Source organism: Oncorhynchus mykiss, chromosome 6 (genome assembly GCF_013265735.2).
Source record: "Oncorhynchus mykiss isolate Arlee chromosome 6, USDA_OmykA_1.1, whole genome shotgun sequence".
NCBI classification, from domain to species: Eukaryota; Metazoa; Chordata; class Actinopteri; order Salmoniformes; family Salmonidae; genus Oncorhynchus; species Oncorhynchus mykiss.
Genome location: NC_048570.1, coordinates 18,377,474 through 18,521,288, shown reverse-complemented (window position 1 = coordinate 18,521,288; position 143,815 = coordinate 18,377,474). Strand labels below are relative to the sequence as shown.

The 143,815-nt window shown below is 42.7% G+C and overlaps 6 protein-coding genes across 18 annotated transcripts in view; 3 read left to right on the top strand and 3 right to left on the bottom strand.

Moving 5' to 3' along the window:
• The window catches only part of LOC110525385 (guanine nucleotide-binding protein subunit alpha-14-like), a 19,724-nt gene extending 10,760 nt beyond the window's left edge, over positions 1 to 8,964 (bottom strand). The window contains exon 1 of the mRNA XM_021605449.2: positions 8,686 to 8,964. Within this exon, the coding sequence (XP_021461124.1) occupies positions 8,686 to 8,806 (121 nt within the window). The 5' untranslated portion in view covers positions 8,807 to 8,964. The remainder of the gene's footprint in view (positions 1 to 8,685) is intronic.
• A 7,613-nt stretch (positions 8,965 to 16,577) lies between these two features.
• LOC110525384 (guanine nucleotide-binding protein G(q) subunit alpha) lies at positions 16,578 to 31,212 on the bottom strand. The gene is made up of 7 exons (XM_021605448.2): positions 30,267 to 31,212; positions 23,490 to 23,674; positions 22,131 to 22,285; positions 21,732 to 21,860; positions 20,444 to 20,573; positions 18,509 to 18,662; positions 16,578 to 18,367 (listed from the first exon to the last, which is right to left on the bottom strand). Exons 1-7 carry the CDS (start codon positions 30,400 to 30,402, stop codon positions 18,177 to 18,179), a joined length of 1,080 nt encoding a protein of 359 aa, XP_021461123.2. The 5' UTR covers positions 30,403 to 31,212; the 3' UTR covers positions 16,578 to 18,176.
• Positions 31,213 to 40,634: 9,422 nt separating this feature from the next.
• cep78 (centrosomal protein 78) lies at positions 40,635 to 62,331 on the top strand. Of its 3 annotated transcripts, none has more exons than XM_021605441.2 (16): positions 40,635 to 40,762; positions 48,606 to 48,871; positions 48,969 to 49,138; positions 49,223 to 49,295; positions 49,387 to 49,490; positions 55,162 to 55,336; positions 55,485 to 55,598; positions 55,783 to 55,847; positions 55,988 to 56,093; positions 56,792 to 56,906; positions 57,079 to 57,121; positions 57,254 to 57,388; positions 57,601 to 57,678; positions 60,704 to 60,873; positions 61,121 to 61,238; positions 61,439 to 62,331. In XM_021605441.2, the coding sequence occupies exons 2-16, from the start codon at positions 48,613 to 48,615 to the stop codon at positions 61,976 to 61,978; spliced, it is 2,265 nt and encodes a 754-aa protein (XP_021461116.2). In that variant the 5' UTR covers positions 40,635 to 40,762; positions 48,606 to 48,612; the 3' UTR covers positions 61,979 to 62,331. The 3 variants fall into 3 exon arrangements, with proteins under 3 accessions (XP_021461116.2, XP_021461117.2, XP_036835409.1); XM_021605442.2 differs by having other exon boundaries at positions 61,121 to 61,257; positions 61,439 to 61,992; XM_036979514.1 differs by lacking the exon at positions 40,635 to 40,762 and adding an exon at positions 45,599 to 45,617.
• A 3,195-nt stretch (positions 62,332 to 65,526) lies between these two features.
• golm1 (golgi membrane protein 1) lies at positions 65,527 to 76,596 on the top strand. 2 transcript variants are annotated; one of them, XM_036979515.1, is made up of 11 exons: positions 65,527 to 65,822; positions 68,691 to 68,825; positions 69,218 to 69,394; positions 70,299 to 70,353; positions 70,501 to 70,603; positions 70,717 to 70,834; positions 74,376 to 74,574; positions 74,830 to 74,997; positions 75,243 to 75,407; positions 75,677 to 75,787; positions 75,849 to 76,596. In XM_036979515.1, the coding sequence occupies exons 2-10, from the start codon at positions 68,697 to 68,699 to the stop codon at positions 75,784 to 75,786; spliced, it is 1,224 nt and encodes a 407-aa protein (XP_036835410.1). In that variant the 5' UTR covers positions 65,527 to 65,822; positions 68,691 to 68,696; the 3' UTR covers position 75,787; positions 75,849 to 76,596. The 2 variants fall into 2 exon arrangements, with proteins under 2 accessions (XP_036835410.1, XP_036835411.1); XM_036979516.1 differs by lacking the exon at positions 65,527 to 65,822 and adding an exon at positions 68,964 to 69,052.
• Positions 76,523 to 88,774, bottom strand: naa35 (N-alpha-acetyltransferase 35, NatC auxiliary subunit). 3 transcript variants are annotated; one of them, XM_021605443.2, is made up of 23 exons: positions 88,650 to 88,774; positions 87,921 to 88,049; positions 87,518 to 87,551; positions 87,248 to 87,374; positions 86,999 to 87,073; positions 86,733 to 86,900; positions 84,881 to 84,947; positions 84,725 to 84,768; positions 84,426 to 84,476; positions 82,856 to 82,939; positions 82,543 to 82,657; positions 82,220 to 82,398; positions 82,006 to 82,065; positions 81,818 to 81,924; positions 81,549 to 81,615; positions 81,211 to 81,309; positions 80,922 to 81,100; positions 80,677 to 80,822; positions 80,504 to 80,571; positions 77,460 to 77,600; positions 77,173 to 77,295; positions 76,998 to 77,078; positions 76,523 to 76,916 (listed from the first exon to the last, which is right to left on the bottom strand). In XM_021605443.2, the coding sequence occupies exons 2-23, from the start codon at positions 88,039 to 88,041 to the stop codon at positions 76,857 to 76,859; spliced, it is 2,196 nt and encodes a 731-aa protein (XP_021461118.1). In that variant the 5' UTR covers positions 88,042 to 88,049; positions 88,650 to 88,774; the 3' UTR covers positions 76,523 to 76,856. The 3 variants fall into 3 exon arrangements, with proteins under 3 accessions (XP_021461118.1, XP_021461119.1, XP_021461121.1); XM_021605444.2 differs by having other exon boundaries at positions 87,248 to 87,365; XM_021605446.2 differs by having other exon boundaries at positions 87,248 to 87,362.
• Positions 88,775 to 94,993: 6,219 nt separating this feature from the next.
• agtpbp1 (ATP/GTP binding protein 1) lies at positions 94,994 to 137,911 on the top strand. Of its 8 annotated transcripts, none has more exons than XM_036979512.1 (27): positions 94,994 to 95,225; positions 97,309 to 97,370; positions 98,365 to 98,495; positions 111,541 to 111,608; positions 113,967 to 114,030; positions 114,526 to 114,672; positions 114,805 to 114,936; positions 115,122 to 115,215; positions 115,298 to 115,335; positions 115,542 to 115,744; positions 115,905 to 116,082; positions 116,198 to 116,236; positions 116,757 to 116,851; positions 119,343 to 119,459; positions 119,821 to 120,446; positions 120,544 to 120,645; positions 120,722 to 120,808; positions 122,603 to 122,751; positions 122,899 to 122,986; positions 124,902 to 125,046; positions 128,223 to 128,373; positions 128,532 to 128,712; positions 128,874 to 129,003; positions 129,613 to 129,744; positions 130,759 to 130,935; positions 133,581 to 133,741; positions 136,633 to 137,911. In XM_036979512.1, the coding sequence occupies exons 2-27, from the start codon at positions 97,339 to 97,341 to the stop codon at positions 136,799 to 136,801; spliced, it is 3,636 nt and encodes a 1,211-aa protein (XP_036835407.1). In that variant the 5' UTR covers positions 94,994 to 95,225; positions 97,309 to 97,338; the 3' UTR covers positions 136,802 to 137,911. The 8 variants fall into 8 exon arrangements, with proteins under 8 accessions (XP_036835407.1, XP_021461114.2, XP_021461110.2 ...); XM_021605435.2 differs by lacking the exon at positions 94,994 to 95,225 and adding an exon at positions 96,007 to 96,325; XM_021605436.2 differs by lacking the exon at positions 94,994 to 95,225 and adding an exon at positions 96,021 to 96,325 and having other exon boundaries at positions 120,562 to 120,645.
• Positions 137,912 to 143,815: the final 5,904 nt, after the last annotated feature.

Genomic DNA, 143,815 nt, shown 5'->3' with positions numbered 1-143,815 from the left:
TTGTTGATTCTTCACAAAAAAATAGTTTTATATCTTTATGTTTGAAGCCTGAAATGTGGCAAAAGGTCGCAAAGTTCAAGGGGGCCGAATACTTTTGCAAGGCACTGTATGTACATAGGCTTTAAAACATATTGAATGATTTTTACTTTCAAAAACTAGCCAGTCAATATTCTAATGAGAACAACATGAAAGTGTGTACTTAAATAGCCACCACCCCACACAGATCCATCCAGAAGACATAAGGGGCAGAGACTTGTGCCTGACAATGACCAATCAGAGGAAATTGGCACTTGTGAATATTAAGTTGACCAATCAAAGAGAGAGTTAGCATGTATAACTGACCAAAGCAGTCAGAGGGGGACCTGGAGTTTGCACTTACCCTCATGACCTAATAAGCCATAGAGATACAATATAAATGTTATATTTATTTATGTTTTAAACGCTTTACTGAAGATGGGTTGATGCATCCATTTGCAATTGAGATTAGAATGTGCATGTAGTTTTCCAAATAAATACAATGAGTTCTATACATTTTTTGTAATATACAAACTTAAATCCATTCATTAGGACCTTCACACCTGAAAGATAATATGAATTACCTATTTATATACACACACACACAAAACACACTGAACAAAAAGTATAAACACAACATGCAACAATTTCAAATATTTTACTGAGTTGCAGTTCATATAAGGAAATCAGTCAATATAAATTAATTAATTAGGCCCTAATCTGTAGATTTCACGACTGGGAATACAGATATGCATATGATGGTCACAAATGCCTTAAAAATGGGCTTCACAAGAGGAATAACTGTGTAAGAATGCTGTTCATTGACTATAGCTCAGAATTCAACACCATAGTACCCTCCAAGCTCATCATCAAGCTCGAGGCCCTGGGTCTGAACCCTGCCCTGTGCAACTGGGTCCTGGACTTCCTGACGGGCCGCCCCCAGGTGGTGTAGGTAGGAAACAGCACATCCACTTCGGTGATCCTCAACACTGGGGCCCCACAAGGATGCATGCTCAGCCCCCTCCTGTACTCCCTGTTCACCCATGACTGCGTAGTCACGCACGGCTCCAACTCCATTATCAAGGCCTGATTTTGGGCACAGGCATTAAAACATGTTGGTATTACAGACTTGGACAGGGAGAGGTTGAAAATGTCAGTAATCCGTCTGGCGATGCGGCCTTGTGAATGGACCTGTTTAAAGGCCTTACTCACATCGGCTGCGGAGAGCGTGATCACACAGTCTTCAGGAACAGCTGATGCTCTCATGCAGGTTTCATGGGCCATTTGCCTCAAAACGAGCATAGAAGTAGTTTAGCTCGTCTGGTAGGCTCGTGTCAATGGGCAGCTCTCGGTTGTGCTTCCCTTTGTAGTCTGTAATGTTTTGCAAGTCCTGCCACATCCGACGAGCGCCAGAGCCGGTGTAGTATGATTCAATCTTAGTCCTGTATTGACACTTTGCTGTGGGGACCACGTCATCGATGCACTTATTGATGAAGCCAATGACTGATGTGGTGTACTCCTCAATGCCATCGGAAGAATCCCAGAACATACTCCAGTCTGTGATAGAAAAACAGTCCTTAGTATCTGCTTCATCTGAGCACTTTTTTATTGATCACTTTACTGCTGTTTCCTGATTTAATTTATGCTTGTAAGCAGGAATCAGGAGGATAGAATTATGGTCAGATTTGCCAAATGGAGGGTGAGGGAGAGCTTTGTATGAGTCTCTGTGTGTGGAGTAAAGGTGGTCCAGAGTATTTTTTCCTCTGGTTGCACATTTAACATGCTGATAGAAATTTGGTAAAACGGATTTAAGTTTCACTGAACACTCCCCGGCTACTTGGATATCCGCCTCTGGGTGAGCATTTTCTTGTTTGCTTATGGCGGAATACAGCTATACTATCAATGCTGTCTTAGTGCCAGCCTCTGACTGTGGTGGTATGTAAACAGCTACAAAAAAGAAATACAGATGAAAAAACTATAGGTAGATAGTGTGGTCTACAGCTTATCATGAGATACTCTACCTAAGGCGAGCAATAGCTCGAGACTTCCTTAGATGTCGTGCACCAGCTGTTATTTACAAAAATACATAGCCCGCCCACCCTTTGTCTTACCAGACGCTGCTGTTCTATCCTGCCGGTACAGCGTATAACCAGCCAGCTGTTCAGCCACGATTCGGTGAAGCATACGATATTACAGTTTTGAATGTCCTGTTGGTAGTTTAATCTTGCTCGTAGGTCATCTATTTTATTCTCTAAAGATTGCACGTTTGCTCGCAAAATGGAAGGAAGTGGGGGTTTATTAGATCACCTACAAATTCTCAGCCCGCCCTTTGGCCCCTTTTTATCCACCTCCTCTTCACGCAAATCACGGGGATCTGGGCCTGTTCCCGAGAAAGCAGTATATCGTTCGCGTCGGGCTCGTCAGACTCGTTAAATGAAAAAAAAGATTCTGCCAGTCCGTGGTGAGTAATCGCAGTCCTGATGTCCAAAAGTTATTTTCGGTCAGAAGAGAGGGTAGCAGCACCATTATGTACAAAATAAGTAAACATAACATGTAAAAAAAAAAAACACACAAATAAACGAACAAAAAAACAATTTGTTGGGGACACATAAAACATCAGCCTTCTTCTCCGGCGCCATTATGTGACAGAAATGTTGCCTGTAATCCATGGCTTCTGGTTGGTGTATGTGGAATTGTTAGATATTACTGCACTGTAGGAGCTAGAAACACAAGCATTTCACTACACCCGCAATAACATCTGCTAAACATGTGTATGTGACCAATACAATATGATTTGATTTACCATACCATTACCCATGTGGTTACCACCACCAGTCAGTTTCTCTGTCTGTCTGTCTCTCTGACTGTCTGCCCAGCTGGCCTATCTCCCACTCAGAGGAGTATTTTGCTGTAGGCATTAGACATTACCATAACCACCCAGCCTGCCACATTGACCACAGGAACAGACACACACACCTACACTTCCTCTTTCTTAGGAGGTGTGAGGACAGTAGCCTACACAAAGCCCTGCCACAGAGTCTGTATAGTCTCTCACTGAAGCATGAGGAGGCTGTAGCTGATGTTGGTGTAAAACAGTGGTGGTTCACTTACCTTGGGGAATTTCCATCGAGCAACAACAAGTTCATAGGAAAATATTACATTTGGTGTCAAATGACAGCTAAGACTCTATATTTTTGGGAAGTGAAGGCAGACACATTTTCCAACCATTTTCCCAAAAAGTAAAGGTTTTGATTTCTAGATAAAACAGATAGAAAAAGGGCTCTTAGAAAACATCATACCAGAAATAGTCTTAAATGGATCAGAAATACACAATAATGTTGACGTAAAGACCCCTGCCAACTAATATCAACACATATATTTTGTTTTGGAGAAAATCTTTACCTTCTGTAAGTTTAAGAAATATTACCTTGTGCCTTGTATTTCCATTACCAGAAACCCACACATCTTTAAGATATACTATATATACAAAAGTATGTAGACACCTAGAGTTGAAAAGGGTCGGAAACGTTACGGTAAATTTCCGGACATTTTCCATGGTTTTAGGAATTGTGCTTAAATTCATCAAAAAAAGTTAGCTTATAACAGTGAACCTTTTTTGTGGGATACACATAAGGCAATGCTAGGTCTTGGGGATAGTTTAACCAAAATGTGTCACAATTCAATGGAATTGCAACCCTGTGTGTTCTTCCATCACATGTACAGCTGATTTTCAAGATCTTACACACTAATGAGATGCTATTGAGTCCACACTACTACACTGTCTGAGCCAAGGACTACATACTTTCTGATACATTTTGATTACAATACTGGGTGGGGTGAATATATTTTATATGACACATCATTTTTTTGTTAATAACTAGTAAATAGTAGCCTACAGCAAAGTGTGTTTAAATAATTTCTAACTTGTTAACAATTTCTGCTAGTTAGTTTTTGCTACCATTTGGGTTTTAGCTTGCTTGAGTCTGCTAACTTAGGAGTGTTAATTCACCTGTTTCCATACATTGCATTTTAAAAATGTATCTTACAAAGGAGTTAATCTAGCTGCTTCACTATTTATCTGTATATGCAATTGTATGTTGTTGTTTTTTTACACATTTTTTTTCTAACCTTTACAGGATAATGCCACATCTGATGTGTGGAGACATTTCACTGCAGCTAATATAGAAGGAAAAGTTGTGTACATTTGCAAGTACTGTGCCAAATCATGTGTGAAGAATGCAACAAAGATGCAAAATCATCTGGCCAAGTGCATAAAGTTCCCTCAGCACAACAAGCAATGTCTGACAAAAGTCCCTCTAGTTCTATTCGAGGTGAAAATGATGAATCAGACACCTTATTGATAGCAAGAGCTCATTGTCCTCCTGGAATCCAAAGTTTGTTTGACTCAATGGCGGAACGTAGTCAGAGAAATGCTGATGAATGTCTTGCTCGAGCTGTGTATGCAACTGGTTCACCTCTGATGCTCACAGGCAATGTGTATTGGAAGAGATTTCTTAATGTTCTTCACCCAGCATACACCCCTCCAACCAGACATGCTTTATCTACTCATTTGCTGGATGCAGAGTTCAGGTGAAGGTCAAGCAAATCATAGAGAAAGCAGACTGTATTGCAATCATCTCTGATGGGTGGTCGAATGTTAGTGGGCAAGGAATAATTAACTACATCATCTCCACCCCTCAAACAGTATTCTACAAGAGCACAGACACAAGGGACAACAGACACACCAGTCTCTACATTGCAGATGAGCTGAAGGCAGTCATCAATGACCTTGGACCACAGAAGGTATTTGCACTGGTGACAGACAATGCTGCGAACATGAAGGCTGCTTGGTCTAAAGTGGAGGAGTCCTACCTTCACATCACACCCATTGGCTGTGCTGCTCATGCATTGAATCTAATCCTCAAGGACACACTCCACAAGAGAGCCAAGGAAATAGTTAAGTATGTGAAGGGCCATCAAGTTATAGCAGCAATCTACCTCACCAAGCAAAGTGAGAAGAATAAGAGCACCACATTGAAGCTGCCCAGCAACACCTGTTGGGGTGGTGTTGTCATCATGTTTGACAGTCTCCTGGAGGGGAAGGAGTCTCCAAGAAATGGCGATATCACAGTCTGCCGATATGGACAGCCCCATCAAGAGGATCCTCCTGGATGATATATTTTGGTAGAAAGTGGTAAGCAGCCTGAAACCTATAGCAGTAGCCGTTGCACAGATTGAGGGAGACAATGCCATCCTGTCTGATGTTCAGACTCTGCTTGCAAATGTAAGACAAATCCATACTGCCCTGCCCACTTCACTTCCGCTCCAAGCAGATGAAACTGCAGTTCTGAAATACATCAAAAAGCGTGAAGACTTCTGTTTGAAGCCCATACACACCGCAGCGTACATGTTGGACCCCAAGTATGCTGGCAAGAGCATCCTGTCTGATGCAGAGATCAACAAGGCCTATGGTGTCATCACTACCGTGTCTTGCCACTTTGGCCTGGATGAGGGCAAGGTTCTTGACAGTCTGGCGAACTACACTTCCAAGCAAGGGCTTTGGGATGGAGATGCAGTATGGCAGTCGTGCCATCGTATCTCATCAGCCATCTGGTGGAAGGAACTTTGTGGATCTGAGGCTCTTTCCTCTGTTGCCTCCATCATCCTCCAAATCCCACCAACATCAGACCGGTGTGTCTGTTGTCGCCTCAGAGCACAACTGGTTCTTGTTTGGGACACACACAAAAGCACGCAACAGGCTGACCAATACAAGGGTTGAAAAATTGTGACAGACTGGACAGGACTAAATCTGAACCAATCAAGTTGAGATAGTACAGTGAGTAGGGCACAGTAAAGTACAAGTACACCACAGTATTGTACCGTAAGTAGAGCACAGAAGAGTACAGTCCAATATGATACAGTAGTACAGTGAATAAAATGTAGTGTATTGTGATGAACTATACTCTACTCCACTGTACAAGGAGACATGTCATAGCTGACACCCCATTCTTTCTGCAGACATCTTTGACCCTTAATTCGGAGCAGGTATTGGAAAAGGTGGTCGTATAAAATCCTGAGGGAGATTTTACTGTGATTTCGTTACGAAAGTTTGCATCTGCGCAGTTCTTCCAATAAATTAGTTTTTGTACATTTTTCTGTGGAAATTGTAAAACATTGTCCTTGTGCATAGAGTTGTATGGTTTGTTACACTTTTAAATCAATGGTTTTTGTTTGGCATACATTTCAAAGTGAAAGAACTGAGTCAAAGCTTAATTCTGTTATAGCCCCTTGACTGTGCAATATGAAAGTGTTACAATACACATGGTGATCATATGTAGATCTGGACCAGAAACCCTTTTCATCATATGCTGAATGTCTCCCACGAGTTTTACTGTGGCCAGTCACGGGTCTAATGATACCTTTAGGGACATGTACAGTTGAAATCGGAAGTTTACATACACTTAGGTTGGAGTCATTAAAACTCGTTTTTCAACCACTCCACAATTTTTTTGTTAACAAACTATGGTTTTGGCAAGTCGGTCAGGACATCTACTTTGTTCATGACTCAAGTAATTTTTCCAACAATTGTTTACAGACAGATTATTTCACTTATAATTCACTGTATCACAATTCCAGTGGGTCAGACGTTTACATACACTAAGTTGACTGTGCCTTTAAACAGCTTGGAAAATTCCAGAAAATGATGTCATGGCTTTAGAAGCTTCTGATAGGCTAATTGACATCATCAGTCAATTAGATTTGTACCTGTGGATGTATTTCCAGGCCTACCTTCAAACTCAGTGCCTCTTGACATCATGGGAAAATCAAAAGAAATCTACCAAGACCTCAGAAAAAAATTGTAGACCTCCACAAGTCTGGTTCATCCTTGGGTGCAATTTACAAATGCCTGAAGGTACCACGTTTATCTGTACAAACAATAGTACGCAAGTATAAACACCATGAGACCACGCAGCCGTCATAACACTCAGGAAGGAGACGCGCTCTGTCTCCTAGAGATGAACGTACTTTGGTGAGGAAAGTGCAAATCAATCCCAGAACAACAGCAAAGGACCTTGTGAAGATGCTGGAGGAAACGGGTACAAAAGTATCTATATCCACAGAGTCCTATATAGACATAACCTGAAAGGCTGCTCAGCAAGGAAGAAGCCACTGCTCCAGAACCGCCATAAAAAAAGCCAGACTATGGTTTGCAACTGCACATGGGGACAAAGATCATACTTTTTGGAGAAATGTCCTCTGGTCTGATGAAACAAAAATAGAACTGTTTGGCCATAATGAGCATTGTTATGTTTGGAGAAAAAAGGGGGAGGCTTGCAAGCTGAAGAACACCATCCCAACCGTGAAGCACGGGGGTGGCAGCATCACGTTGTAGCGGTGCTTTTCTGCAGGAGGGACTGGTGCACTTCACAAAATAGATGGCATCATGAGGAAAGAAAATTATGTGGATATATTGAAGCTACATCTCAAGACATCTGTCAGGAAGTTAAAGCTTGGTCGCAAATGAGTCTTCCAAATGAACAATGACCCCAAGCAGGCTTCCAAACTGGTGGCCAAATGGCTTAAGGACAACAAAGTCAAGGTATGTGAGTGACCACCACAAAGCCCTGACCTCAATCCTGTAGAAAATTTGTGGGCAGAAACTGAAATAAATAATTCTCTACTATTATTCTGACATTTCACATTCTTAAAATAAAGTGGTGAACCTAACTGACTTCTGACAAGGAATTTTTACTAGGACAAAATGTCAGGAATTGTTAACTGACTAAATATATTTGGCTAAGGTGTATGCAAATTTCCGACTTCAACTGTAGTGGCTCACACACTTCGCTGCCTCACGCACACACAGGACAGGGAGCACAGAACAAGGTATTCACTTAAAGCATAACTATGCTTGTTGGCTATATGGCAAACAAAGATATTCAAGTTATAAACATGATCAATTCGGATGTATTCTTAACGATAATATATGGCTTTAACGTGTTTTATGGGAGTATGAGTAGAAACATAAAATATCCAGTGTTTGACATTTTAATACGAGTTATCATGTGCATGGCAAGCTTTCTTTTTTCATGCTAGCCTTTTGTGTTTGAGTTTAGAGCACACTTTCGAGGAGAGTTGATCAGGCAAAACTGATATGAAACTCGCGGCTGTATTTGCATGGCTTTGCATGAGAGCATAACTCCGGTACACCAGTTAGTTACCTGCGACTACAAACACTTCGTTGTGGCCAAGGCCCAACGCAAGCCACCAGAATCTCGTAATTAAAAGCTTCCCAGATAGTATTAGTTAGTTTTTGTCGACATTGAAAGTGAGGCCATCAATTTCTTTCAATTCAACATTGAAAAAAAGGCGCAAATTTGTTGCACCTGAACTAATCTGAGCATAAATCAGAGACCGCTATGACGACACACAAAATGAAAGTAAAATAATATTAAAACTAATGCGCTCCCATGTCTGCACAGTATTGACATTTTACTACATATATTACTATTATTCTAACTTTAAATTGGTACGTCTACAACACTCTGATAGCCTACTGCTCCCTTCACCTGATTTTACACGTGTGGTCCAGGCTTTACCTAAGTAGCCTAGGACCCTAGGCTATGCACTAAGCAGTGTGCACTTCTTGACAGATGTGACAGCTCTCACCTAATAGCAGCAGTTTGAGTTCACTGCCCGAGTCTTTCTTGTCCTGTCTCAGCTGCCTGTCAATCTCCTGATTGATTCTGTGATTATCCTTCTCCTCGGCCGACATACAACATCCAGCCATCTTTAACCAAACTTTGCAGGCGTAAAATTAACGAGCAATGATTATCATTGAAGCAGCCACTATTACATGGGGCTCTGGTACATCTGAACTCCACGGTCGTAGGAGGACGCATCTCCACGGGGGCGTGGCGGGGACGGGCGCGCCTTACACCCAGTAGATGCCCGGCGGAATGGTTACATACAGGTAACACACTTTGTATCCCTCATTTACTCAAGTATCAGCCTGGTCTCATAGACTCGACCTAATATAGTAAGGGTAAATCCAGGACACTCAAATTAGTATGTTATGTTATTTTTGGTATGGTTACATAAGACAGAAGGTTACTTATGGCAAAAGTGAAAGTGGGGTGGATGGTTGGGCGTATACTGCTAACATCCGGCAACCCGAAGGTTGCATGTTCAAATCCTATCATGGACCATTTTAGCTACTTAGCAACTTTGTAACTACTTAGCATGTTAGCTAACCCTTCCCCTAACCTTAACCCTTTAACCTAACTCCTAACCTTAACCCCTTACCCTAACTCCTAGCGAACATCTAGTAACCCAAAGGTTGTGAATCTCATCAAGGAAAACTTTAGCATTTTAGCTAATTAGTAACCTAACTACTAACCCTAACCTTACCCCTATCTCCAAGCCTTGCTAATGTTAGCCACCTAGCTAATGTTAGCCACAACAAATTGGAATTTGTCAAATATCATGTGTTCTGAAAATTTGTAACATATTGCATGAATTGCAATTCTGAACATAACATTCGAATTGTAATTCGTAACATATCATACGATATGGATGATGGAAATCCGCAAATTAATACATACCATATGAAACATAACATATCATACTAATTGGAGTGTCCAGGATTTACATTTTCTACAGTATTGTAATGAAACAGCAGGGAGTAGGTCTCAAACCCTCGACCTTCGAGGGTTCGGCGAGGGTCCGGCGCGCTATCGACTGTGGCGCAAAAGCATGCGCAAGCGGCAGAGTCAATTTCCGCTTATAAACCCAGGGTCGTTACACTACTCCCACCTTTCAAAGAGCGCGTCCTCGCGCTAGCTTGCGACTCTACGTCTTACAGGAACGAGCTCATCAGCCAAGCACACGCACTGTCGTGGATGCAAGATCCGATCCAACTTCTGACACCAATGTAAATGAAACAGCAGGGAGCAGGTCTCGAACCTTCGCTCCCGAGTTCCGGCGCGCTATCGACTGTGCCGCAAAAGCATGCTCAAGCGGCAGAGTCGATTTCCGCGCTTATAAACCCAGGGTCGTTACAGTATGTTATGTCTATCCCTGAGACCAGGTTGAGTAAATTGAGAGCAGGTGCTTTCACACAGGTGTGGTTCCTGAGTTATTTAAGCAATTAAAACATCCCATCATCCTTAGGATCATGTATAAAAATGGCCAGTTGCCCATTATTTTGGCTACCATGGCTAGAAGAGATCTCAGAGGAGCATAGGGGGTTTAAAGGGTGTGGGGGTGTGTCACCAGATGTTAACCCAATTTAACAGATTCTGGAGCTGCGCCTCAGACACTGTTTTCCACCACCATTAAAAAAAAAATATATATATATATATATATATATATATATATATATATATATATATATATATATATATATATATATATATATATATATATATATATATATATATATATATATATATATATATGGAATTTATCATGGAGGAATGGTGTCACATCCCTCCAGTAGAGTTCCAGACACTTGTAGAATCTATGCCAAGGCGCATTGAAGCTGTTTCGGCGGCTCATGGTGGCCCAACACCCTATTAAGACACCATATGTTGGTGTTTCCAATATTTTGGCAGTTACCTGTAGTTACAAGGAGACTAAGGCACTGTTATGTTTCTATAATACCTAGGCTCATATGACAAAAGTAACACTAAATCAAGACTTCCAATTTAGAGTCTTCCTGCTTTAGAAATAGATTAGTTTAATTATCTATTTTGGCTAATAATACTGAACAAAAAATATAAACGCAACATGCAACAATTTAATTGATTTTACTGAGTTACAGGAGGAAATCAGTCAACTGAAATAAATTCATTAGGCCCTAATCAATGGATTTCACGACTGGGAAGGGCATGGCCGTGGGTGTGCCTGGGAGGGAATAGGCCCACCCACTTGGGAGCCAGGCCCAGCCAATCAGAATCAGTTTTTCCCCACAAAAGGGCTTTATTAAAGACATAATTACTCCTCAATTTCATCAGCTGTCCAGGTGGCCGTTCAGGTGGCCGGTCTCTGATGAGCTCACAGATGAAGAAGCCGGATGTGGAGATCCTGGGATGGCGTGGGTACACGTGGTCTGCGGTTGTGAGTAGGGCTGTGATGGTCATGAAATTTTGTCAGTGATTGTAAAGCAAATAACTGCCAGTCTCATGGTAATTGACCGTGAATTAACATAAAATACATTTAGCTTCTCTCGCCTTTCAGGCATAGCCTGCAAGCCACAGAGGCAGACCTTTGGAACATCTACATTTAATAAATGTACCATCGCAATAATTCCAATATTATTTTAGACAGGTTTAAAGAAACATGATATTAAGAAAATGTAGTCTATTTCATAAGAACAGAATAGCATACTTTGAGTTGTCATTATGTGATGCTGTGATCTGGCTATGCCATATGGCTGTGGGTTACATTAGTTCATTTAGCAGACAAGATTTGCTTAGAATTCTGTGGCATTAATTTATAGTATAAAGAATTCAATTGAACAAAGCTGAATTAAATAGAAACAATATTTTCTCAAAACAATTTGAGGTAGTACGCACATGCGGCTATTCTGTGTTGAGCAGTTAACGAAGAAACATACTCCGATATGCTTAATTTAGAGTTATTAATGTAACTTAAGTTATGATACGAACGTTGGGCTATATGGTTTGATTTTTAATACATTCTAAGTCTGCATGATGTGACTCTAATGATGATTTGAAAAAAGTCACTTGAAAGTCAAGAGCTCTGCTTATTTTTTTGCGCAGGCTATATGCACTTTATCAGTCTCTCATTCACAATTCGACAAGCACTTGATAATGCCTCGAGTTTCCCGGTGGCATCCCCTTTGTGTGGCCTGAATGCCTCCTAAAAAAATCCATGCATTTTACAGCCAGTGGTCCGTTGTGCCCTTGGACTGAATATAATAATTATAATTCCCTTCTACCGTCTGCATGCTCCGAATGCACTCTCACTCACATGGCTCTCGGTCATGTGACCAGTGAAGACAGATACATTCGGGACGCAACTGCGCGTGTTCTTATCCAAATCCGAGGCGAATATTGAAGATATTGGAAGAACTGTCCACATTTACTTTTCGTCAACCAACAAGATGAGTTGACCTAACAAACAGCAAAAGCTCTAGCCTATGTCAATCTACTATCCCCTATGGTGCAAAAGTTTACCTATTCTGTGCGAGAAAGAAATATTCCAAAACTAGTCTGGGACAGATGTGGGATGCGATAGATCCCAAATTAATAGAAACACTAGCATAAAATAATAAGCAATGAGGCTGACGCAACAGACCAAAACGTTAAAATGTTGATAAACTATTAGGCTATTTCTTCACATTATAAGCGCAGCCATGCTCACATAGCAGTAGGCTATGAACTCAAATGTTGCATTAATGGGAAAGTCACCACAAATGCAATTATGCATGTAATGCTTTTTTGAAATAAATGTGCATTTTTATGTTGAAATTATCTTCCCCAGACCTGAAACTCACACACTGCGTATACCAGTTAGGTTATACCAGTTAGATTCATTTTAAGAAGTTATTTGGCCACTTTAGTTGTGATTCTAACCTTTTCAAAACATATAGGCCTATGAGCTAGGCTATGATTTGTAGAAGTTGCAAAAAAAAGCCATGCACTGTTTCTTGCCTTACTTACTGCCCACAAGCTGGTCATCATTCACAAGTGATAATATATAATTCACAAGTGATAGGCTAATATTGTCACCTATCAGACTATTCTTGATTTAATTTAGTCTTTACATATACTAAATAATGTGTTACATTTGTTTTGATTTAGAATGTACCATTATCATGCACCTGTCTCGAAACAGGAGCAAGGGGGAAAAAAACATTTCATCTATGCACTTAAATAGCAAATGGTTCATTTTCATGCCAGCCAGGTAGGCTATAGAACTGTTGTAAAGAGAAGAAATGTGCTTAATATTAGGACAAGTTGAGAAATAACATAGTAGGCCTAGCCTATAGAAAACTGTTGGAATCCTCCTCTTTTTAATAGAGGCCATCGCTGTTTTGTCACGCAATTCCATAGCCTAGTTGCACAAGTTGTTCCTTGTCATGGTCTCTATTGCACCAAAGCCAGTGACCCCACAAGGTAAATATCTGTCAAGCACCTCTAGGAAAGGAATTCATTATTTTAATTGAACTCTTATCCAGAGTGCATTTGAGAAGTAATTATGCTTAAGTTCCTTGCTCAAGGGCAAGTGGAAATGTTTTTCACCTAGTCGGCTCAGGGATTTGAACCAGCAACCTTTTGGTTACTGGCCCTACACTCTTAACCGCTAGGCTATCTGCCACCCTTTATGGCATCTATCTACACTCACTTTGTGTGTGTGTGTGTGCACGCTTCAAATATACATTTAGCTGTCTTTCCTGTTACTTTCTGGCTGGCTTCATGACCTAGCCTTCTGGTCTTGATGTGAATACTGAAACATGTTCATACAGGTGTCATACATACTCATTTAGAGAGCGGAAACATGATGAAGTGTTCCTTAATTAAATAAGAGCAGAAGGCACATGCACATGTTAACTTTTTTCTATCACTTTTATGTAGTTCATAAATACATTTGAAAGAATGTACATTCTGATGATTGGCCATCAAAAGAAATGCAAAAGCTTCTATTAATGTACATTCCTCAACTGGATTTGAAATATATTCAAACAAATGTGTGTGCCTAGCATATTGTGAGCGTGGTGCACGTGCCATTATGGAGAGTGCCACATTTGATCCCCTACCTGCATCCTAACCCATGACCCACTCTGGTAATCAAGTGCTGGTAAAAATACACCCCCACGTCCCATTCCCTAGCCCCTGCCCCCTACTCCTTCAATGTTACAGATCTGAAGGAACTGGGTCGTGCTCATTAGGCACCAAATAGAATAAAACTGACAAACCTGGCCTTGTCCAATAACAAACTCTTTATTTTTCGAAAACATTTGCCGTTGCATGCCTAATGAACACAACCCAGGATAGGTTCAAGCATGTTGAAACTCGGAATGGTTATAATCTAGGGTTGTTTTCGTGGACTCTCGACAGCAAAAAGACACTGGAAGGTATTTTTGAGAGGCTAACAGCTTACTCTTACTGGGCATTGGAACCGTTGCTTGGTCACAGCTCAGTCTTAAACATGAACATAAGAAACTTCAGGGGGTGCAGCATTACGTTAAATGGCCCCTGAACAATAAGCCCCAACGGAACACAGTATTCCCAGTGTGGGGAGGACTAGGGGAAACCAAAGCCCTGTTTGAATATTTTCATACATCCTTCCTGCCTCCCTTCCTTGGAGAAATCACTAATCTGGCAGTGGGATCCCAGTGGACAAGAACTGATTAAATCAATGTTGTTTTAGTCATTTCAACTCAAACTTGGAAAATCTGCTTGGAAAACTGATTGGTTTCGGGGGAAAAAATAATTGTACGTTTTTTTTCACCTAACTTTTAACCTAAATCCAATGACATGGTGTTTTTTGTTGATTTCACATTGAATTCCCATTAGTTGACAACTCAAACAAATGAAAAATCTAAACTAGACGTTGAACTCACATCTGTGACCAGTGGGATTCTTGCTTTAACATATCCAATCATGCTAGATCAGTGACTACTCCAATGAGGAAAGTAAGAAATTAAGTGTTTTCAAAACACTCATCTAGTAATACTTAGGACAAGTGCTCATTTCCTGAAGCCAGTATTTCGGTCTAAACCAATGGAATTAGCCCTGTAATTGGTGTCTGCAGTCTTTCATACAAAAGTGAATGAACAAAAGCTATTGCAGCTTCTGGCAAACCGTTCCGTTAGATCATATTGATTGCTCATTATGCAGAACTAAAACTGCACTTGGTTTCTTGTTGAAAAATGAACTGGCAAAAAAATATATACATTCTCCTCTTAAAAACATGTTTTTTCACAAATTAATTAGCCATATATTAGACATACATATTTTCAATATTGCACATTCAATCTGGCAAAAAAGTAATGATTACAAAGCCAACATGGATGTTGCCATACAGTTGAAGTAGGAAGTTTACATACACCTTAGCCAAATACATTTAAACTCAGTTTTTCACAATTCCTGACATTTAATCATTGTAAAAATTCCCTGTCTTAGGTCGGTTAGGATCACCACTTCATTTTAAGAATGTGAAATGTCAGAATGGAGTGATTTATTTCAGCTTTTATTTCTTTACATACACTCAATTAGTATTTGGTAGCATTGCTTTTAAATTGTTTAACTTGGGTCAAACGTTTTGGGTAGCCTTCCACAAGCTTCCCACAATAAAATGAGTGAATTTTGGCCCATTCCTCCTGACAGAGCTGGTGTAACTGAGTCAGGTTTGTAGGCCTCCTTCCTCGCACACGCATTTTCAGTTCTGCCCAGAAATGTTCTATAGGGTCGAGGTCAGGGCTTTCTGATGGCCACTCCAATCCCCTGACGTTGTTGTCCTTAAGCCATTTTGCCACTTTGGAAGTATGCTTGAGGTCATTGTCCATTTGGAAGACCCATTTGCAACCAAGCCTTAACTTCCCGACTGATGTCTTGAAATGTTGCTTCAATATATCCACACAATTTTCTTCCCTCGTGATGTCATCTATTTTGTGAAGTGCACCAGTACCTCCTGCAGCAAAGCACCCCCACAACATGATGCTGCCACCCCTGTGCTTCACGGTTGGGATGGTGTTCTTCAGCTTGCAGCCTCCCCCATTTTCCTCCAAACATTATGGCCAAACAGTTCTATTTTTGTTTCATCAGACCAGAGGAAATTTCTCCAAAAAGTACAATCTTTGTCCCCATGTGCAGTTGCAAACAGTAGTCTGGCTTTTTTAAGGCAGTTCAGAAAGGTCGCTCCTTGCAGAGCGACCTTTCAGGTTATGTCGATATAGGACTTGTTTTACTGTGGATATAGATACTTTTGTACCCGTTTCCTCCAGTATCTTCACAAGGTCCTTTGCTGTTGTTCTGGGATTGATTTGCACTTTTCCCACCAAAGTATGTTAATCTCTAGGAGACAGAATGCATCTCCTTCCTGAGCGGTATGACGGCTGCGTGGTCCCATGGTGTTTATACTTGTGTACCATTGTTTGTACAGATGAACGTGGTACCTTCAGGCTTTTAGAAATTGCTCCCACAGATGAACCAGACTTGTGGAGGTCTACAATTGTTTTTCTGAGGTCTTGGCTGATTTCCTTTGCTTGACATCATGGGAAAATCAAAGAGGCACTGAGTTTCAAGGTAGGTCTTGAAATACATCCACAGGTATACCTCCAATTGACTCAAATGATGTCAATTAGCCTATCAGAAGCTTCTAAAGCCATGACATTTTCTGGAATTTTCCAAGCTGTTTAAAGGCACAGTCAGCTTAGTGTATGTAAACTTCTGACCCACTCAAATTGTGATACAGTGAATTAAGTGAAATAATCTGTCTGTAAGCAATTGTTGGAGAAATTTCTTGTGTCATGCACAAAGTAGATGTCCTAACCGACTTGCCAAAACCATAGTTCCTTAACAAGAAGTTTGTGGAGTGGTTGAAAAATTGAGTTTTATTGACTCCAATCTAAGTGTATGTAAACTTCCAACTTCAACTGTATAGATAAATAAGAGAGATGTACAATGATTATAGCATTCATAATTGCACTATGCCTCAATGTCAATTACAGGCTTAGGGCATTGTTACAAATATATATACTCAGAGAAATAACTGGGGGTCAGAGCCACTGAGAAGTGAGGGATTACTTAGGTACAAATCGTGCTCAATGCTCCGCCCCCTTTAACGTGGGAAACAACTAATCATCTCCACTGCTAACAAACTAAAACAGTCGGACAGCCGTGCTGTGATCGTACAACAAAAGGACACAGCTGCATTGTGGTTGCTCAGCTCAGTCCAGGCAGTGAGAGAAGACTAGCAGCCCCTCTACAAGAGAATAACCTCTTTCAAAGGCAGATTCTCACATCTGACTGTCACCCATCAGTAGCGCAAGGTCCTCCATCAGCCAGTCCCTGCCTCTGTCTGGGCAAAATAAAATAACAATTTCATACTTTGTAAGGATTACCAAACTCAAGCCTTTAATAAAAAGGGGCTTATGGTTACAACCGTCCACATACTCACAACCGGTCACTAGCGGAGTTCAGCTTCTACTGTCAATAGTATTATCATATCCTCACAATGGCCACTACGATTGGCATTAACAACAACGACCCTATGGACTCCAGTGAATGAGTGTTTTGTCAGGCTTGGCTTACTGACTCAAACAAGTGGTTTTGGCATTCAACAATTAATACAAGATGGGGGAGAAAAGTCTAACCAAAAACGTGGTGAAACACTTTAAAAAGGTCACACGTGCGCACGGTAAACTTGGATCCTTCAAAAGGCTGTGTCCTGTCTTGCCTCCAATACTCTTTCTAGTTAACGCTACATCCTTTTGGCATTGGCAATAAATAGGACCTTAAAGCCTGGTACAGCACAACTTGATTCCAAAATAACTGACTCCTGACCCTAGGGACTGCGATGGGTGATGAGCATCATGATGCCCCCTCACTATACAGCCCAGTTAAATGACTGACCTCCTGCCCTACCGTGTGGCTGATTAGTACCGTTTGACGTGTACAAAGTGGATGCAATAATCAAAACAATCATTTTAAGAAATCACAGTGTCAACACTTTTCACCCTGTCAGGGGAAGAAAAATGTGTTCATTCATGAATTAGAACTCCAGAGGTCTTAGTTGACAAGCAGGAGAGTGGGGCCACAGACTGGCGCTGGAATGGACCGACTAGATCGAATCAAAAACTAAATGGCGGGAGCACCTTGGAATCAAGTTCAGAGGCATTGGACAGAACCCAGCAGTCACATTGAGTGTCTTAAAAAATAAAGCTAAAAACAATTAGAATAATTGGAGGAACTGTGCTTTACACATCCAACAGTGACCTTCAAACCCCCTAAATCCTTCAATCATGTTCTTTTAAATAGAAAAAAGGGTCAACAATGGCAATAAATTAATATTATGCAACCATTTTTTTCTTCACAGATTTGACATAGAGTAAGTTGGAGAAAGGTCTCTGGGCCCCAGCCTTGCTGTGCTCATGCTGAAGTCCCTTCTAGTATTTGAACTCTATGGTTTCACACCAGGTTGTACTCCTTCAGGTTGAGCTGCAGGATGGTGTCTTTGACAGCAGCAAACACAAAGCGGATGTTCTCCGTGTCTGTGGCGCAGGTAAAGTGGGAGTAGATGATCTTGTCGCTGTCTGGGTTCAGGTCCACAAACATCTTCAGGATGAACTCGCGGCCAGCCTGGGCATCTCTCTGGGGACCTATGTTAGAGACATAAACATATTATAAGCCTTGTTATTACACATTATAAAGAGGCTCAAATGCTTTTAACAAGTTATAAACCATTATACTCATGGGCTTTAAGTAAAAAGGAACTATATTTTTCCCCAGAGGCCACTCACCGTCAAACTCTGGGAAGTAGTCGACCAGGTGGGAGTACATGATCTTCTCCTCCAAGAGGTCCTTCTTGTTGAGGAAGAGGATGACGGAAGAGTTCTGGAACCAGGGATATGTGATGATGGTCCTGAACAAGGCTTTACTCTCCTCCATTCGGTTCTGAGAGAGAAACGAGAGTAGAAGAACACAGTTTAAGTCCAGCTGCTTTCATTAAAAAGGGATAGTTCAGCTACACTATCCCGTTAAGTACAGGCTTTAAATCAGAGAGAGAGAGATGGCCTCCAGATGCCTTTTCATTTCACCACTGGGCTGCTATGTACTTTCTTTTAACCTTTACATTCACTGCTAGATACACACCGCACCTAAAGTGATCCACAAAGTCCATTTTATGATGCCATATCCATTTAGACAAGAGTATTGTCACAAATCTCTGCTCATTTGTGTGCAGTGCTCCACAAGCAATCTTTCAGGTCTCACAATTCTCAGATTTGCATGGAGGTCTGAAGTACAGGTGACAAAACAATCAAATTTCACAGCTTTACATCCAACCAACAGGTCTTATGCTGTTTCTATTGTATCGTCACCATGATGTTTTAATGGTCTCAGTTATTTCCCCCAAGGACACAGGCAGTGAAAAAACCAAGAGCATGCTGGAAACTGCTGGGAACAAACAGATGGTGTGCCTTCGAGGAAGTTCTGTCGCCCCGAGGCTGTATTCAAAACAGCTGCAGGAGTCATTTACAACTGCTTTCCAAATGGAAGGGAAGTCTAGCTGGAAAAAGCACTTATCTTCATTATTTTAATAAGGAAAAGCCCTTCACCTTCAAAAGTGCAGAGGTGTGCCTCTAATACACCATAGTTGAGAGAGAAGACCATATTCAGATATTCACATCATTTTGTCCATTGTAATAATGTAATTTGAGTGACAGAATTGTACAACGTTTCAGAGACCTGTATTTAACTTACTTTTTTGGATATTATTGGGGGTCCTATTGTCAAATTATATAACTTTATGCAAAGTGCTGCTGTTAACTTTGTGTGTGTGTCAGGGCCAGCGCCAGAACGAATCATTTGGACGGGCATTTGATTTCCATAGGTGGGGAAGGTTTTTTTATTTCATTTTTTTCTTCACGGGACCGCCTGTTTTTTTTATGGGTTTAATAGTAAAAGACATGTCAATTAACTGTAAAAATGTATTACCTTTTTAATGTGGCATTAACACAACCAGTCAATTTTCTCATCTGATTGTCAAACAAATCCCTTCAAAAAGTAGGTTACTTTCGCACGTTCGTCCAAAATCATTCCAGCATCTGAACAGCATCCTGTGAAACGGCCAGCATTCCTTTAATTCGCAAGTATCTGAAACTCACTGGAGAAAGCATCTGAGCGAGCGATACAGCACCCCTCTGTCTTACTATATATATCCAGGGCTGCAGGTAGCCTAGTGGTTAGCGCGTTGGGCCAGTAACCGAACGGTTGCTAGATCAAATCCCCGAGCTGACAAGGTAAAAGGTCGTTCTGCCCCTGAACAAGGCAGTTAACCCACTGTTCCCCAGTCGGCCATCACTGTAAATAAGAATTTGTTCTTAACTGACTTGCCTGGTTAAATAAAATATCCCATGTACCTGATGCTTTATGGCCAAAAAGAGTACTCCAAAAAGAGTATGACATGCCATAACCCTTTTTAGCCAGACAGCATCAGATACATGGGCTACACATACTGAGACAGGGGCGCTGTTTAGCTCGCTTTGATGCTTTATCTGAGATTGAGTCTTTGTCATCGCTCGTCTCAGTAAAAAATGATTAAATATTTTATTTGGACAAGCAAGGAAGTACGGTAGGGCAGACCCCCTAAGGCCCACCCATAACACTGGCCTTGTTGTGTGTGTGTGTGTGTGTGTGTGTTAAATAGACGTACAGTTGTTAATAACAACGCTCACCTCGTTATCAGATTCTACGAGCACCTGGTCATACTCGCTTAGTGCCACCAGAAACATGATGGATGTGACATTCTCAAAGCAGTGTATCCACTTCCTCCTCTCTGACCTCTGACCCCCCACGTCCACCATCCTGTCATAGGAACAGAGGAGCAACGTTAGGTGCAGATGACTTGAGTACCACTCGAGTTGGCATGGAAATATACTGTAGGTCCTATTCGTGTTCGCTACATGATCATTGATTTAGTGAACTTCCAAGCTGGTACTACACACTATTTATTAGGTACACCACCCCATTGCCAAAACGGTTCACTCCTACAGACAGTGCTCATGTGGTCTTGGGATGCTATATAAAAGCAGACCGACTGGCATCGAGGCATTCACTTACTGTTCAATTGAACATTAGAATGGGCAAAATGAGTGACCTGAGCGTGGTATGTTCGTCAGTGCTAGGCACGCTGGTTCCAGTATCTCAGAAACTCTCTGTCTTCTGGGCTTTTCATGCACAACAGTGTCTAGAGTTTACAGAGAATGCTGCGAAAAAAGAAAAAAAAAAAACTTCCAGTCAGCGGCAGTCCTGTGGTCGAAAATATCTCGTTAATGAGAGGTTGAAGGAGAATGGCGAGAATTGTGAAAATACCAGCACACTACAACAGTGGTGTCAAGAACTGTATCTCGGAATGCCCAACTGGCCAGTCCTTGTCACAGATGGGCTACTGCAGCAGACGACCACACAGACTTCCACTCCTATTAGCTAGAAACAAGAAGCGGCTCCAGTGGGCATGTGATCACCAACACTGGACAATGGAGGAGTGGAGAAACATCACCTGTTCTGACGAATCCCGGTTCCTGTTGCATCATGCTGATGGCAGAGTCAGGATTTGGCGTAAGCAGCAGGAGTCCATAGCCCCATCCTGCCTGGTGTAATGGTGAAGGGAATGTTTTCCTGGCACACATTAGGTTGCTTGATACCAATTGAGCAACGTTTCCATCCCCTGAAGAACTCTGGCTGTTCTGGAGGAAAAGGTAGGGTCCAACCCGGTACTAGATGGGTGTACCTAATTAACTGGCCACTGAGGGTAGATACCCCAAGAATATAACATCAATTGATAGAGCTCTACCCACTGGTCTGTTCTCCCCACTACATCATTATGGAAGTGGAATAGTACATATAATCAGTGGTTAGTGTAGAACTGTAGAACTGAGACAATCCTTCATCTCAGGGTGTCATTCTATTCCATTGTTCCTTTGTTAGAATAGAATAGCCCAGTGAGCTTGAAGGTTGGCATACCTGAAGATGACACTCTGGAGGTCAAAGGGGTACTCGATGATGCCCGTAGTGGGGACCCTAACTCTCAGCACATCCTGTTGGGTGGGAAGGTAAGAGGCCTCTGCGATCCGGTCCAGCGCATTCATGTAACTACGGAGACAAAAAAAGTATTGTGCCCACTGACAGGTGATGATAATATATGAAAGTATAGAAAAAAATGACCAAAGACATGGTCGGACATTTTAAGTTGGCAGCCTAGGGAACAGTCGACCATGAAATCTTGTATTTACTAACTATTTGACCATAGATAAAGTACAGTATTTATAACATCGTGACCATTGAAGTTGTCTGTCTGGGATTGAAGTTAGCAACTCGCAGGAATGGCCTTCATAAGTAGAGTTAGAGATCTCATTTACTCACTATTTGGTAGAGTCCGACAGCTGGTACTCCCGTCTCCTATCGTAAGCTTCCTGGATGCCTGGATCGTTCCATAAACACTTGATGGCGTCTATGTAGGGGTTTACCAACGTGCTGACTTTCTCCACATCCACCTCTCGGACCACGTTAGCGTTGCCCTGAGAGAGAAAAAAAACTGATTAAGGTTTAACCTCCAGGTTAGACTTTCAGTCGACAGAAACAAACATATCAATTAAATGGCATCAATTCAAGGTTCTATGTGTCTGAAATGGGACTAAAGCATAACCCAGGCAGAGGCAGGCAATCTTGACGGTTGATGAGTATGGACGCGTTCCAGGTGGTCTATTTTGCAATTGTAGTCCACAGATGATCAGATCCCATGACTCCAGGGGAGGTGTTTAATTAACGTCTCAGGAAGTCCAATAATATCATATAGGAATCTTCTGAGATGCACAGCCTGCAAAAAAATGACCTAAAACGCAGCCTTTTTCTTTCACTATGCCGTTCCACAGATGACTCTTAGGGCCTAATATGAAGCTACCACATAGCCCAACTCCAGAAGTATCACGTTCTAATGATACTTACAAAAAGGAAAATTAATTCCCCTATGTCACGTGACTGTCTTCACTTCCTTATCTGGCCTCACCTCATGACTTATTTCTACTGTACCTTGTTACCAAAACCCAAAAAGGAAGTGATTGTTTTTTCCTAGTGACAACCTGGGAATGACATGCTACTGCCCCCTGTTGAAAGTATCCAATCGTTAAGCCAGCACAACAAGAAAATACCACAGGCTTCATATACAATACAGGCCACTTGTGATTTAATCAATAAGACTATATGAACACTAACAAACAACAGAAACCACTGAACATACATAAGGGAACCATCCGATCCTCAAATAACAACATGAGACTACATGGTCAGATGTCACACCAGGCCTAGGGATTCAAATGAGACCTGGCCAGTTGATAACAGATGGGTCTCAGTTCCTCTATTGGCCAGTTTCATGTGGAATTACCTGCAGTTCTAGATGTGACTTGAGAACTTTCTTTTCTGCAGACCCAAATTTTTGTAACCAGAAGGGTATAGCACCACTATTTGGTCAAACGAATAGGCAGAATTAGGTTTAGTACACCAGATGACTTTCCTCTCACTCACACACAAACCCTTGGCTGGATGACATGGAAGGGGGTTGGATGAGCGTGACAGGAAGACATAGGAAGTGCCAAAACAGACAGGATGTGATTGTGGACGACTGTTCCATGAAAGATAGCATAAAGGAGGAGATTACTCTCATTAACAGATCTCTCTCATTCTCACTGTCACACACATACTTCCATTCCCTCTTTCCCTCCTTACCTTGTTGTGCTCATATTTGTAAGGGATCCTTAGGGTCTCTGTGGCACGGATCATGGACTGCATGGCAGTAAATATGTTCTGGTGCACCAGCTTGGTGAAGCCTCGCTTGTCCTCCTCTGAGTAGCCGGCACCATGGATGATTCTCATCTGTTTAATGAAGGTGCTCTTCCCACTCTCTCCAGTACCTGGTAAAAGGGGAGAGGGGTGAGCTGAGGATGGGGAAGGAAGGAATACATGTTTTTTTTAAATTCACCTTTATTTAACCAGGTAGGCTAGTTGAGAACAAGTTCTCATTTACAACTGTGACCTGGCCAAGATAAAGCAAAGCAGTGTGACACCAACAACAAGACAGAGTTACACATGGAGTAAACAAACATACAGTCAATAATACAATAGATATATAAACAGATAAAAGATAAATACACGGGACACAAGACGAAGACAAAGATGTCTGACTGCTACGCCATCTTGGAAATGGAATGGGTAATTGAAGAAGTGCGAGGCACTATATCCAGACAAGGATAGCATCTGACCCAGAGTCAAGACAAACAAACCAAAATCCATAATCACCTATTACAGCCCTATTCACATTTAGACACACACATTCTCAATCTCCTTTCCCAGCTGCTCCTGCCAGCTCCTTCGATTTCTTGGCCTGGTCAGTGACCAAGAACAACATCTCTATGGATACAATAACTATTGTGATGTGAGCTCTAGATAATGATCCTGGAGAGATCCTTTACAAGGGTCCTCAACAGAACCTAAATGTACCTCTACCACCCTAGTCATAGACTGTTCTCACTGCTACCGCACAGCAAGCGGTACCGGAACGCCAAGTCTAGGTCCAAGAGACTTCTAAACAGCTTCTACCCCCAAGCCATAAGACTCCTGAACATCTAATCAAATGGCTACCCAGACAATTTGCATTGACCACCCCTCTTTTACACCACTACTACTCTCCGTTATTATCAATGCATAGTCACTTTAATAACTCTACTTACATGTACATATTACCTCGACCAACTGGTGCCCCCGCACATTGACTCTGTACCGGTAGCCCCGGTATATAGTCTCGCTATTGTTATTTTACTGCTGTACTTTAATTACTTGTTCCTTTTATTTCTTATTCATATTTTTTAAACTGCATTGCTGGTTAGGGGCTTGTAAGTAAGCATTTCACTGTAAGGTCAACACATGTTGTATTTGGCGCATGTGACTAAGAATTTGATTTGATACACAGAGACAACATAATGAGGTATCTTATCTCCCTCAAACCACAACTGGTTTAATATCCTATACTAGTTCTACACAGAGACAACATAATGAGGTATCTTATCTCCATCAAACCACAACTGGTTTAATATCCTATACTAGTTCTACACAGAGACAACATAATGAGGTATCTTATCTCCATCAAACCACAACTGGTTTAATATCCTATACTAGTTCTACACAGAGACAACATAATGAGGTATCTCCATCAAACCACAACTGATTTAATATCCTATACTAGTTCTACACAGGGACAACATAATGATGAATTACTCAGGATGTGTCCCAAATGTCTCCCTATTCCTGTTATAGTGCACTTATTTTGACCAATGTCAAAAAAAAAAAAATGAAAGTGCACTGTAAAGTGAATAGAGTGCCATTAGGGACACAGTTGTCGTCAGTTGTAGAGAAAGCTACAATGTTTTGGGATCATACATACAGCATGTTGGGAAATGGAGTTAGAACCACACTGATCTTGTAAAGACCGAAGATTACCTGCACTTAATTTAGCTTGCTGAGATACTAGTGATTAGATTGGAGTTTAGAGGATGGGGAATATGTTGTTCCAATGTTGGCGACTGGACTAGTTTATATGTGGGGTGAGGTGGCAGTCTATATCAGGGGTTCCCAAACTTTTTTGCTTCATGACCCACCAATTGAGGTGTCTTTTGAGTCGCAACCAACCATAAGGGTTGAGCAGTGAAAAAACATACACAGACCAAATAATAAGTAAAAAATATCAATCTGGCATCAGAGGGAAAATGCATTTTTAAAGCTAATTTCCTGCAATTCTAAACATGTTGGCATGGAGCTGAGAGAATTTAGCAGTTTTTAAGCAAATTCTATGCATTTTGACATAGCTAATGCTCGAACATTATAACAAAATCAACGGGGCCTGATTGTCTAGCTTTTAAAAAGTCCCTTATCTTTTCTACATACTTTTTTTGATTTTAGTCATTTAAGTTCACACTTAAATTTATATTTTTTTTAAATAACAAAATATATTTGTTTTTGAAATGCACACAAAAAAAAATGGCATCCCGCGACACACCCGGACCCCTGCCGTGACCCACAAGTGAGTACCGACCCACAGTTTGGGAACCACTGGTCTATATACAGTGGTGGAAAAAGTACCCAGTAGTCATACTTGAGTAAAAGTAAAAGATACCTTAATAGAAAATGACTCAAGTAAAAGTGAAAGTCACCCAGTAAAATACTACTTGAGTAAAAGTATTTGGTTTTAAATATACTTAAGTATCAAAAGTAAATGTACAAATATTCTTAAGCATCAAACGTAAAAGTATAAATCATTTCAAATTAATTATATTAAGCTAACCAGACGGAACCATTTTCTTGTTGTTTTTGTTTACATTTACAGATAAATAGGGGAACACTCCAATACTCAAACAAAATTAACAAACTAAGCATGCGTTTTTAGTGAGTCCACCAGATCATCAGTAGGGATGACCAGGGATGTTCTCTTGATAAGTGTGTGAATTGGACCATTTCCCTGTCCTGCTAAGCATTCAAATAACGAGTACTTTTGAGTGTCTGGGAAAATTAATGGAATAATAAGTATATTATTTTCTTTAGGAATGTGGTGGAGTAAAAGTTGTCAAAAATATAAATACTTCAAGTAGAGTACAGATACCCCAAAAAACGACTTAAGTAGTACTTTAAAGTATTTTTATTTAAGCACTTTACACCAATGTCTATAGAGCATTGATGTGATTGTCACAAACAGAGCAGCAGGTAAATCAGGCCTAAACCATAGAGACCAGTACTGTGTTCTAATGCTCCATTTGTCAACAAGTGGGAGTTGGGATTTACCAGTTGTGAAGTTGTAAATACCAGTTGGATGCAGTTGGTGCTTTGAAGTCATTGATAAATGCTGATTGACTAACGGCCAACAAGATGCGTAAACCATAACCTAAATGTACAGCTATCCAGCTTGTAAGCAATTTAAAGAGTAAAAAAAAAACATTTATAGTTTGCTTTTTATAAATACTGTTTTGTTACATTTAACTGCCAAAAATGCTGTTTGAGGTCATTTCCTTAGTAGGTGACATTTGAGTTCCGCACGTGGGTGAAATCGGAGCTCAGGGATGATCGACGAGTTTCCCACTAGTAATTACCAGTTGGAGGGTCGTTCAAGTGGATTTTTCCTAGTCGTATGTGGTAAATTCCCACTTGGTTACGAACACAGAATAAGGCTGGCCTGTATCCAGGCAGCACTCTTCCCCAGGCAGCACTCTTCCCCCATCACTCTACCAGCTTCTCTCACACGGATTACATCATAACATTGACACAAGTCATTTTTTAGGGAACTAACGCAACTTTGGAAATATTACATCATAGACAGACTGCTTGCATTTCTTTTTACTGTGAATTGTGCATCTACTTTCTATGAGGACGTGTAGCTGTAGACAACACAAATGATGGTCAAGGATAAATAAAATAATAATGAAGTAGCCTAACATAATACAGTTAATTTATAGTGCTTTCTATTATAATATTGATGTTCTTATATTATGCATCTGAAGAATCCTATACACTTGCACCAGACAGTCCAATGGTATGTGATAGAATACATGTTACCCAGGATCCCACCTGAATTCACAGACTGCTTTAGGGGTGGTCCCATTAAGATACTTTAGGTAAGGCGTCGGCATTCTTCAGTTCGGCTGGCGGTTAGTCAAAGTCGTCTAGGTGAACCGAACGAGTGTGCAGGCAAACTCTCTTAAAGACCTTCGCTTGAAAAACTGAAAAAATTGCAATAGTATCGTTTGTCCATTTTGAGATGCCGTAGCCAGTATACAGTTCCTCAAAATAGTCTGAATGAATCTAAGAATCGGTCATTAATCTGTCATCATTTTGCAGAGGAGATCTTAGTCATGCAATTTTTCATCTAACTAAGATGTTTGGTGCAGTATTTCCCAATGAAAACGTGCATAAAAAGTCTCTCGTTGAATGACCACAAAGAATTTACTGAAGAATCACTACGGTTGACCAATCACCAACGAATGGGCGTAGACTTCAGCTCCAAACTTTGGCTTACCTCTAGAAAGAAAAATGGTGTGCCTGTACAGCCGAAAAAAACCCTCACTAAAGTCCAAAACGTCCTCATAATACATGCACAAACTCTTCTGAACTGTTTTGGCTGGGAAGCATGTGGACGCTTTTAAGGCAAGGTTGGGCTCAATTTCAATTAAAGGCAGTCAATTCAGGAAGTGAACACAAATTACATTTTTACATTTCAGAATTTTAAATTCAAATGGAATAAAATTATTCTGTGATGACAAAGAGCCAATGAGCAGACTGAGGCCCCACCTGTTTGCACTCAACGTAGAGTGTCAGAACTGTATAGGGTTTGCCTGGTTCTAGAGACCCCCTGTATTCTGAGTGGTGTATGAGGGGTTGCATTCAAGTAAGGAAACTGACACATGGCCAATGCTCTAGTATAGTTATAATAATAATAATAATAATAATAATAATAATACAACTACGCCATTTAGCAGAAGTGTTTATCCAAAGTGACTTACAGCGACTTAGGAACCTATTATTCTGGAGAAGGCTGCAATTATGTTCTGCAATTCAGGGCGTTTTATACTTCTATTGGTACATGTTAAGTTTGGACAGGCGGAAGCTCTCCAGTACGGTAGGTGGTGTTAATGCACAATAATGTTGAATGCCAGAAGAAAGGGCAGAACCGACAATGGTAGCTAGCTAGCAGTACATGGGTAGCCAGTGTCCTTCGCCCCAAGGCTGTTCGGCACCGTTTTCACGCAGTTCTGTTATCGACTGCGAAGGCAAGTTTTCGGCAGGCGGGAGTGAAGGACACTGTGTGCTAGCTTAGCCAGCTAGTCCTAAGGAGGACTCTGGCAAACAGCAAGCGTGAGGCGAGGGTAACACCGTGTGCTAGTTAACTAGCAAGCACATGGTGTCGCTAACTATCAAGCTAGCTAACACACCGTGTTGCCCCAGCCTCCCCCTGCTGTGCTAGTGGGAGGCGACCGATAGACAGTGTCCTTCGCTCCCGCCAATCAGGCACTGTTTTCCTGCAATTCTGTTAACGACGGTGAGGGCAGGTAGGAGCAAAGGACACTGTCTACCGGTGTCGCTCCCGCTAGCTAGCAAGGAATGCCCACATGCAGGAACACACTGAATTGTGAGCTGCAATTGCACACTATTGCTATCCTGGCTAACTGAGCTACATTCTTCTTAATGATGCAAAAATGTCAACAATGCTAAAGTTCACTGTATATGCACTCCCCAAACTCATTTGGTGACAGAGTCGTTTAACAACTGTTGGACTGCTTCGATACACCCCTAAAACTAAAGTGAACGATCACTGTTAGTGTGTTAGTAATGACCCCTCACAATGACCTGTTTCTTCTGTGAATTACCAATACTGCATTTCAAAGAATTGTTGCGGCTGCTGCCGTGCAGAAAGTGTGAGGAAAATGCAGTTTACTGACCCAGAGCTGGCTTTCAGTTCAGGCAGCTAGGAGTTGATTTGATGACATCGGCCCATTTCAAACCAAGTCCATTTACAACCCAGCTTTTTACATAAGTAACTTTCATCATACAGTATGCCAGGCCTATATCCAAAACAGATCAAAACAGACAGACTTGAATAATGAATACTAACTTAGTAAAAGATGGTCCATTAAACCTACATTCTAGGATTAAAAAATTAACAAAACGTTTTCCCTGCCACTTTTCCTGATATAGGCCTATACAGAAGCTGAGGGATGGAGCTGGGGAAATGTAACCCCTCTCAAATTCATAGACATAGCTCTAGATGCAAGGACTGACAATCCATGACATCTACATGATCGCTTTAAACATATTTTGAAGGTATTAGCCTATTTCTTGCTTAAGGTCTTCATGTTTGTAAACACGAATAAACCTTTATATTTTGGGGGTGTGATAGAAAAAGACAGCTGTGCTAAGCATTCATAAATTATATTATTCATGGGCCAAATGGGTAGGTTAAATGTCAGGAATTGAAATTACCATTGAACAGAAAGCTGTATCCCAGAGTGTACCTTTAAAAAAAGGCTCTTATTCAGAGACGTGGGAGAGTCGCGTGCACAGATTGTTGGGCCAAACGTTCCGACTCGAAACAGTCAAGAACGTCTACCTGTGTTATATGTAGTGCACAGTGCAGGTAAACGCATGTTTAGCGCAGGATTTCTCGACCCTGTAATTGCTACCAATAAAACGCCTAGACTTTGGCCTCGTCCGTAAACAGACTGACACCACAAGTCTATCATCCTAGTTACTACGTAATGAAATGAATAGTTGGATGGTTCGTGCGATGTTTTTTGTTTTCTAAATGGTAGCAATATTCAAATACAATTGCTTTGGAACACTTGAGATTGATAGAACTGCTACAATTTGGCAACAAAGTTAGTCTGGTTTTCAGGAGTAGCTTGCGCAGCACCACCCAAAATTAATTTTCGCCTTTATTTTCATCACTCATCATCACCACTAGCTTACCGAGAAGCAACAGCTTCAATTCCCGGCGAGCATCCCTCTTATCCCGGCGGAGCTGTCTTTCGATCTCGTCGTTGATCCGCCTGGATTCTTTCGCCTCCTCGCTTAGGCAACACGCCATTATGGCGTCTAGGGTCATTCTTTTAAAATTACCTTTCCTCCTTCTTTATGCACTACGCAGATTCCAGTTGCGATAAATAACAATTAACGGATATCAAACCACGCCATTACAGCTGCAAAAAAAACATGGACGCGTTATAAAGTGGCATAGCCTGGGGGGAGAGGAAAATGTATAGGCTATTTGAGAAATTGTTGCCCCCCCCCCGTTTCGCTTCGCTTTCTGACGGACTGTCAGGCAGCAAACAGTGGCTCGGGGAGTTAACTAAATGTCAGAAATTCTAATTGGGTAGACTAATTTTCCTTCTAAATATGATCATCAGCACCGTTTAAAACAATCATACGTAATGTTCTATGTGATAAGCATTCTCATTCTTGCCAAGTCATCCTCTTCACATATTTTTTTAAAGCATGTCTTCGTATCCTAATAGTCCCATAATCCATTCGATGAGAAAATACATGAAAAACGTGTTCGCTTTATTTCCAATTGCTCGACTCCCGGACGTGGTAAAGCCGAATATGGCGGATTTACACTCCAATCCGCAAGGCAGGAATACTGTTATTTCTCTCTGACGAAAGAAAAACACAAGAAAAAACGCACCAATCTCACGTTAGCCTACATCCCAAAACGGAAAAACGCGTCATCCGTGTGCTTTCAAAAACAGGACAACTTAAATTATTCTGCCATACGTTTGCTTATAATAAAGTTGGAAAAAAATACGTTTTTCGTTCAGCCTTCCCCTGTCCTTAATTCTCCATGTGTTTTATAACAGAGACATCCACTCCTAGCCGGTGACGTCGGACAGTGGTAGCAGGGAGTGTCCTCAGAAGAAAAGCGACTCCAAAGTATCCCACCAACCGAATAGACAAGCGGTTGGTGGGATACCGCTACCTGCTCTTATTACCCAAAAGCTATTAAATGTATGATACATACACTACATGACCAAAAGTATGTGGACACCTGCTCGTCGAACATCTCATTCCAACATCATGGGCATTAATATGGAGTTTGTCTCCCCTTTGCTGCTATATCAGCCTCCACTACTCTGGGAAGGCTTTCCACTAGATGTTAGAACATTGCTGTGGGGACTTGCTTCCATTCAGCCACAAGAGCATTAGTGAGGTCGGACACTGATGCTGGGCGATTAGGCCTGGTGTTCGATGGAGTTGAGGTCAGGGCTCTGTGCAGGTCAATCAAGTTCTTCCACACAGATCTCGACAAACCATTAATTTATGGACCTCGCTTTGTGCACGGGGGTAATTGTCATGCTGAAACAGGAAAGGGCCTTTCGCAAACTGTTGTCACAAAGTTGGAAACACAGAATCGTCTAGAATGTAGTTGTATGCTATAGCATTAAGATTTCCCTTCACTGGAACTAAGGGGCCTAGCCCGAACAATGAAAAACAGCCCCAAACCATTATTCCTCCTCCACCAAATTTTACAGTTGGCACTATGCATTTGGGCAGGTAGCGTTCTCCTGGCATCCGCCAAATATAGATTCGTCTCTCAGCCAAGCTTCTAGCCCCAAGGCAAAATGGCGCCGATAGAGAGGGCAGCCAAGCTTCTAGCCCCTAGCCAAAATGGCACCGATAGAGAGGGAAGCCGAGTTTCTAGCCCCTAGGCAATTTGCAGTATTTCGTTTTTTTAATGTGTCATTTCTTACATTATTAGGGCAGAATTGTTTTGTTGTTATTACACACAGCCGGCATTACCAGCATTACGACCAGAAATACGACTTTCCCGATTCGGAACCTTTGTTCGTACCCTCCAGGGCAATTTAACTGATTTCAGAGGCTGACCCAAAACATCGCCGGCTTAAAAGAGGTACAAGGAGTGGACTTCTAGTCCGACTTAGGAGGCGCGCATACCACCCACTGCTTCCGAGTATATTACTCACTAAAGGTCAGTCTCTGGATAATAAAGTTGACGAGCTGAGGGCGAGGATTTCCTTCCAGAGAGACATCAAGGATTGTAACATACTCTGTTTCATGGAAACATGGCTCTCTCAGGATATACTGTTTGAGTCAGTACAGCCAGTTGGGTTCTCAATTCAGACAGGAATAAATATCTCCCCGGGAAGAAGAAGGGCAGGGGTGTATGTTTCATGGTTACTACTCATGGTGTGATTGTGATAACATACAGGAACTCAAATCCTTTTGTTCACAGATGTTATTGCGAGTGTAGTGAAATGCTTGTGCTTCTAGTTCCGACAGTGCAGCAATATCTAACATGTAATCTAACAATTCCACAACAACTACCTAATACACACAAATCTAAGTAAAGGAATGGAATAAGAATATATACATATAAATATATGGATGAGCAATGACAGAGTGGCATAGGCAAGATGCAAGAGATAGAATAAAATACAGTATATACATATGAGATGAGATGAGTAATGCAAATATGTAAACATTATTAAAGTGGCATTATTAAAGTGACTAGTGATCCATTTATTAAAGTGGCCAATGATTTCAAGTCTGTATGTAGGCAGCAGCCTCTGTGTTAGTGGTGGCTGTTTAACAGTCTGATGGCCTTGAGATAGAACTGTTTTTCAGTCTCTCGGTCCCAGCTTTGATACACCTGTACTGACCTCGCCTTTTGTATGGTAATGGGGTGAACAGGCAGTGGCTCGGGTGGTTGTTGTCCTTGATGATCTTTTTGGCCTTCCTGTGACATCGGGTGTTGTAGGTGTCCTGGAGGGCAGGTAGTTTGCCTCCGGTAATACGTTGTGCAGACCGCACCATCCTCTGGAGAGCCTTGCAGTTGTGGGTGGTGCAGTTGCTGTACCAGCAACTGTGACAAGTAACTAGCAGCCCGACAGGATGCTCTCAATTGTGCATCTGTAAAAGTCTGTGAGGGTTTTAGGTGCCAAGCCAAATTTCTTCAGTCTTCTGAGGTTGAAGAGGCGTTGTTGCGCCTTCTTCACCACACTGTCTATGTGGGTGGACCATTTCAGTTTGTCCGTGATGTGTATGCTGAGGAACTTAAAACTTTCCACCTTCTCCATATTGACTGCAGTACTCGCTCTGCTAAAACACTCAACCACTGCTTCTCCAACTTCCGGGATGCCTACAATAGATAGATGGCAGCATTCGTGCAAAACTGAAAGCTCAAACCATCGCATTTAACCGAGGCGAGGTGACTGGGAATATGTCATAATACAAATAGTCTAGTTATTCCCTCCGTAAGGCAATCAAACAGGCAAAACGTCAGTATAGAGACAAAGTGGAGTCGCAATTCAACGAGACGTATGTGGCAGACTAAACTAAACACCTTCTTCTCCCACTTTGAGGATAACACAGTGCCACCGATGAGGCCCGCTACCAAGGACTGTGGGCTCTCCTTCTCCGTAGCCGACGTGAGTAAGACATTTAAGTGTGTTAACCCTCGCAAGGCTGCCGGGCCAGATGGCATCCCTAGCCTCGTCCTCAGAGCATGCGCAGACCAGCTGGCTGGTGTGTTTACGGACATATTCAATCTCTCCCTATCCCAGTCTGCTGTCACCACATGTCCACCATTGTTCCTGTACCCAATAAGCAAAGGTAACTGAACTAAATGACTATTGCCAAGTAGCACTCACGTCTGTCATGTTGGAGTGCTTTGAGAGACTAGTCAAGGATCATATCACCACTACCTTACCTGACACCCTAGAACCACTTAAATTTGCTTACCGCCCCAATAGATCCCCAGACGATGCAATCGCCATCGCACTGCACACTGCCCTATCCCATCTAGACAAGAATATCTATGTAAGAATGCTGTTCATTGACGATAGCTCAGCATTCAACACCATAGTACCCTCCAAGCTCATCATTAAGCTTGAGGCCCTGAGTCTGAACCCCGCCCTGTGCAACTGGGTCCTGGACTTCCTGACGGGCCGCCCCCAGGTGGTGAAGGTAGGAAACAACACCTCCACTTTGTTGATCCTCAACACAGGGGCCCCACAAGGGTGCATGCTCAGCCCCCTCCTGTACTCCCTGTTCACCCATGACTGTGTGGCCATGCACGCTTCCAACTCAATCATCAAGTTTGGAGACAACGCAACAGTAGTAGGCTTGATTACCAACCAGGACGAGACAGCCTACAGGGAGGAGGTGAGGGCTCTGTGAGTGTGGTGCCAGGAAAATAACCTCTCACTCAACGTCAACAAAACAAAGGAGATGATCGGGGACTTCACTGACAAACTGAAATGGTCCACCCACACAGACAGTGTGGTGAAGAAGGCTGATTTGAAGCGTGATTCATCTTTCCAGAGAACTTGTTTTCACTGCTCCAGAGTCCAATAGCAGCTTGTGTGCAGCTGCTCTGCCATGGAAACCCATTTCATGAAGCTCCCAACAAACAGTTCTTGTGCTGACGTTGCTTCCAGAGGCAGTTTGGAATTTGGTAGAGAGTGTTGCAACCGAGGACAGACAACTTTAACGTGCTGAACACTTCGCGGCTGAGCCGTTGTTGCTGCTAGACGTTTCCACTTCACAATAACAGCAGTTACAGTTGACCGGGGTAGCTCTAGCAGGGCAGAAATTTGACGAACTGACTTATTGGAATGGTGGCACCATATGATGTTGACACATTGAAAGTAACTGAGCTCTTCAATAAGGCCATTCTATTGTCAATGTTTGTCTATAGAGATTGCATGGCTGTGTGCTCGATATTATACACCTGTCAGCAATGGGTGTGGCTGAAATAGCCGAATCCACTAACTTGAAGGGATGTCCACATACTTTGTATATACAGAGCATTTGGAAAGAATTCAGACACCTTGACTTTTTCCACGTTTTGTTAATTTACAGCCTTATTCTAAAATGGATTAAAAACGTTATTTCCTCGTCAATCTACACACAATAATCCATGATGACAAAGCGAAAACAGGTTTTCTGAAATTTTTGTATTGGTAATAAAACACAGAAAAACATTATTTACATACAATACCAGTCAAAAGTTTGGACAACCTACTAATTCAAGGGTTTTTCTTTATTTTACTTTTTTCTATATTGTAGAATAATTATGTAGTAACCAAAAAAGTATTAAACAATTCAAAATATATTTTATATTTGAGATTCTTCAAAGTAGCCACCCTTTGCCTTGATGACAGCTTTGCACACTCTTGGCATTCTCTCAACCAGCTTCATGAGGTAGTTACCTGGAATGCATTTCAATTAGTAGGTGTGCCTTGTTAAAAGTTCATTTGAGGCCATCAATTATGTTGTGACAACGTAGGGGTGGTATACAGAAGACAGCCCTATTTGGTAAAATACCAAGTCATATTATGGCAAGAACAGCTCAAATAAGCAAAGAGAAATAACAATCCATAATTACTTTAAGACATGACGGTCAGTCAATCTGGAACATTTAAAAACCGTAGAAAGTTTCTTCAAGTGCAGTCGCAAAAACCATCAAGCGCTATGATGAAACTGGCTCTCATGAGGACCACCACAAGAAAGGAAGACCCAGAGTTACCTCTGCTGCAGAGGATAAGTTCATTAGAGTTTACCAGCCTCAGAAATTGCAGCCCAAATAAATGCTTCACAGAGTTCAAGTAACAGACTCATCTTAACATCAACTGTTCAGAGGAGACTGCATGAATCAGGCCTGAATCAGGCCTTCACGGTCTGATTGCTGCAAAAAAAACACTACTAAAGGACATCAATAATAAGAAGACTTGCTAGGGCCAAGAAACACGAGCAATGGACATTAGATTAGTGGAAATCTGTCCTTTGGTCTGATGAGTCCACATTTTTGGTTCCAACCACTGTGTCTTTGTGAGACGCAAAGTATGTAAACAGATTATGTCTGCATGTGTAGTTCCCACTGTGAAGCATAGAGGAGGTGTGATGGTGTGGGGGTGCTTTTCTTGTGACAATGCCTGTGATTTATTTAAAATTCAAGGAACATTTATCCAGCATGGCTACCGCAGCATTCTGCAGATATGCCATTCCATCTGGTTTGCGCTTAGTGGGACTATCATTTGTTTTTCAATGGGACAATGACCCAAAAATACACCTTCAGGCTGTGTAAAGGCTATTTGACCAAGAAGGAGAGTGATGGATGCTGCATCAGATGACCTGGCCACAATCACCCGACCACAACCCAATTGAGATGGTTTGGGGTGAGTTGGACTGCAGAGTGAAGGAAAAGCAGCCAGCAAGTGCTCAGCATATGTAGGAGCACTTGTTGGGAAAGCATTCCAGGTGAAGCTGGTTGAGAGAATGCAAAGAGTGTGCAAATGTGTCATCAAGGCAAAGGATGGCTACTTTGAAGAATCTAAAATATTTGTTGAAGACGTTTTTGGTTACTACATGATTCCATATGAGTTATTTCATAGTTTTGATGTCTTCACTATTTTTCTACAGTGTAGAAAATTGTAAAAATAAAGAAAAACCCTTGAATAGGTGTGGCCAAACTTTTGACTGGTACTGCATGTATTCAGACCCTTTGCTATGAGACTCGAAATTGAGCTCAGGTGCATCCTGTTTCCATTGATCATCCTTGAGATGTTTCTACAACTTGATTGGAGTCTACCTGTTGTAAATTCAATTGATTGGACATGATTTGGAAAGCACACACCTGTCTATATTAGGTCCCACAGTTGACAGTGCATGTCAGAGCAAAAACTAAGCCATGAGGTTGAAGGAATTGTCTGTAGAGCGCCGAGGCAGGATTGTGTCGTGGCACAGATCTGGGGAACGGTAGAAAAACATTTCTGCCTCATTGAAGGTCCCAAGTATACTGTGGCCTTCATAATTTTTAAATAGAAGAAGTTTGGAATCACCAAGACTCTTCCTTGAGCTGGCCGCCCGGCCAGACTGAGCAATCGGGGAAGAAGGGCCTTGGCCAGAAGAGGACTGGCCACCCCTCATAGCCTGGTTCCTCTCTAGGTTTCTTCCTTGGTTCTTGCCTTTCTAGGGAGTTTTTCCTAGCCACCGTGCTTCTACACCTGTATTGCTTGCAGTTTGGGGTTTTAGGCTGGGTTTCTGAACAGCACTTTGTGACATCAGCTGATGCAAGAAGGGCTTTATAAATACATTTGATTGATTGATCAGGGAGGTAACCAAGTTCCTGATGGTCCCTGACAGCACTCCAGGGTTCCTCTGTGAAGATGGTTGTCCTTCTGGAAGGTTCTCTCATCTCTACGACACTCTACCAATCAGGCTTTAATGGTAGAGTGGCCAGATGGAAGCCACTCCTCAGTAAAAGGCACATGACTGCCCACTTGGAGTCCGCCAAAAGGCACCTAAAGGACTCTCAGACCATGAGAAACCAGATTCTCTGGTCTGATGAAACCAAGATTGAACTCTTTGGCCTGCATGCCAAGTGTCACGTCTGGAGGAAACCTGGCACCATCCCTATTGTGAATCATAGTGGTGACAGTATCATGCTGTGGGGATGTTTTTCAGCAGCAGGGACTGGGAGACTAGTCAGGCTCGAGGCAAAGATGAACGGAGCAAAGTACAGAGAGATCCTTGATGAAAACCTGCTCCAGAACGCCCAGGGCCTCAGACTGGGACCAAGGTTCACCTTCCAACAGAACAATGACCCTAAGCACACAGCCAAGACAACACAGGAGTGGCTTCGGGACAAGTGTCTGAATGTCCTTGAGTGGCCCAGCCCGGACTTGAACCCGATCGAACATTTCTGGAGGGACCTGAAAATAGTTGTGCATTGACGCTCCCCATCGAACCTGACAGATCTTGAGAGGATCTGCAGAGAAGAATGGGACTAACTCCTAATACAGGGCTGCCAAAGGTGTTTCAAAAAGTACTGAGTAAAGGGTCTGACTAATTATGCATATGTGATATTAAAAAAGAAATACAATTGCTAAAATGTCAACCTGTCTTTGCCTTGTCATTATGGGATATTGTGTGTAGGTTGATGAGGGGGGAAAACTAATCAATTTTAGAATATGCTGTAACGTAACAAAATGTGGAACAAGTCAAGGGGTCTGAACTTTTTCCAAATGCACTGTATAGTGTAGATTTGCATGATGGTAGCTACTGCTTCCTGTCTGGGGTAATTGACAGGATACTGCACTTCCCTAATTTCCTAGAGTACTTCTAATATGCAAATTGTAATTAAATGAGCAGCGACGGCAGCTTATAACCGTTTGAATTCAATCTTAAAAGAGCTTCACTGGTCCATGCTTTTGGCCTAGCCCCCATTCCCGAAATATAATTAATACAGGTTGGAATGCGCCCTGTGCTGTACCAGCACTGAAAAACAAATTATTTCTGCATGCGGGTAATAATGTTTAATTGACATGGTCATGATATTAATAGCTACATTAGGTGAAAGTTAATGGAACTAGTTATTGATGACCTCATTGATGTTTCCTTTGGTTTGGTCATGTTTGTTACTGGGTTGGAATTTTCCATAAGTCTGCTCCAAAATATAGTAGGCATACAGAACAAATCATTTTACATGTAGAATTATAACCCTAGATTTCAAATTTTACCAGGAAGAAAATGGTTATCAAGAAAATACAAAGACTTTGAGTTATCATCCTTTTAAGAATGTGCAGAGATTTTGTTAATAGTTCTTTACTTTCTTACCACATTTCCTCCGTCTTGAACATAGGTCAGATTAATACCATCGACCCTTGTGTTTTAGATTGTGTTATATTATGAACAGGAAAAGGCCTGCTCCTTCCGAGGTTGGGAGTTCTGTGACATTTGACAAAGTGCCATACACTTGTTTGTTTGTTTAATTGAACTACATACCAACTGAATTATATTTTACACTTATTCAAGGGTAATCTAGTTCTTAAATTGCTAAATATCTGTGTCCAGTGGCCTCCAGCAAGGAACTAAAACCTATTATTGAGCCATGCAACTTGGCTCATGTTTTTCTGCCCCTGAACAAGGCAGTTAACCCACTGTTCCTAGGCCGTCATTGAAAATAAGAATTTGTTCTTAACTGACTTGCCTAGTTAAATAAAAGTTCAAAAAAGGTAAAAACAAATTCAAACCCTGTGGCTCTTGTCTTAAGTAGAATAATGGTTATGAATTTAAACAATATATTTACAAGGAGAGGAACATCACATTTCAAAGGTACCAGGCTTTCAGTTCCTGAAAGACAAAATTACATTTCAGAGAATCATGCCCCATAACATTCAACAGATGATTATTCTTTCACATCTAGTCTTGGAAAAGTACCTAAAATGTTTTTTTTCCAGTATCATCACGAGCTGACTATAGAGACCCAAAACCTCAAAATACGTCCATAAAGATTCTTTCAAACCCTCCAGTACAATTGACAAGGTCACCCAATTAATTTCAGTCATTAATTACACAACAGGCATTTAAAAAAAAACGTTTTCCTCAAATTCATGACTTCCTTGATCTCATTAGTAATTTAAATAAAAATATGGATTTTTTAAATAATTTATAAAAAAATATAACATTTATAATTCATAAGATTTACTTCATGCAAGTCATTCAAAATGAATAGGTCATCTTAAATTCATATGAAGTACAGAGTATATACGCTCCTTTGGAAACTAGAGGTGCTCCTGAACAGAATGGACCCCCTTTTACTGCGACACAATGAACATCGTGCAATCGAGTGGGCTAATTAACAATGGGATTTAAAAGTGTTTTCTAACATCTATCAGTACAATATTATTATTCATATTGTTATTACTATTATTATTAATAGTAGCATAAATAATGTTTTGTTATTTGTATTACTGTCCTTACCACAAATATCAACACAACAGGCAACAATTAAAAATATTTGACTGAGTTACAGTTCATAGAAAAATCTGTCAATTTAAATAAATTATGCCCTAATATATGGATTTCACATGACAATGAAAATGCAATTACCTGGCAACAGTTCTGTTGGGCATTCCTGCAGTCAGAATGTCAATTGCGCACACTCAAAACTTGAGACGTCTGTGGCATTGTGTTGTGTGACAAAGTTGAGAGAAATAAGCTTTTTGTGCATATGGAAGATTTCTGGGATCTTTTATTTCAGCTCATGGGACCAACACTTTACATGTTCTGTTTATGTTTTTCAGTATAATAATCATTACTTTTAATGCTGTTAACAATAATGTCAATGTTATAATATAATTTGTGCTATAAAAGCGATTAAATGTATTCATTTTTTCCTATTGTTAAACAACATTCTAAGTCTGCTAACATTTCAACATAAAATGTTACGAATTTCGACCATTTTTTATTATTTTTTACCATCTTCTTTGCGGGACTTTTATTTCGAAAGAAAATCGCCGTGGTCACGTGCTTATTCTTGCTATGTCTTGCTTATGTACCATAGCCGTTATTCTTGCTGGCGGAACAGAGGTGGGTTTGCACAGTTTTGACTGTTGGCGCGGTTAGGAAACCAAGGAAACAATAACTCCTAGAGCAACTGACAGGTGAGCGGTTGCATGTTGTGTATCTTGGTAGCTAACTTTATAATCATAAGACATTACAACAATTGAAAGTGAATGTATGTTTATTAATGATAGCTTGTGGTTTAACTGGGGCCATAGCTGGCTAACTGTTCACTATGTACTCTGCAGCTAACTAACGTTAGCTAGCATTAGCAAGCTGTAATGGCTAGCGACTAGTAGGAACGTTGGATGGCATCTCATCCATCTGAAGCTTATTCCCAAATGCTATCAGTGTTTTAACGTTAACGTAGTCAGCTACCACCAACTTTTGTACTCTACAATGTGTTGTTAGCCAAGGTTGATGTATTTACATTTTTTTTACTAACTAGCTAAATAGTTATTATTAGCCAGTTACCCCACTTGCAAGTTAATTAGCTATAGCTACATCAGCAACATTAAAAAATTCACAATACAAGGCCCCAGGTAATTGTAGAAAGGTGCCAATAACCTGTATTCATGATATATGAAACATAATTGTCTACACATTAACAATTATTCATATTTGTTCATATTTAAGTGACATTTGCATTACATTTGGGGTTTAAAACATTTTCAAAGGTAAATTAAATGCCCCCAATGCGAATCACTGTTTATGGAATACCTATTGGTTTATACAGCAAAAACTATTCTGGGTGCTGATGTAAAAGTGTGGTGGGGAGTACTCAGTAGGGTCTGTAGAATCTATATATGGTGTAATTTCATGGGGTTCTGAATAATACAGATTGTTGCTGGACTTTTACTGTGGTCAAACAGCTTAAAATAGGGTGCCTGAACACTATACTGTACAAATATAGCACTGTGAAGGAAAAACAATAGATTGTGTGTACATGAAATGACACCCTATATAGATGCTGGAAGAGATGGAGACGGCACACTGTAGAAAAAAAGGAATAAATCCAAAACTGAGGCTTGAATGCAAAATAAAGATGTTTACTAAAACATCATGGTTCCCAAAAAAATCACAGTGCAAGAGTGCATAAATGAAAACAAAACACAAACGTTTCGCCATCATGCCATCATCCGTGTAAATCATTGGCACACACACATGGCTTCTATTTCAAGAATAATTGCATATGTCACTTGATCAAGCAAGAAAACACATCTGAAAATCTATGAATTAGTACCTAGTACAATAGAATGCATGATCTAGATTAAATACAAAAGCAGACAGTGAAATATCACATAGTTTAACCATATATAGATGCCCTATGAAATGACACCATATACAGATTCCACAGACCCTACTGATTACTCCCCACCCCACTTTTATATTGGCACAAATGATATGTTTTTCTCTCTCTAAGTCAGTATGCAATGCCTATACAGTGATTTGCATTGTGGCCATTGCAATGGGTGTAGTAAAAGGCCAGCAACACTGTATTAATCAGAGCCCCATGAAAGGACACCATATATAGATTGTACAAACCCTACTAAGTACTCCCCATATACTTTAACACCGGCACAAATAATTGTATTTTTTTCTGTACAGTGCAATATTTGTACTGTATAGTATCCAGGCACTCCATTTTAAGCTGTTTGGCCACAGTAAAAGTCTAGCAACACTTTCTAACTCATCTGATTTGTTTTCTACGGACTCTAGTGAGTAGACTGGACCCTGGTTTTATGGATACACAATCGATTGTTTTTCCTTTACAGTGCAATTTGTTTGTGCAACACAACAAAAATACAGTGACTTTTCTTAAACATTACATTTCAAAATTGTATCCTTGAACAATAGCACTGGTAAATAAACAATAATATACAATCAAAATAATAATTTATTTGTTAAACATTTTAATTGTATATTTTTTTACCAGTAGGCTAATGTTCTTGACATTAATTTACTTAAGCACCAATCATTTCTTAATGTGCTCCACCTTATAATATTCTTTATCTTTATAAAGTTGTTAAATAAAGTAGCAATTCTCTTTTAGTTTTTAGTGCTACTAAAATGTCCTTACAAGCCAGAATGTTGAATCAAATTAAATATAAACTTACTCTTCCGGTTTTCTGTGTGGGTTGTCCTTCAACTAGAGGTCGACCGATTAATCGGAATGGCCGATTTAATTAGGGCCAATTTTCAAGTATTCATAACATAAAAAAAAAAAATGTGGACACCGATTTGTCCGATTTACACCTTTATTTAACTTGGCAAGTCAGCTAACCTCTCTGGGATCGTTTGGGACGCTAGCGTCAACAGCCAGTGAAAGTGCAGGGTGCCAAATTCAAAAACAACAGAAATCTCATAATTAAAATTCCTCAACCACACAAGTATTTTACACCATTTTAAAGATACACTTCTCGTTAATCCAACCACAGTGTCCGATTTCAAAAGGCCTTTCGTCGAAAGCAGAGCATATCATTATGTTAGGTCAGCAACTAGTCACAGAAAGCATTCAGCCATTTTCCAACCAAAGAGAGGTGTCACAAAAAGCAGAAATATAGATCAAATTAATCACTAACCTTTGACGATCTTCATCAGATGACACTCCCAGGACTCAATGTTACACAATACATGTATGTTTAGTTCGATCAAGTTCATATTTATATCCAAAAACCTCAGTTTACATTGGCGCCATGTTCAGAAATGCCTCCAAAACATCCCGAGAAATTGCAGAGAGCCACATGAAATACTCATCATAAACTTTGATGAAAGATACAGGTTTTACATAGAATTAAAGATAAACTTGTTCTAACCTCTTACTTCTACCCCCTCCTTTTTCGAACATTCTGTTAAAAATCGCGCAACTTTTCAGCGTCCTGCTACTCATGCCAGGAATATAGTATATGCATATGATTAGTATGTGTAGATAGAAAACACTCTGAAGTTTCTAAAACTGGTTAAATCACGGCTGTGACTATAACAGATCGTGTGTTTCATTGAAAAGCGCAAGAAAAACTGCTCTCTGAAAGCTAAAAAAGTATTTCCATGCGTCACTTTCATGGGTTGTTAAAAAGGCACAAAATGTATTATCGACCTGCATGCAATTCCTACAGATTCCACACGATGTCGTCATTTTCAATGGAGTTTTTTCTTGGAAAATCCAACTAACTGGATTCCGTTTCTTCCGGTCTCCACCAGGATGTTTTGAATGTGAACATTGGCAGCCATTGATTTGCAGACGAGGAGCTATTGAATATACATCGCCCTGTAATCATTTTGATAGATTATAAACGTTTACTAATACCTAAAGTTGGATTACAAAAGTATTTTGAAGTGTTTTGTGAAAGTTTATCGTCGACTTTTTTAATTTAAAAAAATGACGCAGCGTTTAAAAACGATGTTTTTTTCTGAATGACACAGCTTCCATAGAAAGCTATTTTGGGTATATATGGACCGATTTAAACGAAAAAAAGACCCAATAGTGATGTTTATGGGGCATATAGGAGTGCCAAGAAAGAAGCTCGTCAAAGGTAATGAATGTTTTATATTTTATTTCTGCGTTTTGTGTAGCGCCGGCTAAGCTATATCTTTGTTTACATCGCATTCAGGCATTTTGGGGTGTTGCATGCTATCAGATAATAGCTTCTCATGCTTTCGCCGAAAAGCATTTTAAAAATCTGACTTGTTGGCTAGGTTCACAACGAGTGTAGCTTTAATTCAATACCCTGCTTGTGAATTTTGATGCACGTTTGAGTTTTAACGAGTACATTTAGCATTTAGCGTAGTGCATTTGCATTTCCAGGTGTCTACTTGAGACATCTGCGTCTCAAGTAGAAGAAAGAAGTTTTAATGCAACCGCTTTGTCAGATTTCAAAAAAGCTTTACGGCAAAAGCACAATATTCAATAATCTGAGAACAGTGTTCAGCCACAAAAGCAAGCCATACGGTTTACCTGCCAAGTTATGGAGTCAACAAAAGTCATAAATAGCATTATAAATCTTCACTTACCTTTGCTGATCTTCGTCGGAATGCACTGCCAGGACTCCCACTTCCACAATAAATGTTTGTTTTGTTCGATTACGTCCATATTTATGTCCAAATACCTCCGTTTTGTTCGCACGTTTAATTCACTATTCCAAAGGCACAATGCGCGAGTGCAAAATCCAGACGAAAAGTCAAGAGTTCCATTACAGTTTGTAGAAACATGTCAAACGATGTTTATAATCAATCCTTAGGGACTTTTTATAATAAATCTTCAATAATATTCCAACCGGACAATAGCGTATTCATTACAGAGGAAAAAGAAGGAACGGCGTACCTGCGTGGCCGCACAGTAAACTACTGATTGGCCACAGCCTAGTCCACTTGTTGAAACAGCTCTTATTCGACCCCCTTCCACAATAGAAGCCTCAAACAACTTTCTACAGACTGTTGACATCTCCTGGAAGCCTTGGGAAGTGCAATCTGCCCCCATAGACACAGCATATTGGATAGGCAATCACTTAAATGAAACTACAAACCTCAGATGTCCCACTTCCTGGTTGGATTTGTCTCGGGTTTTCACCTGCCATATGAGTTCTGTTATACTCACAGACATCATTCAAACAGTTTTAGAAACTTCAGAGTGTTTTCTATCCAATACTAATAATATGCATATATTAGCATCTGGAACAAAGTAGCAGGCATTTTACTCTGGGCACCTTATTCATCCAAGCTACTCAATACTGCCCCTCGTCACCAAGAAGTTAAGAACACATTCTTATTTTCAATGACGGCCTAGGAACGGTGGGTTAACTGCCTTGTTCAGGGGCAGAACGACAGATTTTTACCTTGTCAGCTCGGGCATTCAATCTTGCCACCTATCTTGCCAACTAGTCCAACGCTCTAATCACCTGCCTCTCATTGCACTCCACGAGGAGCCTGCCTGTTACGCGAATGCAGTAAGAAGCCAAGGTAAGTTGCTAGCTAGCATTAAACTTATCTTATAAATCAATCATAATCACTAGTTAACTACACATGGTTGATGATATTAAAGGACTGTCATTGCTCCAACGTGTACCTAACCATAAACATCAATGCCTTTCTTAAAATCAATACACAAGTATATATTTTTAAACCTGCATATTTAGTTAATATTGCCTGCTAACATGAATTTATTTTAACTGGGTCAATTGTTTCACTTCTCTTGCAACAGAGTCAGGGTATATGCAGCAGTTTGGGCTACCTTGCTCGTTGCGAACTAATTTGCCAGAATTTTACGTAATTATGACATAACATTGAAGGTTGTACAATGTAACAGCAATATTTAGACTTAGGGATGCCACCCATTAGATAAAATACGGAATGGTTCCGTATTTCACTGAAATAATAAACGTTTTGTTTTCATAATGATAGTTTCCGGATTCGACCATATTAATGACCTAAGGCTCGTATTCCTGCGTGTTATTATGTTATAACTAAGTTTCCTTATTTATTTGAGGCTAAATTGATTTTTATTGATGTATTATATTAAGTTAAAATAAGTGTTAATTCAGTATTGTGTTAATTGTCATTATTACAACAACAAAAAAGAAATCGGACGATTAATTGGTATCGGGGTTTTTGGTTCTCCAATAATCGGCATCGGCGTTCAAAAATCATAATCGGTCAACCTCTACCTTCAACTGCTCAAAATTTTATACAAAATATCCACAGGAAAGTATTGTTTACCCAAAGTTTTTTAGAGAGCTGGTATATGGTTCCGTTAATTTTATATTGGATAATTTGGGTCTTTCTCATCAATAGCTATTGAACCAAGCATTCCATGACAATGAAAATGGTATATTCTCAATCAAGGGGAGGATGGAGAACAATCCACACTTTTTTTTTTTGAAGATTGAAATCCGAAAAAAACATTTAAAATATATAAATTCACACAGTGTCAATTGTTATCCACCCTCCTAATGATCATGGCTAGCATAATATTGGACTAAAGAAGCTTAACATTACTCCTTAGACGAAGGACCTTACATGTTCTGTTTTAAAGGGCGAATTGGCTCTGGAAGCCAAAACAGCCAACTACTCCACCTAAAAGTGAATTGATTATCAATTGCGGTACGGTTCTAGAAACAGAAATCCCTCTGCTTTCATATCACATCAAAATAATTTCACAAATGCAAAATACATATTTCCTTTACACGGTTTTAAGACAATTGCAGCCAACAGTATTTTTAAGTGACAACTTGTTTGTTGCGTCTATCCTCCGTTCATACACAGGTGTGCTGAGACGCAGAATGCTAATTAGTACAGGTAGTCAGTCCACTCTGTCTTCCGTCTGGTTTCCATAAAGCGCTGCAATATGGCCATGTGGGAACAACAACAACACTCTAAAGGTGTGTATCAATTTAACATTTTAGTTAAAAAAAAAAAAATATCTAGCTGATATTAAAGATAAGGTCCTTATGCTTCCAAATCCCCCCCCCTACAGAAAACTCCTTCGTCCGATGACTCTTACAGTATGTGTAATATAATGGAACTGAGAGTCATGATAAGGGGTGCAGAGGGTCGGAAATTTCCCAGTAAATTTCCAGAATTTTTGCAGACATTTTCCAAGGGAAGTTAAGCCCTGGAATTCTGTTTAAATTCATCAAAAGAGTTAGCTTATAACAGTGAACCTTTTTTTGTGGGATTAAAATAAGGCAATTCTAGGTCTGGTGGCATATTTTAGTTAAACTATCCTCAATTCAATGGAATTGCAACCCTCTGCATGCACAGTGCGTTCTACCATCACATGTGCAGTGCACTCTTCCATCACATTACTACACTGTCTGAGACAGGGACTACATGCTTACTGGTAAGTCTTGATTACAATGCTGGGTGGGGTGACTATATTTTATGTGACATACATCATTTTTTTGTTAACTTGTAATTAGTAGCCTACAGCAAAGTGTGTTTAAATAATTTCTAACTTAACAATTTCTGCTAGTTAGTTCTTGCTACCATGTGTGTTTTAACTTGCTTGAGCCTGCTAACTGAGTAGTGTTAATTCACCTGTTTCCATACATGTTTCATCTTAAAACATGTATCTTACAAAGGAATGGTTTAATCTAACTGTTTAACTATTTATCTGTACATGGGAATTGTATATGGTCTTTTTTTCTAATCTTTACATGAAAATGACATGGGTACTATCTGATGTATGGAGACATTTCACTGCAGCTAATGTAGAAGGAAAAGCTGTGTACATTTGCAAATAATGTGCCAAATCATATGGGAAGAATGCAACATATGGTAAATATATCCAATGCAAAAAACATCTACATTTAAATGGTATTCATTTTAATTTGCATATATTTCCGTCAATTCCCATATATATTCCTGTTAATTCCCACAGAAAGTTTCCACCTCTGAATAGTCCCCAAAATGTGCAACCCTAGTCATGATCAAGGGCTATGTCATGGTATGGTTGATTCAATAGCTATTGAGGAGCAAACCAAATATCCAATATAAAACTAACTTTTCCCCTGTGCTGAACTGAACCATATACCTACCAGCTCTCTAAAAAGTTGAGTAAACAATACTTTCCTGTGGATATTTTGTCTCAAATTTCAAGCAGCTGATGGACAAACCGCACAGACAACCGGTAGATTAAGTTTACATATAATTTCACTCAACATTCGGGCTTATAAGGAACATCTTAAAATATTTTTCAGCCATTAGTATAAGGCTATATATACCCATTTATTGTGTATTAAAGCCTGATTAATCAGACTAGGCATTAGCAAAAGTATTAGCTATGTTTGCCTAAAACTAAGGATTTATATAGCTACTTTCCATTAAATAAAATGTATTAATATTATTTATATGATATTAAATAAACATTCAAGCCACAATTTGACGCAGACAAGTTCCTAAACCTCCATATTGCGTCCTTTAAGTTAACTCTGTTTTTTCTGCCACTAGATTGGAAATGTTGGACACAGTCCAAATTCGGCGCAGAGGTGCCCAAGACTTCGAGGCATATTATGATTATGCATGCGCTATGCAGGACTCAGTCCCATTGCCAGCAGTCAAGGCAAACCTGAGTCAAGGGATGCTTGACTTTAACGGGGATCGGCTCAAACTGACAGACTGGACACCCATACTCAACTCTCTGACCATCAATAAACAGCTACAACATGTTGCAGTCAGAAGCTGCTACCAAAGTGGTCTCGGCATCGGAGAGCCAGGTAAACATCAAGTTGGCTAAACAACTTGAAGTAGGAGCCCCTTGCTTTATAACCTATCCTTATTCCTTGTACGGTCTCTTCTCATTACCTTTCTCAGAAAGGTACAGGGCTGGCAATAGGAAGAAGATTCCAGCTATCCGCTCCAAGGAGATGACGTTCAAACTGTGTAAAGCACTCAGGGAGTGTCTGACAGCTTCACCAAACCTCAAGACCCTCCAACTCCATGGTCTTCCATTTAGAGAGAGAGACCTTATCACTCTTACCAAGGTAGCAAGTTGCAGAGGAAGATTCACCTGAACCAATTTAAGGTTCTGCAAGGCACCCACTAATGCTAGTTTGTTGTTATTCCAGGGTTTAGCCAAAAGTGTCTCTTTGGAAAATCTCTCTTTGGCTCATTGTCCTATAGCAGACGAGGGGTTAGAAGGTGAGTGAGACGTAGTGGGAAAATGTGTTCTTGTGTGCAAGTTATGACCACATTATCTTTTTTGTCTGATTTGGTGTTTTCTAATGTTCAGCTATCTGCCAGAGTGTGAAGTACTCTCCATCTATAAAGACAGTGGATTTCACAGGCTGCAATCTGACCTGGAGAGGAGCGGAGCATATGGCCAACATCATCAAGGTACTGGACCTCTGTTATGAGCTTGGTCTTACCAAGCCTTCCTTTGCAAATATTTATCTATACACTAGATGACTGATCGGAGGCGCTGTGTTGAAGCCACTGTGCCTCCATCTTGGCACTCCCCACTGTTTGTAAAAAATATTTTGGCTGTAGAAATGCATTTATTAATGTCTACATTAGTTTTTCCACGTTCATTCTATTACAGACACCGTACTGCATACTTTTAAATTATATTATGAGATATAAATAAAAATATAAACGCAACATGTAAAGTGTTGGTCCCATGTTTCATGAGCTGAAATAAAAGATCCCAGAAATGTTCCATATGCACCAAAAGCTTATTTCTCTCAAATTTTGTACACATTTGTTTACATCCCTACTGTATTCCCAGTCATGTGAAATCCATAGATTAGAGGCTCATTTATTTCAATTGACTGATTTCCTTATATGACCCTTAACTCAGTAAAATCTTAGAAATGGTTGTACTTTATTGTGCCAGTGACACATTTTTAGTTGTTTTGGCTCTACTCCAGCACTTTGGAATAATAAAATGACTGAGGTTAAATGGCAGACTGTCACCTTTAATTTAAGGGTATTTACATACACATTGGGTGAGCTGTTACAGACAAGTTTCACCCGCCGTGGATGTTAATACCCTCAAATTAAAGCTAACAGCCTGCACTTGAACCTCATTGGCATTGTATCATTTTAATTTCAAAGTGCTGGAGTACAGAGCCAAAACGACAACAAATGTCATTGTCCCAATACTTTTGTAGCTCACACGGAAAGTATTCAGACCACTTGACTTTTTCAAAATGTTGTTACGTTACAGCCTTATTCTAAAATTGATTAAATAAATACAAATTCTCAGCAATCTACACACAATACCCCATAATCACAAAAAAAAACAGTTTTGATTGGAGTCCACCTGTGGTAAATTCAATTGATTGGACATGATTTGGAAAGGCACACACCAGTTTTATATAAGGTCCCACAGTTGACTGCATGTCAGAGCAAAAACCAAACCATGAGGTCAAAGGAATTGTTTGTAGAGCTCCGAGACAGGATTGTGTCAAGGCACAGATCTGGGGAAGGGTACCAAAGCCTTTCTGCAGCATTGAAGGTCCCCATGAACACAGTGGTCCCCCATCATTCTTAAATGGAACAAGTTTGGAACCACCAAGACTCTTCCAGGGAGGTGAACAAGAACCCAATGGTCACTCTGACAGAGCTCTAAAGTTTATCTGTGGAGATGGGAGAACCTTCCAGAAGGACAACCATCTCTGCAGCACTCTACTAATCAGGCTTTATGGTAGAGTGGCCAGACAGAAGCCACTCCTCAGTAAAAGGCACATGACAGCCTGCTTGGAGTTTGCCAAAAGGCACCTAAAAATTCTCTGACCACGAGAAACAAGATTCTCTGGTCTGATGAAATCAAGATTGAACTGCTTGACTTAATTGCCAAGTGTCACATTGGAGGAAACCTGGCACCATCCCTACAGTGAAGCATGGTGGTAGCAGCATCATGCTGTGGGGATGTTTTTCAGCAGCAGGGACTGGGAGACTAGTCAGGATCGAGGCAAAGATGAGCGGAGCAAAGTACAGAGAGATCCTTGATGAAAACCTGCTTCAGAGCGCTCAGGAACTCAGACTGGGGCGAAGGTTCACCTTCCAACAGGACAACGACCCTAAGCACACAGCCAAGACAATGCAGAAGTGGCTTCGGGACAAGTGTCTGAATGTCCTTGAGTGGCCCAGCCAGAGCCCGATCTAACATCTCTGGAGAGACCTGAAAATAGCTGTGCAGCAACGCACCCCATCCAACCTGACAGGGCTTGAGAGGATCTGCAGAGAAGAATGGTAGAAACTCCCCAAATACAGGTGTGCCAAGCTTGTAGCGTCATGCCCAAGAAGACAAAAGGCTGTAATCGCTGCCAAAGGTGCTTCAACATAGTACTGAGTAAAGGGTCTGAATACTTATGTCAATGTGATATTTCAGTTTTTTTTTAAATATATAAATTAGAAAATAATTCTAAACCTGTTTTTGCATTGTCATTATGGAGTATTGTGTGTCGATTTGATGAGGGTAAAAAAAACGATTTAATGCATTTTAGAATAAGGCTGTAACCTAACAAAAAATGTGGAAAAAGTCAAGGGATTTGAATACTTTCCAAAGGCACTGCATATAAAAATTATAGTGTGTGTGTGTGTGTGTGTGTGTGTGTGTGTGTGTGTGTGAACTCAGCAAAAAAAGAAACGTCCCTTTTTCAGGACCCTCCAAATAGAGATCTTTACAGATCTTAACACTGTTTCCCACGCTTTTTCAATGAACCATAAACAATTAATGAACATGCACCTGTGGAATGGTCATTAAGACACTAACAGCTTTCCTTTGACCATGCCTAGTATATAGGTCTTGGATGGCAGGGAGCTTGGCCCCAGTGATGTAATGGGCCGTACGCACTACCCTCTATCGCGCCTTACGGTCAGATGCCGAGCAGTTGCCATACCAGGCGGTGATGCAACCGGTCAGGATGCTCTCAATGGTGCTGCTGTAAAACCTTTTAAGGATCCGAGGACCCATTTCAGTCTCCTGTCGTGCCCTCTTCACAACTATCTTGGTGTGTTTGGACCATGATAGTTTGTTGGTGATGTGGACATCAAGGACCTTGGAACTCTCTACCCGCCTCACTACAGCCCCATCTACGTTAATGGGGGCCTGTTCGGCCCGCCTTTTCCTGAAGTCCTTGATCCGCTCCTTTTGTTTTGCTCACATTGAGGGAGAGGTTACACTGGCAGGTCTCTTACCTCCTCCCTATAGGCTCTCTCATCGTTGTCGTGATCAGACCTACCACTGTTGTGTCATCAGCAAACATGGAGTACAGTAGGGGACTAAGGGAGTACAGTAGGGGACTAAGCACGCACCCCTGAGGGGCCCCAGTGTTGAGGATCAGCGTGGAAGACATGTTGTTGCCTACCTTTACTAACTGGGGGCGGCCCATCAGGAAGTCCATGATCCAGTTGCAGAGGGAGGTGTTTAGTCCCAGTGTCCTTAGCTTAGTGATGAGCTTCGTGGGCACTATGGTGTTGAATGCTGAGCTGTCGTTGAACAGAATTCTCATATAGGTGTTTATTTTGTCCAGGTGGGAAAGGGCAGTGTAGAGTGCAGTAGAGATTACATCATCTGTGGATCTGTTTGGCGGTATATAAATTGGAGTGGGTCTAGGGTATCTGGGAGGATGCTGTTGATGTGAGCCATGACCAGCCTTTCAAAGTACTTCATGGCTACTGAAGCGAGTGCTACGGGGTGGTACCTTCGTTCCCTTGGGCACAGGGACTATGGTGGTCTGCTTGATACATGTAGGTATTACAGACTCCATCAGGGAGAGGTTGAAAATGTCAGTGAATACACTTTCCAGTTGGTCAGCACATGCTTTGAGTCCCAGTCCTGGTAATCCGTCTGGCCCCGCTGCTTTGTGAATGTTGACATGTTTAAAGGTCTTGCTCACATCTACTCCCGAGAGCGTTATCACACAGTCGTCCGTAACAGCTGATGCTCTCATGCATGCTTCATTTTTGCTTGCCTCGAAGCGAGCATAAAATGCATTTAGCTTGTCTGGTAGGCTTGCGTCACTGGGCAGCTCGCAGCTTTGTTTCCCTTTGTAGTCCATAATAATTTTCAAGCCCTGCCACATCCGCCGAGCGTCAGAGCTGGTGTAGTAGGATTCGATCTTAATCCTGTATTGATGCTTTGCCTGTTTGATGGTTCGTCTGAGGGCGTATCGGGATTTCTTATAAGCGTCGGGATTAGTGTCCCTTTCCTTGAAAGCTCTTGCCTTTAGCTCGATGCGAATGTTGCCTGTAATCCATGGCTTCTGGTTGGGATATGTACGTACGGTCACTGTGGGGATGACTTTGTCTATGCACTTATTGATGAAGCCAGTGACTGATGTGGTATACTCCTCAATGCCATTAGATGAATCCCGGAACATATTCCAGTCTGTGCTAGCAAAACAGTCCTGTAGCGTAGCATCCTCATCATCTGACCACTTCCGTATTGAGCGAGTTACTAGTATTTCCTGCTTTAGTTTTTGCTTGTAAGAAGGAATCAGGAGGATAGAATTATGGTCAGATTTGCCAAATGGAGGGCGAGGGAGAGCTTTGTATGAGTCTCTGTGTGTGGAGTAAAGGTGGTCTATTGTTTATTTTCCTCTTGTTTCCAATTATTGCACGTTGGCCAATAGAACGGATGGCAGTGGGGGTTTACTCACTCGCCTATGAATTCTCAGAAGGCAGCCCGACCGCCGCCCCCCTTTTCTCCATCTTTCCTTCACGCAAATGACGGGGATTTTGGCCTGTTCCCGAGAAAGCGGTATTTCCTTCACGTCGGACTTGTTAAAGAAAAAAATCTTTGTCGAGGTGAGAAATCGCTGTTCTGATGTCCAGAAGTTATTTTCGGTCATAAGAGACGGTAGCTGCAACATTATGTACAAAAAAAGTTACAAACAACGCGAAAAAGCCACCAAAATAGCACAGTTGGTTAGGAGCACGTAAAAGGGCAGCCATCTCCGGTACCGTTATTCTTTTTCGACTGCATTTGAAGAAACATTCAAAGTTCTTGAAATGTTCCGCATTGACTGATGTCTCAAAGTAATGATGGACTGTCGTTTTTCTTTGCTTATTTGAGCTGTTCTTGCTTTAATATGGACTTAGTCTATTTGCTAAAATACCATGTTCTGTATACCATCTCTACCTTGTCACAACACAACTGATGGCCTCAAACGCATTAAGAAGGAAAGAAATTCCACAAATGTACTTTTAACAAGGCACACCTGCTAATTTTAATGCATTCCAGGTGACTACCACATGAAGCTGGTTGAGAGAATGCCTAGAATGTGCAAAGCTGGCATCAAGGCAAAGGGTGACTTTGCTTACTACATGATTCCATATGTGTTATTTCATAGTTTTGATGTCTTCAATATTATTCTATAAGGTAGAAAATAGTAAAAATAAAGAAAAACCCTTGAATGAGTAGGTGTGTCCAAACTTTGGACTGGTACTGTACATACACACATTTTCCTTAAAGTATAATTTTTTTGAGAACTAATGTTACTGTCCCCACTATAACAAAAGTATTACATGTAATTTTTTTATTTTAATACTTTTAATTGAGATACTGTAGAATTCCATTAATTCCTATGGAGGACCGCTCCTACTGGGGAGCACCAATATGGCCAACCGGTGGCTTCAAAGCCGCACAATGGCTAGCAATCCAAGGTTTATATACTCTGAGTATACAAAACATTAAGAACACTTGCTTTTCCCATGACCGACCAGGTAAATCCAGGTGAAAGCTAGGATCACTTATTGATGTCACTTGTTAAATCCACTTCAGTCAGTGTAGATGACTGTGAAGAGATCTGTTAAAGTAGGTTTTTTAAGCCTTGACACACAATTGATAAATGGAATGAGTATGTGTGCCATCTGTGACTGTCATTAGAGTGAGCTCTGTTTCCCTCTAGTGGGGATGGTCAGTATGACATACTCAGAGAAGATCTGTATTGAAGTCATTACACATTCAACAATTGGGCAGAATTGTGCATCCTTGTTGTGTGGTGTTTGGGGTTGTGTGTGTGACCTCCAGTTGACTGACCTCTCCCCTGCATTGCAGCATCAGGCAATGCGGAGGCACAGTGCAGCCTGGGCCGAATCTCTGAGGTACAGGAGGCCTGAATTCGAGGGCATGGGAGGCCTCCGCCGGGTCACTCTCAACTGCAACACCCTGGTGGGAGACAGAGGGGCGGCCGCCCTCGCACAGGAACTGGCTGAGGACCTCTGGGTCAAAGGTCAGAGGACATGTTCAGTCTCATTGACCCACTTTCAAGTCAAGTTTCCTTTGGCTCGAATCCAGGGTTGTGTATATTAAGGAACACTATATCAAAACTTATTTGTTAATAGTGCTATTGACTGTAGTTTTTTGCATTGTTTTCCTAGCCTTGGATCTGCAGAAGTGTGGTTTGTCCAACGATGGGACACGGTCTCTGCTGGAGGCTCTAAAGTCCAACTCTACTCTCTGTGTCCTGGATATCAGGAGGAACCCCTTGGTGGGTAAGTTCCAACTGACACTGCTCTGATTGGATGGGATTGTTTTACTCATGGCACCTGTCAAAAGGGTATATTTTGGAAGTAGACATCTCAGAATGATCATATCTACTCGTTTTGCAGTTTTTTCCTTTGAGAGTTTGTTATAGGCCTAACACGAGTGGTTCTTACTCCTCTCCTCCTCGCACAGACAACGACCTGATGAAGTCTGTGATCGAAAGAGTTCTCATGAACGCTAATGGTCAATCCTCTCAGGTAGGGATACATTTTCTCCTGGCCTATCTGGCTATTAAAGTAAACATACATACATACTGTATTATACATGTGTGAAGATGTGTCTTGGGGTTGATAATGGTGGTTTCTCAGTAGTATGTGCTCCGTGTTTTATGTTGTAGTACTCCTGGATCAAGCCCCCAGCCCTCAAAGACTCACAGAAACCTCCGATCCTTAAGAGAAGAATACTGGGAAATACAGCTAGAGGAAAAGCAACATTTAGGATAGGTACTTTTGATCATCAACTCTCAAGGGAGTAGATATTTGTTTCCAAGGCATTCTCTCTTTGACCTTTGCCCCCCCAGTGATGCAGAGATGTGCCCACAGTCGTGTTCATTATAGGCTCCAAACGGAAAACAATGGACTGAAATATAGAGGGCCCACCTAGACTTGTCCAATAGGAAACATTTATTTTGTTTCCGGTTGCATTCCATAATGAACACAATCCAGGTCACTGTTAACTCTCCCTTAGCCATCAGCCTCTCAATACTAAGCCTCCAAACACACAGTCACCCTGTGGTACTATACACTATAACAGTGGATATGTTTTAAATCGGTAAATGTAACTAGAGCCACCGCATCCTTTCTGGAGCTAGGAAGTAGCATTACGGTTGCCCGGTATCTAAAAGTCTAATAGCGGTAGTTAACCAACAGTAAATACATGTAACTAACTCTGGCTAACTGTGGAATTAAACAATTCACTTATTTATAGTTAGTTTGCTACGGCATCCTCTCTCTTTGCTTGCTACCAGTGTACGTAATGCTTTGTTTGACGTATCCACTTTCATATCGTGTTGAGATTAAACTTCCCTATGTAGTTACCATACGAATGAACCCTGTGATGTTCTATTTATAATCACATTATTTTCAACTGCCGACCTCCTATCATTTCCTGCTGGCGTTGACCATATATGGTTCTGCCCCAGGTCCTCGCAGGTTGTCGTTGGCCGGTAGGCGGAGTCCAGTTGTTGCCCAGCAGCCACACCCCTGCTCCAGCAGGTGTATCCCATGGCGCACTGCAGAACGTGCTGGACGACAGAGGTAAGGGCAGTCGTCGAGGAGAATGACTACAGGAATCTTCCTCCTACAAGATGAAACGCCTTTATTTAACTTAATTTCAATAATAAAGACTAAAATCAACTTCCATTGTCCTCCATGAGTGGTTGAATATCCTCTTATTTTCATGTCCTTTCATGTCCTCCTATCTTGACAGAGGACTTCCTCCAGGTAATACAGTGGCAGAGCAGAGCTTTGAGGTAAGCAATCAATTTGTCTAACACACTGTTAGAGACTAATTCTGACACTTTCTGGCCACATATAATCCCTATGTGCCTGACCTGTGTTGTGGTCATATGTTCTGTTGATGTCTAATATATGGTCTTCTTCAGGGGGCTGCCACTGTCAAGGTGACAATGGAGACTGAGTCAGAGGAGGAGGGAGAGGAGGAAGCGGTTGAGACAAAAAGTCTGTCACCACTTAGTCTTCATGAGAGGATCACTGTCAGACAGTACAGACGTGTACAGGTAAAGCCCATATGGTAGCAGACAGTGCACATACTGTACTTAGTGGGGCATTTTGAAAATGGATTACTTCAAACTGAGGTGCATCCTGATTGACAAGCCCCACAAACACCAGGCATGTTTGCTCTCCCACTGACTGACGGGCAGGCAGACATACTGACACGGGTGTTTTGATTTGACAGTGATGGAGTGCAGTTCTCCTGTTTTTCCTACAGGTGGAGCTGGAGGAGTGTCGGCTCAGACTAGCAGAGGAAAGGAGGGCCAGAGTGAAGGCAGACACTCGTCTCATGGAGGTACGGACTGTCATCCCAACCTTTTGTACTAGTAAGACTAAAATGCAGAGTATACAATATTCTACCATTTTTGTGAGAAGATGGTATGACTTGCATACATGTACAGTACCAGTCAAAGGTTTGGACACTACTCATTCAAGGATTTTTCTTTATTTGTACTATTTTATACATTGTAGAATAATAGTGAAGACATCCAATCTATGAAATAACATATGGAATCATGTAGTAAATACAAAATTGTTAAACAATTCAAAATGTATTTTATATTTGAGATTCTTCAAAATAGCCACCCATTGCCTTGATGACAGCTTTGCACACTCTTGGCATTCTCTCAACCAGCTTTATGAGGTAGTCACCTGGAATGCATTTCAATTAACAGGTGTGCCTTGTTAAAAGTACATTTGTCAAATTTCTTTCCTTAATGCGTTTGAGCCAATCAGTTGTGTTGTGACAAGGTACAGTGCCTTGCGAAAGTATTCGGCCCCCTTGAACTTTGCGACCTTTTGCCACATTTCAGGCTTCAAACATAAAGATATAAAACTGTATTTTTTTGTGAAGAATCAACAACAAGTGGGACACAATCATGAAGTGGAACGACATTTATTGGATATTTCAAACTTTTTTAACAAATCAAAAACTGAAAAATTGGGCGTGCAAAATTATTCAGCCCCTTTACTTTCAGTGCAGCAAACTCTCTCCAGAAGTTCAGTGAGGATCTCTGAATGATCCAATGTTGACCTAAATGACTAACGATGATAAATACAATCCACCTGTGTGTAATCAAGTCTCCGTATAAATGCACCTGCACTGTGATAGTCTCAGAGGTCCGTTAAAAGCGCAGAGAGCATCATGAAGAGCAAGGAACACACCAGGCAGGTCCGAGATACTGTTGTGAAGAAGTTTAAAGCCGGATTTGGATACAAAAAGATTTCCCAAGCTTTAAACATCCCAAGGAGCACTGTGCAAGCGATAATATTGAAATGGAAGGAGTATCAGACCACTGCAAATCTACCAAGACCTGGCCGTCCCTCTAAACTTTCAGCTCATACAAGGAGAAGACTGATCAGAGATGCAGCCAAGAGGCCCATGATCACTCTGGATGAACTGCAGAGATCTACAGCTGAGGTGGGAGACTCTGTCCATAGGACAACAATCAGTCGTATATTGCACAAATCTGGCCTTTATGGAAGAGTGGCAAGAAGAAAGCCATTTCTTAAAGATATCCATAAAAAGTGTCGTTTAAAGTTTGCCACAAGCCACCTGGGAGACACACCAAACATGTGGAAGAAGGTGCTCTGGTCAGATGAAACCAAAATTGAACTTTTTGGCAACAATGCAAAACGTTATGTTTGGCGTAAAAGCAACACAGCTGAACACACCATCCCCACTGTCAAACATGGTGGTGGCAGCATCATGGTTTGGGCCTGCTTTTCTTCAGCAGGGACAGGGAAGATGGTTAAAATTGATGGGAAGATGGATGGAGCCAAATACAGGACCATTCTGGAAGAAAACCTGATGGAGTCTGCAAAAGACCTGAGACTGGGACGGAGATTTGTCTTCCAACAAGACAATGATCCAAAACATAAAGCAAAATCTACAATGGAATGGTTCAAAAATAAACATATCCAGGTGTTAGAATGGCCAAGTCAAAGTCCAGACCTGAATCCAACCGAGAATCTCTGGAAAGACCTGAACTGCTGTTCACAAATGCTCTCCATCCAACCTCACTGAGCTTGAGCTGTTTTGCAAGGAGGAATGGGAAAAAATTTCAGTCTCTCGATGTGCAAAACTGATAGAGACATACCCCAAGCGACTTACAGCTGTAATCGCAGCAAAAGGTGGCGCTACAAAGTATTAACTTAAGGGGGCTGAATAATTTTGCACGCCCAATTTTTCAGTTTTTGATTTGTTAAAAAAGTTTGAAATATCCAATAAATGTCGTTCCACTTCATGATTGTGTCCCACTTGTTGTTGATTCTTCACAAAAAAATACAGTTTTATATCTTTATGTTTGAAGCCTGAAATGTGGCAAAAGGTTGCAAAGTTCAAGGGGGCCGAATACTTTCGCAAGGCACTGTAGGGGTGGTTTACAGAAGATAGCCCTATTTGGTAAAAGACCTAGACTAGTTGAGAACAAGTTCTCATTTGCAACTACGATCTGGCCAAGATAAAGCAAAGCAGTTCGACACATACAACAACACAGAGTTAAACATGGAATAAACAAACATACAGTCAATAATACAGTAGAAAAATCTATATACAACATGTACAAATGAGGTAGGATAAGAGAGGTAAGGCAATAAATAGGCCATGGTGGCGAAGTAATTACAGTATAGCAATTAAACACTGGAATGGTAGAATGTGCAGAAGATGACTGTGCAAGTAGAAATACTGGGGTGCAAAGGAGCAAGATGAAAAAATAAATACAGTATGGGGATGAGGTAGATTGGATGGGCTATTTACAGATGAGCTATGTACAGGCGCAGGAAGAGTCTCCAGCTTTAGTGATTTATGGCAAGAGCAGCTCAAATAAGACAAGAGGACAATAAGACAAGAGCCTGAAATGTGGCAAAAGGTCGCAAAGTTCAAGGGGGCCGAATACTTTCGCAAGGCACTGTTGTCAACGTCTTGACTATATTTCCTATTAATTTTGCAACTCATTTCATGTATGTTTTCATGGATTCCTAAGCGACCCAAAACTTTTGAACAGTAGTGTATTTGGGAACTCCTTCAAGACTGTTGGAACAGCATTCCTCATGAAGCTGGTTGAGAGAATGCCAAGAGTGTGCAAAGCTGTCATCAAGGCAAAGGGTGGTTACTTTGCCTTGGTTACTACATGATTGCATATGTGTTATTTCATAGTTGTGATGTCTTCACTATTATTTTACAATGTAGAAAAATAAAGAAACCCTTGAATGAGTAGGTGTGTCCCAACTTTTGACTGGTACTGTATGTAATCTATGCCCCTTTTTTATTCTTATTGTGTGTGTGTTTTAATTGTCGATCAACTGCTCTGTCTGTTCAGTATGAGTTGGAGAACGCTCGGCTGCGCAGTATCAACTTCTCCCTGTCGGAGGCACTGCATGCTCCTGCTACTGGCCCCTCCAGTGTTCTGGAGGACGATGCGGTTCTGGACAGCATCGAGAGCTCCTTCGGCAAGTTCCACGCCTTCCTGGACCTGCTCAAGGATGCTGGGTAAGCCTTGTGACTGGCAAAATATATATTGGTGGGTTCACAAAGTTCCTCGGTAAAGAAAGAAATGGACAGTTTTTCTTTGAATGTGTGGAGTTTCACCTCCAATGGGACAAATATTGAGACTTACTTCTAGGCTGGAGGGTTTAGATGTGAGGGGACGTTACTTGTTGTGTAATGATTATCCTGCTTCTCCAGTGTTTATCATGTGTATTCTAACACATACCCTATGCTCTGCTATGTCTCTCAGACTGGGCCAGTTGGCCTCCATGGCAGGGATTGACCAGTCCGACTTTGGCCCACCCCAGCTGTCCTCCAGTGTTGGACAGCCTCTTGTTGGGGCAGGGGACCAGGACACGGGAGATAAGGTTGATGCCGGCACCTTCTGTAAATAGTCTCAGTGCGGTATGGGTGGTGTATAGTATGTATGTACTAAGATTGTCGTCAGGGATGGTGTTTCTTTGGTAGATATTCAAGTGTTAAGCAGTGTAGATTCTGAGTGTCGGTGGTGAATATCTGTCAGTAGCTTGGGTCCTATTCAATCTCATTCTCTGGGTTGTCTTTCCAGGGAGGCGACGGCCCCAATGCTCCGTCAGAGGGCCAGCCCAACGGATTCACCCCCGGAGCTCCAGCCACCCTCAGAGGGTTAGGGTTAGAGGGTGACCCACAGGAAGTGCCCCCCATCCCTGCTAGTGAGGTAGCCAGTGTGGCGAAATCTGGTGGAGAGAATCAGCAGAAGGATCCCTCGCCCTCACAACCGGAGGGGCGACAGGTGTCAGGGACTGAGAACAGTATCCATAGCAACGGCTCCCATGGAAATTACTCGTATGCCAAAGGCTCCCTTAGCAATGACTCTCAGGGTAGCGGTTCCTATGGCAAAGGTTCCCGTAGTCGTAATTTCTCTCACCAAAGTAACGGCAAAGGCTCACATGGTTACAGTTTTAATTACAGCAACTGCTCCTACAGCTCCATCCACAGCAACAGCTTCCATAGTAACAGCTCTGTAAGGTCCAGTCTGAGTGACATGAGTGAGCGTTTGGAATCTGTTGGGTCATTGGGGTCAAAGGCTTCTGGAGAGAGCAGGGTAGGGTCAGGAGCTCAGAGGTGAAACTCTGAATAGAGTTTGATATGTTGGAACAGATCTGCTCTCTAGGGAGCATGGGTGGTGAGTCTGATGGGTTCTGAACCCACAACTCTGCCCCTTGTTGAGTGTTTTTTTTTAATATTTTCATGTTATATCTGTGTTTACCTTGTGCCATTGGTGCCAAATTGGAGTACTATTAAAAGGTTATTGTGCTAATGATGCCTAATCTTAAATGTGATTTTAGCCTTTTGTTAGATTAATACTTTTTGGGCTTTTTAGTTGTTTTTTAAAAACTGACTTTTTTATACTGTTGTAAATATATGTATATATTTTCTACAATAAACTTTGTTTAAAAAAGTTTATATACATTGATTGTAGGGCACTACTTTGTTTACACTGTTCAACCATATGTATTTGTTTGTTTACACTAGGAAAAGTTATGGGAAAAATCAGTCTTGGTCATTCTAGAGGGCTATTCCTGGGGTCAAAAACAATGGGCTCATTCGAGCGGATCACTTTTGTCAAGTCTGTGGCCATTGCTGGTCACTGCCTTTCAAAGTGTTGCATTATGGGGATAAAATGTTTCCGACTTGCGCCTACATGTAGACTGCATGAACTTTACATAAATCATGTGATCACGGGTAATTTAGTTTTGACTGCAAGTTTCTGAAGTTGTTCTTCACCAACATAATGCTGCAGCTATTGCATGCATTGTGGGCAGTGTTGCCAACTAATTTTCAGGGGAAGTTTCTAGAGGCAGGTCAATTTGTTGCTAAAAGACGTTGTGATGTCATTGTGTGATGACGCCATTACGTAATAACGTAAAACTGCGTCATTACGTAGAATATACAATAACGTTACTCAAATTGACTGGCCATCTCGGTGAAAAATATGATTTGACATTTGTTAGTTTAGATTTGTTTATCATATTTTTTTATTTGTAAAAGTAATATAAACACAACACATTGAATTATTGAACAATTTCATTTATTTTCTTTTTAACTAGTAAACCTACACATTCTGAACAATTTATAGTTTTATGCAGTGTATTGGTAGTTAACATGCTACCTAACTGATCAACAATTATAGGTACAAGCTAATAACAAGGTATATATGCTATCTTATTGAACAAGCAACTTAACTCAAATAATGATGTGTGCGCTAGGCATCACTCTCCAGCTCTCTCCAGGTTGTTGTGCTGCTTGGCTGGCTAGCTGCTCAATGGTTTCCTCCAGATATTGCCACTGTTCTCGTTGACACTGCAGTACACACTGCCACCATCAGCTGTGTGTCTCCGCCAGTTCCAGAAAGTCCACTCCTTGCATATGTACTGTAAATATGATGAATCATAGATTGGCAAGGAAATCCTCTTCATCTTCACTGTCCAACTGCATTGTCACAGAGCTGGAACCAGCAGAAGAGGATGGAGTGGCCTTAAAGCTGTACGCTGCTGTGGTGCCAAACTGCTGCAGAACTTCAATTGGTAGTTTATGCTGGTAACAGGTATCACCAGCCAGCTTCAGTCCACGCCGCACCAGGAGTATGGAGTTGAGAGTGTGCAGTGACACTATTTCTTAACTTTGACTTGACTACACTCATTTGGCTGAACAGCTGTTCAACCTCCGCATTTGAGTGTGGCAAGGAGAGGGCAGTGAGTGCAGCTTTGCACAGTTCTTCAAATGGATTTGACCCAGAAGAGTCTGTGTAGTTATTGACTTCACTCCAAAACTTGACTGTATTTTCAGTTGAGTTCCACCTAAACAGATTGTCCGCTGGTGCAAGACTGAGTTGGTACACCATGCTCTCTAAAAGGTACCCAAGGTATGGTGATGGACTGAGATGTCCATCAATGGCGTCCTTCAGGACATACATTTTTGCCATAGGGTTGACTACTCTGCTGCAACTTTTTGCCATCTAGTTTGCTTAATATAAGGAATTGTATAAATAGCATTTACTTCTACTCATATGACAATTGAGTACTTTTTCTACCACTGTACCTAATAACATTTTAAAACCAAATACTTTTAGACTTTTACATTTTTTATTAACCCTTGTGCTTTGCTGAAAAATAAGTATGTCCATTGTGGTATGGGTCAGATTGATCTGCACAGTTTAAACGCACTCATGACAGTCAAAGAATAAAGTAAAAACAGCCCAAACTTTATTTTGTCTTGTCAGACCTTTCAAAAAGAATACATTTGATTTAAAAAACTCAATATTTGTTATATTAACATAACATAACATATTTCCTTCTCACAAACAAGCATTTTCTATTTCCCTAAGTATACATTTTTCTTGTATTTCCCAGTAACACTTGTGTGATTTTACCCTATTGGTCAAAATGATCCCTTCAGTCTTTCTCTCCACATGTTGAACACAATGTACCTGTGTTCTTTCTGCAGGTGTATTTATTGCATTCTACACAAGTGGTGCTGGTTTTACTGTCTTGTCGAAGGGGACAGAGCAAATCATGTAGGCCCCGGAACAATTTGGATTCAATTGGAAGCTAACAGTCTACCTTGACTTTGTTGTGGTGATGGTGTCCATTCTATATGGCCATCTTTAGACTTCCATGTCCTCTCTTCTCTGGATGATGGTTGTTGCATGCTCTTTCATCTGATGGAGGGGATGGTATGGCAGACTCCCCTGAATCCTCTTCACCAAAGAAAAATTCACAATCTGGATCATCAACAGCATTGTCCTCTATCTCTGAAATGTCCTCTGTCTCTGAAACCTCTTCTAATTTACTGTCTCCAGAATTTGTGATTAGGCTTCATTCACTGAAAATCTTTTGGAGCTCGTTTTTGAGTGACTGTGTCAGAGATCTGCTGATCTCGTGCAAAGAAAGAGATGCTTGGGAAAGCTCATTTTCACCCAAACATAATTATAAAAATGCAACCAGAACCAGTCAAAACAAAATACATCAAATGTACTTGTGTAATTTGGACCTGAGCAAATATCTATACAGATGAAAAGCCTCCGGGTCAAAATGACCCACAACATCATGTTTGTATACAAAATCTACAGACATTCCACAACATCAGTTCGTGTCCACATTTTGAAATTAGGTTCATGACCTAAATGAGGAAAACTCATTTAAATCCATGGAGAAAAAGAGACATTAACTAGTATTTTAGACAACTCAAAAGTGGAAATGGGTAAAATTGACCAGCAACATAATAGTAGGGTTAGGGTATCTTTACCTATACTCAAGTATGACAATTGGCTACTTTTTCTACCACTGCTATCAATTTATATGGTTTAGCGCAGTAGTGCGAAAAAGGCGTCCTTGATTTAGAGGGGAATAATGAAAACCAGAAGTGTCCTCTCCTCAAAATGTGTGGGAGGAAAAGTAAAAAAAAATGTTTTTTTTAAAATGATTGTACTAAAGGTACAGTTGATAAACTATGTCCTTTCAATTTGGCATCCATGCCATTTTCTTGTTTTGTTTGTCTCTAACGTGCTTGTATACACATTCCATGGGACTACTACTTGCAGAAAAGGGCTGATACAGCTTCCATAAATGGCTGCCTGCTACTTTTAGCAGGATCGGTGGTATCTGGGATATTGGGTACGTACCACCTCTGAGGTTACCCAATTGAAGTAAGTTGTGGACATCCCAAGGAAATCGAATAGCACTAACCCTTGTTGCAGTGTTGGCATCACTTGACTCCACTTCCGCGTTTTCAAGCAAGCCAGCTAAACATCACAGCTTCCTCCCCCTCCCAACGAGAATGGAAATCAGACTGCAACAGTGCTGAATATTAATTGAACTAGCTATGCAAAGAGTCTCGTAGCTAGCTTATAAATTGAACGGACCATTCACTGTCAAAACATAACCTTGCTTAAACAGTGAAGCGGCTTTCAGGTAAGATTTGTCAACAACTAGCTACGCTAGCTAGCCTTAATTGTTGTTAGCTAGCATAAAGGTTGGCTACTGTACATGAATCATAGTTGTTTATCAGAGGCAGGCTCAGATGTTGATGTCCTGAGATTTGCTCTGTGTTACCCTCACTTTTCAGAATACATTTCACTGATTCAAAATATCATAGTTAGCTAAGCTAAAGTTGTAACCATTTCCAGATATTATATTCTAGCTAGCTACTAACGTCGTAACTAGGCTACATCATGCTTAGCTAAGCGCTAGCTAACGTTTGCTCTTTTAGCCACATAACTAGGTAACTAATTTGTCTGTTCTGCCAACTTTTCAAAAATAGGCTTTTTTATCATGTCGGATCAGTGTTTCCTAATGACTTTAAACAAATCAGATTAATCTGACCTAATTAGCGACCAATACATTAGGCCACACAATAACCCATATCGTTGAGTTTAATCAGCTACTGCTAAAAGCGCTTAGTCTCGTACGAACCATTCTGACTTTGCGGATACCTTGACGCGAAACAATGTGAGCTCGCGAGATCAGGATGGTTCGTACAAGGTTATGAGTCTCTTACTCGAGCTAGCTTGCTCAACTGGTTGTTTTTACTGTCCTTGTAGTATGTACACTGAACAAGAATAGAAACGCAACATGCAACAATTTCACAGCTCATAAGGAAATCAGTCTATTTAAATAAATTCATTACGCCCTAATCTACGTATTTCACATGACTGGGAATACAGATCTGCATAGGTTGGTCACAGATACCTTTTTAAAAGTAGGGTCATGGATCAGAAAACCAGTCAGTATCTGTTGTGACCACTATTTGCCTCATGGAGCGCGACATATCTCCATCACATAGAGTCGATCAGGCTGTTGATTGTGGCCTGTGAAACGTTGTTCCACTTATCTTCAATGGCTGTGTGAAGTTGCTGGATATTGGCAGGAACTGGAACACACTGTCGTACACGTCGATCCAGAGCATCCTAAACATGCTCAATGGGTGACATGTCTGGTGAGTATGCAGCCAGTGGAAGACATTTTCAGCTTCCAGGAATTATGTACAGATCCTTGTGACAAGGGGCTGTGCATTATCATGCTGAAACAACATGTGATCTCGGCAGATGAATGGCACGACAGTGAGCCTCAGGATTTCGTCACAGTATCTCTGTGCATTCAAATTGCCATCGATAAAATGCAATTGTGTTCATTATCCATAGCTCATGGCTCCCCATACCATAACCCCACCGGCACTATGGGGTTCACAACGTTGAAATCAGCAACTTGCTCGCCAACACGACGCCAGAGTGCCATCTGCCCGGTACAGTTGAAACCAGGATTCATCTGTGAAGAGCACACTTCTCCAGCGTCCCAGTGAGCACTTTCCCACTGAAGTCAGTTACGACGCCAAAATGCAGTCAGGTCAAGACTGGTGAGGACTATGAGCATGCAGATGAACTTCCCTGAAACGGTTTCAAAATTTATTTGGTTGGTCAAACCCAGTTTCATCAGCTGTCTGGGTGGCTGTTCTCAGACGATCCCGCAGGTGAAGAAGCTGGATGTGGAGGTCCTGGGCTGGTGGGGTTACATGTGGTCTGCAGTTGTGAGGCCAGTTGGACATACTGCCAAATTCTCTAAAATGACATTGCAGGAGGCTTATGGTAAAGAAATGAACATTCAATTCTCTGGCAACAGCTGTGGTGGACATTTTCAGTCAGCATGCCAATTGCTCGCTCCCTCAACTTGAGACATCTGTGGCATTGTTGTGACACAACAGCACATTTTAGTGGCCTTTTATTGTCCCCAGCACAAGCTGCACCTGTGTAATGATAATGCTGTTTAATCAGCCTTTTGATATGCCCCAGCTGTCAGTTGGATGGTTTATCATTGGTAAATGAGAAATGTTCACTAACAGTGATGTAAACAAATTTGTGCACAGTTTGAGAGTAACTTTTTGTGCATATGGGACATTTCTGGATTTTTTTTATTTCAGCTCATGGAACATGGAACCATCACTTTACATGTTGCGTTTTATATTCAGTATGTTGAGGTGCCTACTTTCTCCTGACATTACCGTGGTTTGAGCAAGCCCCATTAGCAGTATTGTTAGCTAGCTAATCGGATAGCTATCATTACCTATGTAGATATGGTTTGACAGAGGTAGGTAATTTGTTCATCGTGAAGCATGATTTGCATGCTCTTCCAGTTAAGTTTGTTTCATGCATTATCAGCTCCCTATATTTCCGGATACTAATAAAGCTGTTCCTGTACCAGTTATTTGCATTGACTAACTTGAGAGGCAGACACACAGTACAGACCTGAGCACAACAGTTTATGACATGCAAGAAACCCGAAACCTTCTGCAAAGAACTAATGTAAAAAAGGTCTACCCAAACCTATTTCACAGCACACCCACCAAGGACTGTAGACACCCAGATTTAAAGGGATACTTCTGGATTTTGGCAATGAAGCCCTTATCTAGTTTCCCAGAGTCGGATGAACTCATGGATACAATTTTTATGTTGTCTCTGCATCCAGTATGAAGGACGTTAGAGGTATTTTCGCAAGTCAATGCTAACTAGCGTTAGCGCAATGACTGGAAGTCCATCGTATATATGAGCATGTTAGCAGTTACCATAGACTCTGTCATTGGGCTAACGCTAGTTAACAACTTCCTCCACGCAGAGACCTACATGAGTATATCTTGACTCTGGGGAAGTAGAAAAGGGCTGCATTGCCGAAATCCTCATTTATCCCTTTTAACCTTTCACTGAACTGCATGATATATTTGCATCCCCTGTGGTCACTAGGGCCCTGTTTTGTAGGTGTTTAACCAATGTCTCTCACTCTCGTCTTCAGGAGGCAATGGGGGGGTTGGGTAATGGTCGTCGAGGGGGGCGGTCTCCTCCTCTTATGATTGGTGCTCTGATCGCTTGTGTCCTCGTCCTGGGTTTCAATTACTGGGTCTCGAACTCACGGAACTTGGAGTTACAGGTGTGTGTGATCTTTAATCAAATATATTTATAACTAAACCAAGATAGTTAATCTGTGTTTACTGTGGGGGGGGGGGTGTGTAACTAATGGCTGGGGTTTAGGTTTAGAGAAGGGCATAAACTAATCCCAGGGTTACAGTCCGTGTTTTTGAAGTGGATTGGAAACGAGGCCGAGCCAGTTGGAGAAGTTGTATGGAGAAAGGCAAGCTGTTTAGATGAATGAATATGGTAAGCTGAAGTATGTGATTAGAACAAGGGCTATGTCACAGAGAGCAGAATGAGTAAGCTAATTTTGTACCGCTTTTTTAAGTGTTTAAAGATTCTCTAAGCCTTTGTTTTGAATGATGCTACTCTGACCCTGTGACACCCTGCGTGTGCTGTGGTGGCGGGCAGACAAAGCTGTACGAGTTGGAAGCGCAGATGCGTCGGGCGGCGTCAGAGCGTGGGGCAGTGGAGGTGAAGAAGAACGAGTTCCAGGAAGAGATTCAGCGGCTGAAAGAGGAGAGCAGCCGCATGCAGAGCCTGAACAAGAGGCTGGAGGGAGTCCACAACACCTGTAGCCAGGAAAAGGTAGTTTACTGTACTGGAGTGTACTCACCTGAGCACTGCATCATAGATGGATGCATAATACACACCTGAGCACAACACCACTTCTAACTTGCACACACACAGTTGTTCATCTACACGCAACCCTCAGGACAATGCAACATGTAAAGTGTGATCAACACATTTGTATATTCTAAACGTCATTGAATCAGTGCTAGGGATTTTTCTGCCATTCAAAAGTCCAAACCGTGTAATAAAAATTATAAATTTTCAGACTGGAAAAACACTAAACTTAAATGACTAAAAACAGAGATGAAATATGTAGAAAAGATAATTTGCCTATATATTTTTCTTTAATAATCTTTGAGATTTTACAGTCACCTAAATAAGAGACTGAATTGAAAATTCCAAAAACAAGGAATTTAGCAGTGAAGGATCACCGCATTAGCCATGGTAAAATGCATTGAATTGCAGGACATTTGCTTTAAAACGGCAACAGTTTCTCAGCTCCATGGCAAACTGTGTAGAATTGCAGGAAATTCACTTTGTAGTTTTGAACGTTCCTCTTGGCTCCATGTAGAAATCTGCAGGAATTTGGCTTGATAATGTAAAAAATAATAATCTACACTGCCAAGATGTGGCCTCTAAAATTAGTGCTATCAGTTTCTTTGTGATCGAGGACTGTACTGAGTTGCCCATACTGTATACGCCACCTTGCTGGTAGCCAGTCCTGAGTGTTCCTCCCTCAGATAGGTTCCTTCATCCGTAGATCAGTGTACCTATTGTTTATGGAGTGTGTTTGTGTGTGAATTCCCAGTAAAGGCGTGATACCATGGCAGCATGGAAAGGGAATTGTGACCATCTGAGTACCTACTGGGTTCACACACACAGATCCCCCAAAAAATGAGTCATGTCTGTTTTCCTTTAGGCAAGCCAACTGATAAATATATCCTCCAGTACCAAAGTAATACAGGACCTGAAAAGTAAGATGCTTTTTTTTTTGTTGCTTCTGCCTACCTGTCTCTTTTCTGTCTTTAGTGTTGTGAAATCTCACTCTCTTAATCCAAAGTGTTTTTTTTTTTTTTATCCCCTGTCAGGACTTAATACTACCTGTGAATTTGTCTCCGCAGGTCAGTTAAATGAGCTAAATGAGGACCTGGGTAAAGTTCAGAAAGAGTTCCAGAGTTGCCAAGGCAATCTGAACACCCTGAACAAAAAACTCACCTATGACATGTAAGGCCCTCTATTATACACAGTCCTGCCATTTATGGAACGTGTATGACAGATAATCAGAGGTAATTTATCAAATCTTAATGTGCAAGTAATAACATGTGGTGTTTGTATAGGACTCAGTGTAACACTCAGATACTAGCACAGAGGGAGGACTGTGCTGAAAAGGTGGCTGCAGCCAAGCGGGAAGTTCAAAAGAAACTGGAGATGAAGAACCCAGCAGTGTCCTCCCAGGTAAACCGGTAACCATGTTCAACGCTCACATCGTAGACCAGGGATCATCAGCTAGATTTAGCTGTGGGACAAGGTTTTTCTTGAGCAGATGGTCGGGGGGCCGGAGCACAATAGTTTGTAGACTGCAAATTGACCGCAAGAAGCCCAAACGGATCATATTTGACAAATACACTGCTCAAAAAAATAAAGGGAACACTAAAATAACACATTCTAGATCTGAATGAATGAAATATTCTTATTAAATACTTTTTTCTTTACATAGTTGAATGTGCTGACAACAAAATCACTCAAATTATCAATGGAAATCAAATTTATCAACCCATGGAGGTCTGGATTTGGAGTCACGCTCAAAATTAAAGTGGAAAACCACACTACAGGCTGATCCAACTTTGATGTAATGTCCTTAAAACAAGTCAAAATGAGGCTCAGTAGTGTGTGTGGCCTCCACGTGCCTGTATGACCTCCCTACAACACCTGGGCATGCTTCTGATGAGGTGGCGGATGGTCTCCTGAGGGATCTCCTCCCAGACCTGGAATAAAGCATCCGCCAACTCCTGGACAGTCTGTGGTGCAATGTGGCGTTGGTGGATGGAGCGAGACATGATGTCCCAGATGTGCTCAATTGGGATTCAGGTCTGGGGAACGGGCGGGCCAGTCCATAGCATCAATGCCTTCCTCTTGCAGGAACTGCTGACACACTCCAGCCACATGAGGTCTAGCATTGTCTTGCATTAGGAGAAACCCAGGGCCAACCGCACCAGCATATGGTCTCACAAGGGGTCTGAGGATCTCATCTCGGTACCTAATGGCAGTCAGGCTACCTCTGGCGAGCACATGGAGGGCTGTGCCTCCATGACTGACCCACCGCCAAACCGGTCATGCTGGAGGATGTTGCAGGCAGCAGAATGTTCTCCATGGCATCTCCAGACTGTCACGTGCTCAGTGTGAACCTGGTTTCATCTGTGAAGAGCACAGGGCGCCAGTGGCGAATTTGCCAATCTTGGTGTTCTCTGGCAAATGCCAAACGTCCTGCACGGTGTTGGGCTGTAAGCACAACCCCCACCTGTGGACGTCGGGCCCTCATACCACCCTCATGGAGTCTGTTTCTGACCATTTGAGCAGACACATGCACATTTGTGGCCTGCTGGAGGTCATTTTGCAGGGCTCTGGCAGTGCTCCTCCTGCTCCTCCTTGCACAAAGGCAGAGGTAGCGGTCCTGCTGCTGGGTTGTTGCCCTCCTACGGCCTCCTCCACATCTCCTGATGTACTGGCCTGTCTCCTGGTAGCGCCTCCATGCTCCGGACACTACGCTGACAGACACAGCAAACCTTCTTGCCACAGCTCGCATTGATGAGCCATCCTGGATTAGCTGCACTACCTGAGCCACTTGTGTGGGTTGTAGACTCCGTCTCATGCTACCACTAGAGTGAAAGCACCGCCAGCATTCAATGTGACCAAAACATCAGCCAGGAAGCATAGGAACTGAGAAGTGGTCTGTGGTCACCATCTGCAGAACCACTCCTTTATTGGGGGTGTCTTGCTAATTGCTTATTTCACCTGTTGTCTATTCCATTTCCACAACAGCATGTGAAATTCATTGTCAATCAGTGTTGCTTCCTAAGTGGACAGTTTGATTTCACAGAAGTGTGATTGACTTGGAGTTACATTGTGTTTAAGTGTTCCCTTTATTTTTTTTGAGCAGTGTATATTTCACCTCTTGCTTACATTTGTATACATTACGCGTGCGAATTCTTGAACAAAATTAAAATCACTTGGTGCTATAACAAAATGTTTTGCTCAACTTGAGGGGCCAAAGAAAATAATTTGGTCCGTGGGCCGCCAGTTGGGGAACCCTGTCGTAGACCTTACCTATCCCCCATTAACTGGCTCACTCATTAAGTACATCCAGGGATTTGACTCACAATCAGAACATTACCCGACATGACCCTGAACAGTGGCTGCCTGGCAAAAGTACCAACACAATTTCCATAATCTAATGTACTGAGTTTAGTTCACCTTTGTATCTATCCACCACTGATAAAAGACCCTGAACATCATGCAGTATAGCTTGGCTGACCTGTGTGTGTGTGCACACAGTGGTGAGAAAAAGTATGTGACCCTTTGGAATTACCTTGATTTCTGCATGAATTGGTCATGATCTGATCTTTGTTTAAGTCACAACGATAGACAAACACAGTCTACTTAAACTAATAAAACAAACAATTATAAATTAAAATGTAACACTGTGTAAACATTCACAGTGCAGGGTGGGAAAAGTATGTGAACCCTTGGATTTAATAACTGGTTGACGCTCCTTTGGCAGCAATAACCTCAACCAAATGTTTTCTGTAGTTGCGGATCAGACCTGCACAACGGTCAGGAGGAATGTTGGACCATTCCTCTCTACAAAACTGTTTCAGTTCAGCAATATTCTTGTGATGTCTGGCGTGAACTGCTCTTGAGGTCATGCTACAGTTGGGAATCTGACTGGGCCACTCCAGAAGGTGTTGAAGCCATTCTGTTCTTGATTTACTTCTGTGATTTGGGTCGTTGTCCTGTTGCATCACCAAACTTCTGAGCTTCAATTGGCGGATGGGTAGCCTTACATTCTCCTGCAAAATGTCTTGATAAACTTGGGAATTCATTTTTCCATCAACGATAGCAAGCTATCCAGGCCCTGAGGCAGCCCCAAACCATGATGCTCCCTCCTCCGTACTTTAGAGTTGGGATGAGGTTTTGATGTTGGCGCTTTGCCTTTTCTCCACATAGTAATGTGTGTTCCTTCCAAACAACACAACTTTAGTTCCACAGAATATTTTGCCAGTAGCACTGTGGAACATCCAGGTGCTCTTTTGCGCATTTCAGACTTGCAGCCATGTTTTTGGACAGCGGTGGCTTCTTCCGTGGTGTCCTCCCATGAACACCATTCTTGTCTAACGTATCGTAGACTCGTTGAGATGTTGGCATGTTTCCAGAGATTTCTGTAAGTCTTTAGCTGACCCTCTAGGATTCTTCACCTCATTGAGCATTCTGCGCTGTACTCTTACATTTATCTTTGCAGGACGGCCACTCCTAGGGAGAGTAGCAACAGTGCTGAACCTTTATAGGCAATTCGTCTTACCGTGGACTGATTAACTTCAATGCTTTTAGATTCTTTTGTAACCCTTTCCAGCTTTATGCAAGTCAACAATTCTTAATCTTAAGTGTTCTGAGATCTTTTGTTCAAGACATGGTTATCTGACTCCTGATTCAAATGTTATTGGTTTAGCGAAATGTTTGTGCTTCTAGTTCCGACAGTGCAGCAATTTGCTTTTGGCGAAGTCATTAGCCTAGGGGTTCACATACTTTTTCCATCCTACGCTGTGAATGTTTAAATTATGCATTCAATATAGACAAGGAAAAATACAATGATGTGTTTAAGCACAATTTGTCTTATGACTTAATACATTTTCTTGCCACTATGTCATTAGTGGTTTTGTTTGGTAAATAAAAAATACACAAGATGAAATTGGATACAACTTTGACTGTATTTTCCCTGCAGACAAATGCAGCACCCACACAGAAAATTAGCTCCACTGAGGTGGGCGTGCCAGATAAAGAGGGGCCTGGAAAGGCAGGGCTGGATGACACTAAGACTACTCCTGTCCACAGCCACGCCCCTGAACCATCAGCGGCCAAAGGTCCTGCCGTGGACCTCAAAACCTCAGAGCTGGAGACCAATGAGATCGCAGTAGACAAAGGTACAGGACAAGATGGCTGCTCTCATTGAGGGTGGAAGGATCTGGGCCAATAAGACAATTTCATACCAGCTCTCCCACTTCCTTATCAACTCATCTTTGACATGACATTACATACACACCATTTATACCACAGTCATATTCACCATTACCCTTTAAGCAAGTACAACATGTCTTGAATTGAATTGGTAGTTTTGCTTCTGAGATGCTGACATGTGTATGCTGTCTGATTCGAACTGGATGCTGCCCTTTGTCTAGCTCTCGACACTCCTGCGCTATCCCGTAAAGAGTCCCTCCCCTCCGCTGATGCTAAGGGGGACCAACCGGGGCCTGTAGAGGGGGCCAGTAAGCCCCGGAAAAATAACCTGACCGAGGACACGGAGCTGGAGGTGATGGACACACATGGAGGAGAGCCTCAGATAGAAGGTATGACTCGCACAGCCTCAACCCTGCACCCACCATCTCAGAAACTGTACAACCTCCTCCAGACCAGCGTTACACAAGTCCAGGGAGGATAAGCCAGTTTGTCCCGCCATAATTATAAAATAGTGTACTTTGTGTGAAAGTATCTAAAATGGGAAATAGTGAAACCTAGTATTGCCAAGGTTTTCGCCTTTACAGAGTCAAAGATGTGAGAAATGGAAACGGACGCCCATCTTTTTCCCCTCCAGAAGCCGACCCTGGTGCTGATGACATTCAGCTTAGCCAGTGGAAGGAAGAAGAGGCTCCTATTGGTCAGGAGAAGGTGGAGGATCCTGAGGAGGATTACGACGCAGACAAGCCGATAGTGGGCGGGGTCGACCCAGACCAACGGAACCAGATGGCTGTGAACATAGGTGGGTTACACTCGTATAGGGGGGGGTCCTACCGTCAAACTCATAGGGGGGGTCCTACCGTCAAACTCGTATAGGGGGGTCCTACTGTCACACTCGTATAGGGGGGGGGGGTCCTACCGTCACACTCATAGGGGGGTCCTAACCAAACTTCACATTTCTCTAGTAAAGGATACTTATTGTAATGAACGAAGTCAGCTAAATGCCTGCGATTAGAGCTGGGACTATACCAATCACTTGTATAGTAAAGATGCTGATGTGTTCACTCGTAGATAAGGAGGCTGAACGGGAAATGCAGGAAGAGCTGGCGGACTACAACGGAGACGACGAGAACGAAGGAGAGTTTGAGGCTGACAAACAGGCAGAGCTCGCTCAGTTCTGAGGTAACACACGCACACAGTCTGTTTTAGTGATATAAATACATCTAATTTTTGGTCTTGTTAGGTGGTTGGAGAAAGGTGGGAGCTAAGACCCTCAATCCACTACCGAACCAGGAAGGGACTACAGCTCCTCAACAGAACTGTTGTCAAGACTACCGTCTGTGTAAGACTTCTGCTCTTTCAGTGAAAGCATCTCACGGTTCGCCTTAATATACTCAAGTCTTCTGCAGTGAATGTATATTTTGTCGGGAAAACAGACTTTGGATTTCAGAACTGCTATAACCATGGGTTAAATGACAGTTTGTGATAACATCCCAGATCGTGCTGTTAGAGAACTGTACTCCGATTCACACTCTAGTCTTGATAATGACTTAATGTGCAGTTAGTTACACTTAGCAGTTCTTACAGTAGTTTCATAAACCCATAGAAAATGAGATGTCCTGCTGTATGACAATGTGAATAAGGTTTTTGTTTCATAATTTGAAATGTTTGCAGGGATCATTCAACCCTGCATAGTCTAAGCTTGATGGTCATGTGTCCTACTCACCATAGAATAACTATTTTGTAACTTGTTGGTAAAAGTGGCCTCTGTGCACCAGGCAGACCCACTACTGTAAATGTTTCAGATACGGTTTTGTTTTACGGCCGACTCAAAATGGTAATTATGGTTGAACACAGGTTTGATTTTTTTCTTTTTCTATTTAGATTGTTACAATGGATTTGTTGCTTACTGAACTGTTAAATAATCTGTTTTTTTTATTGAGGAAATGTAGCACAGAAGGATGACAAAAATAAATCATTTTAATACCATAGTCAGACAAGTTTGTTTTTGGTATTGTGAAGGATGTAGTTCTTCTGTCCTTTGGGATGTCTGGTATTTGTAGTCCTTTGTGGGTCAGGACCAAAAAGACAATTGGGTAAAGGATGATCTTGTCCTGGTCAACCAACTTCAGACACTGTCTCCCTCTGTCCTATCATAGCGACCGACCACAGTTACGCAGATGGAAAAAGTTGGTGTACGTAGACCGGGTCAGGGAGGTGGGTACGAGTTGTCATAATGCAGGGCTCTGATTCAGATGATCTTGACCACAGGGAAGTACTTGTGAGTGGAGAAATCAAACTCCGGTAGTACCTAGAAATGGGGAGTACCATTTGATCAATGTTTCAATTTCCCAATATATTTTGTAGTGCGTTTTGCTCCTCCCATTGTTACCTTTGTCTCCTTCTTGTGCCCGCCGGCAAGTAGTTTCATGACCACAATGTTGGGTTTGGCCACTTTTAGGATGCGATTCACCTGCAACAATCAGCAATGTAAAAAAAACCTCACATTTAGACCCACAAACTTGAGGCACAACCTCTCACTTTTAGGGGTTAAAAGGCTTACTGACCTCTGGGTCAGGGCTGGGGACGTTCTCCAGGATCAGTTTGGCCTGCTGGAAGTGTTTACTGGCTGCCATGTAGAGGTCAGCTGACTGAGGAGGAGGACTGTACTTCTTCAGATCAGACATCTCCTACAGCCAACATAAACCGAGAGGCACAGGTCGTCTTTTTAATCTCCGCTATAACATCTAATTCCTGAGCTATTCTGTGCAGCATGTCTGCAATTTAAGTCAACCTGGAATGCATCACAGATGCATACAATCAGAGCTAGCAATGGTTGGTAACACTACTGTACCTTGAACTGGACGTAATGGACTGGCGGGGGAGTGACCACACTGTTGAAGGGGGCAAAGCGATGCTCGTATCGCACCTGCTCGCTGTCCAACTCAAACTGCGGCTTCCGCACCTTTCCGTCCATATCCAGGGCTATCATAGTCTGCACCAACAGACAGGAGTTCAGTGTGTGAGGATGGCTTTCACTTCAGCAGTAACAAATTCATGAACTTCTTTGAGGAAAAGATCATGATTATTAGAAAGCAAATTACGGACTCCTCTTTAAATCTAGGTATTCCTTCAAAGCTCAGTTGTCCTGAGTCTGCACAACTCTGCCAGGACCTAGGATCAAGAGACACTCAAGTGTTTTAGTACTATATCTCTTGACACAATGATGAAAATAATCATGGCCTCTAAACCTTCAAGCTGCATACTGGACCCTATTCCAACTAAACTACTGAAAGAGCTGCTTCCTGTGCTTGGCCCTCCTATGTTGAACATAATAAAACGGCTCTATCCACCGGATGTACCAACCTCACTAAAAGTGGCAGTTGGCTTGAAAAAGCCAAACCTTGACTCAGAAAATATAAACTATTTTACCTTACCTAGGCAAGTCAGTTAAGAACAAATTCTTATTTTCAATGACTGCCTAGGAACAGTGGGTTAACTGCCTGTTCAGAGGCAGAACGACAGATTTGTACTTTCTCAGCTCGGGGATATGAACTTGCAACCTTTCGGTTACTAGTCCAACGCTCTAACCACTGGGCTACCCTGCCGCTCCATCCGCCTATATTGAATCTTCCATTCCTCTCAAATTTTAGAAAAGGCTGTTTTGCGCAGCAACTCACTGCCTTCCTGAAGACAAACAATGTATATGAAATCCTTCAGTCTGGTTTTAGACCCCATCATAGCACGGAGACTGCACTTGTGAAGGTGGTAAATGACCTTTTAATGGCATCAGACCGAGGCTCTGCTTTTGATTTCATCGATCACCACATTCTTTTGGAGAGAGAGGAAACCCAAATTGGTCTACACAGACAAGTTCTGGCCTGGTTTAGATCTTATCTGTCGGAAAGATATCAGTTTGTCTCTGTGAATGGCTTGTCCTCTGACAAATCAACTGTACATTTCGGTGTTCCTCAAGGTTCCGTTTTAGGACATTGTTTTCGAATGACATCCAAGAGGTAAAATATAGTGAAAACAATGTTAACTTTCACTGCTATGTGGATGACACACAGCTGTACATTTCAATGAAACATGGTGAAGCCCCAAAATTGCCCTCGCTAGAAGCCTGTGTTTCAGACATAAGGAAGTGGATGGCTGCAAACTTTCTACTTTTAAACTCAGACGAAACAAAGAGATCTTCTGTTAAATCTGACAATTCATCTTAATGGTTGTACAGTCGTCTCAAATAAAACTGTGAAGGACCTCGGCGTTACTCTGGACCCTGATCTCTCTTTTGATGAACATATCAAGACTGTTTCAAGGACAGTATTTTTCCATCTACGTAACATTGCAGAAATCAGAAACCTTCTGTCCAAAAATGACAGAAATTAATCCATGCTTTTGTTACTTCTCGGTTAAACTACTGCAATGCTCTACTTTCCGGCTACCCAGATAAAGCACTAAATAAACTTCAGTTAGTGCTAAATACGGCTGCTAGAATCCTGACTAGAACCAAAACATTTGATCATATTACTCCAGTGCTAGCCTACCTACACTGGCTTCCTGTCAAGGCAAGGGCTGATTTCAAGGTTTTACTGCTAACCTACAAAGCATTTCATGGGCTTGCTCCTACCTATCTCTCTGATTTGGTCCTGCCGTACATACCTACACGTACGCTACGATCACAAGACACAGGCCTCCTAATTGTCCCTAGAATTTCTAAGCAAACAGCTGGAGGCAGGGCTTTCTCTTATAGAGCTCCATTTTTATGGAATGGTCTTCCTACCTATGTGAGATGCAAACTCGGTCTCAATATTTAAGTCTTTACTGAAGACTCATCTCTTCAGTGGGTCATATGATTGAGTGTAGTCTGGCCCAGGAGTGTGAACGGAAAGGCTCTGGAGCAACAAACCGCCCTTTCTGTCTCTGCCTGGCCGGTTCCCCTCTTTCCACTGGGATTCTCTGCCTCTAACCCTATTACAGGGGCTGAGTCACTGGCTTACTGGTGCTCTTTCATGCCGTCACTTGAGTGGGTTGAGTCACTGATGTGATCTTCCTGTCTGGGTTGGCGCACCCCCTTGGGTTGTGCCATGGCGGAGATCTTTGTGGGCTATACTCGGCCTTGTCTGAGGATGGCAAGTTGGTGGTTGAAGATATCCCTCTAGTGGTGTGGGGGCTGTGCTTTGGCAAAGTGGGTGGGGTTACATCCTTCCTGTTTGGCCCTGTCCGGGGGTATCATCGGATGGGGCCACAGAGTCTCCTGACCCCTCCTGTCTCAGCCTCCAGTAATTATGCTGCAGTAGTTTGTCGGGGGCTAGGGTCAGTTTGTTATATCTGGAGTACTTCTCCTGTCTTATCCGGTGTCCTGTGTGAATTTAAGTATGCTCTCTCTAATTCTCTCTTTCTTTCTCTCTCTCGGAGGACCTGAGCCCTAGGACCATGCCCCAGGACTTACCTGGCATGATGACTCCTTGCTGTCCCTAGTCCACCTGGCCGTGCTGCTGCTCCAGTTTCAACTGTTCTGCCTGCGGCTATGGAATCCTGACCTGTTCACCGGACGTGCTACCTGTCCCAGACCTATTATTTGACCATGCTGGTCATTTATGAACATTTGAACATCTTGGCCATGTTCTGTTATCTCCACCCGGCACAGCCAGAAGAGGACTGGCCACCCCTCATAGCCTGGTTTCTTTCTAGGGAGTTTTTCCTAGCCAACGTGCTTCAACACCTTGCAGTTTGGGGTTTTAGGCTGGGTTTCTGTACAGCACTTTGAGATATCAGCTGATGTACGAAGGGCTATATAAATATATTTGATTTGTGTGTGTAGTCTTGATAGAAAATGGGACTGCAACTGAGCCAGGACAGAGTACATGTTTAGGACAAGTGTGTGTGTACACTTACCTTGTACATGCCAGCACACATGTTTTGGTAGGCTTGGCTCATGGTGATTTCTCTGCTGAGGGGGCGAGCTGCAGGCAAACACATTCTTATTGAGGAGCATGTTATGGCTGGGTGGTGGCAGTGTAGTACCAGATGGATTAAATTAAATGTAAATAATGTGATGTAATCCTGACCTCCTTGACCCTTCTTCTTCTTCTTGGTCTTCTTGCTGCTGCGTCCTTTCTGCTGCTCCTCCAGGAGGCGCTCCTCAGCCAACTGAGAGCTGTCCGCCCGACTCAGAGTGGACATGAGCCATGCATACAGGAACTCTGACAGATACCTACACACCACCTCAGTCAAGCATACCTCAATCAAGTGAACACCGAACATATTTTCTTACGGCACAAATCGGTCAAGTGTACATATGGCACACACTCACCAGTAGATGTAGTAGTACTCGTGCATGCTGTAGAGTTCCAGCTCGAAGCCGCTGAGCAGGTACTGGATCATGATGCGCAGGTTGTGGTAGAGGATCCAGGTGCCCAGGCAGGCCAGGTGCTGTCTCTGGGGCTCCAGCTTCATCAGCAGGCTGTGCAGCGCTGCGTCCACCTTCTCTGCCTGCAGGGGGCGCCCCCACACCACAGTCAACCACAGGAGAACAGCAACATACAGTCGAGCACACCCACATTAGATAATTTACATCGCTAAACAGCAATGCATTCTCACACCTCATCCTGCAGTGTGGCAAACTCCTCCAGGATGTGGCCTAGTTTGTCTCTCTGCCGAGCGCGGTTGTGTCCGTGAATCTGGATGAGACTGCAAAAGGGCTGCAGGGAAACAGTCCAGGGTTGTTTTACTCTATTGTTTGGGAACAATATTATGTTTACAACTATCATGTTGATATCAAGGACTGTCAGAGCCACAGCTTCATCTATGCATTTGAGTGGTTACATTTCCCCTTATGCTAACCAAGTGGAGGGGATGCCATTTGTTCTGGAAAAAAACAAATGAAGGATTGTGGCATTAATATAGAGAAGGTGTATTGGAATGCAGCCAGGTGACTTACTCTCGAGCAGTGTGCGACAAAGGAATCAATGTAGTCCTTGGCCTGGTGGTTATTATACAGGCAGCACCTGCAGAGGCAGTGCATGGATCAGTCAGTTTCAAAGACAGAGGTAGAACTCGAATAACTCAAATGCATCCTTATTTCCTTGAGATATTTGAACGTAAGAATGTCACCATATACCAATTCAGATCTCTAACGACTTCTAGGAAGGAAGGATGCATTTGAAGGTAGGGCCATAGAAAGAAGCACTCTAATCTTCTATGACTTACTTGGAGGAGAGCACTGGTGGGCTGACAAAGTACCTCAGAGCATCTTTGATCATGTCCTGCATTGGTAGGGTCCCAAACACTTTTTTATTATCGATCAGGAACGTTGTCTAGAGACAGGGAGGGTATTCATCAGAACTGGATCAGAGAATTGTCCAGATGCACCAGTCATGAGGGAGAATGTTCCTTACCTGCAGCAGAGACCTGGAGAGGACGCAGGGGGACTGCTCACTGAACTCACAGAAAAAGTCCTGAAAGCAGAATATTAAAACATTACTACAACCTTTAACAAATGCTCAAACAGGCAAACCATTATACAAGTATTGTCAGAATTTTATATTACAGTAACGTTGAAGTACAATAGTATTGTCAAAATTATTCTTGTAGTATTTACAGATGTAGTACCAGAATTCCATGAAGGTTAGTTGTGTTGATGACCTCGCACACGGTCTTAATGCGGTCGATGAGCTTGCTGAAGTAGTTGATCATCTCCTCCCTTTTGATGATCTTGGCGTAGCGGGGGAAGGTGGGGGGCAGCAGTCTCTGGTTCACAAGTGGTTCAAACCCCATCATGATCGGGTGATCTGGAACGCAGGGTGGAGGGCAGGGTTCAGAACTGTGAGTGGTTCACTTGCGGTTAGAGTTTTTCTAAGTGAGTGAAGCATTCATTTTATGGTAGTGAGTGACACATTGGGCCTAGGTAACATTGTGGAGTGTGTGTGTGTTACCTCCTTTAGTAGTATCGTTCTGGGACTGAATGCCATGTTCGATGCTGGAGCGGAGGGCTGGGAGGAGATCTGCCGCCTGCTGCATGAGTTTCTGAGCTTCACTCACTGAGCTGGTCTGACAGAGCCAACATGACATCACATGCTCAATCAAATAAATCAACCATTTGTTCCTTTTTTTTAGTAAAGCTAAGCAAAAAGTGTGTGGTGTGCTTCTATATCTGCATTGCTTGCTCTTTGGGGTTTAGGCTGGGTTTCTGTATGAGCACTTTGTGACATCTGTTGATGCTTTATGAATACATTTGATTTGTGTTACCTCTTTTTTCGTGAAGGCGATCAGCGCTGTCAGTAGAAGGCGTGTGAACTTGATCCGACTGAAAAGTGCCAAACACTGCTGATGCTGAGAAAGGAGGCAGAGAAACAGGTTAATAACAAGTCTCTCACATACTATACAGTGTACAAAACATTAAACACCTGCTCGTTCCATGACAGACTGACCAGGTGAATCCATGATCCCTTATTGATGTCACCTATTAAATCCACTTCAATCTGCGTAGATGAAGTGGAGGAGACAGGTTAAAGAAATATTTTTAAGCCTTGAGACAATTAAGACATGGATTGTGTATGTGTGCCATTCAGAGGGTGAATGGGCAAGACAAGATATTTAAGTGCCTTTGAAAGGGTTATGGTAGTAGGTGCCAGGCGGTTTTAGTTTATCAAGAACGGCAATGATACTAAGTTTTCCTGTGTATCAAGAATGCTCCACCACCCACAGGACATCCAGCTAACTTGACAACTGTGGAAAGCATAGGAGTCAACAAGGCCAGCATCCCTGTGGAAGGCTTTTGACACCTCGTAGAGTCCATGCCCCAACAAATTGTTAATATTAGGAAGGTGTTCCTAATGTTTTTGTACTCTCAGTATCTTTGTAGGGACACAGATTTAGCTCTGTCGTAAAATGGAGATTCCGACCATCTAGAGACCTCTCCATTTTGGGGGATGGGTGCTTTTTTTCTTTTTTTACAGCTGCATATTCCAGGCTTGTCTCAATGAAAGGCTGCCTCATTCCCACGCTCTGGTGGACTGGCCAGGGCAGAAGGCAGGGGTAATAGATATTGCTAATCCGAAATGGACCCCCACACTACAGCTTATGCACTCTGACCGAATTGGATGTAGAGATAAGGTTGTAAGTTGTCCTCTGATAGGATAGGAGGGATTCTCACCATATTGCTAACACCTATCAAATCCTCCATAGATCTCCACAAGTGCATAAGGTTTAGGGGTTGATTTGAGATTGGCCATAGATACAGTAAAGAGGTCAAACTGTGGAGGATAGAAGGGGGATGCCAGATTGGCAAACATTCAACAAATCTAACAAAGTGGATAGATATATCATATTCGTCATGATTGATGTATTGCAACAGGCCCACAAAGTGGATACTAAAGTCAGATTTTGATATTTGGCTATTTTCGCTGCATAACATTTAGAAGTTGTTCCTTTTCAGGTTTAGAAGAAGTGATTGCTAAATGCCTACTTCCGTTCTTATAAGCTGGTAGCATAGCTAGCATACAGAAATCGGTGGTGGTAGTCTGTAACTGTAATGCATTTGATTGATGACGCTGACATGAACATGTATTGGGGTTGACATCCATACCAGCTTTATACAGATGTTTACCTCAACATAGTGTGGAACACACATTGGCTATTGTTTCAAAATGTAGGCACATTTTACTGTGGGGCAGTTAGGAGATTCAGGATCTTTTCCCCATGCATTTCTATTGTTTGGTTTGAGTTCCATTGACAGCTTTACCGCATCTATTGGATGGGAGAAATGATGGGGTGGACTGGTTGATATACTCAGAGACCGAGTGACTGATAGTCTTACCTCCAACTCCACCTCCGGGTCCCGCTGCTCACCCTGGCGACTGCGTGTGCTCTACAGGAGATGAAAGATAGAGGGGGGGAAAAGAGGATAAGGAGAGCGAGGAAGAGGAGAACGCGTGACGGACGAGCTGTGGAAGTTATGTTAGTGGCACAAAGAGTTGTATACACCAGTGGCCATCTCAGCTAAGAATCAGATACATTATTTAGTCATGTATTTCGTCACTTTGCCAGAGTCTGGTTAGCTGTATAAGCACCGGTTGTGAGTGTGAGTGGATGGTGAAGACAGTAGTATGCATGTACCTTAACTTTCCTCTGTAACTCATCCTCCACATCCTTTAGCATACCTGTTGGTGCCATTGACATGTATAAAGTTAACTTGGCACACACACATCACTACATTATTATTTTATACCTGCAATGCCAAACATGGAACTTAAGCAACCACATGAAAATCACCTGTAACCCGCAGGTCTGTCACATTGTTGGCCATCTTGAAGCCGTACGTCATGGCCTGGAAATCTTCCTAGAGACAGGACATAGAACAGGATCTTAAACATTATACCTAGAACTAAACTAAGCGTTGTTTCAGATCAGAAGACCTAGGAGGAACAGTGGACATACAGTGCATTCGGAAAGTATTCAGACCCTTGACTTTTTCCACATTTTGTTAAGTTACATCCTTATTCTCAAATTGATTAAGTAAAACATTTTACTCAGCGATCTACACTCAATACACCATAATGACAAAGAAAACAGGTTATTAGACATTTTTGGCAAATGTATTACAAATAAGAAAACAGAAATACCATATTTATTCAGACCCTTTCCTATGAGACTCGAAATTGAGCTCAAGTGCATCCCGTTTCCGTTGATCATCCTTGAGATGTTTCTACTTGTGGTAAATTAAACTGATTTGACATGATTTGGATGACTGTCTATATAAGGTCCCACAGTTGACAGTGCATGTCAGAGCAAAAACCAAGGATTGAGGTCGAAGGAATTGTCCATAGAGGTCCGAGACACAAATCTGGGGAAGGGTACCAAAACATTTCTGCAGCATTGAAGGTCCTCAACACATCATTCTTGAATGGAACAAGTTTGGAACCACCAAGACTCTTCCTAGAGCTTGCCAAACTGAGCAATCGGGCAGAAGGGCCTTGGTCAGGGAGGTGAACAAGAACAAGATGGTCACTCTGACATAGCTCCAGAGTTCCTCTGTGGAGATGGGAGAACATTCCAGTAGGACAACATTCTCAGCAGCACTCCACCAATCAGGCCTTTATGGTAGAGTGGCCAGTCGGAAGCCACTCCTCAGTAAAAGGCACATGACAGCCCGCTTGGAGTTTGCCAAAAGGCTCCTAAAGGATTCAGACCATGAGGAACAAGATTTTCTGGTCTGGTGAAACCAAGATTTAATTGGCAGCATCATGCTGTGGGCATGTTTTTCAGCAGCAGGGACTGGGAGACTAGTCAGGGTCGAAGAAAAGATGAACAGAGCAAAGTACAGAGATCCTTTATGAAACTCTGCTCGAGAGTGCTAAGGACCTCAGACTGGGGTGAAGGATCATCTTCCAACAGGAAAACGGCCCTAAGCACACAGCCAAGACAACGCAGGAGTGGCTTTGGGACAAGTCTTTGAATGTCCTTCAGTGGGCCAGCCAGAGCCCGGACTTGAACCCGATCGAACATCTCTGGAGAGACCTGAAAATAGCTGTACTGTGACAATCCCCATCCAACCTGACAGAGCTTGAGAGGATCTACAGAGAAGAATGGGAGAAACTCCCCAAATACAGGTGTTCCAAGCTTGCAGCATCATACCCAAGAAGACTCGAGGCTGTAGTCGCTGCCAAAGGTGCTTCAACAAAGTACTGTGTAAAGGGTCTGAATACTTATGTAAATGTGATTTCAGTTTTTTTATATATATATATATATATATATATATATATATATATATATACACACACACATTTGCAAAAATATTTGAATTTGAAAAACCAGTTTTTGCTTTGTCATTATGGGGAATTGTGTGTAGATTGATTAGGGGGGAAAAACAATGTAATCTATTTTAGAATAAGGCTGTAACGTAACAAAATGTGGAAAAAGTCAAGGGGTCTAAATACTTTCCGAATGCACTGTAGTTTAACTGTGTCCCATCGACGGGACTATAGGAGGTATAGAGACAGTTTGTGTTAACCTGGTCCCAGATCTGTTGGTGGTGTCTTGCTAATTTATTTGGCATGACAGAGTGTGTGAGTGATAGAGAGAGAATGTGTTCCGTGCAAAAGCCCAAAGAGACCAAACGTCTTACCTCCTCGAACACGGCGGCTTTGTTGACCTTCTCGCGGGCGATGTCGCACACCTTGAGGATGCCCAGAGTGAAGGCCTTGAGGGCAGGGTCCTCGATCAGGTCGGGGTTGTGGACATAGAGGCAGGTGAACACTGTCTGGGCTAGGGAGTGACCCTCCAGCCAGGTGATCTACACACAACTTAAAAGTACTTACGTTTGTTTTGATTGGTCATTATTATGCATAGTGGGTTGATGCAGTTTGGTATTGATAAAGAAATACAACTGACCAAGCAGCAGAAACAGGTGTCCATGATCCCAATCAGCTCAGGAAGACTGAGGTCCCTCACTCTGATAGCACCATCCTGGAGAGAGCAAGAGAGGAGAGAGACAAAAAAGGAGAAGAGAGTGCGAGTGACAGAGAGGAAAAGGTGAGGTGGGGGAGAGTCGTAATGGACTATAATGCACCTCACTAAAGGTTCAACATAAAAACAACATTTTCATTTCACAGGCTGAAACTCCAGGAATCAGAGCCATACCTTGACTGCCTGTTCAAAGTTGAGGACTTTCCTGTTGACCTGATTACCAATCATCCCTGCGTCCATCTTGGGGTCCATCATCTCAATGGCAGACATAGCCTCGAACAGGCCAAACCTGCTGAAAACGCTGCATTAAAAGACCTAATGCTGTGTGTTGTCTAGGGATAGATATAGATGCATGTATATTGCAGCACTTCAGTATTTCACTAACACAGCACATTTGAATTAATGGCATAGAGAACAGTGTGAGAAACAAACAGAAACACTCACAACTTGTCATGGAGCAACTCCCCAAGGTTGAGCTCTGTAAATACAACACGAGAAAACAAATACAAGAGTACTCAGTCATCTGAACTATGCTAACCTGTGCCATCCAGCTTGCATTTCAGAATGGTGTCACCAAATTCCCACAGAGCTGAAATCACTGGGTCTACATTAAGAATTACTTTACTGTATTGGCCTTTCTTTTACTGGTTGTGCAGATTTACACCAATCTTTTGATGAGAAACCTGATTTACCAGGGAAGGCATTTCAGAACTGTCCAGCAAACAAATGAGAGGAACAAGTATCATAAACCCCTGAGACACAATTCAAATCATCAGCACATCCTGAAAAACGGTGTTAACGCATGTAACAGAACACACAGACAGACACACGCACACTGAGTTTGTACCTTTGCATGCCCCTTTAAATTCATGTGTAATGTCCACCCAGTTTGCATTGTTCCTCATCTTCTCTGGGACACCCAATCCCCATCCTACATCGTCATCCTCTACTGATGACTTCATCACCATGGTTACAGCTGAAAGTAAAACCAGTAGGTTGTCAAATTCAAATAAGATAAAAATGTATAGAGCTATTGATGCAAGGACTGACCATCCATGATATCAAATAATATAATTTTACCCATGTGTTGAGACTATACAGCGTTCGTTTAGATGTACGTTGTTCACAAACATCATTTGAGTAAAACAAGGTTATATGGGTTCTGATTGGAGTACAACTCAGTCACCGGGGGAAGGTCCAGGGGGAACTCAGCAGGCTATCATTTCTGCCAGTCAGAGTTGACTGTGAGGTCTGTGGATTCATTCAATACGATAACTAGCTAACCGCAATTTGTAATGAGGCACCGGAGTCCAATGTCATTGCACTAGCTAGCCAGTGTTAATAGCTAGTTATGCTAAATATATTTGCTACGATTCTTTCCGAGCTGGAGCATAATAAATCAGTCGAGCTGGCTAATATTGACGATACTGTAGCTAGCTAACGTTAACTAGTTTGGTCTCTCTGCATCAACACAAATGTTTAATCATACATATTAATCAAATTGCATAAAACATTTGGGCATATTTTGGGGACATTTGATGGGATCTTTTCGTTGTACAATCACATAGCTACATACCTTGCTAACTGCTAGCGCTGCTAGAAAGTCGTCCGAGGCTGCTCCTCCTTCTTCGGCGGGGTTTATCGGCTGTTGGCATCCAACGTGATGGTGCATTACCGCCATCTACTGTACTGGAGTGTGAGCCAGGGACAGGGAGAAACTCAAGCCTACCTGCCAGCCCCGTTGCTCTAAAAAAATAGAACAATATATGTGAGACTATATCTAATGATGTTCTTCTCAAAATACTCTTTCAACTAATTTCCTGTATCCCCTTCTCCCTCATAGATCTCAGCCGCTCTTTTTCCCTCTGATACTGCCCACACTGTAGCAATACCAGCTCCACAGTTTCTGTTTCCTGGCAATAATCACACTGTCCTGTTGGATGCTTTCCTATCACATTTAAGGTATTTTTCAACTGGCTGTGTCCCACCCTTAATCTTGTAAAAATAGCCTCCTCTCTTCTGTCCCTTCCTGCCGTTCTCCCCTCCCCGACATTCCTTTGTACTTGAAATAAATGCCTGCCCTTAGTATCTCTATTCCACTGCTCCTGACATCTCTACACCATCACTGTCCATATCAGGCTTTTTGCCTCTGCCTTGCTCGTTGAAACTACAACATCAACATTCCAACTACTAAGTGCTTGTTTAGCCAGTAAATCAACTGCCTCATTCCCCTCCACCCCCACATGAGCTGGGACGCAAGTAAATCTTATCTGTACACCCATCTGTCTAATCCTGCCATGGGTTTGTAGCACCTCATAAAGCAGGTCTTGTCTGCTACGTGAGCTGGACTGGAGACTCTTAACACTGCACATGAATCAGAGCAAATAACTACTCTGTCTGGCTTGACTTCCTCCACCCACTGCAAGGCCAACAGTATGGTCATCAGCTCTGCCATGTATACAGCTAGATGATCAGTTATACATTTCCTGACTTCCACCCCACATTCCTGCACTACAAATGCTGACCCAGTACGTCCTGTCCTTGGATCTTTTGAACCATCTGTGTAAATGGCAACAAAATCCTGATACGTCTGCATACTGTGTATCTTAAACAAATCAGATGGATCAACACCCTCTCTATCTTTCTGTAGTCTCTCCAACATTTCTAGATCAACTACTGGAGGCGGGAGTAGCCATGGTGGATTTACAGGAATAGCTACCATTGGACTAAACTCCCCTCCATACAGTCCCATGCCCTTCACCTGGGTATTACCCACCCACCCAAAGCTTGTGTTCTGTCTTTGCTCATGTTCCCAGCGTGCCTGTAAAATCCCGTTTGCAGGACGAGACACCCCATGTCCTTGTAGGTTGACCCAATAATTAATTGCCTGCTACTGTCTCCTAATCTGCAATGGCATATCCCCCATCTAGTGCAGCCACTGGGGACGTCCGAAACGCCCCACTACATGTTCTGAATCCTTGCTCCTGTATGAGATCTAGCCTTTCCAATGAGGTCCGGGCTGCCGAACCATACGCTATACTGCCATAGTCTATTACAGTTCGGATCAATGAGGAACACCCAACCCACCACTCCTTCCCTGTCAGACAGCCATCACATTTAGCACCTTCTTACACTTTCTCAATATGTTGTGCTCAGGTTAGTCTAGTGTCAAAGTATAGCTCAAGGAACCTGGGTATACTCCAAGTTTTTCCCATATAACCTCATCTCCCACCTTCCTCCTGGTAAAGAACACTGTCTGAGTTTTCTCTACAGGGAACCTGAATCTCCACATTAATGCCCACCACTCTACCTCATCAATTGCTTCATGTAGCTTCCTGACTATGTATGACACATTTTTTTTGTTTAACTAGGAAAGTCCGTTAAGAACAATTTCTTATTTACAATGATGGCCTACCGGGGAACAGTGGGTTAACTGCCTTGTTCAGGGGCAGAACGACAGATTTTTACCTCGTCAGCTCAGGGATTCAATCCAGCAACCTTTCGGTTACGAGCTCAACGCTCTAACCACTAGGCTACCTGTTGCCCAGGAGGAGGATTGAGAACAGAGAACAACTAATCACGTTCCCCTGTGGTGTACCATCATCCACCAGGCCTGATAGACTTCCCCACCCTCAGCTGGATAGACCTTCCAAACAGGAAATCCTTTACCTACACCAATAATATCAAGCTTAATTAAAAAACCCTCCTTCCACATCATATCATATGCCTTCTCCACATCAAAAAAGACAGCTCTGCTTCTAAACAGAGCACTGGGTCCATAGGTCCCCTACCCTTCCTAAAGCCACTCTGATGTGGCAAGACTAGCCCCCTGCTCTCCAGGAAGTAAGTTAGCCTCTCCGTAATCATACGTTCCATAATCTTACATAGAGTTGAAGTTGGAAGTTTACATACACCTTAGCCAAATACATTTAAACTCTGTTTTCACAATTCCTGACATTTAATCCTAGTAAAAATTCCCTGTCTTAGGTCAGTTAGGATGACCACCTTATTTTAATAATGTGAAATAGAATAATATTAGAGAGAATATTTATTTCAGCTTTTCTTTCTTTCATCACATTCCCAGTGGGTCAGAAGTTTACATACACTCCATTAGTATTTGGTAGCATTGCCTTTAAATTGTTTAACTTGGGTCAAACGTTTCAGGAAGCCTTCCACAAGCTTCTCACAATAAGTTGGCTGAATTTTGTCCCATTCCTCCTGACAGAGCTGGTGTAACTGAGTCGGGTTTGTAGGCCTCCTTGCTCGCACATGCTTTTTTTACCCACAAATTTTCTATAGGATTGAGGTCAGTGCTTTGTGATGGCCACTCAAATACCTTGACTTTGTTGTCCTTAAGCAATTTTGCCACAACTTTGGAATTATGTTTGGGGTCATTGTTCATTTGGAAGACCCATTTGCAACCAAGCTTTAACTTCCTGACGGACGTCTTGAGATGTTGCTTCAATATTTTCACGTAGTTTTCTTTCCACATGATGCCATCTATTTTTTGAAGTGCACCTGTCCCTCCTGCAGCAAAGCACCCCACAACATGATGCTGCCACCCTCGTGCTTCACGGTTGGGATGGTGTTCTTTGGCTTGCAAGCCTACCCCTTTTTCCTCCAAACATAATGATGGTCATTATGGCCAAACAGTTCTATTTTTGTGTCATCAGACCAGAGGACATTTCTCCAAAAAGTACAATCTTTGTCCCCGTGTGCAGTTGCAAACCGTAGTCTGGCTTTTCATGCCGGTTTTGGAGCAGTGGCTTCTTCCTTGCTGAGCGACCTTTCAGGTTATGTCAATATAGAACTAGTTTTACTGTGGATATAGATACTTTTGTACCCGTTTCCTCCAGCATCTTTACAAGGTCCTTTGCTGTTGTTCTGGGATTGATTTGCACTTTTCACACCAAAGTACATTTATCTCTAGGAGACAGAACGCGTCTCCTTCCTGAGCGGTATGACGGCTTGTGGTCCAATAGTGTTTATACTTGCGTACTATTGTTTGCACAGATGAACGTAGTACCTTCAGGAGTTTGGAAATTGCTCCCAAGGATGAACCAGACTTGTGGAGGTCTCCATTTGTTTTCTGAGGTCTTGGCTGATTTCTTCTGATTTTCCCATGATGTCAAGCAAAGAGACACTGAGTTTGAAAGTAGGCCTTGAAATCGATCCACAGGTACACCTCCAATTGACTTAAATTACATCAATTAGCCTATCAGAAGCTTCTAAAGCCATGACATCATTTTCTGGAATTTTCCAAGCTGTTTAAAGGCACATTCACTTTAGTGCATGTAAACTTCTGACCCACTGGAATTGTGATACAGTAAATTATAAGTGAAATTATCTGTCTGTAAGCAATTGTTGGAAAAATTAATGGTGTCATGCACAAAGTCGATGTCCTAACTGACTTGCCAAAACTATAGTTTGTTAACAAGGCATTTGTGGAGTGGTTGAAAAACAAGTTTTAATGACTCTAACCTAAGTGTATGCAAAACACAGACTTCAACTGTACATACGATGTTAAAGCTTTTAGCTGATAGTTTGTTGAACCTTGTTGGGTCTTTTCCTGGCTTCCGGATTGGTACAACTACTGCCTCCTTCCAACTACCTGGTAGTTTCCCCTACTCCCAGACTCTGTTGTACAACACCAATACCTTATCCAGTGACTCATCACTAAGATGGGCACTCACCTGGGCCTGGGCCTATTTATACTGAATCAGATGTTGGAAGTTATGCGTCCTTTTCGGTACTCTAAATGCCCTGTTCCTACTCCTTACCATTGCCCCACACTCATCCGTCCACTATGGGACAGCTTTCCTCCTCCCTGAAGTCTTAGGTATAGCCTCAGTAGCTGCCCCCACAAACGCTGTTCTCACCCAATTATTCATACTATCCACATCCCCTCTCATATCCACACGAGCCATCACCTGCTCACTCAGTTCCTGAAACTGATCCAACTTTTCCCTTTCAACACCCACCTGCCATCCACTGACATCTCCCCCTCCCTCTGGCCTACTGTGCATGCTATGGGGTAATGATCACTCCCTACTGTCGACTCCTCCCATACAGATTCCTGCCATCACACTAGATACCAGAGTGCGGTCTAAGGCAGACTCTTCCTGTGGCTACATCAATCCTGGTCCCTCAGCCATTATTCAGGCACACCAGATCTTTCATTTCAATCAGGTTTTCCATCACTTGGCCATTTCCAACCATCCGTCCCAAGAGCATATTGTGGGCATTAAAATCCCCTCACCCCATTACCTTACTTCTATCCTGGCCCTCCACCCTCTCCAGCACCTCCAGGTCCAATATCTGACAAGGATTATAATAGTTTTCTACCACTAGCATCCCTCCTCTCAACCACACCTCCACCACCACCACATATTCCTGTTCAATACCTTTGCCTAGCAGTCATCCGAGCCTGGGAAAAAGCACAAATAGGATGGTATTACGTTGCACCTTTGGACATGAAGTCCCACAGCATAGCTAGCTATCGCAATAGCCAGCAGATCCGAGCCGCTCACTTACAGCTGCAGCGTCAGACAGCATTCCTCTAAATATTAAAGCTGCTATATGTAACTTTTCTGGTGACCCCACCAAATTCACATAGAAATTCACATATAATTAGCACTAGCGCAATTGGTAACTGCCGTTATCACAATGATGGAAGTACCAGATACCTATAGACTTTGTGTACCAGATACCCATAGACTTCCAGTCATTGCACCAACCCTAGTTAGCATTGGCTTTCAAAACTACCTCTAACATCCTTCATACGGGACACAGAGACATACAAATGTTATCCCTTAGTTCATCTGACTCTGGGGAAGTAGATAAAGGACATCATTGCCTAGTTTTTGCATCTTTTACTTTTGTTTTTTTACACCAGACTCAAACAGCTGAAAATACAATCTTTTGGTAATTGAAAAGATATTTCACAGCGGTTTGTCACAAACTGAAATTAGGCAAAATATTAGAATTTTTGCAACCAGGAAGTGGAGGAGCAATTTCTTCTTATTGCACCTTTAAAACACCTCGTAGCCACTTCGAGATATAGTCCAAAAAACATACCTCAACCCAGAGATGACAGATATTGCATATATGCATTGTACTCTAAATTGTCTCATTATCCCAACTCTTACACCAAGAAGATTGAACTACTATTTCTTGCAGTCGTTCAATCTTCTCAGTTTAACAGTTGGGATAATGGGACAATTCGGTGTACATTGCATTTCTCATCCCTGGATTGACGTACGTTTTCCGAGCCATATCTCGAGCCGGCTCCACAGTAATGCTGTCCGACCTTAGTACAGCTGTAAACAAGCTGGTCGGTTATGCTTGGAGGTTCGCTTTGGGTGATAATTTCAGGCCCGTATGGGGGTTTTGCACCCTATTTTGTTAATGGTGTATGTGATGTTTGATCCGCGTTTATGACCAGCTTTCATTCGTGCCGTGTTCACATGCTAGTCGGAATTAGGAAACTCTGAAATGTACGACTTGCTAACTGGTTGTAGTTATACAAGTCCCGTGTTCAACAAATCAACAAGTCGGAAATGTCAGAGTTTATTCAATTCAACTAGTATTTGAACGCAGCATCATCGCTGCTCCTTTTGGAACGCCGTCTGGGTCTTTGCGTGTCAAAAAAGATACACGTCAAATAACACGATTTGACGTGTAAAATAAGCTTATTGACCAAACAGGGCCTGAATATGACCTCACGTCAAATAATAATTTAACATGTTCATACATTTTGGTTGTAGTTATACAAGTTGGAAATGTCAGAGTTTCCTAGTTCCAACTCTGCCATGAACGCAGCATCAGAGCTGCTAGTCATCATTTCGTGTCGCGTCTAAAAACTAAATTTGCTTTCTCGCCTTGTTCACGCCTCCTGGCAGATCTTCTTGACATTGAGGGAGTTATGTTAACGTCCCGGGTGAAGCGGGTTAGCATTGATTGCATTCGTTTTGGAACTGCGTTCGAGCCAGGTGATCCGTTTTAGCCGACGGCGAAGTCGGCTCAAAACAAATGTGATGTAGATTAATTAAGCACGTGGATGAATAGCATCAAATATTGTGTACTATATTGTCAAGTGACCGCTCTAAAGATGGAAATACATGTCCTAAAATATGGAAGGAGGCGAGATCAGGTGGGACCATTTTAGCCAATGAGAGGACAGATGTGTGTGGAACGACAGGTCATAGATATAGACAGCTAGGATATAGATAGAGGCTATGCGTCTGTGACAGCATGGGCAGTGCCTTTAGGTTTTATTTTTTTTATTGAACCTTTATCCATTTAAAGGAGTCAATTCTTCTTCATTGTCTAATTGTTTCCAACTTATTGGAATCCCCACACAGTTGACTACTTTAAAATGGTGGAAGCGGTCTTAGGCACTGCATTTCAGTGCAAGAGGCGTCACTACAGTCCCTAGTTCGAATCCAGGCTATATCACATCCGACCATGATCGGGAGTCCCATAGAGCGCAGCACAATTGGCCCACCATCGTCCGGGTTTGGCGGTATTGTAAATACGAATTTGAATTAGTTCTTACTTGACTTCCCAAGTTAAAATAATAATAATAAATTGGCTAAGTACATGCTAAATCAGGTTATATCCATGATCAATCCTCTATCTCTACAACAGGCACAACCTGATATAAAGTCGTTCCCCCCCCCCGAAATGACACGTGCGTCCACTTATATAAGTGCATTGTAACAATACGAAATTAATATTCGATCAAATAAGCCTCATGTAGCAAATTAGCAATTCAATTTTTTTCAACCAAATTCGACACTATAATTAACCTCCATACAACATTTCCTCACTTCGTTGTTTTATTTTCGTGGACAGATTTTAAACGAGTAAAACTTCTCGATTTGCCTCTTTTTTTTTTTTTTTTTTTTTGGTAAGGATTCTGTGTTTTCACACGGGTCGGTGATGCAATTAAAACTAGTTTGAATATTCGAACATATATTTTATGGAAAATATATGTATGTTTCTGTACAATGCATCATGCTGCCATGTTGACAACATGACCGTGCGGTGCAGATTACTGTTAGATTTTCGATTTTTCCTGTTCTCGTCAAGGGCTGATAGCCCTCGTTTCTACAACCCAAATCAAGGTCCGGACCCTAAATTCTCCAACTGAGTAGGGGGTTTGTGTCATAACGTCGGGGTTTTTCAGACAACACAAATACGTCTATGGATTGGCTCGCCCTAATGGGACAACAATTCCTTTCAATATAGGTTCGGGAAATGTATTTGTTTGAAGTATTTTGCATGACTAGTACATGTCCCTGTCATTGTTCACAAATTTATGTCTAGCTAGGTAGCCAAATTAGCAGGAATGTTAAATTACCTAGCTACGTTAACGTCAGCTAGCAAACTGAATGGACACTGACTGAGCAGGTGCAATGTGGGCTGTGAAGTCCTTAGCTCGCCAGCCAGTTATCTCGTAAACCAGTCAGTCACTGCTAGTTAGCTGTCTAGCTGATTTCGCCGTTGTGCTAACTCTAGTTCTGTTGTTGTCAATGAAGATCTGCAACACACTTGACAGATGGGCAGCCTGGCCAGATTACGCTGTTCAATTTGATTAGGCCCTTCTAGCTACATCAGTTGGGTCAAGTTAGCTAGCTAGATAGCTGGGCTAACTACAACAAGCATGCACTGCATCGGTTGTACATGTAGTCCCACTAGTTACACCCTTGTAATAAAATGATGGCCTCCAATTTCATATCCAGGGATAGTGCATGTGATAGGCTACACACTTATTAAAATCATCAATGACATAATGAATGGTAATAACTCATTAATGACACCGGTCAAGTACTGTATCTACACACGTCTACACTCTTGTCCTCTATCTCTTTACTAGTGTATTTCTCCTGTTGGCTTGTCATGCTTTTGCGCTGATTAAGTGTCTTAATTACATAGTCAGGGCTGTTTTGTTTCCTGACACTGGAGCCATTTAACTCTACTGGACACCCTTTTGTTTTGGTTAAACAAGTTGAGCTGGTTAGAGCAAAACTGGCCCTATTTTGTTACATTGCATATACCGATATGGGTTGTTCATTCATGGTCATCTCTCTATGTTGCTGATCTCATCTTGCCACAGGACAGCGAGAGAGAATAGAAAGCATAGACTGTGATTTCCACGGGTGAACACACATGTCCGGACCGGGAATGACAACTGAATTGCATTGCTGATCCTTGCGTTTCTTTACTTGCAGTTGATGTGAAATGTTGACGTGTGAGAAAAAATGAATAAGCACAAAATGATTCCTGAGAAAGGGTGAGTAACCAGTCTTGAACACATGCGTCAGGTTCTTTCTGTGTGATATGTGTGTGTGTGAACCCAAGTGTTTCTGCCAGATTCTCTTAGTCTCTCACACACTGCCCTCATATGCTACACTCTTGTTTGCTCTATGTCTTGTGACAATGTAAGGTCAGTCTTAGGACAGCAACACCACAGATCATTAAACCTGCTAGGGCCTGTCATGATGCCATCTTGACCCTAGCTATTGTGTTGGGTTCCTCTGTCAAACATTACTGTTTGGGGTCAATCACTTTTTGGGGCCTTGTAGTAACTAGCCTATTGTCACTTGAGCCTTAGTCTTGCGTCACTTTAGCCTTAGTCTTGCGTCGCCAGACACTGAGGCAGAAGCTAGCCTATTTTTGATTCTCCACCTGTAATCATGATCTTTTTTCCCTATAGTAAGAAGGCCTAACATTTCAATGGCAAAGCACAATTTCTAGGCTACATTTTGATAAGCTATGAACTCTGAAAACAGTCATAATGTTTACCCTCTTGTAAGGCCTTGGCAGAATGTTTGACTCTGAGTGTGGATGTCTGTTCTCTTTAGCCTAACTAATGTGTCTGAGTGTGTTAGTAATGCATGAAGGTATATGTATGCACATGTGTATTTTTGCTTTGGTAGATTTGTTTGGGCAGTATCTTACTCCATCTCCCTCTCACTGTATTTTGGTCTGTGAGTTTGTTTGTCTCTCTTTTTTCTCTGTCTGTCTGTGTGTATATCTCACTCTGTCTTTATAAGGTCATATGAGAGACATTGGGTCTATTTCTACATTTTGATTATCTCTCCCATGGCTGTTGTCATTTCAAAGTGACCTTTGACCTCACTGCCCCTTATGAGCTTAATATAACCATAGAGCAGGGTCATGTTCATTAGGGCGGTCTACGGAAAATATTTGCTTTATGAGAGCATGGGCTGATCATGTCTGGCTATGTGTCAAGTATTAAACCTCTCTCTCGCTCTCCCTCCCAGCGTTCCCAGTAACTCCAGGGTGCTGATGTTGTTTGGCCAGCTGGAGAAGCTGAACAGGGAGTCCATGCTGGTGGACCCTGAGATCGCCAGGCAGATCACTGCCAAGATCCTTCACCTCATACAGACTCAAGGTGAGAAGAGTGCTAGCCTATTGTATACTACCCCTTTCACACTCACTGAGCCTAGCTGTTCAAGCTAGCCTGTTACTCACTGACCATATAGTTGCTGAAACCATGCCATAAAGGCCAATGGGAAATAATATCCTATATTAGAGTCAGCAAACCGTAAAACTTCCATTAAACGCTGAGTCTCCAAGTGCTTGTTTCTTGTAATAGCTGGGTATAATTTCACATTTTTGCAAATAAACGCTAGCCTCTAATAAACGCTTGTTCAAAAAATAATTATATAATTAAACTGCACACATTTTGCCCGTCTACTTGGTGGAATTTCACAGCACCTCTAGCTCACACTGAATGATTGCTGGCAATACAGCCTGATAATAGCTGCACCCTATCATATTTGTATCACAGACATATCTGATCATACCTGTATCGCATGTCTTTGTGGAACCTCTCAAACAAGTCAAGCTGAGGCACTTGTGCTACAGATGTAGGATCTTAATTTGATCACCCTGTTGTAGTATAACTTTCCTCAATGCAGGACATTTTAAAGTTGTAATGTATTTGAGGCTTCAGACTTGATTTTCCCAAATGAAAAATTTATATGTACAGCCTCCCGGGTGGCGCAGTGGCTAAGGGCGCTGTACTGCAGCGCCAGCTGTGCCATCAGAGTCCCTGGGTTCGCGCCCAGGCTCTGTCGTAACCGGCCGCGACCGGGAGGTCCGTGGGGCGACACAAAATTGGCCTAGCGTCGCCCGGGTTAGGGAGGGCATGGTCGGTAGGGGTGTCCTTGTCTCATCGCGCACCAGCGACTCCTGTGGTGGGCTGGCCAAGGTGGCCAGGTGCACGGTGTTTCCTCCGGCGCATTGGTGCGGCTGGCTTCCGGGTTGGATGCACGCTGTATTAAGAAGCAGTGCGGCTTGGTTGGGTTGTGTATTGGAGGACGCATGACTTTCAACCTTCGTCTCTCCCGAGCCCGTACGGGAGTTGTAGCTACTACAAGATAGTAGCTACTACAACAATTGGACCACGAAATTGGGGAGAAAAAGGGGTAAAAAAATCAAAATAAAATTTTTTATATGTACAAAAATGTCCATTTAATTCTAATCCAAATAATAATTCACATTTACTGCTGTAGCAAACTGGCTCAAATTATGATCCTACATGAAGACCAGCTCAACCCCATTACAGCATTACAGTATTACTCTCATTACTTACAGTATTATGCACACATGACATTCACTCACCCCTGTTATTCCAGCGGACGCATATAGCATTATCAAAGGTTGTCTTGGCCATCTTCTCCTCTGTACCTTTACTCTAGTGCTGATGTTGTTGTAGCTCATTCTCTATGGTAATCCACCATGTTGTCTTGGGCCTTCCTTCTGGAGTCCAGATGCCGTTCATGATTCTTCAGATACAAGTTGTGTGTAAGGTGTATATATTTTTTGGTCATTTTCAGCACTTAGAATAACCTTATAGGCCTGCTCCTAGAAGTGTTGTTAGTAAACCGCTCTGGTAGATATTGAGTTTTGTGTTGTCTTGATCTTAAAATTAGTTTGAACTTTGAAGGTTGTTTGTTGGGCTGGGAATTGCCAGCGACCTGACAATACAATATTATCACGATACTTAGGTGCCGATATGTATTGCGATTTGATACTGTGGTTTTTATTGCGATTCGATGTTCCAAACATTTTGATCACCATATGTTGGCTCTGCAAGACAGAGCCTTGAGAAAGTTTTGAGCAGTCATGGAAATAAAAGTGCTCCCTATTTAAAAGAAGATTGAGAACAAGCTAGGAAGGAAAAATACTGTTTTGGTGTAGGTACAGCCAACTAGCGCTTAAAGGATATTGCGATATTGTCAACGCGATATATAGTCATCACTAGTCGTTTGTTCTTTGTTGATCCAAGTGCTGGTACACTGTCATGGCAGATGGTGCTCCCTAGGTATGTAAAACTTTGTCAAGTAACTCCAGGTCATGTTTCTTTTCTTTCTTTCTTTTTGTTGCTGTGTTGATGGGCATGACCATTGTCTTGCAGTTAATAACCAGTCTGACTTGCATCTCAGTTTTTTTTCTTGTAGGGTAGTTATTGGTGAGTTTTGTTGGTGTGTGTGTGATAAAACATCCTGGTCATCAGCAAAGTCGAGGTCTTCTGGTGTTGAATACAAGGTCCATCGTAATTCCTCTTACCTGATCTTGTTTTTTTTAAGCTGACCACACTTACTGTCCTGTCCTGTAGCCTGTCTTTAGCATCTCAGGGTAGATGAGGACTCTGTTCAAGTGACAGCCTATAGGATATGTGAATAGGTCAAAAGGTATTTGGGTGGCTAAGTAGATGTTTGGTGACATCAAGGGTATGTGTTTGTTGGTCAGGGGAGATTTACGAGGGTGAAAGGAGTGTTGGGATGTTAGTGGGTAGATATTTGGGGTGGTTGTCCTAGGATGGCATGTTGCATGTCTTTAGTGGTGGAAACATTTTAGCAGAGGGACGGTTAGCTCTGTAACTAGACCCCCCCCACCCAGTGAATGCTCAGCTCTCTGCCCCATTGGGAGTGATACCTGACCCCCTCCACCCCTCTTGGACTGCCCAGCTCCCTCACCAATGTGAGTTCCTCTTAATCCTTCCTCCTTCCCACCCCCCTGCTGGCTCTTACGTCACAGAGAATCTGACATTTGAGGAAAAGCTGTTTCACTCAGTTTATAATTACCCAGCCAGCAGCCATCAGTGAATCTTCTCAGACAGACTGCACTGAGGAAGGCCATCGAGTGTGTGTGTGTGGACACACACACAGGTCCTGGTTTGAGTGAATAACAAACATTTGCATGCCGTTATGCCGTTATGCTTCAGAAAAAAGAAAAGCCTGACAACTAATCTGGTGTATCACGTCATTCCGAGTGAAGACTGCTGGGTCAACAGCTGATGGAGAAAGTGAGATCCCGTCACTTCGTTCATTAGTCAGCAATGTGATACTGTTTGGAAAAAAACACATTGGCCTTTTGCTATTGAGATAAATGGCATAGCTAGAAATATAAATGTCAGAGACTCGCATGACACAGCTGTGTTGTGGACACTCACATCCATATATAGACATCTGTTGCGATGACAAGGGTCAGTGGTGGACCGGTGGTGCTAGGTTTGTGGCGCTAGAGCAAAGTTGAGACTTTGAAAATGGAAACGAGAACTGGACGTCAAACATTGATTGAAGATCACTTCAAGATCAGCATTGACACATGGATTGGTTTGGTGCGGTTCTGGTGCGGTTCTGGTGCGGGTCCGTGAATCCCCCCCAGGATACTTTTTATATAGAAGTACTGAAGGACAGTTCTAGGGACTTTTTAAAAGGACATTCTACTCCAAAATTAATGAAATAAATGTATAAAATATAAATTCCACCTATAGAAATGAGCCCAATAACAAACATATTGGTACAATTATTTGTTTAAATTATTTTAACATATTGGACCATGGATATAATAACAAACATGTTTTATTGTCACATACACCAGATAGGTGCAGTGAAATTGGTTGTTTTACAGGGTCGGCCATAGTTGTAAAGCACCTCTGGCGCAAATCATGATTAAGTTCCTTGCTCAATGGCACATCGGCAGATTTTTCACCATGGTGGTTCGGGTATTTGCACCAGCAATCTTGCGGTTACTGTCCCAACGCTCTAACCACTAGGCTGCCTGCCTCCCTATCCATAGTGCCAACTAAAGTTTGGTGGACGAGGAATAATGGTCTGGGCCTGCTTTCCTGGTTCGGGCAAGGCCCCTTAGTTCCAGTGAAGGGACATCTTAACGCTACAGCATACAATGACATTCTAGATGATTCTGTGCTTCCAACTTTGCCCTTTGCACAAAGCGAGGTCCATACAACAATGGTTTGTCGAGATCGGTGTGGGAGGACTTGACTGGTCTGCACAGAGCCCTAACCTCAACCCCATCGAACACCTTTGGGATGAATTGGAATGCCGACTGCGAGCCAGGTCTAATTGCCCAACATCAGTGCCCGACCTCACTAATGCTCTTGTGGTTGAATGGAAGCAAGTCCCCCAGCAATGTTCCAACATCTAGTGGAGGCTGTTATAGCAGCAATGGGGGCACCAACTCCATATTAATGCCCCATGATTTTGGAATGAGATGTCCGACGAGCACGTGCCCACACTCCTTTGGTCATGTAGGGGTGGCAGGGTAGCCTAGTGGTTAGAGCGTTGGACTAGTAACCGGAAGGTTGCAAGTTCAAACCCCCGAGCTGACAAGGTACAAATCTGTTGTTCTGCCCCTGAACAGGCATTTAACCCACTATTCCTAGGCCGTCATTGAAAATAAAAATGTGTTCTTAACTGACTTGCCTAGTTAAATAAAGGTAAAATAAAATGTAGTGTATATAGGCTGAAGCATGGGTTGTCTATCTGCATGTATCCTATTGGGCTAATCACTCGGGGGGGCTCTGAATCTCAGTGCTAGAGGCGTCACTAAAGACCCCATGGTTCAAATTCATGCTGTATCACAACTTGCCGTGATTGGGAGTCCCATAGGGCGGCGCCGGAGTAGGCCATCATTGTAAATAAGAGTGTGTTCTTAACTGGCTTGCCTAGTTAAATAAAATAATTAGCTAGATCCCAAATGTGATCTTTTGACTAGTTAGCATCCTATTGATTCATTTTATGTCCCAAAAAACTTGCATACTAAGTAGGGATAACATGTCCCCTGCCTGTACTTCTCACAGAAACCTCTTAATGTCTTCCCCCAACACTTTCCATTGTTGCCACTACTCTTGCTCAACTTAAAATGTCATCTGTCTCATTATAATATAAGTCACTCCAAAACAGTCATTTTGAAGTAGGATGGCATTTTTAACCAAAAATATCCTATAATTGACCCATGTTACATTTAGCCCCACTCCCCTATGCACTCACAGAAAATTGCTGCGCAGTAACATGCTTACAAAGCAGCTGATAATAACAGGGTTTAAAATAGTACATATTTAGGAGTTGAGAAATAAGAAAGTAGGAATGGAAAGCTGGGATCCCCCTCTTTTTAACAAAGGCTGTTTTAAAACTGCTGTTTTCCCCGTAATTGCAAGAATTGTTGTGCATTGACTGCACGTTTCCCTCCCTATGGCACTCCTAACTTGAATGCGCCTCGAGAGGAATATTTATCTTGCATAGGTCGGCTTGTTGTTGTGTGTTCTATGTAAATACTATAGATTTAAACTAGTCTACTATGGGGTAATCTGATTTTTCTATTCCTTACTCGTTTTGTTTGCCGACAAAGTCAATGTGGACTGTTCAAGCATAAATATTTTTTCATGTTACATATTTTATAGGCGTGGTGGCAACAATTTTGCCGTGGTGCAGCACCAAAGATAAATGACTGCAGTGGAAACACTGGCAATTTGATACGGTTCATTTTATTGCAATTTGATGTTCCAAAGATATTGCTCTCTATATGTCTGCTGCAGAGAGACACTTATTTCCATAATCAGTCATGGAAAGAAGTGCTGAAAACATGTTGGCTTGCTATTTTAAAAAGAAGATGAAGAAGCTATAGGATGAAAAATAAGTGTTTTTGCACAGGTACTGCCGATTAACGCTACCTAGCAAAACTAAATCAATTTGCAGTCAAAGTATCGACGTGATATCGTCCAAAATAATATTGTGATATGGAACAGTATCCATCGGGAGGGAGAGTGAGATTGGAGGCAGTTGTCCTTTTATCTTTCTATCCATGCCTGGGTATTGTGCTCGCTGTCTGCATAGGAGGTGCTGTCTGCATGGCTGGAACGCAGTCTGGTCTGCCTGTCCGTCGGTCTGGGCTTGAATGCTGAGTGGATGCTGGGTAGTGTAGTAGCCTTCTAGGTCTAAACTTTTAGAGTGCAGGAGGAGGTGCCAAGAGCTGTGTTCTATCCTGGTCTGGTGGTTGGGCTTGGGGGCGGTTAGCGTCAGTGTACTCCTGGCTGGTTGGGGGGATCCTACCTCTGAGAAAGATGGAATATAGATGCACCGAGAGACCTAGCCGCTTGGTGGAGCCCGCAGAGCGATCCACCTCCCCAGGTAAGGAATGGGACTGGGACTGAGACTGGGGGATGAGGAAGAAAAGTTCTACAGTTGTGCAGCCCCTGTAGTGCAGAACACCATTAGTTCTACCACAGCTACTGTAGCTACTGCTTTGAGCAGTTTGTGCAGCTAGGCTACTGTTCAATGGGACAAAGGTTTCTATAGAATCTGCAAATCTTGTATTTGCACAAAATAAAATCACTACTCTGTTAATAAAAGAAAGTTGTGTAAAGTTTAACGGATTTCTGAAGTGTTTACGGTTCACCTTGCCAGCCAATATGTCAGTGTAAACCCCACTGTATTCTATTATCCTGTAGATTACTTCAATAACCAATAAAACCCTTGTATTGGTTATTTCTTGTGCAGATAACACAACATGAATACCATAATACTGGATAGGTAGTGCCCGTAATAGTTCCTTACTATCCTATTACAAGACTGTTACAGTAAAGCCATTGGCATGTCCGTCATCACATCAATAGTAGCATTTGATTTGAACCATTACGTTTATTTTACTTGATACATTTTTTTGATAGGTATTTGCATTCTTGTTTTGGTTTTCAAGATCAGCTGTGAGCTGTTGTTTTTGTTTTCGAAGAGCTTAAAAAGTCTAGTATGACAGAAATGTTTTTAGAGGTCACTTTTTCGCATAGCCACTGACTGTTGAAGTGTGTGTGTGTGTGTGTGTGTGTGTGTGTGTGTGTGCGCGCGCGCGCGCGCGCTGGGGCATAGATGAGAGACTGGTCCGGGTCTTGTGAAGTTGAATTATGCACCAGGGGGTCTGTGTGGGTGCACGTCTGGTCTGTGTATGCACATGTTTGAGCTCGTTGGCTGCCCCACTGCTGAAACCTGATTTGTGACGTGTGCTTTATTTATGAGTCTATAAATCAGAGGGGGGATGTTTCACACTTTTCATCTCCATATTCCCATTCATCCTGGTGTTCATAAGGTCCGCTCCATCAACCATTTATTGGTCCGGGTGGTGAGACTCTATTTGATGGGATATGAGCTGCCCTGGGTGCTGTTGACTGAGTTTTATAGGCCTTATTTTGTTTGCGTTCCTGGACTTTCTGTTATTTCTGTTGGTTTCTGTTGGTGCTGTTGGTCAGAGGGTATACATTAGGGCACACAAATTAGTTTTAGTTAGTGTTTTGAGCTTTTGCTCCGTTGGTTTTTAGTGTGTTTGTGTGTGTGAGTGAGACCCCCTCTAGTATTTTTACAAATTGTTGAGGAGCCGTCACAGAAAGGTTGCTGGAGTTTCTTGTCCATCCGTGTGGTTAGTGTTTCAGAGAGAATCTATGGCAGGCAGACCCATCATTGGGGAGGAAAATGTTGCTTATTTTGTTACGTTACAGCCTTATTCTAAAATGGATTAAATTCATATTTTTCCTCATCAATCTACACACAATACCCCATAATAGCAAAGCGAAAACAGGTTTAAGAAGATACCTTATTTACATAAGTATTCGGACCCTTTGCTATGAGACTCGAAATTGAGCTTCGGTGCATCCTGTTTCCATTGATCATCGTTGAGATGTTTCTACAACTTGATTGGAGTCCACCTGTTGTATATTATTTTGATTGGACATGATTTGGAAAGGCACACCTGTCTATATAAGGTCCCACAGTTGACAGTGCCTGTCAGAGCAAAAACCAAGCCATGAGGTCGAAGGAATTGTCCGTAGAGCTCCAAGACAGGATTGTGTCGAGGCACAGATCTGGGGAAGGGTACCAAAAAATGTCTGCAGCATTGAAGGTCCCCAAGCACACAGTGCCCTCCCATCATTATTAAATGTAAGAAGTTTGGAACCACCAAGACTCTTCCTAGAGCTGGCCGCTTGCCCAAACTGAGCAATCGGGGGAGAAGGGCCTTGGTCAGGGAGGTGACCAAGAACCCGATGGTCACTCTGACAGAGTTCCTCTGTGGAGATGGGAGAACCTTCTAGAAGGACAACCATCTCTGCAGCACTCCACCAACCAGTCCTTTATGATAGAGTGGCCAGACGGAAGCCAATCCTCAGTAAAAGGCACATGACAGCCTGCTTGGAGTTTGCCCAAATCAGGTGTAGGTAGACCTTACAGTGAAATGCTTACTTATAGACCCTAACCAACAGTGGTGCAATTTTTAAGTAAAAAAATAGGTATTAGGTGAACAATAGATAAGTAAGGAACTTAAAAACGACAGTAAAAAGACAGTGAATAATAACAGTAGCGAGACTATATACAGTAGCGAGGCAATGTACAGGCACCGGTTGGTCGGGCAAATTGAGATAGTATGTACATGTAGGTATGGTTAAAGTGACTATGCATATATGATAAACAGAGAGTAGCAGTAGCGTAAAAGAGGGATTGGTGGGTGGTGGGACACAATGCAGATAGTCTGGGTAGCCAATGTGTGGGGGCACTGGTTAGTTGGGCTAATTTATGTTGTATGTACATGAATGTATAGTTAGTGACTATGCATACAGTGGGGCAAAAAAGTATTTAGTCAGCCACCAATTGTGCAAGTTCTCCTACTTAAAAATATGAGATAGGCCTGTAATTTTCATCATAGGTACACTTCAACTATGACAGACAAAATGAGAAAAAAATCCAGAAAATCACATTGTAGGATTTTTTTATGAATTTATTTGCAAATTATGGTGGAAAATAAGTATTTGGTCAATAACAAAAGTGTATCTCAATACTTTGTTATATACCCTTTGTTGGCAATGACAGAGGTCAAACGTTTTCTGTAAGTCTTCACAAGGTTTTCACACACTGTTGCTGGTATTTTGGCCCATTCCTCCATGCAGATCTCCTCTAGAGCAGTGATGTTTTGGGGTTGTTGCTGGGCAACACGGATATGGGGTTGAGATCTGGAGACTGGCTAGGCTACTCCAGGACCTTGAAATGCTTCTTACGAAGCTACTCCTTCGTTGCCCGGGCGGTGTGTTTGGGATCATTGTCATGCTGAAATACCCAGCCACGTTTCATCTTCAAATCAAAATCAAATCAAATTTATTTATATAGCCCTTCGTACATCAGCTGATATCTCAAAGTGCTGTACAGAAACCCAGCCTAAAACCCCAAACAGCAAGCAATGCAGGTGTAGAAGCACGGTGGCTAGGAAAAACTCCCTAGAAAGGCCAAAACCTAGGAAGAAACCTAGAGAGGAACCAGGCTATGTGGGGTGGCCAGTCCTCTTCTGGCTGTGCCGGGTGGAGATTATAACAGAACATGGTCAAGATGTTCAAATGTTCATAAATGACCAACATGGTCGAACAATAATAAGGCAGAATAGTTGAAACTGGAGCAGCAGCACAGTCAGGTGGACTGGGGACAGCAAGGAGTCATCATGTCAGGTATTCCTGGGGCATGGTCCTAGGGCTCAGGTCCTCCGAGAGAGAGAAAGAAAGAGAGAATTAGAGAGAGCATATGTGGGATAGCCAGTCCTCTTCTGGCTGTGCCGGGTGGAGATTATAACAGAACATGGCCAAGATGTTCAAATGTTCATAAATGACCAGCATGGTCGAATAATAATAAGGCAGAACAGTTGAAACTGGAGCAGCAGCACGGCCAGGTGGACTGGGGACAGCAAGGAGTCATCATGTCAGGTAGTCCTGCGGCATGGTCCTAGGGCTCAGGTCCTCCGAGAGAGAGAAAGAGAGAAGGAGAGAATTAGAGAACGCACACTTAGATTCACACAGGACACCGAATAGGACAGGAGAAGTACTCCAGATATAACAAACTGACCCTAGCCCCCCGACACATAAACTACTGCAGCATAAATACTGGAGGCTGAGACAGGAGGGGTCAGGAGACACTGTGGCCCCATCCGAGGACACCCCCAGACAGGGCCAAACAGGAAGGATATAACCCCACCCACTTTGCCAAAGCACAGCCCCCACACCACTAGAGGGATATCTTTAACCACCAACTTACCATCCTGAGACAAGGCTGAGTATAGCCCACAAAGACCTCCGCCACGGCACAACCCAAGGGGGGGGGGGGGGGGGGGGGCGCCAACCCAGACAGGATGACCACATCAGTGAATCAACCCACTCAGGTGACGCACCCCCTCCAGGGACGGCATGAGAGAGCCCCAGTAAGCCAGTGACTCAGCCCCTGTAACAGGGTTAGAGGCAGAGAATCCCAGTGGAAAGAGGGGAACCGGCCAGGCAGAGACAGCAAGGGCGGTTCGTTGCTCCAGAGCCTTTCCGTTCACACTCCTGGGCCAGACTACACTCAATCATATGACCCACTGAAGAGATGAGTCTTCAGTAAAGACTTAAAGGTTGAGACCGAGTTTGCGTCTCACATGGGTAGGAAGACCATTCCATAAAAATGGAGCTCTATAGGAGAAAGCCCTGCCTCCAGCTGTTTGCTTAGAAATTCTAGGGACAATTAGGAGGCCTGCGTCTTGTGACCGTAGCGTACGTGTAGGTATGTACGGCAGGACCAAATCAGAGAGATAGGTAGGAGCAAGCCCATGTAATGCTTTGTAGGTTAGCAGTAAAACCTTGAAATCAGCCCTTGCTTTGACAGGAAGCCAGTGTAGAGAGGCTAGCACTGGAGTAATATGATCAAATTTTTTGGTTCTAGTCAGGATTCTAGCAGCCGTATTTAGCACTAACTGAAGTTTTATTTAGTGCTTTATCCGGGTAGCCAGAAAGTAGAGCATTGCAATAGTCTAACCTAGAAGTGACAAAAGCATGGATTAATTTTTCTGCATCATTTTTGGACAGAAAGTTTCTGATTTTTTCAATGTTACGTAGATGGAAAAAAGCTGTCCTTGAAATGGTCTTGATATGTTCTTCAAAAGAGAGATCAGGGTCCAGAGTAAGCTGAGGTCCTTCACAGTTTTATTTGAGACGACTGTACAACCATTAAGATTAATTGTCAGATTCAACAGAAGATCTCTTTGTTTCTTGGGACCTAGAACAAGCATCTCTGTTTTGTCCGAGTTTAAAAGTAGAAAGTTTGCAGCCATCCACTTCCTTATGTCTGAAACACATTCTTCTAGCAAGGGCAATTTTGGGGCTTCACCATGTTTCATTGAAATGTACAGCTGTGTGTCATCCGCATAGCAGTGAAAGTTAACATTATGTTTTCGAATAACATCCCCAAGAGGTAAAATATATAGTGAAAACAATAGTGGTCCTAAAACGGAACCTTGAGGAACACCGAATTTACAGTTGATTTGTCAGAGGACAAACCATTCACAGAGACAAACTGATATCTTTCCGACAGATAAGATCTAAACCAGGCCTGGTCCGTGTAGACCAATTTGGGTTTCCAATCTCTCCAAAAGAATGTGGTGATCGATGGTATCAAAAGCAGCACTAAGGTCTAGGAGCACGAGGACAGATGCAGAGCCTCGGTCCGATGCCATTAAAATGTAATTTACCACCTTCACAAGTGCCGTCTCAGTGCTATGATGGGGTCTAAAACCAGACTGAAGCATTTCGTATACATTGTTTGTCTTCAGGAAAGCAGTGAGTTGTTGCGCAACAGCCTTTTCTAACATTTTTGAGAGGAATGGAAGATTCGATATAGGCCGATAGTTTTTTATATTTTCTGGGTCAAGGTTTGGCTTTTTCAAGAGAGGCTTTATTACTGCCACTTTTAGTGAGTTTGGTACACATCCGGTGGATAGAGAGCCGTTTATTATGTTCAACATAGGAGGGCCAAGCACAGGAAGCAGCTCTTTCAGTAGTTTAGTTGGAATAGGGTCCAGTATGCAGCTTGAAGGTTTAGAGGCCATGATTATTTTCATCATTGTGTCAAGATATATAGTACTAAAACACTTGAGTGTCTCTTGATCCTAGGTCCTGGCAGAGTTGTGCAGACTCAGAACAACTGAGCTTTGAAGGAATACGCAGATTTAAGGAGGAGTCCGTAATTTGCTTTCTAATAATCATAATATTTTCCTCAAAGAAGTTCATGAATTTATCACTGCTAAAGTGAAAGTCATCCTCTCTTGGGGAATGCTGCTTTTTAGTTAGCTTTGCGACAGTATCAAAAAGGAATTTCGGATTGTTCTTATTTTCCTCAATTAAGTTAGAAAAATAGGGCGATCGAGCAGCAGTAAGGGCTCTTCGGTACTGCACAGTACTGTCTTTCCAAGCTAGTCGGAAGACTTCCAGTTTGGTGTGGCGCCATTTCCGTTCCAATTTTCTGGAAGCTTGCTTCAGAGCTCGGGTATTTTCTGTGTACCAGGGAGCTAGTTTCTTATGAGAAATGTTTTTAGTTTTTAGGGGTGCAACTGCAACTAGGGTATTGTGCAAGGTTAAATTGAGTTCCTCAGTTAGGTGGTTAACTGATTTTTGTCCTCTGGCGTCCTTGGGTAGACAGAGGGAATCTGGAAGGACATCAAGGAATCTTTGTGTTGTCTGTGAATTTATAGCACGACTTTTGATGATCCTTGGTTGGGGTCTGAGCAGATTATTTGTTGCAATTGCAAACGTAATAAATCATCTTCAATGCCCTTGCTGATGGTAGGCTTTGTTACTTTGGTCCCAGCTCTCTGCAGGTCATTCACTAGGTCCCCCTGTGTGGTTCTGGGATTTTTGCTCACCTTTCTTGTGATCATTTTGACGCCAGAGGTGCTTCAACAAAGTACTGAGTAAAGGGTCTATTTCAGTTATTTTTTTTTTTTGCACAAATTTCTAAAAACCTTTTCTTGCTTTGACATTATGGGGTATTGTGTGTAGATTGATGAGGGGGGAAAAACTATTTTAAGGCTGTCATTTTAAGACTGTAACATAATTAAATGTGGTAAAAGTAAAGGGGTCTGAATTATGCACCGATGGCACTGAATGTTATTTTTTATCTTTGCTTATACACTACTACTCACTTTCACATGAATTCTGATATTTGATTAAGAAATGGCATGGTAAAAAGGCCAGCATGATGATGATGATTGATTATTTGTACTACAGTAGCCTATTTGTAAGCGCTAACATAGTGGAGGGAAATGTAATGTAACTAAGGTCCCTGTTTGTGTTACAGAGAAGACACGGAAGGAGATCGTGTCCAAGGGCTCCAGTGGCATGGAGGTTATCCTGGCGACTTTGGAGGTGAGTTCCCGCCACATTCCACTATAGAGTTAAGTTAGTGCCAAACATCGAGCTCACATGTCACTCATTTAACTCCATATTCCGCTACTGTACAATACCACAACATAATAAGGAGAGGGAATAAGGAGACTAACACATTCATAACAAGGAATATTGTGCTGGCGTTGCTATTTTCTTTTCAGTTTGCCTTTTTTAGCACTTGTCCAGCAAGTATGGTGGATGCGTAACCAGGCCAGTACTGTACAGCTTGGTTCAGTAGTGTTATAACAATAACTATCATTTAGGGCTGGGCGGTATGGGTTTTTACTTTACCTTATGTAACGGTATTTGAATGTTTGGTTTGTTAAATGTGATACACCATGTTTAATGTACATTTTTATAGTTTATTTCGCTACTTGAGTCATCTTTCTCCGCTCTACTAACCACACAGACCTAGCCACGTCCCCTGTCACTCAAGGAGTCCATTTGATGTTTCTCAACCACAAGGCACTTGTGTTCAGTCTGCATGGTCAATGCAGCACATGCAACAATGTTGATGACAACAATGCTGTTTTCACTTAGCTTCTTCATATAAATCCACTAGGGTTCTATAATGACACTATTAGTTTGTGTTTCTTACATCAGCAAACAGCTAGTTTGTCTTTTCATAGCATGTTGCCCTAAATCTTGTGAGACGCTAATTGATAGCCGCTAATGCTAATAGCTAGCTAGCTAATAAATATACTGAGTAAGAGCAAACGTAGCAAGCTAATACAGCCTGCCTGATAATACCAGTGATAGTGTAGACCTAAATCAGCATGTTGTTTGTGCAACAGTATCTTCTAAATCAAAGAGGAATATGCAAAGCAAGAATATGTTAGCTACATGAAGTAGATAAGAGAACTTGCAATATAGCCAAAGCTTATAGGGTCCCCTAGGAAACACTTATCAACACTTTAGTTCCTACCATGTCACAATTACTCTTCCCTGGCATTTGAATTAATTATCTCAAATGACACTGTATTCAAAGTGCCTGTATTCAAACGACACTGTATTCAAAATAGTCATTCTATTTCCATGATTCCAATATTTTTGCCCTAATTCACAAGTCAAATCGCAATTGCAACATTTGGTTAAAAATAAGTCCTAGATTATTTGCCTATATAGTGCAGCCCTACGTGGCAGTGTGGAAGTTATCTCAATTGAGTAGTGGTGTAAAGTACTTAAATAGTACTTGAAAGTATTTTTTACTTAAGTAGTTTTTTTTGGTATCTGTACTTTACTATTTTTTTTATTTTTGCCAACTTTTACTTCACTACATTCCTAAAGAAAATACTGTACTTTTTACATGATTTGGACCATTTCTCCTGACACCTAAAAGTACTCATTACATTTTGAATGCTTAGCGGGACAGGAAAATGGTCCAATTCACGCACTTGTCAACAGAACATCCCTGGTCATCTACTGCCTCTGAGGACTCACTAAACACAAATGCGTTGTTTGTAAATTATGTCTTAGTGTTGGAGTGTGCGCCTGGCTATCCGTAAATTTAAAAAACAAGAACATTGTGCCGTCTGGTTTGCTTAATATAAGGAATTTGAAATTATTTATACTTTTACTTTTGATACTTAAGTATATTTAAAGCCAAATACTTTTATACTTTTACTCAAGTAGTATTTTACTGGGTGACTTTTACTTGAGTCATTTTCTATTAACGTATCTTTATTTTTACTCAAGTATGACAATTGGGTATTTTTCCACCACTGCAATTGATTGCAGGAAATGCAGAAATGATAAAAGTGCTGTAATTTGTTTTGGTTGAAGTTGAATTGAACAGTATATAACAATCAGAATGGAGAAAGACTCATTGATATCACTTAGAATGTATGTGTCGCCACCCTAGGATCACTCACTACTCATAAAGCAAATGTATAACTTTTATTATTCAAAAACTAAAAATACCGTCATACCGTTTTTTTTTTAAATACCATGATATAATATTTTGCCCATATCGCCCAGCCCTACTATCAACGTCATGGTATCCTAAAAGTATTGGAAATAATTGTCCTCCCGAGATGCAGTTTACATAGCACACACTTGGTTTTGGCAATGGCTTCTAAATCTCCCCGTCTAGTTATATCTCCCTATGTCTTTATATATACCACTTGATGACAGATCAATTTATGAGTTGGGGAAAAGCCATTACTATTTGTAGAGACTGAAACCTAAGTGAGAAGGTTTATGTGTATGTGTAGATTTGGTGGTGTGTGCATGAATGGTTGTGTGTCTGTCTGTGTGTGCACATACAAATGTCTTTGTCCATGCTCACCTGTTATTGAGTGTGTTGGTAATACCCAGCATGCTCTCTGTTTTTGATAGAACACACAGGATCTGCAATCTATCCTGAACATTTTGTACATTCTGAATGAGCTGTTAACCGTGGGTAAGTGGTAACCGCTCTGTAATTGGATAATGGGGGCAAACAGTGTTTTGTTTGAGTGTCCTGATCTCTGATTTGACAAGTGTCAATTGTCTTGGGTGGAAACAGTGCTTTGATTGGGTAGGTTTTGTTTTCACGCAGACCATCTAAGAAAATGTAGACTCATTTCAACTGGTGTCGATTGTCAAGTTATAGAAATTTGGAAACTGTTCACAAAATCTGAGACTGATCAAGAATCTTTCAAAAAAATGTGAACAGGATTTTGTTTGTTATCTTTTTTTCCCCGGTCACACTGCCAGACCAATGGAATCCAGTTGAGATCAGACTAGATTTTCTCACATGGTTTGTGTGAACTCTGCTCAATAACAGCTGAACTGATAGGTTGGTTTTGTGGAAACTGATGGGGATCATTTGACTTTAAAAAATGTAAATGGTGAATGATCAATTTGTGGAGGCTGTAGTAATAGGTGTTTGTGTGTGTGTCTCTCTCTGTCCCAGGTGGGGGTCGCAGGATTGGTGTGTTTGTGTCCAAGGGTGGCACAGGCATCTTGCTGCAGCTGGTCATCAGTGCCAGTAAAGAGTCTCCCCCTAGTGAGGAGGTCATGCTGCAGCTCCACTCAGTCCTGGCCAAGGTTGGACAAAAAGGTAACACACACTCTATGTTAAGGTACTCTATCGCTGTACCAGGAGCCCCAACATTGTCATTCAAACTTCTACCATAAACTAAATCCATACCAATTTTAGCATGTACACCCCTTCACGTCTGTCTTTCTCCAGACAGGAAGTTTGGTGTGAAAGCCCGTCTGAACGGAGCTCTGAACGTCACTGTGAACCTGCTCAAACAAAACCTGCAGAACTACAAGCTGCTGCTGCCCTGTCTGCTGGTTCTACAGGTCTACTCTTCCAACAGTGAGTCTGACCTTACATACTGTAGGAACCATACATCTGTCTGACAGTTACTAACCCAACCTGCTGTTGCCATAGGAACCATACATCTGACAGTTCCAAACCCAGCCCATTGTAGTATGACTTCAACTACAGCCAACTACTTTCTGGTGGTATTGTTGAGGGCATTGAGGTTTGTCTGCCTTCAGCTGTGAATGCTGTGTCCCTGGGGAAGAATGGAGTGGTGGAGCTCATGTTCAAAATCATTGGACCCTACAGCAAAAAAAACACCAGTCTGCTGAAGTAAGTGGCGTGTGTATGTGTTGAGGATGAATGGTGGGTGCTGCTGTTTTTGACCCTTCTCTGGCTGTCTTTTACTCAACAGAGTATCCCTGGACACACTGGGGGCCTTGCTCAAATCCAGTAAGTGTCTCTCTCTCTTCCCCCGTTCTCTCGCTCTGCAGTGTTTAGAACAATGTCCTGTCATGGTTCTTCAATAACAGTGCTATTGTCAGTGGCTATTATCAACCAGTCTCTCTCTCTCTCCATCCCTCTCCCCCTCCCTCCCCGTCTCTCCTTACATCCTTCCCTCGCCCACTTCCTCATTCCTTCTTCTCTCCATCCCTCAGAGACGAACGCCCAGCGGGCGGTGGTCCATGTGCCCGTCCTGCTGTACATCTATCAGGATTGGCACCGCAACGACACGCGCCACCGCCACATACTCATCCGCAAGGGCATCCTGAGCTGCCTGAAGAACATTACCAACATCAAACTGGGCCGCAAGGCCTTCATCGACGCTGACGGGATGAGGATCCTCTATAACACCTCCACTGTGAGAAGGGTGACAACATTACCAAAACCTGAGCTCAGTCTCAGCAACCCTCTATGTTCCTAGCTTTATCCCCAATGCTGTCTCACCTTTTACATTACACCAAAACGGATGATTATGGTGGTGAATATTAATATTAATGATGGTGATGTGTTGTTTTTAGGAGTGCCTGTCAGTGAGGACTCTGGACCCTCTGATCAATACCTCCAGCCTCATCATGAGGAAGTGCTTCCCCAAGAACCGCCTCCCTCTGCCCACCATCAAGAGTGTCTTCCACCACCAGCTGCTTCATGTACCTGCAGGAGGGCCAGTCGCTCAGCTCTACAACCAGCCACTGGGGAGTGAGGCTCACACACAGACACACCCATTCTACACTCACAATACTTGCGAGCCACTTAAATCACCCCAATGGTCATTGCACACAGTTAACTCTCACGCTCCACACGTCCATTTCAGGAGGACCCATTTACCAGTTCTACACCAAGCCCCCATGGGGTAAGACTTGTCACAATAAATAGCAGCAGCCTAACCACTACTGACTCTCACACTCCTCAGTCTGTCACACTGCTAACAGTATAATACACCCTGTCCTACATCAAGGATCTGTAACTCGTGAACTTTCACACTACTTAGTTGTTCATTGACGTCACCTCACTCAACAAGCCAATCAAGACACCAGCTCTCGCTCATCTCACTCCTGGCTACTTATTCTCAGTCACCTTTCTCTAGTGCACAATCCAACCAACCAATCATAAATCATAAATATCATCTTTAGCATTTTAACCTTTTATTTAACTAAGCATTGATCATTGTTCATCCTTTGCTTACTAATGGACTTAAGATTGTCTTTGTTTTATGGAAACGCTACCCCCTGTAACCTGTTACGCCTTAATCTTGGGCTCAATTCAGGAAGTAAACTGAAAGTAAACTATAATGTATGTTTTACTTCCTGGCCTGACTGATTAGAAATGGAATTGATGCTAACCCTGCCTGTTTCCCTGTGTGTGCTTGCCAGTGGATGATGTGGTGGACGAGAGCGACAATAATGAGGAAGCAGAGGCCGAGAACGACATGGAGAACGAGGTGGAGGAGAAGGACCACCACGCTGGGGTACAGTGACCATGACCACAGCCTTTTAATTTAAACCGCACCTTGTTTGACTGACCGCAGAATGACCACAAGAAAGGTTACACTGCAGTGACCAGACTGACAGACGTAATATGCAAACATATATACTGACCACAACCACAGCTGCTCTCTCTCTCTCTGCCTGTCTGTGGGTTGTCTCTCTTCTCTCTCTCTCTCTCTCTCTCTCTCTCTCTCTCTCTCTCTGCCTGTCTGTGGGTTGTCTCTCTTCTCTCTCTCTCTCTCTGCCTGTCTGTGGGTTGTCTCTCTTCTCTCTCTCTCTTCTCTCTCTCTCTCTGCCTGTCTCTGGGTTGTCTCTCTCTCTTCTCTCTCTCTCTCTCTCTGCCTGTCTGTGGGTTGTCTCTCTTCTCTCTCTCGCTCTCTGCCTGTCTGTGGGTTGTCTCTCTTCTCTCTCTCTCTTCTCTCTCTCTCTCTCTGCCTGTCTGTGGGTTGTCTCTCTCCTCTCTCTCTCTTCTCACTCTCTCTCTCTGCCTGTCTGTGGGTTGTCTCTCTCTCTCTCTCTCTCTCTGCCTGTCTGTGGGTTGTCTCTCTTCTCTCTCTCTCTTCTCTCTCTCTCTCTCTGCCTGTCTGTGGGTTGTCTCTCTCTCTCTCTCTGCCTGTCTGTGGGTTGTCTCTCTTCTCTCTCTCTCTCTCTCTCTCTCTCTCTCTCTCTGCCTGTCTGTGGGTTGTCTCTCTTCTCTCTCTCTCTCTCTGCCTGTCTGTGGGTTGTCTCTCTTCTCTCTCTCTCTTCTCTCTCTCTCTCTCTGCCTGTCTGTGGGTTGTCTCTCTCTCTCTCTCTCTCTCTGCCTGTCTGTGGGTTGTCTCTCTTCTCTCTCTCTCTTCTCTCTCTCTCTCTCTGCCTGTCTGTGGGTTGTCTCTCTCCTCTCTCTCTCTTCTCACTCTCTCTCTCTCTGCCTGTCTGTGGGTTGTCTCTCTCTCTCTCTCTCTCTCTCTCTGCCTGTCTGTGGGTTGTCTCTCTTCTCTCTCTCTCTTCTCTCTCTCTCTCTCTGCCTGTCTGTGGGTTGTCTCTCTCTCTCTCTCTCTCTCTCTGCCTGTCTGTGGGTTGTCTCTCTTCTCTCTCTCTCTTCTCTCTCTCTCTCTCTCTGCCTGTCTGTGGGTTGTCTCTCTTCTCTCTCTCTCTTCTCACTCTCTCTCTCTGCCTGTCTGTGGGTTCTCTCTCTCTCTCTCTCTCTCTCTCTCTCTGCCTGTCTGTGGGTTGTCTCTCTTCTCTCTCTCTCTTCTCTCTCTCTGCCTGTCTGTGGGTTGTCTCTCTTCTCTCTCTCTTCTCACTCTCTCTCTCTGCCTGTCTGTGGGTTGTCTCTCTCTCTCTCTCTCTCTTCTCTCTCTCTCTCTCTGCCTGTCTGTGGGTTGTCTCTCTTCTCTCTCTCTCTTCTCTCTCTCTCTCTCTCTGCCTGTCTGTGGGTTGTCTCTCTTCTCTCTCTCTCTCTCTCTCTCTCTCTCTCTGCCTGTCTGTGGGTTGTCTCTCTTCTCTCTCTCTGCCTGTCTGTGGGTTGTCTCTCTTCTCTCTCTCTTCTCACTCTCTCTCTCTGCCTGTCTGTGGGTTGTCTCTCTCTCTCTCTCTCTCTCTCTCTTCTCTCTCTCTCTCTCTGCCTGTCTGTGGGTTGTCTCTCTTCTCTCTCTCTCTTCTCTCTCTCTCTCTCTCTGCCTGTCTGTGGGTTGTCTCTCTTCTCTCTCTCTCTCTCTCTCTCTCTCTCTCTCTCTGCCTGTCTGTGGGTTGTCTCTCTTCTCTCTCTGCCTGTCTGTGGGTTGTCTCTCTTCTCTCTCTCTCTCTGCCTGTCTGTGGGTTGTCTCTTCTCTCTCTCTCTCTCTGCCTGTCTGTGGGTTGTCTCTCTTCTCTCTCTCTGCCTGTCTGTGGGTTGTCTCTCTTCTCTCTCTCTCTCTGCCTGTCTGTGGGTTGTCTCTTCTCTCTCTCTCTCTTCTCTCACTCTCTCTCTCTGCCTGTCTGTGGGTTGTCTCTCTCTCTCTCTCTCTCTCTCTTCTCTCTCTCTCTCTCTGCCTGTCTGTGGGTTGTCTCTCTTCTCTCTCTCTCTTCTCTCTCTCTCTCTCTCTGCCTGTCTGTGGGTTGTCTCTCTTCTCTCTCTCTCTTCTCTCTCTCTCTCTCTCTGCCTGTCTGTGGGTTGTCTCTCTTCTCTCTCTCTCTCTGCCTGTCTGTGGGTTGTCTCTCTTCTCTCTCTCTCTCTCTCTCTCTCTCTCTCTCTCTCTGCCTGTCTGTGGGTTGTCTCTCTTCTCTCTCTCTGCCTGTCTGTGGGTTGTCTCTCTTCTCTCTCTCTCTCTGCCTGTCTGTGGGTTGTCTCTCTTCTCTCTCTCTCTCTGCCTGTCTGTGGGTTGTCTCTTCTCTCTCTCTCTCTCTGTCTCTCTCTCTGGTTGAAGTAAAAACTATCTAATACAGGGTTTTCTATTGGGATCCTGTTCCTGCTTTTTCAGGTGTTTGATGATGATGTTTTCCCCTCTGCAGAATGATGACATAGAAACCGACATCAATAAACTGAGACCCAAAGAGACCCATAGCAGGCCGTTTGAAGAGCTGAAGATCTATGAGAGATTCTTTATGGAGCTCTCAGAGGATTTCCAGGTAATGCAGTACACCTTTGTGTCTTTGGTTTAATAATAGTATTTTGGGGATGTTTTCATATTTCCGGTATACACTTGTACTAGTGTGTAATGGAAATGTTTCTTGCAACTCACCCTGAGACACCTGCAGGGAGTGGGGTCATGGCCAGTGACCCCATTGTCCAGTGCCCCTGAAGCAATTGGGTATTGAACCAGTGACCTTTTGGTTCCTTGCCCAACGCGCTAACCTCGAGGCTACCTGCCCCCCACATTTTCAACATTCCATCTTAAAACTTACAGAAGTGTGTTTTTAACCTGGGGACCACACTGTGGTAAGTGATCAGAAAGCTGCCTGAAGTCCAATTTCCTTTGTGTCTATGCAGGTGTTTAACTTTGACAACCCAAAGAAAGGTGTGACGGCCACCCCAGCAGCTCCCAAGTCTCACCGCCCAATCATCGTTCCCACCGCCCAGGCCCTACCCCCGAAAACCCCCACTGCTGCCCCCCTTCAGGGGGAGTGCCCCCATCCGGCCCCAGTCCCTGCCCTGGACCTTGACACCATCAACATCACCAAGGACCAAGATGGCTGCGGTGACCACACCCACAGCCGAACCCACCCTGGGGCGGGGCTGGAGCAGGAGCTGGTGCAGGGACTGGAGCGGGTGTCCCTGGATGGGGCTGGACCTCAGGGTGGAGGAGGAGGGGGCAACAAGCACAATAGACAGCCCCCAATACTGGCTGGGGGTGTGGCTGCCCGACTGGGGGGAGAAGGTGAGGAGATGTTAGCTGAGGACTGGGCTGAGGAGGAGGAGAGCAGCGAGGAGGGAGTGCTGCATGTGCCAGACACGGCCTTGCTCCTGCCACTCCACGACCCTGACCTGTACGTGGAGATGGTGAAGAGCACAAGCTCTGTGCCACAGTTTTCTGAGGTGGCCTACCCAGACTACTTTGGCCACGTGGCACCCACCTCCCGAGAACACATCCTGGAGAGGGTCTACGGCGTGCAGAGGTGAGACCCCTAGACACTGATCTAGGATCTATATGACTGCCCCCTCCCCCCTGTTGTCTTACTGCTACTGTTGTGTGATGATGATGATGTCACTCAGTCCTCTGCCCCCCTTCAGGACTAAGATCTTCCAGGACATTGAAAGGCTGATCCACCCCAACGACATCCTGGATAAGGTGGTCTACGACTTGGACATACAGAGGTGAGCACCATCGTCCGTCCAGGGAATTGTGTGTGCGTGTGTGTGTGTCTCACGGTGTGGGCCCTGTGTGTTTCAGTTGTCCAGTGGTTGACGGCGGTGAATCTCTGAAGTTCAACTCTCAGTTTGAGTCTGGCAACCTGAGGAAAGCAGTTCAAGTCAGAAAGTGAGTGTTGTGTCCCATTGTTACATAAACTGGGATAAAATAAAAAAAATAAAAAATGTAGTTTAGTCATACCTGTATATACGGGTTCAAAATGGCAGATTTGGACACTAATAAGTTTGAACGTAGTGGCTGTCATTACACTGGGGTCTAGCGTTTCCAGAGCTCTGGCTCTGCTCTTCACAGTGTGGGTTTTCACTGACAGCCATTCTGAACTTGAGCAACGAGCGCGACAAGATGATTCTCTGATCCCTCATGCTAATTGGGAAACCTTTGCTAATTTTTTGTTGTCAAAGAGAGGGGAAATGCTGTAAATTAAGATGACTATGTATTTTGAAAGATGAGACGCAAGCCAAACACCCATGAGTCCAAATATGCTCTTCTCATTTCCATCTCATAAAACTCATGTCCTATACAGTGTCAATGTTTATGATCACTGTATTTGATGTACAGTTACAAGACAACATGGCGTCATACACTGGGTTGTTCTGAACAGAATGAGTCTATGTTTTTTATTGTGAAGGAGATTTGCTGTGGCACTCACACCTGAATGCACTTAGGACTCCTTTCTTTTTTGGGTGTGATCATTTTTTACAATTTAAAGCATCCACATATAAAACGACAACATACAGATGTACACAAGCATCCCCAATATCACCCCTTCCCAGATCCACCTGCTCACACCCCCATCTCCAGCCCGCATCACTTTCCTCCACATGGCCTGAAACTACACCATTTTGTGTCTTTCCGTCGCACACACACTTTCAACATTTAGATCATTTAAACATGACTCCTTTCTATTCACACTAAAATGATCTGTTTCTCTGAATTACCTTGCGAAAGCCTAAAACTGTAATATTGTATTTTGTAATTTAGCTAGTCATGTTGGCAATAGACCCTTTTCCAGTACACGACCCACTGACGTCAGGTACAGATACCCGCCACTCTTGGAGGCTGTAAGAAAGCCATCGCCAGCTGGGCCCATTCAACATTGCCTAGATCTATGTTTTTATTACTTCTAAACGAAATAACTTTTGGGGGTTTCTCATATGCTTACAGTGATGTTTTAATTCTTGCTTGAACAGTCACTTAGATTATATTTGTTTGTGGTCTTTGCAAAATAATTATTTTGGATGCTGCAGTTGTTAGCTAGAATGCTAACCCTCATTGATATAGGCTGTAGCAAAAGCTAGCCAAAGAGCCATTTTACTGCTTGAAGTTTAAATGTTTTTAAAGTATAATGGTATAATAATAGTACTGTATAGTTGAAGACTCTTTCAGTCATAAGTGCAGAACTGTGTACACGTTGGAGAAGTGTGTGTCCACTTGGAGACACCAGTTACTCCTCTCACTTAAACCCTTGTCATTGTTTTGTCTCATGTTGCACCTACCCCACATTATCCAGAAATATTCTTATCATGTTACTGAATGTATCCAGAGTATTTTCAGATTTCGTTATCAACAAATGCGGTAAAGTACAGTAAATGTAAAATGCACATAAAATCAACAGTGTAGTATTTGGATTCAGTCTTGTCAGGTGAACTGCTGAACCTTTGGTCTAATCATTTTCCCACGGTCTCCAAACTGTTCCTTTTCAATTGCTACCATGGTTATGCATATGCTTCTCATATTTCTTAATTTTGCCCTGTCCATATAGGCCAATTCCCACAACTGTAAAGAGTTAATGAAATGTAAAAAAAAAAGGTAGTAGTTGTTGTATTCAATCGTCTTTGCCCACATGTATGGACCATTTGGTTTGCGTAAAGGTTGAGCTGATGTGATCTGTGTGTGTTCCAGGTTTGAGTACGACCTGGTCCTAAACTCCGACATCAACAGTAACCACTACCACCAGTGGTTCTACTTTGAGGTGAGCGGCATGCGCGTGGGAGCCCCCTATCGCTTCAACATCATCAACTGTGAAAAGTCAAACAGCCAGTTCAACTATGGTAAGTGACTGACTGACTCACTGACTTGGTCATTTTTGTTGCATTATTTAGTCAATGATGTTTGGCAAAGCTTCTGTGTTTTCGAAAGAAATGCTAGTTCAGTTTTCTGTGTGTATGGTATTAACGTCTCCTTGGTACTGTCTTCAGGTATGCAGGTTCTAATGTACTCTGTACAGGAGGCCATTAGCGGCAGGCCCCGTTGGGTTCGCACCGGAACAGACATATGTTACTACAAGTAGGTGTGACTGTCCTCCCTCACCCCGCCAGCAGAGGCAGTAATCACACAGCCCACCGGACAAGTAGTGTACCTGTCAGGAGAAATGAGCCCCGTTCCAATACTTTAGAAATGCATCCTTCCGACCTGTACCTTGAAGTAACCCCAGATCTAAATTGGTTAGTGTGGTGAAAGTAATAGGGCTGTAACTTTGCTTTCACTTATAAACTCAGCAAAAAAAGAAACGTCCGTTTTTCAGGACCCTGTCTTTCAAAGATCATTCGTAAAAATCCAAATAACTTCAGATCTTCATTGTAAAAGGTTTAAACACTGTTTCCCATGCTTGTTCAATGAACCATAAACAATTAATGAATATGCTCCTGTGGAACGGTCGTTAAGACACTAACAGCTTACAGACAGTAGGCAATTAAGGTCACAGTTATGTAAACTTAGGACACTAAAGAGGCCTTTCTACTGACTCTGAAAAACCCTGAAAGATGCCCAGGTTCCCTGCTCATCTGCGTGAACATGCTTTAGGCATGCTGCAAGGAGGCATGAGGACTGCAGCTGTGGCCAGGGCAATAAATTGCAATGTTCGTACTGTGAAACGCCTAAGACAGCGCTACAGGGAGACAGGACGGACAGCTGATCGTCCTCGCAGTGGCAGACCACGTGTAACAACACCTGCACAGGATCGGTACATCCGAACATCACCCCTGCGGGACAGGTACAGGATGCGACGGTGCTACAGGGAGACAGGACGGACAGCTGATTGTCCTCGCAGTGGCAGACCACGTGTAACAACACCTGCACAGGATCGGTATATCCGAACATCACACCTGCGGGACAGGTACAGGATGGCAACAACAACTGCCAGAGTTACACCAGGAATGCACAATCCCTTCATCATTGCTCAGACTGTCCGCAATAGGCTGAGAGAGGCTGGACTGAGGGCTTGTAGGCCTGTAGTAAGGCAGGTCCTCACCAGACATCTCCGGCAACATCGCCTATGGGCACAAACCCACCGTCGTTGGACCAGACAGGACTGGCAATAAGTGCTCTTCACTGACGAGTCGCGGTTATGTCTCACCAGGGATGATGGTCAGATGCGCGTTTATCGTCGAAGGAATGAGTGTTACACCGAGGCCTGTACTCTGGAGCGGGATCGATTTGGGGGTGGAGGGTCCGTCATGGTCTGGGGAGGTGTGTCACAGCATCATCGGACTGAGCTTGTTGTCATTGCAGGCAATCTCAACGCTTTGCGTTACAGGGAAGACATCCTCCTCCCTCATGTGTTAACCTTCCTGCAGGCTTATCCTGACATGACCCTCCAGCATGACAATGCCGGATCTCAATTCCATTGAGCACGTCTGGGACCTGTTGGATTGGAGGGTGAGGGTTAGGGCCATTCCCCCCAGAAATGTCTGGGGGCTTGCAGGTGCCTTGGTGTAAGAGTAGGGTAACATCTCACAGCAAGACCTGGCAATTCTGGTGCTGTCCATGAGGAGGAGATGCACTGCAGTACTTAATGCAGCTGGTGGCCACACCAGATACTTACTGTTACTTTTGATTTTGACCCCCCTTTGTTCAGGGACACATTACTCCATTTCTGTTAGTTACATGTCTGTGGAACTTGTTCAGTTTATGTCTCAGTTGTTGAATCGTGTTATGTTCATACAAATATTTACACATGTTAAGTTTGCTGAAAATAAACGCAGTTGACAGTGAGAGGATGTTTCTTTTTTTGGCTAGTTTAGGTCTGTGCTTACCTCAAGGAAGCGAGGAAGGAAGGGTGCATTTTGTAGTTAAGTTTTTGAACAGGGCCATGAAATAGGTTACTTGTTGGTCACTTCCGTAGATACTGGTGTCATGTGAATGTGTTTCTGTATGTTATTGTATCAAGCTTTTGTGAACTTCTCAACATCCTTTTACCTAGAAACCACTTCTCTAGGAGCTCGATAGCAGCAGGTGGTCAGAAGGGGAAGTCCTACTACACCATGACCTTCAGCATGACCTTCAACCACAAGGACGATGTCTGCTACTTCGCTTACCACTACCCTTACACCTACTCTACTCTAAAGGTACTGTATACCACTACCCTTACACCTACTCTAAAGGTACTGTATATCACTACCCTTACACCTACTCGACTCTAAAGGTACTGTATACCACTACATCTACTCTACTCTAAAGGTACTGTATACCACTACACCTACTCTACTCTAAAGGTACTGTATACCACTACACCTACTCTACTCTAAAGGTACTGTATACCACTACATTTACTCTAATCTAAAGGTACTGTATACCACTACACCTACTTTAATCTAAAGGTACTGTATACCACTACACCTACTCGACTCTAAAGGTACTGTATACCACTACACCTACTCTACTCTAAAGGTACTGTATACCACTACACCTACTCTACTCTAAAGGTACTGTATACCACTACACCTACTCTACTCTAAAGGTACTGTATACCACTACACGTACTCTACTCTAAAGGTACTGTATACCACTACACCTACTCTACTCTAAAGGTACTGTATACCACTACACCTACTCTACTCTAAAGGTACTGTATACCACTACACCTACTCTACTCTAAAGGTACTGTATACCACTACACCTACTCTACTCTAAAGGTACTGTATACCACTACATTTACTCTAATCTAAAGGTACTGTATAACACTACACCTACTCTACTCCACAGGTACTGTATACCACTACATTTACTCTAATCTAAAGGTACTAGATACCACTACACCTACACTACTCTAAAGGTACTGTATACCACTACACCTACTCTACTCTAAAGGTACTGTATACCACTACATTTACTCTAATCTAAAGGTACTGTATAACACTACACCTACTCTACTCCACAGGTACTGTATACCACTACATTTACTCTAATCTAAAGGTACTAGATACCACTACACCTACTCTACTCTAAAGGTACTGTATACCACTACACCTACTCTACTCTAAAGGTACTGTATACCACTACACCTACTCTACTCTAAAGGTACTGTATACCACTACACCTACTCTACTCTAAAGGTACTGTATACCACTACACCTACTCTACTCTAAAGGTACTGTATACCACTACATTTACTCTAATCTAAAGGTACTGTATAACACTACACCTACTCTACTCCACAGGTACTGTATACCACTACATTTACTCTAATCTAAAGGTACTGTATACCACTACACCTACACTACTCTAAAGGTACTGTATACCACTACACCTACTCTACTCTAAAGGTACTGTATACCACTACATTTACTCTAATCTAAAGGTACTGTATACCACTACACCTACACTACTCTAAAGGTACTGTATATCACTACACCTACTCTACTCTAAAGGTACTGTATATCACTACACCTACTCTACTCTAAAGGTACTGTATACCACTACATTTACTCTAATCTAAAGGTACTGTATAACACTACACCTACTCTACTCCACAGGTACTGTATACCACTACATTTACTCTAATCTAAAGGTACTGTATACCACTACCCTTACACCTACTCTAAAGGTACTGTATATCACTACCCTTACACCTACTCGACTCTAAAGGTACTGTATACCACTACACCTACACTACTCTAAAGGTACTGTATACCACTACACCTACTCTACTCTAAAGGTACTGTATACCACTACACCTACTCTACTCTAAAGGTACTGTATACCACTACACCTACACTACTCTAAAGGTACTAGATACCACTACACCTACACTACTCTAAAGGTACTGTATACCACTACACCTACTCTACTCTAAAGGTACTGTATATCACTACTCTAAAGGTACTGTATACCACTACACCTACACTACTCTAAAGGTACTGTATACCACTACACCTACTCTACTCTAAAGGTACTAGATACCACTACACCTACTCTAAAGGTACTGTATACCACTACACCTACTCTACTCTAAAGGTACTGTATATCACTACTCTAAAGGTACTGTATACCACTACACCTACACTACTCTAAAGGTACTGTATATCACTACTCTAAAGGTACTGTATACCACTACACCTACTCTACTCTAAAGGTACTAGATACCACTACACCTACTCTAAAGGTACTGTATACCACTACACCTACTCTACTCTAAAGGTACTGTATATCACTACTCTAAAGGTACTGTATACCACTACACCTACACTACTCTAAAGGTACTGTATACCACTACACCTACACTACTCTAAAGGTACTAGATACAGTGCCATGAAAAAGTATTTGCCCCTTTTCTGATTTACTTTATTTGTGCATATTTTCCACACTGAATGTTATCAGATCTTCAACCAAAACGTGATATTAGATAAAGGGGATCTGAGTGAACAAATAACACAAACATTTGATACTTATTTCATGTATTTTAAGAAACAAAGTTATGCAACACCCAATGCTCCTGTGTGAAAAAGTAATTGCCCCCTTTCAGTAACACAGGTTTTGCCACCTTTAGCTACAATAACTGCAACAAACACTTCCTATAGTTGTTGATCACTCTCACATCACTGTGGAGGAATGTTGTCCCACTCCTCCATGCAGAACTTGTGTAACTCCACGACATTTGTGGGTTTCAAGCATAAACTGCTCATTTCAGGTCCTGCCACATCTCCATTGGTTTTAGGTATGGACATTTTACAAAACTTTACATTTGTTGCTTTTCAGCCATTCTGATGTAGACTTGCTTTGGTTCATTATCTTGCTGCATGACCCAGCTGCCCTTCAGCTTCAGCTCACCAATGGATGGCCTGTAGAATAAAAGACTGAATCTCTCCATTACACTGTTGATTTTTATGTGAATGTTATATGTACTGTACTTTTTGCTGCATTTGTTGATCACGAAATCTGAAAATACTCTGGATACATTCAGTAACATGATAAGAATATTTCTGGATAATGTGGGGTAGGTGCAACATGAGACAAAACAATGACAAGGGTTTAAGTGAGAGGAATAACTGGTGTCTCTAATTGGACACACACTTCTCCAACGTGTACACAGTTCTTAAGTCATTTCAATGCACTTTTATGATTCAAAGAAGAGTCTTCAACTATAAGGTGCTATTTTGAGTTCTCCTAGCTGTGCTGTTTGGAACAGAACCCTGCATAAAAGCTAAATCAACTCTTTAAAAAACTCAAGTTTCACTGTTTTGATGTTTGCGCAACAGAGCTCCACCGTTGTGTAAAGCCTTCTTACGTCTGTGTTCCTGCCCAGATGCACCTGCAGAAGCTGGAGGCGCTGAGGACCCCTCAGACCTACCTGCGCGAAGACGTCCTGTGTGAGACTCTGGGGGGCAATAGCTGCCCCCTCCTCACCATCACCGCCATGCCCGAGTCCACCAGCAATGACCAGATCTGCCAGTTCAGTGAGTACTGACTGACCACTGACTACTGGGGTAGGAACACTGACCTGAACTGAGTTAAAGATATCACTGTCTGTCAGATAACTGTCTCCTCCTTCCCTGGGGGGGTGTGTGTGCTGCTGAGTGTATTTCTATGTACTGTGTGATGTGTGTGTGTCCAGGGAACCGTCCGCTGGTGTTCCTGTCATCGCGGGTGCACCCAGGGGAGACCAACGCCAGCTGGGTGATGAAGGGCACCCTGGAGTTCCTGATGGGTAGCAGCCCCCTGGCACACAGTCTCAGGGAAGCCTACATCTTCAAGATAGTCCCCATGCTCAACCCTGATGGAGTGGTCAACGGCAAGTAAGTGTACACACACACACAATGCGCGTATGAACATGTGCGCACACACATACGCGAACACACACACACAACCAATACTATATTGTAGACACGTGCGCACACAAACTCAAGTTGATTAACTTCTCTTTTTCTCATTCCATTTCTCCCGCCCCTCCCTCCAGTCACCGTTGTTCTCTGAGCGGGGAGGATCTGAACCGACAGTGGCAGAACCCCAGTCCTGAGCTGCATCCTACCATCTACCACACTAAGAGCCTGCTGCAGTACCTCGCTGCCATCCAGAGGGCGCCATTGGTGAGCCATATGTGCCATAGCCCGACACCCTTACAGCGCTGGTCGCACGTGGCTAACTCTGTCACGCTAACCATTTCCCTAGCCATTACCTTAACCTTTTCTCTTTCCCTAACAGTCGTGGCAGGAAAGCCAGGTTGATGAAGTTTGATTGTCTTCATACATTCACAATCTCTGTCCCCTTCCCTGTGTGTCTGTCCTCTCCTTCCCTGTGTGTCTGTCCTCTCCTTCCCTGTGTGTCTGTCCTCTCCTTCCCTGTGTGTCTGAGTCTTCTCCTTCCCTGTGTGTCTGACTCCTCTCCTTTCCTGTGTGTCTGACTCCTCTCCTTCCCTGTGTGTCTGTCCTCTCCTTCCCTGTGTGTCTGTCCTCTCCTTCCCTGTGTGTCTGTCCTCTCCTTCCCTGTGTGTCTGAGTCTTCTCCTTCCCTGTGTGTCTGAGTCCTCTCCTTCCCTGTGTGTCTGAGTCTTCTCCTTCCCTGTGTGTCTGAGTCTTCTCCTTCCCTGTGTGTCTGACTCCTCTCCTTCCCTGCGTGTCTGACTTCTCTCCTTCCCTGTGTGTCGGAGTCCTCTCCTTCCCTGTGTGTCTGAGTCCTCTCCTTCCCTCTGCTATGTAGGTGTTCTGTGACTACCACGGTCACTCCCGGAAGAAGAACGTGTTTATGTACGGTTGCAGTTTGAAGGAGACTGTATGGGAGACCAACATCAGTGCTACATCCTGTGAGCTACATGAAGACCTTGGTTATAGGGTGAGAACACACACACACACACACCTAGGGCTGTGACGGTCATAGAATTTTGGATGACAGTAATTGGCCAGCCAAATAACTGCGGTCTCCGTAATTACTGTTTGGGGTGCATTTTCTCCTCCGGTCCTGACTGCATGTGCTGCCATAGAAATAGAAGGAATAGAACGGGCGTCCCCATTCAAGTGAATGATTGCATAATGGGTGGGACTGGCGGCCTTTGCAAGTGTACATAGGAGCAAAGCAGGGAGCGTACCCATTAATATGTGTTGGGATTTGTTGATTCAACTGACATTACAAAAAATACATTCCATTGCATGAGCCCCATCCGTTATCACAATTTTAATGAACATTCTACATTACCATGGAAATGATTGCATCACAATACCAGGCAGCCATTGCGAGTGTACCCATGACTTTACCAGTCAAATTTTCAGGGTTAGAGGTTCCAAGCCCATTCTATTGATTCTATTTCTATGCTTTGCTACAACACGCTGCTTGTTTCAGAAAGGAGCAACAAAGTTTCATCACCTTGTTAAAGTCCATGTCACCACAGAAACGGAGTCAACCGCACAAATGCTCGGTAATTGTGCCAGCCCTACACACACACACACTATCTTCCCTTATGTTCGTCAATGTATTAAGGCTCTGGCTCAGAAACATATTACTTGCATTTAGCCAATGAACCCCTGATGATAAATCAGAACAGATTACCATCAGTACAGCTGTGATCCCTCTTATAGGAATCTCTGGATATGCTTTCCACATTTTTCATGGAATTTTCATGGCTGTACAATTTTTCTCAGGTCAACTCAGCAACAATATCTCTCAAATAATTTGCATACAGGGAGACATCAGGCCACCTGGAAACAATGCGGACACAGTGTATAGTTACACACACACACCGACTGTTTCTCTTTTAGATCCTCTCACGTACATTCATCCACAGGCATGCCCTCATTGTCTATTGTCTATGGGTGTTGAGCTCAAACTCTTCCCCCGTACTCCGTCCCTCAGACTCTGCCTAAGATCCTGTCCCAGATGGCACCGGCCTTCAGCCTGGCCAGCTGTAGCTTTGTGGTGGAGCGCTCCAAGGAGGCCACGGCCCGCGTGGTGGTGTGGAGGGAGATCGGAGTCCAGCGCAGCTACACCATGGAAAGCACACTCTGCGGCTGTGACCAGGGCAAATACAAGGTGGGGTGGGTGTGTGTGTGCCGATACAGCCTGGTGTGTGTGTGGACTAACAACCAGCAGGGGGAGCTATAGTCCTGTAAATCATACTGTCAGTGACTAAAAGCAGCATCATCGGGCTTATTATGTCATATCCACTAAACACGGGACAGAACTGTGTGTGTGTGGTTTTACTGTCCCTGTGGGGACCAGAAGTCCTCACAAGGCTAGTAAAACATGCGCCTGTCCCCACAAGGAAAATGGCAATTTTAGGCTTTGGGTTACAATTAGTGTTAGGGAAAATTGGATTATGAATGGGAATCAACTGTTTGGTCTCCACTAGGAAGGTAGAAAAAACACAATTGAGTGTACCGATGTTCTGCCTGTCAGTCAGTGAGTGCAGAAACCTCTGGCAGCTCCTAGCCCTCTCAGCACTGGAGTTGCCAATGTCAACATCTGCAGAGCCCAGGGGTAGGCTAGGGTTGCCAGTTTGGTACGGTCCCTTTCTCTCATCCTTCCTGATTGGGTTATGTATTTATGGGGAAATTGTTTGGACAGATGTGCAGGAAGCCCATTTTGTTGACGTTCTATTTGTCATGCTCGTGCCAAGCCAGTGTCCTCTTTATTTCTTTTTTACATTCATTTAACTTGGCAAGTCAGTTAAGAACAAATTGTTATTTTCAATGACGGCCTAGGAACAGTGGCAGTTACATATTAACTGCCTTGTTCAGGGGCAGAACAGAAGATTTTTACCTTGTCAGCTCGGGGATTTGATCTTGCAACCTTCCGGTTACTGGTCCACTCGGCTACCTGCCTCTGCTCTGAATCACAATGCTCCACAACACAACCATTTTACTGTAAGCCCACTGTAGACTTGAGATTGCACATGGGACAGACGTGTGTGTGTGTGTGTGTGTGTGTTGTTTTTAAGTGTAAATAATACAGCGCTGACTTCATTTAGAGGACTGGTCGATTGTTTGGTCGATAGGCTGTTGGTCGCCCGAGATTTCTTAAGTCGAGCGGTAGCAAAAAATAATAATTAATGGTGTACAAGACACCTGTCTGATTGGCACCTGTCTGAGTGGACTAATCCACCGTGGAGGCCGTAGGGATGGCACAGTCCATCACTCTAAGACGTGCACCTGAAATTGTATAAGGTTATATTACATAAGAACAATGGTGCAACACTAATAAAAAATATAATTTTATAATGGTCGCTGTCCATGGTTCTGAAACACATCAGTGCGCTGTTGAATTGGCGCCTTTTCCTAGACCATGTTGCTATGTATACAATAGCAAGGTTAACCAGCATATTGGTGTTGAGAACAATGCAGTGGAGGCAGCAGCAGAGTTCGAAAACAGCCCTTGCCTTAATTGTCTAGGAAAAGTGAGGAGAGAAGAAACCCCAACTTTATTAGGTCTATAATCAATAGCCTAACTGTTAAATGTGCCTGGCTTTATAAATCATCCCTACTGTATATATCTAGCTACAGACATATGACAGATCCTGCTTGAGTGTTTGTTTAATAGCCTACTGATTCCGTGAGTGCCAAGCCTCACGCAACCACAACATGTCGGATCAACAATTTAACAAATTTGGCTGTTTTTAATCTTCGCTATTCTGTAATAAATGCGTTACACTTTTTTTCCATTAGAACAGCCTTTGATATTATTTATAATTAATTTTAAAATAATAACCCTCCTTTTTCTTGATCTCCTTATTGTTATTCTTATGATCATCATTAAACTAATAAGTAATGTCATTATCATTAGTAGGATCGGCATAGCAGCCTTTTATAACCACCATCGAGCTGGAGGCCAAAGACCACATCCTGTATAGTCTTAATACCGTAACTTACTTCGGCCTATATTTCAACTTTTTATAGGCTACAGTACTGTATCAATCATTCATTTGTTCATGTCATCTCACAGCATATGAGTCATTCATTATTTGAAATGCAATTAAGCGTTTTAGTTTTTAAATAAAATAATAAAGCCACTTGAATAATTAGCGTGAACAAACTGTTCCATTTCAGAAATTGCATTCACGAATGAATGCAACAGTTTTTAGTCTTTGCTGTAATAAATGCTCCACAAAAAAACGTGCTTATAATTGATTTAGTGTTTACATTGTTCCAAACGGTCAGAAAAATGATATTCTAAACTAACAGCACCTGTTTGGCACACATAATATGCAGGCAGACCTTGCTCCTTACCTTCTTGTTCTTGATCTCCAGTATTTTCCACAAATAGTCAAATTTATACCACACATCTGACTGGGGTGACAGAGACAATTGGGTGCTAATCACACAGTCACTCGCTGTCTTTTTAAATTTTTACACAGCGCAGCAAGTCTTCGTCTGGCCCAGTACAATCAAATCCATTACAGTCGGACTCCATTTAGTAATTTGTGTCTTAATTATTTAATCAAAGAGTGCGCTGAAAGCATCTGACAAGTTCAGTGCATATATTTGATTTGATTTAAAACACATAGGATCTATCTATATATGGAAAATATACATTTTAAAATGGAAGAACAGACTCTTGGTCAACCAAGAGTTTTTTTTTAGTCAGGGACAGCCCTAAAATAATATGTGTGTGCACTGAGTATGCATGCTTGTGTATGTTTATATAATGTTTGTACAGTAAGTGATTGTGTGTGTGTCCAGGGTCTTCAGATAGGCACCAGAGAGCTGGAGGAGATGGGAGCCCAGTTCTGTGTGGCTCTGCTAAGACTGAAGAGACTAACTTCCCCCCTGAAGCTGAGGAACCACGCACACCTGCTGGATGTCGAGAGTGACCTTACGGAGACACGCTGCAAAGGCTCCAGGTCAGACACACACCCCCTCACCAGGTCACTCACTCACACGCACACTTAGACACTGCACCGTCCGCTGTCATCCTCAGAATCCTCATGACATTTAAATGTGGCTTTTTACAAATCTCCTCTTGCATTTATTGATTTAAATAATTAATGTATTTACAGTGCATTAGGAAAGTGTTCAGACCCCTTGACTTTTTCCACATTTTGTTATGTTACAGCCTTATTATAAAATGTATTAAATAGTTGTTTTCCCCCACATCAATCTACACAAAATACCCAATAATGACAAAGTGTTTGTTTGTAAATGTATAAAAAAAAACTGAAAAACACATTTGCGTAAGTATTCAGACCCTTTACTCAGTACTTTGTTGAAGCACCTTTGGCAGTGACTACAGCCTTGAGTCTTCTTGGGTATGATGCTGCAAGCTTGGCACCCCTGTATTTGTGGACTTTCCCCCATTCTTCTCTGCAGATCCTCTCAAGCTCTGTCAGGTTGGATTGGGAGGGTCGCTGCATAGCTGTTTCCAGGTCTCTCTAGAGATATTTGATGGGGTTCAAGTCCAGTCTCTGGCTGGTCCACTCAAGGACATACAGAGACTTGTCCCGAAGCCACTCCTGCGTTGTCTTGGCTGTGTGCTTAGGGTCGTTGTCCTGTTGGGAGGTGAACCTTCGCCTCAGTCTGAGGTCCTGAGCACTCTGGAGCAAGTTTTCATCAAGGATCTCTCTGTACTTTGCTCATTTCATCTTTCCCTCGTTCCTGACTAGTCTCCTTGTTGCTGAAATACATCCCCACAGCATGATGCTGCCACAACCATGCTTCACCGTAGTGATGGTGCCAGGTTTCCTCGAGAAACGCTTGGCATTCAGGCCAAAGAATCTTGTTTCTCATGGTCTGAGAGTCCTTTCGATGCCTATTGGCAAACTCTAAGCTCTGTCGTGCCTTTTACTGAGGAGTGGCTTCCATCTGGCCACTACCATAAAGGCCTGATTGGTGGAGTGCTGCAGAGATGGTTGTCCTTCTGGAAGGTTCTCCCCGATCCCCACGGAGGAACTCTGGAGCTCTGTCAGAGTGACCATCGGATTCTTGGTCACCTCCTTGACCAAGGCCCTTCTCCCTCGATTGCTCAGTTTGGCAAGGCCAGCACTAGGAAAAGTCTTGGTGGTTCCAAACTTCTTCCATTTAAGAATGATGGGAGGGCACTGTGTTCTTGGGGACCTTCAATGCTGCAGAAATGTTTTGGTACCCTTCCCTAGATATGTGCCTCAACACAATCCTGTCTCGGAGCTCTACGGACAATTCCTTCGACCTCATGGCTTGGTTTTTGCTCTGACATGCACTGTTAACTGTGGGACCTTATATAGACAGGTTTGTGCCTTTCCAAATCATGTCCAATCAATTGAATTTACCACAGGTGGACTCCAATCAAGTTGTAGATGACCAATGGAAACAGGATGCACCTGAGCTCAATTTCGAGTCTCAAAGCAAAGGGTCTGAATAATGTAAATAAGTTTTTTTTTAAAATTTTATATACATTTTTTTACATACAAAATAAAAAATAAACTGGTTTCGCTTTGTCATTATGGGGTATTGTGTGTAGATTGAGGGAAAAACTTAATTCATTTTAAAACAAGGCTGTAATGTAACAATGTGGAATACTTTCCGAATGCACTGTATTCATTGACTCCCATCAAGTAGCCAGGTTAGAGACGTCAGGGCTTGGCTATAGGCTCATCACAGCTTTATGCTTTTTCTCGTTTAATATTTAATCATCAGACCAATGATATCATAACAATAGGATTGGAATTTTGTGCATGTGCGCGTGTGTTTCTGTGGAAGGCTATTCCCCTTGCAGTCTTCACATTTTTCTGCCATAAAATGTCATCTATAAAGTAATGACATACGTTTTTTTCCATACAATCTACACATTTTCAAAGTGAAAGAATGACTAAAAACACAAAATGAGAACATATTGATTGTGTATGTCTTCACACCACAGAGTTAATACATTGGTAGAAGCACCTTTTCCATTACAGCTGTGAATCATTTACAATAATATTCTACCAACCTTGCACAACTCAAAGGGACATTGTTTTTGTCAACATTGCTAGGTTGTGTAAATCTGTAGGACAAAAAATATAATGTATTCACTTTTTAGATTTCATTTTAAGGCAACAAAATTAGAAGCATATGCAAGGGCTGTATAGATGTTCACTAGGCCCTGTATGTGTACAGTGCATGCACGTGTCTGTGTGTGTGTGGCCTTTGTGTGCATGCGTGTGTGTGTGTGTGGCCGGTCCGGTGTAAGTGCGGCCCTTGCAGTCTTTCTCTAATGGACTGTAATGGCTCAAGCTCTCTCACTCTTGGATCTTAATACTCCTCTCCAGACAGCACTCTGTCCATCCCATTACAACCCGTCATACCCTCCTCCTAATCCACTTTACCCTTTTCTGGGGCAGAGAGAGGGTTGGGGCGGGGAGCAGGGGTCAATGACTGAACCCCAACCATCCACTGTCTCCACAGGATCCTCTTTCAAAGACCTCACACCATTAAAAACCATTTAAAAAACACTAAAACCTCTAAACATCTGAGACATTTATCCATTAAACCACTAAACCAATGCATAAGAAGAGATGTCTCTATCAAAAACGCAGCACAACTAGTGATTGATTTGATTTTTGTCATTGGGTTTGTATTATTTTACGTGCCTGAACACTAGTTTTATCTTCTGAATTTCTTTCTGAAATCTTATAAATCATTATACCTCATTTCTGTCCAGACCCGTGGTCAAATATTTGTTTTCTTTCAAATCATTTGGTGGGTGTTTTATATTAGTCCTATTTCACACATAGAGCCTGCCTAGAATCATGGTCTGTCTGTGTGTTGTGTTGTCAAGCAGCACCCCTAGTACGTACTTGTTGGAGGATGAAGAGGCATCCTTCATGGAGGAGGTGGACTACAGCGCCGAGAGTGGCGACGAACCCGACAACGACCCCAACACCGCTGACCCCCACGACAACCACCTCTCCGACTCCGAGTCCAACAACTATAGAGACTCACTCACCTAGCTCAAACCCCCTGATCACTACCCAACCAGATATCCCCATTTTGCTCTGAAGTTACTTACTCCTCTCCCTCTGGCCTTGGTGCATCATGGATACCACATCCATGCTATATCTGCCTTGCATATCTCATGCAGATTTAGAGCGTTATAGAATGAATAGACACGTTAGACAAATAACACAAGGGTTTTGTTGCAATGTCGCCATTTGTCATGAAAAGTGTTACACAAAGAGAATTTCTAAATCTCTATTTACGTATGTCTATAGGTAATTCTATGGTTAGACACAAGTTGAAATGGAATGTACACCTTGGTTGTATTTGCATAAATAGTACAGTATGTCTCAATGACCTACTAATAACAGTAGTGCACAATTGGCATACCGGAAAGGTAGTAAGCAAAGTAGAACCATTTGCACATGTAACACATCAACATGCATACCGTACACATGAACACAGGTACAGGGCAGAAGAAAAGGCACTTTTACAATCCACCTCACAGTAAAAGGTCAAAAGCTCAGGCCAAAACTGACATTGATGTTGTGGATCTGTTTTCTGCTACTGAGAAGTATATGTATTTCTCTAGTCTGCCTGTAAGCTTAGTTGGTTGTCCGTACAATGCAATGGTACTGAGTTTTAGGAAGGATGGTGCTATCTGGGAGTAGTTTAGACATTTTATTTTGTACTTGTATTTTTTCTAGATGTAAGTAGCTATTATGTTTTGGTTGTGTTTGTACAGTCGGTGCATGACTATTTTAATGTTATTCTTATTTATTTAGTTTTATTTTATTTGTGAGACGCACCGTGTGTGTGTGTGTGTGTGTGTGTGTGTGTGTGTGTGTGGCCTTTGTGTGCATGCACATGTGTGTGTGTGGCCTTTGTGTGCATGCACATGTGTGTGTGTGGCCTTTGTGTGCGTGTGTGTGTGTGTGTGTGTGTGTGTGTGTGTTTAGTAGATGGAAATGCTAGACCACCATAGAACTGGGCAGCCAAACGCTCTGTGTTTGTGGGAGTAAAAAAAGAAAACTGACTAAACCTTTTAATTTGATTGTAACACAAATAAGTTGAAGCTTGCAATGAAATCATGGGAAATAAATGTGAATGTGAAAATATCTGAATCATTTTGCGGTGTATTATTATCCATTTAATCATGTGAATGTTGAGCCCGAGGGTGAGTATTTTGTTTTGAAGGATGTGTATGTGTTTTAGAATTATTATTTTTTATCTCTATTTTTAGAGGTGTTTGTTGATTCTGTTTGAGTGCAAGTGATGTGTGTGCCCACCGCTAATGCCCCTCTGGCTGTATATGCCAATCTGAGGTCGGACCATTGATACAGAAAGTGGACTCCTCTTTATTTCTGTGCCATTATAGCGTCTGTGATAGCATGGGCAGCACCATTGAGGCTACAACCCATAGGAATCCCCACCCAGTTGACTACTTTAAAATGGCAGAAGCATGGTGGAGGCCCTCTATGGCACTGCCCATGCTAAAAATACATTTTGACCACTAGAGCCCTCTCATTCTCTATGGGTTAGACAAAGCTTCATGGAGAAGGTTAAAGTTCATCAGGGGACACATGGAGAGAGGGTAGTGTCTCCAAACCAACGACCCACAGACAACCTGGACATTGGACAGAGGGAAATCTAGAATGAAAGGAGTCATTGAAGACAGAGCATATTAATTAATTTGTACAGTGTGCATGTCAATAAATCAGCCAAAGAGCCACCTGTCTGGAGGACATGCAGTCAACCTCTCTCTGTCATCGCATTGTGCCGCTGATGGGCAGAGTGACAGCGGAGGAGAAGAGAAAAGCTGCAGGACACTGAGAGAGCCTTGTGTTAGGAGGAGGATTAGTAGTGGAGGAAAATGTTAATCAGAGATGCAGAGCATCAACAGCTCTTTCCTCTTTCAGCCCTACGCCCCACTTCCTGTCTCTGCCTGCCCTCCCCTGTGTCAATCACACGCTCGGAAATGTGGTGAACAAAGAACTAAAAGACGTCCTCCGCCCCCAACCCAATTACAGTTCCGGCTTCTCTCTGTCTGACGATGGGGGGGGGGGGGGGGGGGGGGGGCATTCAGCTGCTGCCGAAGATCGCCATGTTCATCACACCCACACACACATCACTTGGGCGCCATGTACAGGCTTTCAGTCTCACAGTCTCTTATTGGCCTAAGCTGAGGCCCTTACACGACATGGGCAATTAACATAAGTGTCCGTGCCCAACTGTATACTTTGTCCCTGCCAAACTGGCCATCAGACCTTCAACATAAGCTTTAAAAAAATCCACACACACACACATTCTCTCTGACATACTCACATGGGCATAATTGGTTATGTGGAAAGCGGAGCTGACTTCAACCTCACGTTGCCACGGTAACTGTAGACCTATTTTCTAGGACGCGCTTACTCCCGTCCAGCGTGTTATTCATTCAGCCTCTTCACAAATGTTTTTCTTTTCTCTCCATCTACATTCTATCTCCCTCTCCTCCGATGCGATCCCTGTTCACATGCATATGCAAATAAACCCAAATCTCGAGACCAATTAAAATGGGATGTGAATGGAACAGGCCGTGAGTTGTGGTAATGAGATAGGGACGGGGTACAGGCTAGAGCTGGGACGATAAACCGAAAATGATCAACACCGACCATACCGATTAATTATCGCCGGCATTTTGCTGCCATCGTTCATTACGATAAGTAGCCTTTACTAGAGAAATGTGAAGTTTGAAATGAATGCAATCAATGCAAATTGTCCGGGTAGCTATTTGGTTAGCTGTTCAGGAGTTTTATGGCTTGGGGGTAGAAGCTGTTTAGAAGCCTTTTGGACCTAGACTTGTGCGGTAGCAGAGAGAACAATCTGTGACTAGCTGGAGACTTTGGCAATTTTTAGGGCCTTCCTCTGACACCGCCTGGTATTAGAGGTCCTGGATGGCAGAAATTTGGCCCCAGTGATGTACTGGGCCGTATGCACTACCTTCTGTAGTGCCTTGCGGTCGGAGGCCAAGCAGTTGCCATACCAGGCAGTGATGTAACCAGTCAGGATGCTTTCGATGATGCAGCTGTCAAACTTTTTGAGGATCTGAGGACCCATGCCAAATCTTTTCAGTCTCCTGAGGGGAATAGGCATTGTCGTGCCCTCTTCACGACTGTCTTGGTGTGTTTGAACCATGACAGTTCATTGGTGATGTGGACACCAAGGAACTTGAAGCGCTCAACCTGCTCCACTACAGCCCCATCGATGAGAATGGAGGTGTGCTTGGCTCTCCTTTTCCTGTAGTTCACGATCATCTCCTTTGTCTTGATCACGTTGAGGGAGAGGTTGTTATCCTGGCACCACAATGCTAGGTCTCTGACCTCCCTATAGGCTGTCTCATCGCTGATCACAGCCCTGAGGGGCCCTCGTGTTGAGGATCAGAGTGGCAGATGTGTTGTTACCAACTCTTACCACCTGGGGGCTGCCTGTCAGGAAGTCCAGGATCCAGTTGCAGAGGGTGGTGTTTAGTCCCAGGGTCCTTAGTTTAGTGATTAGCTTTGAGGGCACTATGGTGTTGAACGCTGAGCTGTAGTCAATGAATAGCATTCTCACGTAGGTGTTCCTTTTGTCCAGGTGGGAAAGGGCAGTGTGGAGTGCATCATCTGTGGATCTGTTGGGGCGGTATGCAAATTGGAGTGGGTCTAGGGTTTCTGGGATAGTGGTGTTGATGTGAGCTATGACCAGCCTTTCAAAGCACTTCATGACTACAGACGTGAGTGCTATGGGTCAGTAGTCATTTAGGCAGGTTACCTTAGTGTTCTTGGGCACAGGGACTATCGTGGTGTTCTTGAAGCATGTTGGTATTACAGACTCGGCCAGGGACAGGTTGAAAATGTAAGTGAAGACACTTGCCAGTTGGTCAGCGCATGCTTGAAGTACACGTCCTGGTAAACCTGCGGCCTTGTGAATGTTGACCTGTTTAAAGGTCTTACTCACATCGGCTTTAGAGAGTGTGATCACACAGTCGTCCAGAACAGCTGGTGCTCTCATGAATACTTCAGCGTTACTCGACGCGTGCATAGAAGTCTAAGCGCCCCTAGGCCGTCGTTGAAGATATTAATTTGTTCTTAACTGACTTGCCTAGTTAAATAAAGGTAAATAAAAAGAGCTGGGGCTCTTTGTTTTCTGTGTCTGTGCATCTCTTTGCTCTCTCTCCCTCTGTCTCTCTCCCTCTTTCTCCCTCTCTCTCTTCCTCTTGCTCGCTCTGTCTCTCTCACTCTGTCTCTCTCCCTCTTTCTCTCTCGGGCATATCAGGTTGTCATTGTGGGAGAACAGGAAGTGGTGCCCTATAGCCAGAGCTCTCACTGGCCTGGTGATAGATGGGGCAGTTAAAAATAATAACATACAGACTGACATACAGTAGTATTTTTGTGCCCTAGTTTATAACTCTGTTGAAAACAGACTCATGAGACAATGTATTACCCAGGGGCTGGTTATTTATTCTGTAGTCTTTCCAATGTCTAGGGTACCAGAGGTCAAACTCACATTTATGTTTGAGGACAATGTTGAGATGTGAAAGAGTGTGAGTGCCAAAGAGAGAGCGAGGGCGAAGATAAAGGAACATGCATCCTAAATAGCACATAACGTTCAGAGAACCGTATGTTTTCTTAGAGCTTGGTGAAAGCGTCTTTCTCCTATTATGGTCATTTTGCATACAACCTTCCCACAACTTTCTGGTAAAGGTGCATGATAGTTGCTTGGCTTTGGAATATTTAAGGAAATTGACACAAAAAAACTATTTCTTGATATTTCATTACTTTTTTGGTAATGATCTAGAAATGTTTTCCAACTATTTAAAATTAGGGATGTTCTCAAATAGTTCAGAGAACGTTAAGAAACAACGTTCTTCTGTGAGAATTTCAGTACTACACCAGAACGTTTCCTACAGGTTTCCTTGTGATTCTATTTAAAGCCATGTTCTCAAATTGTTCAGAGAACGTTAAGAACACTTTCCTTAAAAACCACAAGAAAACTTTAGTAACGTTCAGAGAATGATCTAAGAATGCTATATAAAAACATACATTCCATTCTCAGAACGTTTAAAATAAACGTTCCATTCCCACAACTCCCAAATGTACTAGCTGGGATGTTTGTGATGGAGTGAGTGACTGATGGACATTAGCTGACGACTGACGGGCTAGTCCTATGTCAGCGGGTCCTGCCCAGGTCGACTGGGATGTCGATGGACACCGTCTGAGTTAAAAGCAATAACCTTCAGGTTAAAGCAGGGGACAAGCAGGCTCCAAGAGAGACACTGGAGCACACACACACACACCCTCTCATGAGCATAGTTAACCTGTGAGCATCTCACTCTCTCTCTCTCTCACGCTTACACTCACACTGACTCACTCACACTGACTCACTCTCTTACACCCACTCCCACCACCAGCCCTATCAAACATGTGCAAGTCTTTAACTGGCCTGAGAATAACAGGTGAGGGAAGAAGAGCATAGCTGCTGGACATGTGACAGGTGAAAGACACAGTATATTTAGTAAGGAATTACAGAATTGTCAATCAAATAGCTCTTCACTTCCATCACAACAAGTCACAACAATCAGAGCCATAGTTTGAGCCTAACATTCTTGTCTGAAAGGTCCTGCTAGCAGGTCATTTAGGGTGCAGTGTTGAGGGGTCAGGGACAGAGGCCCCGTACACACAGTTTGCAGCAAAATAACTATTCACCCCATGAATTTGCAACCTTGGGCAGACACGCCCCATGATTAAGCCGGCTAGAGTCAATGAGAGGACATGTTTGTTTTTACCGCAAGCTGTTCTGATAGAGGCGTTGGTATTGGTGCTGAAATCTCCTTGAGCCTCCAGTTGTTTAGTTGTGACAGGAAGCCCCAGAGGAACCCGTCATTACAACACTAATCTCCCACAAGCCTCTGCTCCCCCTGAGGGTGTTCAAGTGTCATCTCCTTTTCACTGTGTTAGATATCACAGTGTTTGGTTAAGAGTTTAAAACGGTCAGTGTTCAGGGATGCCTGAGCAAGATTATTTTTGATTACCCAGACTTCTAGATCAGCACTCCTACTCTGAGATGCTTTATGCATACAGGCCTTGATGTTTGTCATATCTGAGGTGTCTGGCCCTCCTCATAAGAGCCAATGCAGTACCCGCAAAACAAACCATGATGGTACTGTAGCTAGAGAGGGCTAGCCTAGACTCTAGAGTTGGATGTTTGTGCATGGGTTTGTTGCTCAGATGAGATGGTTAGAGTGAGAAAGGCTGGCTGTGATTAGAGAAACCTGCATCTGGGTCATGGTTCTACTCTGGTCCTGGTTTATGTGGCCTATAGCCATACTATAGAAAGATCACATTATTATGACACATCACATTATTACTCTGGAAACATTTACTGTCTTATGAACACATGTAACGGATGTCAAACTGCTAGCTAGTTAGCGGTGACGTCACTTGCTCTGAGACCTTGAAGTAGTGGTTCCCCTTCCTCTGCAAGGGCCGCGGCTTTTGTGGAGCGATGGGTAACGATGCTTCGTGGGTGACTGTTGTTGATGTGTGCAGAGGGTCCCTGGTTCACACCCGGGTATGGGCGAGGGGACGGTCTAAAGTTATACTGTTACACACTGCTTTATTTTTGTGAGTAAAAATGTTAGACCATTAAACCATTAAAAATCCATATTCCTGCTAGCAGGTTTATTCCCGCGCAGTGGTTAAGGGCGCTGTACTGCAGCGCCAGCTGTGCCACCAGAGACTCTGGGTTCGCGCCCAGGCTCTGTCGTAACCGGCCGCGACCGAGAGGTCTGTGGGGGCGACGCACAATTGGCCTAGCGTCGTCCGGGTTAGGGAGGGCTTGGCCGGTAGGGATATCCTTGTCTCATCGCGCACCAGCCACTCCCGTGGCGGGACGGGCGCAGTGCATGCTAACCAAGGTTGCCAGGTGCACGGTGTTTCCTCCGACACATTGGTGCGGCTGGCTTCCGGGTTGGATGCGCGCTGTGTTAAGAAGCAGTGCGGCTTGGT

Coding starts and splice junctions, on each gene's coding strand:
- agtpbp1 (XM_036979512.1), top strand. CDS start 97,339: ATGAATAAGCACAAAATGATTCCTGAGAAAGG. Junction 111,609..113,966: donor TTATCCTGGCGACTTTGGAG/GTGAGTTCCCGC, acceptor TGTTTTTGATAG/AACACACAGGATCTGCAATC. Junction 114,937..115,121: donor ACAGGTCTACTCTTCCAACA/GTGAGTCTGACC, acceptor GTCTGCCTTCAG/CTGTGAATGCTGTGTCCCTG.
- golm1 (XM_036979515.1), top strand. CDS start 68,697: ATGGGGGGGTTGGGTAATGGTCGTCGAGGGGGGCGGTCTCCTCCTCTT. Junction 68,826..69,217: donor CACGGAACTTGGAGTTACAG/GTGTGTGTGATC, acceptor GGTGGCGGGCAG/ACAAAGCTGTACGAGTTGGA. Junction 70,604..70,716: donor AAAAAACTCACCTATGACAT/GTAAGGCCCTCT, acceptor GTGTTTGTATAG/GACTCAGTGTAACACTCAGA.
- naa35 (XM_021605443.2), bottom strand. CDS start 88,041: ATGGTGATGAAGTCATCAGTAGAGGATGACGATGTAGGATGGGGATTG. Junction 82,399..82,542: donor GAACGATACTACTAAAGGAG/GTAACACACACA, acceptor CCTGCGTTCCAG/ATCACCCGATCATGATGGGG. Junction 82,066..82,219: donor CTAACCTTCATGGAATTCTG/GTACTACATCTG, acceptor TTCTGCTTTCAG/GACTTTTTCTGTGAGTTCAG.
- cep78 (XM_021605441.2), top strand. CDS start 48,613: ATGTTGGACACAGTCCAAATTCGGCGCAGAGGTGCCCAAGACTTCGAG. Junction 55,848..55,987: donor CTAATGGTCAATCCTCTCAG/GTAGGGATACAT, acceptor TTTATGTTGTAG/TACTCCTGGATCAAGCCCCC. Junction 61,239..61,438: donor ACCAGGACACGGGAGATAAG/GTTGATGCCGGC, acceptor TTGTCTTTCCAG/GGAGGCGACGGCCCCAATGC.
- LOC110525384 (XM_021605448.2), bottom strand. CDS start 30,402: ATGACCCTAGACGCCATAATGGCGTGTTGCCTAAGCGAGGAGGCGAAA. Junction 22,286..23,489: donor ACAAATATGAGCACAACAAG/GTAAGGAGGGAA, acceptor TTTCTCTCTCAG/GGCAACGCTAACGTGGTCCG. Junction 21,861..22,130: donor CTGTCGGACTCTACCAAATA/GTGAGTAAATGA, acceptor TTGTCTCCGTAG/TTACATGAATGCGCTGGACC.